Below are 144,179 nucleotides of genomic sequence, written 5' to 3' on the forward strand. Positions count from 1 at the left end.
TTTCATAATAAGCCTAATATCATGTAAAAATTTCATTAAAACAATGGTTATTTGCAAAATTAAAATAATGTTTATAATATCGCACATTGCCTAGTATATGAATTGTAATAACATTTAAAACTCAACCCTAAAGCGTTACTTTGACTGTTATACTAATACTTTATATCATGTAAGCATTTTGCAATTTACATTACATTTTTATGACTTATAAAAGGGGAATTGCGCTAAAAAAGACACAGACGTCCTCTTCTCATCTGTGTCTCTTTTAGCGCAATTCCCCTTTTTTAAGTATGTATGACTGACTAGCCCAATAACGTGCTCTCTTACATTTTTATGAAATTATTTTCATCTTCGGTGCTACTTGAATGGTTTCGCATCTAACCCTGAAAGACGGTTTTGCTGTTGCAGACGAGTTGCTGTCATGTTAGCCTTGAAGAAGCTTCGATGTGATCACTGCTCATTCAGTTTTCTTTTTGTTCCTATTCTTGTACAGGCTTGGGAAAAATTCGGATTAAAATGGACAAAAGTAGCTACCGTGCCGCGATATATGCCATGCTTGTCGAACGTTTGCTGAACGACAGTGTTTTTTATATCCGTTCACGTGTGGTACGTTGACGACATGCCGCTGCAGCATCTACCTTCTGTGCTCTTTAATTTCGGGGCTGCACTCACCACGAAACTCGCGAGCGACAACGCGAAACCAGGCAAAAACCACCCGCCGCCGCTGAAGCAAACGCGGAGCGAACAGTGAGCAGGTCGCGCCCCTTGCGGTGGCGGAGAGCGTAACTCAAGGAGAAAAGTTCCCATTGTTTCCGCGGCGATTGAGAAGGCCGTAAAAAAGAGCGCGCGCCCTCTCCCTCGAGACCGGCCGTGGGCCAACATTGGTGGTTAACATTAACTACAGTGAACTAGAACATTAACTATCGAGAGATGGCGCAAGCGTCGCGGCAGCACTAAAACTCCTTGATACTTTGAAAGTTACGCCAACGATTGAACTTTGCCGCCGCCGCGCTACCTCCTCGCCTCCTCCTCTCCCCATGCGCGCCCCTTCGCTGAAGGCCGGCTCTCCGGCCGATTTCCTGAGCGACGATTGGTCTTCCTGCCGTTGCCCTAGGAAACCGACGCGCGTCCGGCGTTTTCCGTGTGTTTTCTTTTTCCTTCGCGCCATTTATCTCCTAGTCTCGGCGAGCGAATATTGCACGCTGTGCTTTTATTGCAGCGTGCATGCTCTATGCCGTGCTGTTGCGCGTACAACTGCAGAAAGCGGCCTGAAGATGGTTATGCGGTATTCATGATATCTCAAGGCAAGCGTGACGGCTTGCGCACGAGTCAATGGATTCACAAGATTAGTCGAAAGACGTTTATTCCTAGAAAGAACAGAGTTGTTTGCGACGTAAGGTGCCTTTCTCACTTCCCGTAATAACGCGTCACCTGACGCTGCGTTTTTTATTCCTGCTTGCTCCTCAATATTTTTGCGGCAGCAACATGTTCATTGTATAAAAATAAGGTTGTCCTCTGCAGCATGCTGAATATTCTGCGAGGCTCCAAGGCTCCATCATTTAACACGCTTCGACTTCTGTAGTCAGAAATAGGGCGCTATAATCTGCTTTTTCTTGTCAGAGATAACTGGAAAATTACAGTTTCTCCATTGCACTTGTCGCGATTATGCTAGGATCCCTGGCCTCCTTCACTAAAAATCAAAATTCGGGCTTGTAGAGGAGCTAGCCTTTCCAGCTTGTACTTGTAGTGTGCGTCGGTTACTTGGGAGCAATGAATGCTGGCCCTGAAAAACTCTTTGGCAAGTAAACCCGAGGTATTGCGGGTAATCTGCACTAGTTAGGTCGTACGGTATTTTTTTCAATTCTTGAATGTGTCTTGCCATGCTTCGACGCACGCGTGGGTTAAAAAGTATGCGTTCGTTTTATCAGGGATACGGCCAATGTGCAGGGGGTGTTCACATGATCACACACGCTTCACTTTGACCACGACTACTTGGCGGTGGCAGGTTCCCTTCGCTTTGAAAGCTGGAGCTCTAAAACCGCGATTCCGCGAATTCATTTATTGCGAGAAAAGTTTTCCCATTGATGTCAAATCAGCCGGAATCATAGCATCAATTTTCTGTATTTACGAAACTTAAACAATGAATAATGATTATAGTTATGATGTAAAAATAGTGGAACATTTTGCGAGCAACAATTCTTAGCACTGTAACATATTACTCATTTCAATTGCATCCAAGAAGATTTTTTTTCACCTAGCCTGAGTGATTAATTCATCGCTCTATGTTATAGCTACATTTCACTGAAGACCGGTTTGAGCCGCCAATATTACACGAACTCGAAAAAAAACGGGCCAAACGCAGTTCCATCAATTTTCTCTCACCGACCTGTCCTGAAGTAAAGGAAGCCTCCTCGACAGACATGAACCTCGCGCTGATAGTAGTCAGTTATTTCTGTGGCTTGCTCTTTTCCAACCTCCATTTATGAGAAAACAAGAAAGTATAAGAATTAAAATCAATGTATTGTTGTCTCGTCAGAGATTATGAGATAATAGAGATATGACTGACATCTAAGTCAATGAAAGTTAAAGTATATCACTGGGTCATGGGACGGCATCAGATTAAATAGTGACGGTTATGAATAGTGATAGGTAATGATGGTGCCTGTTGCGGATAATAATAGTAAATTATAGCAATAGGCCCGGATAGTGAGGTGATAGTGTTCGTTGCGGATAGTGACAGTGGCATTAGTGATAGGATAGTGGCATTAGTAGATATAGTGATAGACAGGATAGCGATAGTTAATGAATTTGGCAGTTATATGCTTTCTCATTTCCGCACGTTGAAGACCTATGTGCACCCTGTAATTTTTTTTATTTCATTGTTGCGTTCAATGAAATCAAGCTCTTTTACATAGCGCATGAGGCCACAGCATGCTTACCCCAGAACTTCAGTGTGTCGGCAATAGCGCCCACCACTTCTCCCGGTGTACCCTGCTGTCTTTTAACCACACGCGAAGTCAGTGAGTGGCCGCGTACTCATAAAATTATTTAATTCCTCCATCAGCATCATATCAAGACTGCCGTGACAAACCTGTTCCTTGCCTCGAAGCAGCAAGGAACAGCTCAAAATTTGGTTTTATACAAAATTAACTAATTAACGCAGATTATCGCGGATCGCTAACTAGCACAGTGAGTGCCATTACACTTGGTCTAAGCTTTCCAACGGTATACGGTTCGATGTTGCTGCTAAAATTTAGATTTTATATGCAATTTACTAAATATCAATTATTTGGCCCAGTAATTGATCAAAATACATGTACAATTAACCAATAATCGAATCTCATGATTGATCACGTGACATATACTATGCTTAGAGAGATAGCTTGACAGTAGCGAAATAGACTAAGTCAGCTGCTTTGACCTTCTCTAATCTTTAAGGTCAAAGCACCAGCCTGGATCGTTTTTCGAAGTTTTACCGCGGTGACAGATTTCACGCTCTAAAAAAAAAGCACAGAAAGTCAGAGGCAGTACTAGATTAGGTACACAAAGTAAAACCTTATCATGTGACTTAAAAAGTGTCTGTAGCACAGAACTCGCCTGAAAGCTTTGTTTATCAGTATTCCCCGTTCAAACAGTTCTAAGAAGAAACCAATCAATTCATGAACTCTACTTTCGGCATTCTCAATGCTTTTCTCGCAATTTTTCAAAAATTTTGTGCACTCCTGGAGCGCAGACCTGGCCCAAAAGTTCGCGCTTCACTCACTGCTGCGGCCGGCCGGCGGGCGTCGAGGAGAAAAAGCGTGTCGTGCGCAGCGCTCGCCGCCGCCGCGCGAGGAGAATCGAGGAGGAAAGCGCGGCACGGAGGAGAGTGTCGCTACTTTCAAATTATCAAGGGACTTTAGGCAGCACTAAAACCCCTTGATACCCCTTGAGGGACTTTAGGCAGCACTAAAACCCCTTGATACCCCTTGATACTTTGAAAGTTATGCCGACGATTGAACTTAGCCGCCGCTGCGCTACCTCCTCGCCTCCTCCTCGCCCCTTGCGCGCCCCTTCGCTGAAGGCCCGCTCTCCGCCCAATTTCTTGAGCGACGATTGGTCTCCCTGCCGTTGCCCTTGGAAACCAACGCGCGTCCGGCGTTTTCCTTGTGTTTTCTTTTTCCGTCGCGCCATTTTTCTCCTATTCTCGGCGAGCGAGTATTGCGCGCTGTGCTTTTATTGCAGCGTGCAAACTCTATGCCGTGCTGTTGCGCGTACAACTGCAGCAAAGATGGTTATGCGGTATTCATGATACCTCAAGACAAGCGTGACGGCTTGCGCAAGAGTCAATGAATTCACAAGATTAGTTGAAAGAAGTTTATTCCTAGAAAGAACAGGGTTGTTTGCGACGTAATGCGCCTTTCTCACTCCCCGTAATGACGCGTCACCTGACGCTGCGTTTTCTATTCCTGCTTGCTCCTCAATATTTCTGCGGCGGCAACATGTTCATTTTATAAAAATAAGGTTGTCCTCTGCAGCATGCTGAATATTCTGCGAGGCTCCAAGGCTCCATCATTTCACACGCTGTCGACTTCTGTAATCAGAAATAATCTGATTTTTGCTGTCACTGATAACTGGAAAAGTACAGTCTCTCGATTGCATTTGTCGCGATTATGCTAGGATCCCTGGCCTCCTTCACTAAAAATCAAAATTGGGGCTTGTAGAGGAGCTAGTCTTTCCAGCTTGTACTAGTAGTGTGCGTCGGTTACTCAGGAGCAATGAATGCTGGCCCTGAAAAACTCCTTGGCAAGTAACCCCGAGGTATTGCGGGTAATCTGCACTAGTTAGGTCGTACGGCTTTTTTTTTTTTCAATTCTTGAATGTGTCTTGCCATGCTTCGGCGCACGCGTGGGTTAAAAAGTATGAGTTCGTTTTATCAGGGATAGGGCCAATGTGCAGGGGGTGTTCACATGATCACACACGCTTCACTTTGACCATGACTACTAGGCGTTGGCAGGTTATCTTCACTTTGAAAGCTGGAGCTCTAAAACCGCGATTCCGCGTATTCATTTACTGCGAGAAACGTTTTCCCATCGATGTCAAATCAGCCGGAATCATTGCATCAATTTTCTGTATTTACGAAACTTAAACAATGAATAATGATTATAGTTATGATGTAAAAATAGGAGAACATTTTGCGAGCAACAATTCTTAGCACTGTAACATATTACTCATTTCAATTGCATGCAAGAAGATTTTTTTTCACCTAGCCTGAGTGATTAATTCATCGCTCTATGTTATAGCTACATTTCACTGAAGACCGGTTTGAGCCGCCAATATTACACGAACTCGAAAAAAAAACTGAGGCCCAACGCGGTTACATCAGTTTTCTCTCACCGACCTGTCCTGAGGCAAAGGAAGCCTCCTCGAAAGAGACATGAGCCTCGCGCTCATAGTAGTCAGTTATTTCTGTGGCTTGCTCTTTCCCCCCCCCTCCATTTATGAGAAAATAAGAAAGTATAGGAATTAAAAGTCAATGTATAGTTGTCTCGTCAGATATTATGAGGTAATAGAGATATGACTGACAACGTAAGTCAATGAAAATTGAAGTATATCAATGGGTCATGGGACGGCATCAGATTAAATAGTGATGGTTATGAATAGTGATAGCTAATGATGGTGACTGTTACGGATATTAATAGTAAATCATAGTAATAGGCCCGGATAGTGAGGTGATAGTGTCCGTTTCGAATAGTGACAATTATGATAGGTCACTTGACGGCATTAGTAGATATAGTGATTGATAGGATAGCGATAGTTAATGAATTGGCAGTTATATGCTTTCTTATTTCCGCACGTTGAAGACATATGTGCCCCCTGTCTTTTTATTTGATCGTTGCGTTCAATGAAATTACGCTCTTTTACATAGCGCATGAGGCCACAGCATGCTTACCCCAGAACTTCAGTGTGTCGGCAATAGGTCCCACCACTTCTCCCAGTGTACCCTGTTGTCTATTAACCACACGCGAAGTCAGTCAGTTGCCGCGTACTCATAAAATTATTTAATTCCTCCATCAGCATCATATCAAGACCGCCGTGGCAAACCTGTTCCTTGCCTCGAAGCGGCAAGGAACAGCTCAAAGTTTGGTTTTATACAAAATTAACTAATTAACGCAGATTATCGCGGATCGCTAACTAGCACAGTGAGTGCCATTACACTTGGCCTAAGCTTTCCAACGGTATACGGTTCGATATTGCAGCTAAAATTTAGATTTTAATTGCAATTTACTAAATATCAATTAATTTGACCCCGTAATTGATTAAAATACATGTACAATTAACTAATAATCCAATCTCATGGTTGATCACGTGACATATACTATGCTGAGACAGCTTGACAGTAGCGAAATAGACTAAGTTCTGCTTTGACCTTCTCTGATCTTGAAGTTCAAAGCACCAGCCTGGATCGTTTTCCGAAGTTTTACCGCGTTGACAGATTTCACGCTCTGAAAGAACAAACACAAATTCAGAGGCAGTACTAGATTAGGTGCACAAAGTAAAACACCTTATCATGTGACTTACAAAGTGTTTGCAGCACAGAACTCGCCTGAAAGCTTTGTTTATCAGTATTCCCCATTCAAACAGTTCTAAGAAGAAACCAATCAATTCATGAACGTTACTTTCGGCATTCTCAATGCTTTTCCCGCAATTTTTCAAAAATTTTGTGCACTCCTGGAGCGCAGACCTGGCCCAAAAGCTCGCGCTTCACTCGCTGCTGCGGCCGGCTGGCGGGCGCCAAGGACAAAAAGCGTGTCGTGCGCAGCGCTCGCCGCCGCCGCGCGAGGAGAATCGAAGAGGAAAGCGCTGCGCGGAAGAGAGTGTCGCTACTTTCAAATTATCAAGGGATTTTAGGCAGCACTAAAGCCCCTGGGGCTTTAGGCTGCAGCACAAGCGCCACCCCTGATCTTGTCACCGTGCCACCGTGCACGCGGAAAAAGCCAACCCCCTTCGGCATCAGGAACTGGACGCGAGCGGACGTCTTCTCGCGGCACTCCGCAGTCACCGGCGAGGTGAAGCTTCGTGGGACTTATCCCGCTTGCCCGTCTTGTCCGGCCTCGGAGTTTATCCCCTGCCCTAGCGTGGGCAAACATTCGCCTGTAGACTTGCTGGTGAGTCAGACGACCTGTATTCGATCATTAGCGTGTTTTATTGCTAGCTGGCGTTGTTGTTGCTGCAGCAATAAATGCCTGTTTGTTGTCAGCACGTGTTGTTCCTTCGTTCCCAAGAGCACGGCCCGCAGTGGTCAGCGTGCGCTCGGTAGCGCATGTGATCACTGGGGGGGGGGGGGGGGGTGTCGGCGGTTTTGACTGTCATCCGCGACTAAGCGGGGAAAACGTATTTGTCCCCCTATTACATCCCCACAACGTCTGTGGCTGCTTTGAGGAAAATTACGTACTGACTGCACGAGTGCAGAGACTTCTCGAGTCTTTCACTAGGTGCAGTTATATACTTCAGCTGTAGTGGTGGGAACTTATTTGAATTAGGACAGCCAAAATAATCACTTACCGACTGCCCTGCCAGTCTCGCTGCTCGGCTTCTGCAAATATAACGTAGGACTTTGCTGCACAACTTCGTTGCTATGGTTTGTGTCCGGTGCTCTTCCATTAATACCCAAAAAGTAGCAGGTGGGACAGCGGCCGATGTAGCTCAGTTGGAAGAGCATCGGATGCGATATTCGGAGGTCGTGGGTTCGGTTCCCACCATCGACACGTTGTTTTTCCTTCTACTTTGTGTTTAATTATCTTCCCCCTAAACAGATTACATTACTAATTTATGTGATTATCGAAGTAAAAATTAAAAAAAAAGACAAAGTACAATTCCCAACGCTCTCCTTGGCCTCGCCGACTGTTGGCTTCTTTCCTTCATATATATATATATATATAATAGACATGGTTTGCTTGTTACTAATGGGCCAGAGTTAAATTCAAACAGGATGTCACACAACTTTCCCGATTATCTATTTTATTCCAACAGTTTCGGACAGTGGACCGTCCTTCTTCAAAGTAGAATTGAGTATATATATATATATATATATATATATATATATATATATATATATATATATATATATATATATATATATATATATATATATATATATATATACATATATTGTGAAAGAAGGCCAGGTCGAGACGCCAAAGTCGTGACGGTAAGGCAAGGTACGCCGTGTCAGCGTTTTAATCTGATGGAGAACCCAGGCGCGTGCTGGAGCCGGCGCCGCGGGACGATGACGATGGTATGTACAAAAGAAAGAAGAAGATTATGGTATGTACAAATGAAAGAAGATCCGTGGAAGGCTCACACAATCATCCCGGGGGGTCGGAAGCGGCCAGCCTGGCCGCTCCTAACCAACCGATGCACCGCGGCGCACAAACGGCTTCAAGCGGGAGACATGAACAATTTCAGTTCCAAGGTGGCGTCGATCGGCTGGGGGATCAACAGGTGTGACTTGGTAGTTCACGGGGGAAGTTTGGTTTATGATCTTGTAGGGACCAAGATAGCGACACTGGAATTTATCACTAAGGCCCGGGGCGCGCAGTGGTGTGTAAAGCAGGACTTCGTCACCGGGACGAAAAGAGACCGCACGATGCGTAGAATCGTAGCGACTCTTGCGGTCTTCCTGGCGCGCTTCTGTGTTGAGGTGGGCAAGATGACGGCATCTGGCCACACGGGATAAGAACTGGGCTGGTACTGATGAGGAGTAGTCGGGCGTAGATAAGAAGAAAGTGTCGTAGTGGGAGGACGGCCAAAAACGAGGAAAAACGGAGAGTAACCGGTAGTCCGCTGTACTGCTGTATTGTAGGCGACTGTGACGAATGGTAGAATAGTGTCCCAATTTCGGTGATCCGGTGTGATGTACATGGATATCATATCGGATAGAGTGCGATGAAATCGCTCAGTAAGACCGTTAGTCTGGGGATGGTAGCTTGAGGTTGTCTTATGAAGAGTGGATGACGCATGAAGAACTTCGGCAACGACTGTCGATAAGAAGGCCGTCCCGCGGTCACTTAGAAGGACCCGAGGAGCGCCATGACGCAGGACAATTGATCGCAAAAAATAATAGCTACCTCTTCGGCCGAACCAGTCGCTACAGGGGCTGTTTCAGCGTAGCGTGTAAGGTGGTCAACGGCTGTTATAATCCAATGGTTACCCCCATCGGAGAGAGGTAGGGGACCATATAAGTCGATGCCAACTACGTCGAATGGCGTGGCGGGACATGGAAGAGGCTGAGGTCAGCGGGCGAAGAAGTCGGCCGCTTGCGGCGTTGGCACAGATGGCAGGAAGCGACGTATTTAGCTACGGTAGAAGATAGGCCAGGCCAAAAGAATCGTCTTTTCACGCGGTCATATGTTTTGTCAAAACCAAGGTGACCTGCAGTAGCGTCATCGTGGAAAGCCGCCAGTATACGTGGGCGAAGCGCACGCGGCACGACAGGGAGCCAACGAGTTCCATCAGGGCAATACACGTAGCGGCGTAGTATGCCATCTTCGAGTTTGAAATTGCGAAGCTGTCGGCGAAGCCTAGCATTGGGCGGGTTGGAAGTGCCGTTAAGGCGGTCGATGATGGGCCGACAGTAGGCATCAGCTAATTGCTGTGAGCGGAGTGCGTGTTTGTGCTCAGAATCGTCAAAAGAAACTGTTGTGATATGCGTCGGGGGAAGAGATGGTCGGCTGTGGTCAGAGGTGGAAATTCGTTGCGAAGAAAAACAGCAGGCTGATTCCGTAAGTGGGCAGCGAGAAAGAGCGTCGGCGTCTTGGTGTTGGCGACCCGATTTATAAACGACGTCGAAATTATATTCTTGCAGGCGTAGAATCAAGCGGCCAAGTCGGCCTGTTAAATTTTTCAGTGAAGACAACCAGCAAAGAGCATGGTGATCGGTCACAACTGTGAAGTGCCGACCATAGAGGTAGGGGCGAAACTTTTGAACAGCCCAGACGACGGCAAGACATTCCTGCTCGGTAATGGTGTAGTTTTTCTCAGCTGGAGTCAAGGTCCGACTGGCGAAGGCAATGACTTTCTCACGCGAAGTTGCATCGCGCTGCAGAAGGACAGCGCCAAGACCGTGACCACTGGCATCAGTGTGCAGGATGGTAGGAGCGCTTTCGCTGAAGTGGCCAAGAACGGGATCTGATGTGAGGGCGTGCTTTAGGTCGGAAACGTAAGAAGGAAACGTTGAGGAATTTTAAAGCGTCATCCCACCAGTTGTAGGCACTGCAGCGTTCATATTTGTCAAGCCAGTCATCCACGTCCTCGTCGCGACGACCGGCGAACAGCGGCGGGTCGCGTTGTCGTGTGGGCACAGTGGGCACAGTGGGAGGCGGCGGTGTAGCCGAGGTAGGGGGCCCGGCCGGGTCGGGACTGCTCTCGGTTGACATAACGATGGTGGTTGTTGCCAAACATGCCAAACGGCGACCGGAACGTAGCTCCAGTGAAAGGCAGGGCACAAGGCAGTAAGGGGATCAAATTTCACCTCCACCACATGTGAAAGAAGGCCAGGTCGAGACGCCAAAGTCGTGACGGCAAGGCAAGGTACGCCGTGTCAGCGTTTTAATCTGATGGAGAAACCAGGCGCGTGCTGGAGCCGGCGCCGCGGGACGATCCGTGGAAGGCTCACAATATATATATATATATATATATATATATATATATATATATATATATATATATATATATATATATATATATATATATATAGCGCATTTGGCAAGCACTCGCAGATTATGACTAGCAGCTTACCAGTATCGCTCAAGAGGAAAGTATACAACAGTTGCTTCTTACCTGTACTTACCTATGGGGCTGAAACGTGGAGGCTAACCAAGAGAGTTCTACTTAAGGCGAGGACAACCCAGAGGGCTATGGAACGAAAAATGGTAGGGGTAACATTAAGAGATAGGAAGCGTGCAGAGTGGGTCAGAGAAATAACTCAAGTTACCGACATTCTAGTGGAAATTAAGAAGAAGAAATGGGCATGGGCAGGACATGTAGTGCGACGAGAGGATAACCGATGGTCGCTTAGGGTAACTAACTGGATTCCAAGAGAAGGAAAGCGTAGCAGGGGCGGCAGAAAGTTAGGTGGGCGGATGAGGTTTAGAAGTTCGCGGGGGTCAAGTGGATGCAGCTAGCACAGAACCGGGTTAAGTGGAGAAATATGGGAGCGGCCTTCGCCCTGCAGTGGGTATAGTCAGGCTGACGACGATATATATATATATATATATATATATATATATATATATATATATATATATATATATATATATATATATATATATATAGATCAATTAAGGGGAAATGAGGGTGCTCGTTATATTACATGAAGGAAAGAAGCCAACAGTCGGCGAGGCCAAGGAAAGCGTTGGGGATAGTACTTTTACGTCTTTTTTTTTTAAATGTTTGCTAAGATAATCACAGAAATTAGTAATGTAATCTGTTTAGGGGAAAGATAATTAAACACAAAGTAGAAGAAAAAACAACGTGCCGATGGTGGGAACCGAACCCACGACCTCCAAATATCGCGTCTGGTGCTCTTCCAACTGAGCTACATCGGCCGCTGTCCCCCCTGCTACTTGCTTGGGTATTATATATGTTGTCTGTATACGAACCTTGAGAGTGTTCACCAGCGCCACCCTCAGCCATAGCGGCGGACGTAGAACGTCATTTGTTACCGCCAGCGTCACGTAGAACGTGATCAAGAGCGAGGGCGAAAGCTGTGCTACAAGCCTCTTACGCTACCTATGGCTTCAAGACTGCCAGAACCGAGACCCCCGTAAGCTACAAGCAGATCAATTAAGGGGAAATGAGGGTGCTCGTTATATTACATGAAGGAAAGAAGCCAACAGTCGGCGAGGCCAAGGAAAGCGTTGGGAATGGTACTTTTACGTCTTTTTTTTAATGTTTGCTAAGATAATCACAGAAATTAGTAATCTAATCTGTTTAGGGGAAAGATAATTAAACACAAAGTAGAAGAAAAAACAACGTGCCGATGGTGGGAACCGAACCCACGACCTCCGAATATCGCGTCCGGTGCTCTTCCAACTGAGCTACATCGGCCGCTGTCCCCCCCTGCTACTTGCTTGGGTATTTATGTTGTCTGTATACGAACCTTGAGAGTGTTCACCAGCGCCACCCTCTGGCACAGCTTTCGCCCTCGCTCTTGATCACGTTCTACGTGACGCTGGCGGTAACAAAGGACGTTCTACGTCCGCCGCTATGGCTGAGGGTGGCGCTGGTGAACACTCTCAAGGTTCGTATACAGACAACATAAATACCCAAGCAAGTAGCAGGGGGGACAGCGGCCGATGTAGCTCAGTTGGAAGAGCACAGGACGCGATATTCGGAGGTAGTGGGTTCGGTTCCCACCATCGGCACGTTGTTTTTTCTTCTACTTTGTGTTTAATTATCTTTCCCCTAAACAGATTACATTACTAATTTCTGTGATTATCTTAGCAAACATTTAAAAAAAAGAGACGTAAAAGTACCATCCCCAATGCTTTCCTTGGCCTCGCCGACTGTTGGCTTATTCCTTCATGTAATATAACGAGCACCCTCATTTCCCCTTAATTGATCTGCTTGTAGCTTACTGGGGTTTCGGTTCTGGCAGTCTTGAAGCCATAGGTAGCGTAAGAGGCTTCTAGCACAGCTTTCGCCCTCGCTCTTGATCACGTTCTACGTGACGCTGGCGGTAACAAAGGACGTTCTACGTCCGCCGCTATGGCTGAGGGTGGCGCTGGTGAACACTCTCAAGGTTCGTATACAGACAACATAAATACCCAAGCAAGTAGCAGGGGGGACAGCGGCCGATGTAGCTCAGTTGGAAGAGCACCGGACGCGATATTCGGAGGTCGTGGGTTCGGTTCCCACCATCGGCACGTTGTTTTTTCTTCTACTTTGTGTTTAATTATCTTTCCCGTAAACAGATTACATACTAATTTCTGTGATTATCTTAGCAAACATTTAAAAAAAAAGACGTAAAAGTACCATCCCCAACGCTTTCCTCGGCCTCGCCGACTGTTGGCTTCTTTCCTTCATATATATATATATATATATATATATATATATATATATATATATACCGGGTGTCCCAGGTAACGTGAACCAAGGGTTACAAAATAATAATATATTTGAGATAGGTCAGTGAAACCAGTTGCATACAACTGCAGGCCTCCTTGTGCACCACAAGCATTTTTTCGTTTTGCAATTACTTCATTATCTAATTACGTTATTTTTTAAATATTCACCTTACCCCAAAAATGTGAATTGGAAAGTTGTAGAGCTCCTTCAGATACCCCTATTTCATTAATTGCGATAAAGAAAGTCTCACGTGCATCTTTTTTTCCAGGCTCAAAAGAAAGCCCGCGAAATACAAATAATACCACGTGACTAGCGCATTTGAGCGCCACGATTGTGCTGTTCTCAGTCGTGGTTTGAGCGAACGAAATCAGCTGCGGCCGTGACTCGATGGTCCCGTTGCAGCGGTAGGCTGAAATGTTGGCGATGATTGGTGTCATCTCGAGCTCGCCCGTCGCCACCGAGATCTTGACAAGGCCTGCGCACCCCAGCAGCCTACGTCACCACAGGCGGATGGCGATAAAGTACCAGCAAATTAAGGTGTGAGCGCGAATCTCAGTAGAGTCAAATGATGCCATCTCGCCCCTTTACCCAAGCCTGTACGCGCAGATTCAGTGGCTGACACCTTATCGCTCATGCGCTTGTCGTGACGTTCGCTGATGGGAGAGAAGGTAATGCAAAGGGCTTGTTAGAATCCCAGTGGTGTCGGCTCGCCGCGCTCGCTGCTACTTGCACCGTCACGTGGGCCGGCTGTCTGATGCGGGCGAAGAAGCCATCGCAGGCATATCGGCCTGCCGCTTTAATGGGGCCGAGGAGACACGGCCGCAGCTGATTTTGTTCACTCAAACAACGTCTGTGAGCACCACAGTCGTGGCGCGCGAATGGGCTAGTCACGTGGTTTTATTTGTATTTCGCGGGGTTTCTTCTGAGCCCGGAAAGAAAGATATACGTGATGCTTTCGTTATCGCAATTACTGGAATGGGGGTTTCTGAAGGCGCTCTCCAACTTTCCCATTAACATTTTTGGTCTGAAGTCGATATTTAATAATTTAGAAAAATTAACATAATTAGCCAATTAAGTAATTACAAAACAAAAAATTGCCTGTAGTGCGCAAGGAGGCTGCCAATTGTATGCAACTCGTTTCACTGACCTACCTCAAATAAATTATTATGTAACCCTTGGTTCAAATGAGCTGGGACACCCGGCATATATATATATATATATATATATATATATATATATATATATATATATATATATATATATATAAATCTGCATAGAAATAAAAGCAAAAGACGAGAACATTGCCCTGAACAGAGCTGCTGACCTCCGATTTGTTCTGCAGCAGTCCGCTGCACCACTCCGAGCAAGTCTGCTTACGAAACCACGAGGGCGCCCTTACCACCTGGCAAGCATTTTACCGTGAACTTCTGACCACCTTCCCAAACGCCGACCGCCGCGAGAAAGCTGAAGCTGCACTTCAGTCCAGAAACCAGCGGCCAAATGAAAGTGTACGCATGTTCTGTGAAGACATGACCCGTCTTTTCCAGCGCGCAGACCCCAATATGAAAGAGGAGACGAAGCTTCGCCACCTCATGCGTGGAGTTAAGCAGGAGCTGTTTGCGGGCCTCGTTCGCAGTCCACCCCGTACCGTTGCTGAATTCCTCGCGGAAGCAACGACCATGGAAACGACGCTCCAACAACGGGCCCGGCAGTACAACCGAGATGTCAGCAGCCTGGCCCCAGATGTTTTTTCGTCGTGCCATGGAGGCGGTGTGGACGCCTTACGTGACCTCATTCGGTCGGTTGTTCGAGAGGAACTCCAACGTTTCCGTCTGCCTCAGAGTGCGCCAGTGACATCACTGACCGAAGTCGTCAGAGATGAAGTACGCCAGGCTGCTCGTGAATTCCCGGTCACCAACGTACTGCAGCGCGTCGATGAAATGCCCACGCACACATCCGTTGTTCGTCAGGTAGCTGCCTACGATCCTGTCGCTACCATGCCTCCACGGGTCGACGACAAACGAACGTACGCGTTCGTTGCACGTCAAGCAGCTGCCTGTGGGCCTATTGACCCGACACCGGTGGTTAGCCACATCAGACCGTATGACGCATCGGCTCAAGCTATGGTGCCTGTCACACGCCCTCGCAAGTCGGACGTGTGGCGTACGCGGGACCACAGGCCAATCTGCTTTCACTGCGGAGGCCGGCCACCTTTACCGTGCATGCCCGTATCGCCGATTGGGACTTCGCGGCTTCGGACGCGATGCGCCCTGTCCACGGAACGGCGAACGGCCGCTCGAAATAGAAGCTCATCTGTCGGCCAGTCAGAGGCCTGGGAGATACAGGCGCTATGACTCAGGATCGTCATCTCCGCTGCGGTACCGTTCCCCAAGCCCTCGCAGAGACGCAAGCAATACTGAGCGGCGTTCTCCAAGTCCACACCGGGAAAACTAATTCCAGCGGTCTCCGGAGGCAGGGCCGCTGCTGTCAGAAACATTGAAGATCCTCCGCCGCCGATACACCGATACGCTGATTTCTCACAGGGGCAGGGTAGCGACAGCATCCGACGCGCTACTTCTGATTTGTGCGTGACACTTGACGGAACTGACACGATCGCTCTACTTGACACCGGTGCAGACTATTCAGTGATGAGCCACGCCCTCGCCCAGGAATTGAGCAAAGTTGTGACGCCATGGTTGGGCCCCAGCATTCGCACGGCTGGAGGTCACCTCATTAGCCCGGCCGGAAGGTGCACAGCCCGAATTGGCATCCGCGGTTTCGTCTACGTCGGCGAATTCGTTGTCTTGCGCGAATGTTCGAGAGATTTGATTCTGGGGCTCGACTTTCTGCAGGCAAACGGTGCTGTGATCGACCTACACGAGGCACGAGTCACATTCTCGACTAAACGGGCAGTGGCACGCCTCGACACCCGCGATCCCTGTAGCCATGCTCTGCGTATTGTGGAGGATGATGTCACGGTGCCACCACGGTGCAGTGTCGTAATGCGCGTGCAGAATGACCTATTTCAGGACATTGAGGGCATGGCGGAGGGTCATATTCCGCTGCTGCTGGAGAAGGGTCTCATTGTTGCCCGAGGTCTCGTTCACCTACGGGATGGTTGCACTACCGTTCTGCTCACCAACTTTTCGAACGAATTTCAGCACCCCATCAAAGGCACGGTGATCTCCTTCCTCCAAGACGTCGCGGAGTGTCCACATTTGTGCACCGTGGAAGAAGCCCTTCAAGATGACACTGGACCTCGCCATGTTCTGCTACCCGTCAAAATAAACACCGAGTTATCACCGGCTCAGAAGGATCTGCTTTCGGCTGTCTTGGCAGATTTTGCAGACTGCTTCGCAACGTCTTCCAAAGTGGGCCGAACTCCGGTCGCCAAGCACCGTATAATAACAGACGAGACCACGCGCCCCGTATGCCAACGCCCATACCGCGTTTCTCCAACGGAACGAGCAGCGATTCAGAGACATGTCACTGAAATGCTTTCCGACAATGTCATTCAGCCGTCTACAAGCCCGTGGGCTTCGCCGTTCTCGTCAAAAAGAAGGACAATACTCTGCGGTTCTGTGTCGATTACAGAAAACTTAATCTCGTCACTAAAAAGGACGTTTACCCACTTCCCCGCATAGACGACGCACTCGATCGACTGCGAGATGCACGATACTTCTCGTCGCTAGACCTAAAATGTGGGTACTGGCAAATAGAAGTGGATGAGAGAGACCGCGAGAAGACGGCTTTCGTGACACCCGATGGCTTGTATGATTTTAAGGTGCTACCGTTCGGCCTATGTTCGGCACCGGCCACGTTCCAACGCATGATGGACACCGTTCTGTCCGGTTTGAAGTGGCAGTCGTGTTTGGTTTACCTGGACGATGTCGTCATATTTTCGACCACCGTCGACCAACACCTAGGAAGGTTACGCCTTGTGTTAAAAGCTCTCCGAGACGCCATTCTGACAATCAAACCGGAGAAATGTCACTTCGGCTTTGAGGAACTTCGCTTCCTTGGTCACGTGGTCAGCGCAAAAGGTGTTCGCCCGGACCCTGAAAAGACAGCTGCCGTTTCTGGTTTTCCGCACCTTACTGACAAGAAAGCGGTTCGACGGTTCTTAGGTTTGTGCTCCTATTACAGACGCTTTGTACGAGATTTTTCGCACATCGCAGAACCGCTAACCACACTGACTCGAGATGACACGCCGTTCCTGTGGGGAAGTGAACAAGAGGCCGCTTTCCTTGAGCTTCGCAGCCGCCTACAGAATCCTCCGATACCAGGCCATTTTGACGAAAACGCCGCAACTGACGTTCACACTGATGCCAGCAACGTTGGGGTTGGTGTTTTTCATCGTGGGCTTCAAACGTTCACTCTGCGTGGTAACGTGCTCTACAAGCGAAATTTCGCTAACAGTGAAGAGACGTTTCTCCTTGTTGTGCCCTCCGAGTTGCGCCGAGATATATTGAGTGCCTGTCATGATAAACCCACCGCCGGCCACCTGGGGGTGAGCCGTACACTTGCACGAATTCATCCAAAGTATTATTGACCCAGGTTACTCCCATCGGTGCGGGCTTATGTACGCTCATGTCGTGACTGCCAACGTCGCAAGTCTCCGCCATTGAAACCCGCTGGATTTCTTCAGCCTATTGCTCCGCCGAAGACCCCTTTCCATCAAGTGGGCATGGATCTTCTCGGTCCTTTTCCGAAGTCCTCGTCTGGCAACCGTTGGGTAGTCGTCGCGACAGACTACCTAACAAGGTACGCAGAGACCGCGTCCCTTGTTAAAGGTACTGCAGCCGAAGTTGCTCAATTTTTCGTTCATAACATTGTCCTACGTCATGGCGCCCCCGCCGTGGTAATCACTGACCGTGGAACAGCTTTTACGGCTCGCCTAATCCGGTTGGTCATGACTCTGACTCACACTAGCCATCGACGTGCTACGGCGTATCACCCTCAGATCAACGGGCTGTTGGAGCGCCTCAATCGCACCATCACCGACATGATTTCTATGTATGTGGACGCAGAACATCGCACCTGGGATGCGATTTTGCCCTATATAACTTTCGCGTACAATACCGCCACTCAAGAGACGACGCGACTGACCCCGTTCCAACCTGTCTTCGGTCGCCAAGTGAGCACGCCGTTGGATGCCATGATGCCAGTTAGTCCTTCTTGCGGCTCTGACGCCGAACTTGACGCCGACATTTGTTCAGCGTGCTGAGGAAGCGCGGCAACTAGCACGCCTCAGAATCCACCGACAACAGGCGAATGACGCTGCTCGGTATAACCTCAGCCGAAGAATCGTCACTTACGAACCGGGCGACCTCGTCTGGTTTTGGACACCTGTTCGTCATCGCGGCCTATCTGAAAAATTACTGCGCCGATACTTCGGCCCTTACGAGATTGTTCGCCGTATCAGTGAAGTCACCTACGCCGTTGTTCCCGTAGCTTCAGCTCCATCCCGAAGGCCACAGCGTCCTGAAGTCGTGCACGTGGTTCGGCTGAAGCCCTATCATGATCGTACATGACTGAACTTTTCGTCAACGCCGCTGGGTCCTTGTGACACTTTAGTGCACCCTTTCGCTGACTTCTTCCTAGTAGCACCTCGTCGCATCGAGTCGATGCTACAGAGGAGGGGGGCAGTGATACAAACTATAGTCAACGACGAAGCGGAGACAATCAGTGGCTAGTTGACGTAGACGATGAAGTGGTTGCTAGTTGGCGTAGACGACGAAGTTGGTTGCCTGGAACCGCGCTCAGACCGCTGCTCGGACCGCTCTCGGACTTCGGCAGTCTTCTAGGCTCAGGGCGCTGCCTGAACGTTTGGCTCAATACCCGTTACAATATAAATACAGTGTCCAAGCTAACTTTAGTCAAGAGTTAAAATATAAAATATTTGAGATAGATCAAGCTAACTTTAGCCAAGGGTTAAAAATAAAAAATCTGACGGACTGACTTTATTGAGCAGAGATAAGGGAAGGGGATGTGTAGGTGGGGTCCCTAGTGCGGGATTCCAGCGGCTGCTGCTGCTACCCGCACGCGTGTCACGAGAGCCCGTTGTGCGTCAAGAGCTGGATAGGGCAGCCTCCCGCCCCTCATATGTTGGCACTGCATTTGGGTCATCTGATGGATTGTGTGGGCAGGTCCACACCACGTGGTGCACGCTTGCCTTCTCCTCGCAATATTTACATTTTGGGGTCGCCAAACCTGTGGGGTGTATTGTGTTTAAGGTAGACCAAGCTAACTTTAGCCCCCAAGGGTTAAAAAATAACAATAAATTCCGGTAGGCCAAGCTAACTTTAGACAAGGGTCGAAAATAATCCATTTGAGGTAGGCAAGCTAACTTTAGCCCCAAGGGTTAAAAAATAAAACATCTCAGGTAGGCCAAGCTAACTTTAGCCAAGGGTTAAAAAAATATTTGAGGTAGGCCAGGGAAACCACTTGCATAGATCTGCCAGCTGTCTTGCGCACCAAACGTAAGTTTTTGTATTGTAATTAATCATTAAGATAATTTTTCTAAAATACTACACACCGAATTTAGAAAATAAATGTGATTTACAAAGTTGGAGAGCACCTCAAGAAACCCCCATTGCATTTATTTACAGTAGAGAAAGCTTCATCATCATCACCATCAGCCGAACTATACCAACTGCAGAGCGGGCCTCTCCCATATTCCTCCAATTAATTAACCCGGTCCTGTGCTAGCTGCATCCACTTGACCCCTCCTAACTTATAACCTCATCCACCCACCTTCTGCCACCCCCTGCTACGCTTTCCTTTCCTTGGAATCCGATTTGTTACCCTAAGTAGGGTGACTAGAATACCCTAAGCGATCATCGGTTACCCTCCCTTGGCCCTACACGCCCTGCCCATGCCCGTTTTTTCTTTATTTCCACTAGAATGTCATTAAGTTGAGTTATATCTCTAACCCACTCTACACGCTTCCTATCTCTTAACGTTAGGCAGTATTCAATAAAGGAGCTGCGAACACGCATGGCCCTAGTAACTGCCCCAAGGCACTTGCCCGTCAGGTTCACAATCATCAGTTCATGATGCTTCGCAATATGTAAAAGCAGCCGTCCATTCGCACCATTCTTACCATCAAACTCCTCTAAATGCGCATTGAAGTCGTCCACCAACAAGATTTAAAACTCTTGGCTCAAAGCTTGAATAAACTCACTAATGCATTCGCTAGGGTTATCATTACAACCCACCGGCGCCCCAGACAAGAAATATACAGCCCCTAATAACACTGGCCTACCCACTATGCAGACCTCCTTTCCGCTCTTCCTGCCATCGGTTGCATCCTTCCCATGAGACTACCGGCTCACAAGGGGGAATATCGTCTCCACGCAATTGTGTCTCCGTCACGGACTGCACGACGGCTCACTGTAGCCAAAATTATGCTTGATGGCAATATTGACTAAAATTTACGAACACTTCAGCTGACGGCGTGGCAATGGTCGGCGTTGTTGTCGGTCGCCGTAGCCAAGACTAGAGCGGCGCAGCAGTGAGGCAAGCACTACTTCGCTTTGTACCATGAAAGACAAATGTTATCAGGACCACTGCTATACTCGTGCAAAAGTAGTATGCCTACACAAGTGCGGAACCTTCGGCAACGGCGACTCCCTATAATTATAGGCCTGTAGTCGGTTTCTCCGGACGGCACTTGGGAACGGGTCAGCTACTCAACGCATTAATAAAGGTTCGTCTTCCATCACCGCTTTACTGTAAGAAGCCTTGTATATCTCATAATAAAATAATCTCGATAAAACGTGTGTATGGCGACTGTCCTCAATCGGCCTAATTTGCTCTCCACAAGTAGCGCCGACGACTGCTCCGGGTCGCTTGCAGCATCGCTCAGCGCACACCGGCGCACCGTAATGATTTTACGCGCGTTCTGCGATGTAAGCAATCGGCGATTTCAGTTCACTGTTGCCAAAACTATAATCGATTGCCATTTTCACTCGCTAAAATTTGTGAATTTTTAATCAGCAATCTCCAGATTTGCACACATGAAAGCGGCGCTCAGAACGGCGCACGACTTAAAGCGGATGCCTCGATCAGTGCGATTCAAACTATACACCCGCGAGCATTTACACGCGCTCCTCCATAGTCAAAACCTGTCCCGCTTTTTAATTTTTCCAGACGCTCGCATAGCGTAGGAATTTGGAAGAAATTGTAGTTAAGAGAGCGGCCGACATCGACACTGCTACGAGCGATAAGTTGTCGGAGAGCGAGTTGGCGACAGCTGTTCGCAGGCGACAACGGCATGTTTTCGAATAGTTCGTGCTGGTGAAAGCGTGACAGAATCGCCAAAATGACGCAAACATCATGTTTATGGTCACGAATGCAGTTGACCAACTGTTTCCGCAGAGTGACTCTGCCATGCATGTGAAAGCATATGGGGGAGGCACACTGCAGAGCAGACGACGCGCTATCGCTATCGTCGAGCGTTTGGTCCACACTCAGCCGTGGTTCTCTGCACCGCCGGAACCAGTTCACGGTGCGCTACACCAAAGCGCTCGATTCACAGTGTTCCCTGAACCAGCGTCCACGATTGATTTTGCTGCAGCCGTGGTGTCCCTCTGGTGCAAAGAACCACGGCACCCTCCGAGGAGGAGGTGCAGAAAAGTAGTGCACGTGTTGACGGCGCTAGCAGACGACGCGCGCTGCCGATGAGACTCGTAAACATCGATGGTCCACTTGGGGTTATTTTTTCCCGTCGTCGACGGCTCCGACGACTTCCTCTAAAGTCTCTTGTGACAACCTAAATAGCCTCCTGAGTTCAAAGCTGAAATATCTAGCAAGAGCGCTTCAGTTGTGCGGGAACTTGGTTAACTGCGGTCTGTCCGAACTAGTATATCGGTCTCGGTCTAAAAGCGATGTAATAACTGCGTTGCGAAGGAAATCACGGCGTCGGGTTCCTCGTCCTTGATGTCAGAGGACTCCAGAAATTTCTTAAAAATGACTTCGACGATGTTGTCGTTAATGACCTCGCGAGGCATGAAAATAACCGCACCGCAAGAACTTACAGCTCACGGCCAATCAAGCGAGCAGACGACAAGGCATGATTGAAAATGTCGCCCCAGTGACTTGCCAGTGATGTGTAGCGCTGCTGACGCGCTGCACATGCTCCATAAAACTGAAACTGCACCTCGCTGGCACCGGCGGAACTTTTCCAGAACCAGTTCTGAATCGAACAGACCTAATCTTATTTTTGACGTTAAGTAAAAAACCTGACAACTGCGAACCGAAACTGAAACTGCTGCGTAATAATACAATAATAAATTATTTAATGCGATTTAGTGCTTCTAACACCGCGCTCTATGCTTACAGAATCACTACGCACTATTTACAACGCAAAAGTATAGCACAAAAATTTTGTGTCCCTACCCCTTCAAAGGGCAATTCTGGTGGTTTTCCATCATTTTGTGCTTTTAGTTGAATTACATTCTTCGGCACGTCCTGACTCCAACACAAAAATCCGTTTTTCGAAATTCGAATTGAAAGTATTTTTTAAAAGAAAAGCAGCAAATCGAAACCGTTTTCACGGCCAGAAACGATGTCCCAGTTGACGAAATGGTGAAGTCACACTCAGTATTAGAAAAACACTCGTACGTGCGTTGGATGGTGAAAATAAAGTATGGAAATCATGACGCACAGCATGAAATGTCTGAGGTAGTTCAATATAAGCCTCACAATCTCATAATCACGTGGGAAGTGGGCAGTAACGCCGTATACTGTTTGTGACGTCAGAAACTCAGCGTTGCCCGCAGAAATACTCACGACTTAAGCCATGAAAACGGCATATTTTAAAGCCGTGTTGCGCGTGAACGGATTGTCGTACGGCGCCCAAATGTTTTAGAATGCGTCAGGACGGAGATAAAAACCTATGGTAAAATTTTTACTAGAATATTCGAATGTCAAAACCCAGCTGATAAAGCTTCGCTAGACTTGGTTACTACTTGATGCTAATGACTGAAGTTTAGCCAAGCTGTTGCGATCCGTTGCAACCGGCTACGAGGCGGCGGAAGCTATCTAGATACCACAGCCCCATCTGGCTCCAACATAAGGGCCATTTTTTTAACCTACACCAGCTACACCAGTGCAGCAAATCTCCAATATCCCCAATGGTTTTTTGCTACCTAGTGTAGCTTAAAAAATGGCCCTGTAGCTGCGGTAGAGTGACGTAATGGTTGTCACGTGACTAGGCGGAGGCGAGCGCGCGGTTACCTCGGTTTCAGCGGCGACTGAGTGACGTCATAATTGCCACGTGGTTTCTCCTCGGTTCATGGAAGAACGCGCACATAGTGAGGGTAGTAATACAAGCTTTCGGTTTAAAAAAATTGCCGAGGATTACGTTACTTCCTAATGCGAAATTTGAGCGCCGATTATCAGCTAGTTTCAGCTTTTCGATTGATTGAGGCAAAGAATTCGCAGTGGCGAACGGCGGCGGCTGTGCGTTTCGGCTCGGGTGGTGCACATATCAAGATCCGCCATCACCGATCTGGCTCTCTGATTGCCGCCGCAAGGGGTGGCATTGGAGGAGCGAGGGAAGTCGCGGGAGGCAGCGCGTGGGCCTATAAGAATGTTGCGCAGAGAAGAGATAGCAGCGACTGACGGATGCTGCTGACGCCGCTGGCTCTGCGTTTAGGCTTGGGATGCACGCACCGTGATCCGCTGACGTAGAGCTGGCGCTTCGGCAACCGCAGAACCCGTCGCCGCCACGCACGAAGGGGGCGAACGGTGGCGACAGGAACGCGCGCTACGGAGGAAGAGGGGAGGAGGGGGCTTTAGCCCCTCAACAAAAATTTATTGCGGGGCTTTAGTGCTGCCCCGGCTGCGGAGCTGGTTACGAGGGACAACGGCGACAGCGACGCGAAACGCAGGAACGGTTGCCAAGGGGCTGCGCTCTAAAAAAAGCGTTGACGTAGACTCACGTGGGAGTAGCGAGGCTCTGCCCGAACTGGTTTACCATAAAGCCTGAAGGGCTTTAGTTTGAACATCCTTCCGTTCCGTCGTGCGGCCATGGTGCGGTTTCCCTCCATACAATTAAGCATGGAGGAAGGAAAGAACTTAGGTACAGAGCACTGTAACTTAGGAGAGGCCCTGACGTCATTTTTTTGAAGCCGGCGCGGGTGCGCCGCGACCGGACGCTGCAACGTCTCTCCTCCTCCTTATTCTTTCTCCGCGACGCTCACGTACCTAGGGCCCTTAGCAACGCTGTTGCTAGTGGCCCGAGTTTTCATAGCAACAGCGTCGCCGTCGCTAATGGCCCGACTTGGCTAGCCCTAAATTTTGACGTCACTTCCGCCACACTTTCTCCAATGCATTGGGAATGGCAAGGGCCTGGCCTAAGTTGTTTCCTTCCTCCATGCAATTAAGGTTTGGGTACAGTGGTTGTTTGGGGCATGGCGGAAGTAGAATGGTGGCGAAGGCCGGGCCCAAAAGCGGTTCAGCGGTACCGCAGCATAGCCACAGATCGGGGGGGCCCAACCCCAACCACTCAGATGAAGAAATTATACTACTACAAATTAAAAAGTATCAATCAACATAAAAAGAATAGGCATTTTGATAACTTCGCTTGTGAATGAGGTAAGGTATTTCATAAATACATTCTTAATATTTTTTTTAAATCTTGCAACACTCTGATCGCCCCACCCGCTTGATGTTGCATCGGTCAGTAGGCGCTGCCAGAGGTAACCAAGGCAACGGAGATAATGAAGCTGACGAAGCACGAAACTGTTTCTTATCGCTGTCTGCTGCTCGTCTGCTGTGGTGCGGGCTTTGGTGCGGCCGGGAAAGCGTAATTTAGTACGCAAGTCTGAAAATGTCCCTTTTGCGAAGATTTCGACGTCCTTGCTGGTCGCTGCTCTGTCGCCGTTTGGTGAGATTTAATATCCCCTGCAGCCGTGTTTTTTTTTTTTTTTGTTGTTGTTGTTGTTTCGTCCCCTTCGTGGTACGGGCAGTGCGAAGTCTTTTTGCAGCAGTGTATTGCGCTTAGCGTTTTATCGCAAGATGAGCCCGCACAAAGTGAGGAAGCGATGCTCTGTGGCACGTTGCGACAGCGTGGACTCAACTGTCGGTGTCTTACCGCTTCGCGGCTGACTTTCACCGGTGAGAAGATCTGGAGGTTGAACACAGACTCAATGTATGCTCTAATGCTCCTGTGTTAAGCACGTTTGTTGATGCTAAAGCTGTCTGGACTGGTGCAACCTTGAAATTGCCTTGAAAACTGTTGTATACTTTCTGCCGAAGCATTTAAATGTGAAGAGTGATCCCAGTGCTCTATGCTCCACGTATGTTTTGATGCACCTACTAATTCATGACATTTTTATTTCAACTGCAGCTGTCATAGCTTTGTTTTCTGTACATGCATGTTCCTTATCTGGTGATGTTTTGTGGCAGGCACTTCAAGCCTTTTCCATGCCTCGGCTGTGATCATTAAGATGATTAGCCGGCTTAAACAGCGCTACTGTTTGTGCTGTCTGCGACATGCATTTTTATTGTTGTGATTTGCTGCTGTATTTTATTGGTTGATGCAATAAACCATGGATATGAAAACCATAATTATTTTGTTCACTTGGTACACTCTGTTGCGAACTGGGCACGACTGCCCCATTGCACCAGTGACTCTGGACCGCACCTTACTGTGCTGAGGGACAAAGTAAATGGCCAAAGTACTTGCATGACTTGCAGCAGTATTTGTAATATGAATTTGCATGCGTGGTCTCTATTTGGAGGTGTTGCTGACTTTCTATGCCGCCACCTTTGCCAACCACTTTCATTGTGCTGGAGCAACTGCTTATAAACAAGGGCGTAAACAACAGAAACTCGAGTTCTTTTAGATGGCAAAGGTTGGCACGCGCTGAAAGGCAACAACCTTCAAAAGATGCAGGCTCGTTAATGAAACGCGTTTTTTTTTTTAAAACTTGTTTATAATTCGCGCCATTTGACGTCATGACCCCCCCCCCCCCCCCAATTTTCATTGGTCGCTGGAGACAAGCGTTTAGGGGTAGCTCGGCTGGAAACGCTGATTGGCCCAAAATTTGTGACGTGCATTATGCGTGGCCCGACTGGGGGTAAAAGATAGGCTTAGCGCCCATAGGAATAGATGGAAGCGAAATATTCCAAAGCAGTTTTCTAATTTCACGGGTCATCTGTGATGTCGTTATTCGGTACAGTGCAACCACGAACGCCCTGGAATAGATCGTGGAAGTGTGAAATCTCATTACCGAGGCGAAGTACTTTTAAAACACCGCGAAACGTATCGGGGTGCGAGTTGAGAGGGCGACCCATAGAGATACTTACATGTAAACACAACTTACCGCAACATTTTGCTCGGTTCAGCAGCGTTGAACCCTTCTCATTTTTTGGTGAACGTCTTGTACGACGCCCCGCGACGTAATGTTGCATGACACACTACATTATCTTGCAAGAAATGCAATTCTGACGACTTGCGGGAGCGCTCACAGCACGATAAACTGACCGCGCACAGTTGCAGACGACCATGCACCACTCGCTGTCGCTAACAGACGCTCCGGAGCTGGAGGCGGCCGCGGTGGGTATCGCCAGCTACGTTGTCGTCTGCTGTAATGAGCGAATTCGTTCGGTTCATATGGTCGTATGGCGTTGGACAACTGCTTTTTAAATGTAATTCTGTCTAGCACGTATCACTGGAGCAACAGTATTATCAAGCTTATTTACCCTATGCGGCAGCATATCAGACTGTAAGCAAAACTGCGCGATTCGCTACACCCAGCTTGCCTTTTGGCGGTGTCTGGATTCATAACACGGGTTATTCGGAGAGTTTTAAAAGTAGACTGCCTCCGTAATGACGCACCCTACTTTATCACACACTTCTTCAAAGCGCTGGTCAACTAGGGTGCCTCGATGTCAGCGCCGCCGTCCAGGGTGGAGACAACCTCGCCGACGCCGCCATATTGAAGCACACGGGATCCGCGGCGCTAGCAGGCGTAACGACCAAGACCGACTGAAATACAGACCTGCACAGAAAACGGGGTCCTATGGGACCTCGTGCGCCAACTTTCGTTTCCTTTTTCGCCGTTGAGGGCGCTCGGTTGACCTGTTCGTCTGTCATTTTCATCATCATCAAATCACAAATTAATATAAACAAACTGTACCCAAATTAAAAAAAAAAAAAAAGAGGTCTTTGCCCGAGTTATACTTCGAAAATTTTGCCCTTTTGTATTTTAGCGGAGAGTGTTTATTTTTATAATGTTTTTATCTCACCAGAAGACATACCGCGATTCCGCCTTGTGCGAAGGCACTGCAGTTACTCGCTGCACATGCGCAGAACAGGTGCTTGCGCATTACAGCGTGGACAGATAATTAAACTATATTAAACTATAACGACGAAGAAAAATGACAGAACTAATAGACCCTTCTTATTGACAAGTTTACAGTAGCGCCAGGCTACCCGTAGTGTTCGTTTCCTAGCGGCGAAGGCTATGAACTAGAAGGTGCGCGCTGGAGCAGCGCTGTCTGTGCAGGTCTGTATTTCAGTCGGTCTTGGTAACGACACCGTTCTTGATTTCGGCGCTTCAGAGGGCTTTGAGTTGAATTGTCTTTTCCATCAGTATCGCACTGCGTGTAATTTCACTCTCAGTAGCCATTTTACACATCGAATTGTCGAATACGTAATTATACGACTTAATTTTACGGCCTCAAATGGCATGTTCTGCTGCCCTGTGCGGGTTGAAGAAATCATGTTATTGTTTCCTACATGGCCTTTTTTTTATCCGTGGTTTTGTTGACAGCCGCGTGTCAGCCGCTCGCGCCCTGCGGTTGGATTTGCTTTCTTTGCGCGGGCTGTTTCTCTTTTTTGAGCTCGCAGAAACTGATGTCGGTCTCTTGCTAATCATTCGAAGTGAAAATACGAGTTGTTTGGCCGTATATTGCTTACAAGGAGCAATTACATCTGTTTACAGGCAGACGCACTAATGATGCGTGAACTTCAGTATACGAACGTTGCGACAGCGGTTTTTTTTTTCTCGGCTCCCTCGAAAACAAACTTCTCTAGTTGTTGATAGCATACATGATTAAGTAAGGTTTTCACTCGTCTCGTTTTCCTCATGGGCGCCCATTCGCTGGAAGTCCGTGAACTTTCTAGCATGTCGAGTTCGCTTGCATCATGGACATATGCCGCGGTTGCTCGACTGCGATCCCTCTGCTTTATTTTATTCAAGGCAATCTCTACTGATTATTAAACTATGCATGTGAACCTACACAAATGATTAATTTGAGGTCATCATAAACTATAGATGCTGTTTCCTGAAAATTTTAAATCCGAAATTAAGAGTAATCGACTTTAAACAATCATTCATTGCAAAAATAAAGCGACCATAAAGGGTTTGATTGAAAAAGCTGCATTATTTTGGCTATGCCTGAACTACATTTTCTGATTGGGTACTGAACAGCCAGGCTGCTGTAAAAATAAATGCTAGACACCTAAAGGTTGATGTTTATTGCTGATGCAGACAAGTATGTAACGTAACTTATCAACCTCCCCCCTCGCAGATAGTAAAGACAACAAAACCGTATACGATGCGAATTTGAAAAGGCGTAGCTTGTTGATCCAGTTGATGTCTGGTACGTGAAAAAAAAAAAAAAAACAGCCGAAACGACATGTTCATAATGAAAACAAGTACACCGGTTGACGCTGGAAACACCACTGAATTTTTTTTCCATGAAATTTTATTTTGTGTTTCCAGCGCCGCCCCTGTACTCTTATGAACGCGTCGTTTCCGCTGTTTTTTTTTGTTTTTTTTTCACGTAGAATGCAAATCATTTTTCTAATGTTGAGTGCAGTCGAATATGGAAAAAATGCAAACTGTAATATAAATTACTGAGCCGGAAGGACATATATATTGTGTACGTATAGTCGATTGTAACTCTTGTAGAAAAGATATGAAAGCAAAGCGTGAAAAAAGATGCAAATGACAAATTATGTAAAAAACTTAGAGCAAACATTTTGATGTGCGCAGTGGGAAAGCATTCGCAGCAATAAATGAAAATGAAAAAAAAAAAAAGGAAAGACATCAACCACAAACTAGCGAGCAAGAAAGACTGGTAAATTTGATGTGTAGAGTGTGGTATAACAGTTAAAACAAAGCGCTCTACACCAAGCTGACATCAGCACAGTATAGCTGCCATAATTGTCGTCACAATCCTCAAATTTGCTTAGCCGGCCTCTGCCCCAACAGTTGAGGAGGAGCTGCTGTCTTCCTTTCCAGGAGGTGTACATTAGGCAGGCCGTCTCGCAGAAACTTTACTCGGCTTCTGTTGAGCTGGATAAATAATTAAAAGCAAGTGCTATTGTTTTGAATCACTGGAATTTGAGGAAATTATACTCTCCAGTTACATCTACAGTAAAAGAGCATGGTCAAAGCTCTGAAATTTAACAGGCGGCGTCCATCCTATCAATTTCTCTCCAAACTCGTCCTCATCAAAGTGCTACTAAGGAAAGATAAAACACCAAGCGTGATTAATACGGTTAATTTAAAGTCATACAAAGAAATACTTTGAAATATATTATCCAAAGTAATGAAGAGAACGTTTTCACAAAAATTTTGCTGAACATTATCGAACCTCGCATATTTATAAACAATGCGCAGTCTACGACAGATGTCGATCCAGAAAACCCAGGAAAATTTTGAGTAATATAATGCGTGTTGACAGCATGTCTACACATGTCACATCATGCTTAGGCATTTTGCTCCGCAACATAATAGAAAGTACGGCAATGAATGAACAGCGCATTTGTCGTGTTGCAAATATATACCCGAAAACAAAATTTCGCTACATCGCTTGCGATTACAATGGTGCAATATGTACTTATCTAAAGAAATAAGCTTGGAGCCTTGACTTGAGATCCGCGAGACATCGCTACCAAAAAGCATCTTCATTCGACTCTAGCTATGACACTACGCGAATAGAAAAGCGATGTTCAAAACAAAATATAGGTCAAAAATGTCATGAAACTTACATCGCCAGTATATGACATAGTTATTTTCCATCGGCCCCACTTCTATCTTCCCTTTCAGCCCCAGGGGAAATGAAAACAACCTAGTCCTTTACGGGTTCCCCCAGTGCATATCGGCACACTCAAATTCTTGTAATGCTCATTTTGTTAACCTGAAAAGCTCGTAAGACACGCGGTCTAACAATCTCAAATAAGTAAAACCACCAGCGAGTTATCCGCAGCCTCGAACAACGCAAGCTTAGCTGCTTGCACCATGCAACTGCGACCGCACCGAGCGCCCGTCGTGATTCAACATGGCGCCGCAGGCGGCATGGGGCCAGTCATAGGATGGCACCACCCTGAACGGCGGCGCTGACATCGAGGCACCCTACTGGTCAACGTTTAACGACCGGCCACCACTTCTGATGCTCTGCGAAATGAGAAAAATGTTCCGGTAACTTGTGTTTACATGTTTTTCTACGGGCCTTCCAACTCGCACCCCAACGTGTTTCGCGGTATTTTAAAAATACTTTGCCTCGGTAATGAGATTTCATATTTTGACGATCTCTTCTAAGATGTTCATAGTTGCTTTGTACCGAATAACGACACAACAGGTGCCCCGTGAAAAGAGAAAACTGCTTTGGAATAATTCGATCCCATGTATTCCTATGGACACTAACCCTACTTTTCACCCCCAGTCGGCTGCGGCGCCGCGAGCGGCCCCTTTGTTTGTAAACACGGTGTTGGTCTATACCTTGTTTGGGGCACGACCTACAGTAGGTTGTGGTTTGGGGTATATTTTAGTTCACTATAGTTTGGGGCATAAAGTTAATACTACTAAGGTTTGGAGGGATCTGTTGGGACGATTGTCGGCTTCGCGAGTCGAGCCTCGATGCCACCTCCATTCCGAATCAACGAGCATCCAACACTAGAAAAATAGGCTATGGTTGCTGTAGCCACCATAAATAGCCGTCGGCCGGAACCGCACTACTAAATCAAATGATTGGAAAAAAAAGGGGGGTGAATTTATAAGATTTTTACTTAACAAAAGGAAGGTAGAGCGTTGGGACATTGATAGCTCGGTTTGTTTACTTAAGGGAATTATGCGCGAATGAAAACACGGACGAGAAGAGCTCAAGGTCAGGCGCGTGCTCGTCCGTCTTCCCCTTATGTACGACTGACTCGCACAACGTTAAAACGTAAGTTTGCGATTGTCTATACAAATATAGATAGGTAGGGTTTCAGTAATACTGTACAAGAGCTTCGAAATAGGCACAGCGGCACTGCAGTAAGAAACCTCAGCTCTTAAACGCTTAGTGTTCTCCTTTTAATCGAGATAACCACTGAACAAATAGCAAAAGCATGACATAATTAGTACTGATTTGTCTCTCCCAATCCTCAACCACACCTTATAAGACAGCATGGTGAAGTGGGGCATAATACAGCACTGTTAACTGCCTACAAGTATTCTACAAATTCAGAATGACTTCTTCACAGTACACTATTTGCTTTTAAAGCTGTCCAGCGTGCACTGCTACTGATGCATGCATAAAGTCTATAGAGCACAGCAGAGAAGTGGATCCAGTGCACCATTTTCACTTCTGCAACACAGCAAGCTATCTACCTTTCACAAGCTCTCTTGAGCTGCTTTCTAGATTTTTGTATTCCTAAGCTCCATTTCCACACACATCGTTCTTCACTAACATGCAGTCGCCCTTTTCTTGTGTAGGCCAATATCGATCTGTGGTGCCAGCAAATGCGATGCTGCTGCTTTTCTTAGTGGTAGTAACAGCTGAGGGTAGGGCCCATAGGAATTATGTGAACAAAACTTTTCGAAGTAATTTTCAGTTTTCAGATTGCAGCTGCAAGAGTGTTCCTTCGACAACAAAAGCAGGATAGATTCTAGCACAAAATGTGAAAGCACAGAAAGCATAATTTCAACAGCAATGCAGCTTTAAACACATTAATATTTGCATGCCTGGGTGGGGTACAAGGTGGGAGCCTGATTTGTAAAACAAAGGTAAATGGAACTTTCAAGACCAATTTTCTCATTTCACAGTGCACCTAGAAAGGCGGCTTCTCTTTAACAGGTGGTAAATACTTTAATAGCATGAGAAAGTATGCAACAACAATTTGAAGTTACATTTTTAAAATGTCACAATAAATGTGCATTACCAAACATACCTCCCTCAACATCTAGCCACAGTATTCTGACACAGTATTCAGTATGCTGTCACGTGCACTACATTTGCATGATAAGAGAATCGTGCACCACCGGCATTAGAGTGCCCATGTTTGTAAACATATTGTTACGGACGAAGGAGGAATAAGAGGGCAGTGGCATGGGCAGGAGCGCTTCGCTAGGCCCGACAACCATTCATTAAACGCCATCTCACGACCATCGAGCATCTTCTCTCTGTCCTCTGTTCTCCTGTGGTCATCGCTTGCCGCCACGTAACATTTGGTTGGAGGTGCGGCGTAAGTCATCCCCATCCTCGCTTTGGAGCATCGACGCCATCTGTAAGCCGGAACCATCAACCGAGGGCCCAGGGACATCGCCGAGCAGCTTCGCACCAGCCCTTCAATTCCCGACCTGTCCAACTACCACCGCCCAGCCCCCAGCCCGGACCTGAAGACAAGAACAGACAGACCAATCAGAACAGAGACGAAGGACCCGAAAGACCCGAATGACCCGAAGGAACCGATGGACACGAACACGCAACCCTTGCCCAAGCAGCCCGACGTGACCTCGAGCCATCGGTCCCATGGACTCTGGTGACGGATGGTTGACAGCTCCAGGAGAGGCGGATCACCCACGCATCCGACATCGTACCGGCAAGCCGTTCTATTCTTACTGCTTCCTTTTCTTCAAGCATCTAGACATGCCTATCATCATGCCATGGAATCATCATCGGTAAACTTCCTCGTCTACGATCAGGATGATCGCTTGGTGGCCCCGGGTCATGTTACGGACGAAGGAGGAAGAAGAGGGCAGTGGCGTGGGCAGGAGCGCTCGCACTAGGCCCGACAACCATTCATTAAACGTCATCTCACGACCATCGAGCATTTTCTTTCTGTCCTCTGTTCTCCTGTTGTTATCGCTTGCCGCCACGTAACAATATTGTTAGTCTATGGAGAATGGTTTGGTTCACAGGATTTAATGCCACAAAATGACACTGGCTAAGAGTGACACCATATTGGAGGTCTCTGGAAATTTTCCCAGGGAAAAAAAAAACTCATTTCCTGCTGCATTATGGAACCGTGTACCAAATTATCCAGCTGGAAACTGTGCTTTCCAGCTGGGAAAAAGCAATTCCAGCTGGAATGACATCTATTTCCTGCTGGATTATGGAACTGGAAATCATGTCCAGCTGGAATTTTGAGATTTCCAGCTGGAAAATTTACACCTCTAGTCAATCTCCAGCTGGAATCGCATTCCTTTTCAGCTGGAAAATGGCAATCCAGCGAGAAATTCAGCTGGAAATGTGCTTTTTCAGCTGAAATGGGTACGCCTGAATAATGTCCATCAGGCATCTATTTTCATGAAGGGGGGGGGGGGGGGGGGGGGCTCTTCACCATGCACTGACATCACACAGTACACAGACGTGTTTTGCCTTCATTGAAACATGGCTACTGTGGCCGAGATTGCCATATTCTCAGAATCAGCAGTCGACCGCTCTAACCATGGGGCCATCGCGGCGTGGGATCTGTAAGATGCCAGGAGTGTGCCGAAAGGAGGCGGTGTCGCTATGCAGCCTGGAGTGAAGATATATGATGTGACAGCTGCAGCAGATGCCACATACCGGTGCCATTCAGCCTGTAACAGCCACATAATTAAAACGTCTTGGAAAAATTTCTAGGAGGCACTTACAACCCCTTAAGAGCGATAAGGCAAAAGTCCTTGGGGGTAGTTTTCCCTCTTCATAGTCAGAGATTGAGGAGTCTGCTGATTGTGGCATGAGACAGTTTAGTGTTTGGAGACATAAGAGCTCACTTAGCACACGTCGCCGCGCGTCTGCTAGCTACTGTGTCCAGGAAGAGACCGACTGAAGAGCTGCCAACACACCTTCTCTCATATCCTCTGCTAAGGCACAGTGGTGCTATGTTGCCATACAGATGGCAGGTTTGTCGCTAGACAAGAATTATGATCTGTTTCTCATGAGCCCAGTGTGGAGCAGTGGTTTGCGTGCTTGCCTGGGGATCAGAGGGATAGCAGTTCGATTTCCCGGCGGAGACAGGTTTCTTAAGTGCCAGAGCAAAGGACATTTTCAGATCACAATTTCTGATTACACTTTCTGTACACGGTGTGCATGAGCCAAGAAAGGCGTTCACCTTTTTGTTGCATTGCTACCTGCAATAAAGATTGTTACAATTGTGCTCTCCAAAAAAGAAACTGCATTTAAAGACCTGACTGGCTTCCCAATTTTTTTTAAAGCTGTGTTTGAGGGAGGAATTTTTTGTTCTCTATTCCTTGTCAGTGGCTTGACCTACACTACAATGAACACTACACTAAAACATCCAGTATTTGTTTGCAGTTAGCTATTGCATAAACAGTGTTGATTGCACACAGATGACTTTGAGTTTGCAGCATTTGATAGTGATTTGTAGTTTTAACGTCCTAAACTTGCACATTGGCTACGAAAGATGGTTTGGTGGAAGGCTCCAGATTAATTTTGACCACCTCGAGCTCTTTACATGCACTGCAATCAACAACATATTAAAGCTCTTGCAGCGGGGATTTTCTTTTCCAAATCTTAACTCAGCAGCTCCAATGCAACACAGTTAAACCTCTATGTAATGAACCTTCAGATAGCAAATTCGATATTACGTTTTTTATTACCTAGCGCCGCTTCCATTGAAGTACATGTGTTTGAAAACTTTGCAACGAACATGTTGCGGTGGTTTGACATAGAAATAACGAACTTGCGGTGCCAACTATCTCTTAGCTAGTCGTGAATTACTGAAAACTTGGCAGAAACCCGCGTTTAATGATAAAATGCGAACAGACATGAGAGGATTGTCGATATGATAGTAATGAGCGGGTTCCGCAGTTGATACAATGCACAGTGTTTCAGCAGCGCTAACAGCGTATTTACGTGGCAAAGGCAGTAAGCAAATCTCCGCTACTTTTGCTTTTGGAACATGACGTTGCAACAGTTCATGCCCAAAAGCAGCAAAAAGTAACAGGACAAAGAAAAACGCGAGGTGAGTAGTCTGTGTCCATCGTTGCAACGCAGTTGCTCACAGGTTTTCGCGCGTTGGTAGTGGAACAGCAGAGAGGGCCGAAGAACGAGGCATGGTCGGTTTCCTGAGCAACGATGGGGATTCAATTTTTGCATGTGGAGGACCACGTGACCACAAGGGTGACATAGAGCCTGTGTCACTGCTACATATTGCAGTCCTGGTCCTCCTTGCTCTCTATGCACATTTTTTTTTTTAGGAACTTTTCCCTTCACCACTCTGATGACTGGGTGGTGTGGATAGGTGAGTGGAGCAGGAGCTGCACCCGGCGTACACGGAAGCATATGAGACTGCTGCGCACTCACTGCTCATTTTTATTTTTTTGTTTCTTTTTCATGGTTACCTCAAAGGCGCTGTGTGCGTACTGAAAAGCTCATTCCCCGTTGTCGTCGGTAGCACATCCTTGTTTCACTGACTTTATGCACGGAAGCAGTGAGCTGCACTCTCTTGCTCATCTTTGCGCATGCGTCTCAGCATGCACCCGTTGAAAGTTCGAACTCATACTTCACAAGTTTAAACGGTGCAAAGACGTGGACGAACAGGAGGCAAGTGCTTTACTAAGCAAAAGTTCTTCCTGCATGCTCGAGATAGGAAGCTAGGTAGCAGAGAAAAAATGAGCGCTGAATGTGCTCTAGCATTATGCTTCTTATCTTCTCCATATTTTCTTGTGATTTCATGCATTGTCTCATTAAAGGTTCCTTGCACCTGCCCATGCATAGTTAAAAATTTTGCCTCATTTGTTTTAATTAGGACATCTTGGTCACCGCCTCTACCAAGCTCTGACTGATTGCTTCCTTTGTGCACGCACGTGTGCCACATCCCATTCAAAGAGGCTCCTCAGCAAGCGAGGAATGTACACCGAGTGTCCACGCCAAATGTAACCGTTTTCAAAAAATGCAATGTGCCGCAGTCCAGTGAAGCCAATTCAGAGCTGTTCAGTCACCTATGCTAACCTGCAGTAATTCTGTTTTTACCAAATTAAATTAGTGAAGAGTATGGCTAATATTAATTACTGCCTTGAGAGAAAAAGTGTCAATACAAAAGTTGATCTCAAAAAATGGCTAGCCACGTTGTTTACATCACATTGACATACACCGCCCTATTTATAGGCCTTAAAAAAATGCCATCATGTGACAAGCTGTTATTTTAGATCATCCGCCGAGTGCGTACAACCAGCTTCATTGCAGACAGCACGCCCCAGAAAAGTGCATTTTGTTATCTCGGACGCATCTCGAGGCTTTAAGTGACGCTGCAGTCACGAGAAAGTTTTTTTTATTGCGCCAGGCGTCGTTTTCGGCTGCTAAAGATATCACTTTACGTAAATGCTAATTTGATGTAAACAACTTAGCTAGCAGTTTTTCAAGGTCTGAAAATTAGCCAATTAGCCTTTTTTAGTAATTAACTTTAGTGAATGACAAAAATACTGCAGATGAGCACAGGCAACTCTGAACATCTCTGAATTGGTTTCACTGTGCTAGGGCTAACCATATTTTTTAAAACTGGTTACATTTAGCTGGGACACCCATATGCTTTGGGTCTGTCCTGTTTTTTTTTTTTTTTTTGCTCTTTCGACAATTGTTCCTTTATGTATCCTTATATAACTGGCACCGCCAGTTAAGGGAAGGTGAGAGTTGGCAAAAATTTTAGGAGCACTAATTATTATATCCTATGAATAGGCAGTTTTGTGTAATACAAACCGCATTAGAATCGCTCGCTTGTGAAACTCTCGCAGCCGTACTTCATCTGTCTTGTTTTGTGTTTGCAAGAAGCAATGCTAGCTAGAGGTATCATGCACATATCCCTACCTGAAATTCAGACTCACCCCTTTTAACTCTGTGCTACCCTACCTCGAATATCTTTGCTTTTAACCTGCTTTCTATATGCTCGGTCTTTTTATTTTCCCCACTTTCCTACCCGTTTCTATAGCATACTTGTCTTTTTCTCGTCCAAGACCTTGCCCTTACACTGCACAAACCTGTATGAATTCACCTTCGTGGCTTGCATAGGGTTGTTCAATATGAAAGCGAACAAAATTTTAGCATTCAAATTAAATTAACTGATATATTATGTCAATAGATGTGCCAAGCATACTTTTTCTGTTTGCCAACTAGAATTCCTCTTGGCATATATAATTCCCAAGTCATTTTCAATTTTAGTAGAAAAACGAATAATCTTTTTGCATAAACTGGTCGTTGCCTTTCATACTGAGCAACCATATGCAAAGTACACTAAGTGCGGAGCGATTGAGCAGCAAGCGCAGCTCAAGGAGGTGTCGCGCCTACGTGCTTACTTGCTTTTTGCAAGATTTTCCACTTGTCCCTTACAATGGAATTGTTCAGTTTGTCAAGCAGAGGTTCTGAAATGAAACAGTGCCCAAAGTATTCTTAAGGGGAGGAAGGATAGGCTGTCACTGGCCGCCTAAACTCTTTGCCGCCTTCAAGGCTGCTCACCTGCCGCTGATAGAAAAGAAGAGAAAAATTAAAGAAAAACTAAAAGCCAAAGTGAAGAGCCACAGCACTGGCCATTAGAAATGGGGAAAAAAATTTTGAAATAAAAAAGAAAGAAAAGCATACTGCAAAGGCAAAGAGTTCTACACTGCCCTTGTTGTCGCATGACCCTTTGCATGTGACTTGTGAAGATCGAGTCACGCAACAGCAGCAGGCGAGCGGGAACATGCATGAAGATGCAGGCACTTACTTGCCTCGCGATGGTGCAAAACGCCATGCATTCTCCCCCCTCGCTCCGTCTTTTCTGCCACCCCCTTTACTTCCCTGCTTCCCCGTAGATGCGTCGTGCGAGCCGTGGTGGAGGTTGCTGCTGCAATCGTGTCGTGCCCTCAGCGCAATCGTGAAATGTTTCACTGCTTCTGTAACAACTTCGGGTAGTTTTGATTTAATGTAAACACTTTCAAGGTGGCTTTCCTTACATTCAATTCTTATTCTGGTTTTCGTTCTGCTGTGTCCTTTTAAATCTTTACGCAAAAACTGCTTATAATGAAAACCTGGATGCAATGAAAAATCACAGACGTTTTTACAATTTCGTTATAACCAGGTTTAACTGTAATCACTAGTCCGCTCCCCTTTCGCAATGCAGCGGCCTTTCGCTTTAAGAATATGCATAGGACTTTAATAGAGTCTTACAGGCACTACCATAATCGCATAAGGCATAAGCAATAACGATTTACATGCAAATGTGTTGTCAGCATCATGCTGCTGAAGCAAATTTGCTTCGTTTGCATGCAGGCACATCAGTTTTGCTTAAATCCAGATCAAAAAAGTATTAAACTAAAGCTGTGTCATTGACACTAATGCAATAAATGCACACATACACAAAGGGTTCAGAAATGAGAGTTCAAAACTGCATCCTGGGAGATGCTTGTCTGCCACAGTGAGCTGCCACCAAACAGCCAATGAAGAAACGTGGCTCCTTTGTCAAAACGTCTGCCTTCACCTTATGTCCTCTTGTGAAAATATTTGCTGGAAATGCATCAAAACTTTGTTTTCTATGTTCAGCAGTGGACAGCGAGACTAAGCACAAGCTTCTGAAAATGGCAATCGGAGATGACATGTGAATGTCAGTGCCACCATGGTCCTTCAATACCGTTTTATGGACATGAAACTTCATTATTCAATGGGAGAGCTTGGTACGTTGCCCAAAGCGGCCACATAGCAGTGTTGCTGTCAACTGAGGGGCATGTTTTTGCGGACGGCAGAGCAGGCGGCTGTATGCATGGAAAGCGATGTGTTGCTGGGTGCTTTGTAGGGTTTTCGCTTCGCAGCAGTTTTATTGGTGCGTTGTCGAAGTTTTACAAATGCGCTTGTTTTCGTAAAGCCATTGTGTTCTGCGATTGATGCTGTCAGCTTGTTGCATGATGGGCTGGCGCTACGGCTCTGGGAGCAACGACGAAAAAGTTCCCCTTCCTTGTTTTATGTATGGTATCGAACTATACGACAGACGTGGATATGTGCCATCCACCAAAAAGAAGTTTGTGACCTCTGACTTGACTCCCTAAAAGTGTGTTACTTGTATTTAGCCACTATGGACATCGCATGCTATGATAAATTCGAAGCAAATGGGAAACTTGTGCTTTTGAAAAGCTCCCAAAACTGATGCGTGTAGCTGTTCTGAAAATGTTCGAAGTGCTCTCACGGTATTTAACGATGACAAAACCACGTCCTTGTCCATCTCCAAATGGTGCCATAGTTCATTATTTTTGAAACCCCATGTATATTTTTTCACTCGGGTAAAAATCAACGCTTTGAAAGCGACTGTGCATGCTCAATGCCCATTCAGCGGAGGCAGAACATTAACAGCATATATTTATTTATTTAAATAAGCTCAGAGCCCAAAGGCATTGCAGAAGGGAGCGAGAGGAAATATACATTGCATAACACGGCACAGAAAAAAAAAATATGACGCTGGAAGCGGCATACAAAAAAAAGCCAATTTGTTGCAAAAAATAGGAATGGTGAAGCAGATATAAATTTGACAAGGGAGATCACATACAGCAGCCTGTAATGTTGGCTACTTGGCAAAAAATTTACAGGGGTGTCTCCTTAAGTGCGGAAATGCGAAAGCATTGAGTTCCGTGCCTTAGTTCTGTTATGAGCTTGTTCTACATTTCATTGCTCTTCTGATGTCTACAAATTTACTTTTACTTTACAACTGTACTTCTTAAAGTTTTTGATTTTACAACTTCTGCTCTGCCACGGTGGTGCAGTGGTTATGGCACTCGACTGCTGTGCCCAAGGACGCAGGAGCAAATGCTGGCCGTGGCGGCCACTGGAGCGACCACTGGTGGAGCGAAAAGCAAGGTGTGCTGCGTGCGATGTCAGTGTACGTTAAAGAACCCCAGGTGGTCGAAATTTCCAGAGCCCTCCACTACGGCATCTCTCATAGCCTGAGTCACTTCAATAAGTGTGCGTCGCTAATTAATAGACAAAGGGGCATTTAAATACCGTGAGAAAAGCATAGTTGTTACCGTTGTTTACCCACGCTTTCTTGAGCACCAAGAACTTTCTCGCTATTCACGTCGCTGAGTGTGCGTTTCTTTGTTGGCACTTGTCAACCCAATAAAGTGTTTCTTCAGGAAGCCATCCGCTGTTTTCATCACTTCCGAAAACAAGAGTTGAGAGTACATTGTTCATTCTGTATAAGAAGCCTGCTTTTTATTTTACGCATGTGTACCGCCGATGACAGTGGAGGCTAAGTTGGAGAAAATCATTTACGTTACTATAATGAACACCTCGCTACAAAGCTGCAATGTGTATCTAAGTGTGTCTTAATTCAAAACGGTGTTTATTCGATTGTGGTTGGAGAATATAGCGACATTGTGTTGTAGCATTTTCAATTTGCAAATCATGGAACCATGCCATCAAACTGGTAAACCTATGAGTGCCAAAATGTACAAAAATAAACAAACTCAAAAGAAGAACAAATGAAAATGTTCTCCGCTGTGCAAGTATCGCCAGCTACTGCCTGTAAGGCGTTGTGTGGATTAGCTTGTTACGACTCGTGTTAGCCGCTATGTGCTAGAGTGCCCTGTTCTGGTCAGTGCCTGAATGCCGCGCACAGCAGCAACGAGTGCGACATTTTTGCACGTCCACGCATTACAGTCTTGGACGCTTACTTATGAACCATCTGGTAGCCTAACATGCCATATACAGCAAAACCTCATTGATAGATCTTTTTTAAAAATGCAGGGAAAAAAAAACGTATTATATCCGGGAAAACGTATAATCCGAACTGCCTAACATAAAAAAATCCAACTGCTGAATGAAGTAGAAAGGCATTTAGAATTGACTTTCACTGTATAAAAGGGTAGATAAGTATTTATAGAGATAAAGTATGCACAGCTCTTTTTTTTGTTCTCGCAGAATTCAGTCCGTATTTTTGTTGTCCTAAGAGCAACAGATCTGCTTCGCAGAAGGAATGACGAGCCAGGATCGCTTCCTTAATTGTTTCAGGATGCTTTGCCCTCTTACACCAGTGGCGTGTGGAGAAGCCATTGCAACAGCTTACAGTAGCAGCGTTTTTGCTCGTGCTGCTTCCTCCAGACCTGGCCCGCTCGTATGCAAGCGAATACAGTAAAAGTTCGTTAATTTGAACTTCACAGGACCGGGAGAAAAAGTTCGAATTATAAAACAGCCTCTCAAAAACTGACAAGAAGCATTTCCATTGCGGTAAATTTACCGTATTTACTTGTGTAACAACCCTCTCGCATAACGAACATCCCCTCCAATTTTTTGCGTTTGAAAATTTGAAAAAAAAAAAAAAAAAAAAAAAAGTATTCATTAGCGCTTACGTCTCGCTCGCCCGGCACCGTCGCATTTCACCACGCATTTCTTGGCAGTGTGCCAAGATACTGCACAGCGATAACATCACAGTGTGTTTACCTTTTTACGCTATCTCTATAAGGAAGTGGTAATTTGGCAGAGTACCACAGCACTCTTCCAGTTGCACAGGCCCGTTCTCACTTTATCGTGTTGTGTTTGGGGCAGGCACCGTCCACTGCCACAATTACTGGAATGCATGATAGTGCAAACGCCTTTTGAAACGAACAATGCTTAAAGCCAGCATCATGATCGCGACTGACTGCGTGCTTTCGTTAATGACCTATGGGTAGAAAGATGAACGACTTTTGCAAAGAAGTGTTTCCCGCTTAACGATTTGGCTTCTTATTTGGAAATTCGCAGCGCCTGTCCAAACTCATAGCTTTTCATGTGTGTTGGCTGAGACCGCGCCGACAGAAATACTTATCCGTATTTCCGAATTAAGGGGCGGGTGATCGCCGCTGATAGTTTTTCACGTCGCGAGCGCTCGTTAGCATATGTCCGGTTGATCACAAAACGTATAATACAACCACAAATTGTCGAAATTTCAAACGTGGCAGCCGGGAGATAGTGTTATCCGGGAACGTATTAACCAGAAGAAAAATAGTGTAACTCTATGGGAGATGTTTCACTGCCTACAATTTTGAACGTATGAAACGAACATATCAACGAGGTTCTACTGTAATCATAAGTGTATAACAAGATGAAATGACGTACTGCGAAACCTCTGTTGGTGTCAGATGACCACACGAGCAGGGCAGGTGAGCAACAAGTGCAATATGAATCCATTTAGTGCTGTCTGCTAACAGTGCTCCACGGTCACACCTATGCTGAAGGTTAATAAACACGCCACACCCTTTGGCAGTGTTTCAGGTGCCACATAACGAATCTCCCAGCAGCAAGCTAGAAAATCAAGGGTAAGGAACAATCTGCACATGGCTCTGCCTGCTGGTTAGCATTTTCTTCATACAAGTACTACGATTACGCATATGCAGCAGATACACGACCTCAACTTCAATTTCGCACAAAGTAATAAAAAAAGGACAAACACCAGGAGTGAGAAAACAAGAATTTCGGGTGCAAAAATGCCGTACACTGCCGGGACAGCTGGCCGCTCAAGGCCTCCCATGCTGCTTTTGTCAGCGAACCAAACTTGGCGGGAGTTTCATGACTATTAGGAGTATTGAAGGATTCTGGCACCACTAACGAGCGAATGTGTGGCACTCAAAATACTGGTATTTAGATTATCACCATCAGCCAGATTATACCCACTGCAGGGCAAAGGCCTCTCCCATGTAAGGCTCCTCCCCTGCATTCACAGTTTTCAACCTCCTCTAACCTAGTCGTTAAATTCCACAGACTGGACTTCTTCAGACTTTATTTCACATAACTTTGCAAATACACATGCTTAGCACAACTCATTTAGGCCCAAAGGTGGTGTAAAGGCATAAAAAAGACTGTCTTAAAAAAAGCAATTTATTCTTCTTAACATAGTTGGCTGCCAACCTTGTGGCCATTGGTGCGCGCTTCAAGTTATGCAGCATTAAAAATCATTTTGTGCAACTCATGCAATGTGAGGGGCTTTCAAATAAATATTAACGACGAAAGAAACCTTCCATTTTACAAAGTGAGTCAGGTAATCTTACACGAGGTTTCCTTTACTTCCTTAAAACAAAAGCCCAACAGATCACGTAACAGCTCAGAGGATATCACCGGCAGCTCCTAAAGCTGGTCTTATTTCCTAGACTACAGTTTCTGTGTAAAGCTTTTCTTCAGACGCAACTGTTGCTGAAGTTGATAACAATGCTGTTTAGTCACAAGTTTAGTCACATCAAGGGAATACAGTACAGCAGCCGACCGATTTTTCACAACCCAATAATTCAGACTCGTAGAATATTTTGGTCTGTGTTCAGGGACCATCACTCAGCCCCAAGGAATGCATATGTATTTGCAATCAATTCTGCATACAAATTAGCCAAGAGCAAGTCAGAACTGATTGCTTTAATTTCCCATTTTTTCTACTGGGGCTACACTGCACCACAGGAAAAATGTGGCTGTGACTGCCCTCCCCTACGGTTCTGCTAGGTGCCTTCCTGCTTTTCCAGCAGGCGCCACAGTTTCCTCTGTTCCCTCAGTCAGCATGTAACTTACAGATTAAGTGCCATTCCATCATGAAATGCGGGCCTAAGATGGCTAAGCTGTAGAAGTGAAGCTATTAGAGCTTTTGCTGTAAAATGCTCACGGTTCGCTTAGCATTTAACGAAAAAATTATAGACTGCTACCCAACAAAAAAGGTGAACAAAAAGGGCATGTCTAGCATATTCTTCACTTTCATGCACTGCCAGGAGAGAGCAGACCCAAGCCGGCTAGAGCTCCGGAGGAAAGTGCGGAAGGTGACGTACGTCTGTATAAACGCAGAATTGACATAGCTTTTACTGTCCACAAAATGTACCAGGTGGAAGGGGGGCCAAGGACACAATTTTGCACCAAAACCTTAAGGTTAATTATTAAATTGTCTTTTCAAATACAGAGTTCTTTGTTTTAGAGTCTCCCATAGCCCGAGTCGCTTCGGGCTAAACCAAACCAGTTCTCTGTTCCGGCAAAAGCCAAAACTACAGCATAGATCTGCATGTGGTAGTTGGCATGCTGGCTGATGCACAAAAGGCAGTCCAACCTGTAACAAATTTTGATAGCCTCAGGCATGCCGAATTTTGCCCTGATGAAGGTACCAGCGACGATGTAGAGACGATACTATGTCTGCTGCAGACAGCGATGAGAACCTAAACATTGAAATACGCAGCAATGGAATGGACATCACAGTTGACACCATGTTCCATAATTGCAGAAGCAGATGACAGCCCCGAAACATGCACAAACCTCATAGACAATACACCCTGCTCATAATATTTCAGCTGGAAAGCTAGTCGAACTCTGACAACAAGCCTATCACAACCATCGGTAGTAGAAACTGCAGCTGGCATGCCCTTTAGTCTGGCATGTATGATGAAATCATGACTTTGGTGTACATGCAGGTTACTCTTGTCACTTTAAATGAAACACTGACGCACGCACGCACGCACGCACGCGCACACACACACGCACACACACACACACACACACACACACACACACACACACACACACACACACACACACACACACACACACACACACACACACACACACACACACACACACACACACACAAAACTGACTTTCACAAAGCCAGTTTCAATCTAACAAAGTAGCCCGTTTTTTTTTGTAGTTCATGAGTTTTCTAGAGTCCCTTCATGTTGAAAAATCGGTCGGTGACTGTACTCAGTTATGACTAGCATTAAGAGTAACTCAGCACTGGATGTCCTAGGCAGGCCCCTTCATTAGGGGCAGGAAATATACTATTTATATATATATATATAAACAACTTGTCAATTCTCTTTTTCCACATTCACATCAGTTGCATGCCTAAATTTCACTTTACCACAGAACTGTGAGTAACGGGTCAAACAAGCGTTTGCTTCTATACCCGAAGATCCACCACTATGACTTGTGCCTTGTCTTCCACCCTGACGTGTCTGCATTCCTGCAAACGCCACAAAACAAAATGTGACCCATCTTGCCACATGCAAGGCACACAACACTGGCATTGGAAATGGTGCTTTAATTGACGCGCTCAAATGCCACAAAGCTGGTAAACGAGCTGCACTCAAACGCCAAAGAACACACTTAGTGCCAGGATGTTTGGCCAACAGCAAGCAGGTCGATGTACTAAAGACAACAATGGGTCAAGCGGGTGTAGGGGGTGTTAAAAAGTGTACGACTTGAACTTTGGAAAGCAGAGAAAAAAATATTATGGGGCACACTTAAGCTCCATCTTTTCGAATCTGACGCGACAGTGCTAATGGCTTCCACCTGCGGGTACCTTAGTGGAGCATCGCTCGTGCACATAGTTGCCCCAATATCTTGCACATACTCGAGTAGAGTAATAAGCTATCTCTTGACGTGGAAGGCCACCTAACACAGATACAAAGCCCCACTTCAGCCAAGTTGTACAAGCATGAATGCGTGACCTAGGAGCAGCATGCCTTAGTTGGGAAGCAAGAGTTTAGGAAGGCCGATTCCTAACCTGCTCTCCCACCTCAAATGAACTACACGAGCTGGTTGCTCCTCCACACTTTGCCCCATCATGCTGTCTCGTTATGTGATGAATCACAGCCTGGCCATGTCATCTGCCAGCTATCAATCACCTGCCACCAGCCATGCCCGTAATTTTTTGCTCGCAACGCCGACACCAAATTTTTCTGCAGAATGGGGCCTTTAGCGCCATTTTGTTAAAATGCGAGCTCATATATGGGGGCTGTTGCACACAGAGAACGACAAACTTACTTCATAAAGAGGTGGCTCATTCGGGTGAGGATGAAAACCCGTAGCACGGCATCCAGAGATAAATGGTAGGCCATGGTCAACAGTCAAGCTGAAGATCTTGTTTCTTGAAAGCAAATATGGGTCGAATTAGTGAACAAAAGAATATACACATGCCAGCCATATGTAACACCTGCAAAATTGAGTTCGAATAAAAAATATATTTCAATGAAACATCCTTGAGCATAGCACAGTAAACGACCGATTTTTCGGATTCATTGACACTGTGGAAATATCTGAAAAATCCGGCAGTCCGAAAAATCAAATCTTATAGGAAAAGAAAAAAAAACTTTACATAAACTTCCATTTGCAACTAAGATGGAAGAAGGGGTCAGCAGTTTTGTGCCCATTCTGATGCTCGACTATCATGCCACACAGTGCTTACAATGGGTGGAAGCTGCCATTCAATGGCTATACTGTTGTCGGCATGTTGTGGGTGAACATACAGGCTTAGATAAAGTCTAGATATGACTTCGGGGTCCATATAAGCCACACCCACAAAAAGAGAAAGAGAGGGTTGTGTGATAGCTCTGGCCTGAATAGGATAGAGATAGTTTTGCAGGGTTGAACACACGGACAGTTTCCCAAAGCAAAAAAAACTTGAAAGGAGTGCGAAAACAACAAGAGTGCTTCGAACAGACTCATGAATACAAATAACAAGGCATTGATTTCCGATATTGCAGAAAATTGGCAGAAAAAGAGCATGTGGAAAAACTAAACAATTACAGTTCCTTTTCCGACAAACACAGGGAAAGTGTGCTTACATTTGTATGGTAGATCTCAAGTGCTTCAGTGGTCTACCTGGACAACCTGTCCTCTACATTTAATGATGCAGCGATTGAAATCGGGAGTACGGATATTGCCAGGGGTGCCATTCGTACATTAGCATTTCTTGCAATGCTTGGCGAGATGCCTCTGGAAATGGCAATGTTTTTGCACTCTTGAAGCCTAATGTCGATGCATCTGCCTGTGTGAACAATGTATCTCTTCCTACAGAACGCTGGCAGAGGTGTGACACGGAGGAGGGGGAGGGGCTCTTGTTCAAAATGAGTCTGTCCACACCCACGGGCAATCAGAGGGTTGTCTACCGTTAAGCAGAGGGCAGTAAGCTTCTCCTGCGCAGGAAAGACAACACTAACTCCTTAACATTTCGCAACTTTTTCGAGGTGGTGGCTGACGCCCAGGATGTAAGCATCACGACAACTTTTTTGCACTCACTGCTCGGGATTTAGCCTGTGCATCACATTGCCTTTGTTTCTTGCCAGTGGAGCCAGTTATGGAAACTTGGATGTTTAGAAGATAACCAGCAGTTGAAAGGCAGTTAGTCTAGTTGCTGAAATGTCCTGAAAAAAGTCCTCAAGAATTTCTGAAGCGTATTTCGAAAAAAAAGAAAAAGTTTTGACAAGTTGTGTGCGGACAGGCATGAACGGCAGGCAAGAGTGGTTTCTTACCCTCTGGGCTGATAGGATAAGGAAATGCACTTGTTGAACAAAAGGAGATGCAAGTATGAGAATCTGACTAATTGGGTGGAGTTTCATGTGTCCAAGTGAAAAGGATACAAAGAATTTCGGATACCCCAGGCCCGGCTGCCTTTAACATTACCCCGCCCGAGCCCAGTCTGCCTTCTCCGATACAATCCTGGGCCTGGCCTGAGCCCGAGAAAGCTCTGACCTACCCAGCCCGGCCCTACCCACCAAGTAGGTGGGCGCCATACTGGTGGGCCCAGTCGACGACCGGAAAAAGAATTCGAGTTAAGCGTGCTTCACTAACACAGACATTTTTGTTGCTTCGAATTTCTCTGAAAAGAGGCCCTCATTATTATATAACAGTAGTGTGAAACTCTAATTCCTGGTTCTGGCTGCATTGGTTATTTTTTTTTTATGTCTGAAAAAAGCGAAGTTGCTTGCATCCCCCAGATATGAATTTTTCAAAAGTAATGCGTGGCCCACTTCCATCTCGGCTCCTTCGACGAACCTCCTCAGCCTTGGAGAAAGCGATGTAGATGCGAGGAGGAAAGCCTCTGCTCTTTTTCTTCTTTCCTGTCCTATCCCTTTTGAATTTTTGACTGCCGTGCCGCAATCCCATGATCACTGCACTGTGCGTCATTTGAACGGTGTGTATGTGTTTCGGGAGCTATGAAAGCCGCTTTGCCGGTGTTGCCTTGGGTGTGCAGACTGAGTCTCCGGTCACTTTGTCAAGTTGTTCCTTGTCGTGCTCGTAATGTCATCATGTCAGAGCAACGACAGCTACAGCAGTGCTTGGTTTTGTGCCCGTGGCCTTCGATATCTGCCCCTATCTTGTGACGCCGCCCCAGTTTGATTTCGCTTGTGCGACCTGCGCCAACTGTCTAGAGCCGTGAATCCTTTGTGTGTTGGCTCATTACACGTAGTAGTGATTACCATTTTTGTTCTCCATCTTCGCGTACGGTGGGGCTCGCTTGCCCCCGCTACCTTAGACAATGAAAGTGAGCACCGACCCGTGCCTTTTAAGATTCTTAGAAGCCACTGAAGAGCAGCACTTAGCTTTGGACGGCACAGCTTAGCCACCGTCTCTTCTGAAAACTATTCGGATACAGCTCAGAATGACATGCAGAAGAGCCGGTACGTCTTCGGAGACAGTGGACGAGCACAGAGTGACTAGTGCACACAGTGACCTTTTGCCCATTCGTGATGTACGTATGTATTTTATGTATGTTGAATTTTCATGAATGTCGCGACATTTTTAGAACAAAGATTTAGTTCATGTGCAAATTTTCTATAAAAGACATGTAAATGTTGAGTCATGTATTTGCGCACTTTCTTATCACTTTGGTGAACACTAGCTATTCACCAGCGAGGTCGCATGCATTGCATGTGCATGCGTGAGAGCTCTCTCAAGATCCCTCTAATGCACTTTTTTGCCTTATTTGCCATTGCTGCTGCGAGCAGGTCACGCTAGACTTGACATTGCAGCTAGCTTCCAGCAGCAATGGCAAAGAAGGCGAAGAAGTGCACTAAAGGCAACTTGCTCGCGCACATACAGCGTGCAATCTCCAGAGAGCACACATCCCCCCCTCACTTCCAGAGCGCACCCAGATGTGCGAATGTCCCCTCCCTCTCGCATCAAAAATGGTTATGTCCACAGCTGGGCCTCAAGGATGTAGGGCATAACTAAAGGAGGAATTGGCGCTAGCACTGTAATTCGCGGCCGCAGAGAGGTATGGAAATGTTTAGGGGAGTTTGTATCTCCTTGTAATGCTATCAAATAAGATGGTTTAGTTCCGATATTGCTGGCTACATATTTTTTAAAGAATATGCAGAACAACTTCCGCCTTAAAATCGGTTCAAGAGGTTACACAATCATGAAGCCTGCGTAGCCGCTTCTCAGTCAGATGCTTGCTCGGTGCATTCCGGCAAAAGGGGGGGGGGGGGGGGGGGGGGGCTAGAAGTTCATTTCGTTATCGATAAGACTTACTGAAGAACAAAGAAATTACAAGCATCAAAAACACATGCCGAAATCAAGCACATCGCACATTCCACTCACAGTCTCCGTTCGGGTCTGGCAAAATTTCTAATAGTAGTGTATTCCTGGCATATAAGAGCTTGTATTATTCTCTGTGCTACTTGGTTCAAAAGGACAGCTATTTAACTGTGACAAGTGAAAAGGTTTCGCGTTCTGCACCTGCGTCTATTGTAGTGTTGTCTTCATAGGTGCTACTTCTCGCATTCAGGAAATCTGACAGGCTATCTGATGTTCTATGGTCGATTTTTTAATGCAGATTTTACTTCAACTCGCCTGTGGATGCACTCATATGCTTACTTTCATGTCCATCTTTTGCAAAGCTGAAAGCAAAAGTAAGATGTCTACAGCAGTGGATTTTAGGTTTTTCCTTTATATGAATAGGGTGTGCACTGATTATAAAATATTCCATCAAATATTCCATGCCGAAATCAAGCACATCGCACATTCCACTCACAGTCTCCGTTCGGGTCTGGCAAAATTTCTAATAGTAGTGTATTCCTGGCATATAAGAGCTTGTATTATTCTCTGTGCTACTTGGTTCAAAAGGACAGCTATTTAACTGTGACAAGTGAAAAGGTTTCGCGTTCTGCACCTGCGTCTATTGTGGTGTTGTCTTCATAGGTGCTACTTCTCGCATTCAGGAAATCTGACAGGCTATCTGATGTTCTATGGTCGATTAATTAATGCAGATTTTACTTCAACTCGCCTGTGGATGCACTCATATGCTTACTTTCATGTCCATCTTTTGCAAAGCTGAAAGCAAAAGTAAGATGTCTACAGCAGTGGATTTTAGGTTTTTCCTTTATATGAATAGGGTGTGCACTGATTATAAAATATTCCATCAACGCTTTCAGTTAAAGAAATGGAGGTCAGAATTTTTTCCGACAGAATACAGTCGAACCCGGATATATCGAACTCGAAGGGGATCGCGAAATAGTTCGATATATCGATAATTTGATATACAAAAATCGGCTTGTGACGGCCCTTACGATGCGAAAAAACGATACCGTATTTGTCGCCTAATCATCCCACTCGAATAATGAACCCACCCTCCACTTTTGCACCCGAGAATTTGAAAAATAAAAAATGCGTTAATACCAGCTAATAATGCAAGCAATTGAGCGATATCAGCGAGGAGCGGCAGCGACAGAGCGAAAATTTTCAATCTTGTTGGAACTGCGTCCCTCTTGCCGCTCGAGCCACCGCGACAGTCAATACAAGGTTTCTGTGTCGCTGCGGCAGAAATCGCGAGCGTTTTCGCGTGCATGTCGATGGCGCGCGTCATCCACAGCTCATTTCTTGGCAGTGTGCCAAGATGCTGCGCAGCGATAACGTCAGGGCGCGTTTATCTTTTTATAGCTCCTCCTGGCGGGGAGCGAACTTGGCAGAGTGCCTGTTATGGCTTGATTGCACAAGTCTGGTTCGATTTATCACGCCGCGCTTGGGGTGGGCGTCATGATCGCAGCAGCAGACTGCGTGCTTCCGTTGATTCATACATGCCAAGATAAACGGCTCCCGCAAAAAAAGAAAAAAAGGAAGCCTGCTGCTTCTTAACGTCCGCAGCCGCCATATCTTACGCTACGTCGCGCGTACAGCACAATGGTAAGAAAGAATGACTCGAAAAAAAAAGAAGAAAAACAGAGAGCTGCCGCTTCTTAACGTCCGCAGGCGCCATAGCCACGTCAGCCGAGAGGGTTCACAACACACGCTGGAGAAAGCGTCTGACGTCTGTCTGAAAACTGGCTGAGCTGGCTTGGCGCATGTGTAGCGCGTGCTGAAGGAGAGAGATAGCTCGGCAAAAGAATGGGCACACCCACGCGCATGGCTTGCAAACGTCATGTGTTGGCGCGCGGGAAACGATAACTGCAGATGCGCGCGCCTTTGGGGAATGGGCGCGGCACTGTCCAGAACTGTCCCCTCTCATTCCTTCCGCGCGTGGCTTGAAAACGTCACGCGGCAAACGGCCAAGGGTGATGCGATCGTCTTTGGAAAAGGCACACTTTCCAGTGCGTGGTGCGGAGTTCGATATATCAAACGACCGGTGAAATTGAATTCGATATATGACGCGGCTTTCCTATATTTTTACATGGGATTTTCAAGGGGATATTCCGTGAGTTCGATATAACCAAAATTCGATATATCAGGGTTCGATATAACCGGGTTCGACTGAATTCGGCATTGAGGGCCTTCTTGCTCTCCTGCCCCACCTTATATTCTCCTTTAGCTGGGTGTCTGTAAAGCTTTCAGCACTTCAGAGTGTGAGATGATGTGACTGTCACAAATTTTAAGCGCAACAGATACGACACACAGACAAGATAGGACAGGATTTGCGCTCCTTGCAAGACTTTATTGGAGTGGACGAACAGCAGTATATATAGCACTGGGAGGGGAGAGGGAATGAACAATGTGTGACTGCTCATGCGCGAGATCTCGGAAGTAGCATAAAGATGTACACAGGTGATTCGGCTGAACTAAAACATATCTAAAAACTTACATTCTTTTTGTAACATCACGATCGAAGGGATGCTAACACATGCACTCCCATTCTTAATTATATGGTAGGCTTCTATCAGTTCACAAGCGATAACGTTGTTACTTTTACAGACTATTCTGGTGTCCTGAAGCTATGCACCAGCCTGCCCCGCTAAGTGTTTTACTAAAGAAATTATGTGAGCTTCAGGGAATCGGAATTGTATGCTTCAGTTCCCTCTTCAGATGGCGACGAAAGGAAACATCTTGGTGACAATGGAATCAAGGTTTGTGATGCCTTGGTGGTTCTAACTCTGAAACATTTGTTTGTCGAAGACCGGTAAGGTTAACTATTACTTTTCAGACATTAAATAAAACAAGAAGAAAAAAGTAAGGAGTAAACTATTTACACCATGACTAAACCGTTGATCAGAGGAATTTAGCCCTGGGTCAAACTAGAGGGCATACTTTTAAACTCTTTGTCGTCACCCGTAGCGGAGTTAACAAACAATACGATAACAGTCTACACTCCTCCCCAATTAATGTTTAGGGGAAGGAAAAATTGAGTTTTCGCCAGCTAATCAAAAACTATGGAAAGGGTGTAAAGTAATAAACCGTAGGAGAAAAGATAACCAATTTCTCTGCGATTCCTTTGACCAACCGAAAATTTGAAAAAGGAGGTCAGGACTTCAACTAAACATACAAACAGAATTGCAGTCACTACATTCCTAACATCTGCCTTCCATCCCATATACATCTTAACACCCATCTTTTCTGCACATACGCATATGAGACAAACGTATGCAGTGGGAGCAATCACTTCAAAATGTTCCACTCAGCGGTTGTTTAAAGAAAAATAAAAAAAGTTGTTACAAGGAGGAAGCAATGTGAGCCTATACCGAGGCGCCTCTTCCACTACCTGCAGTACAGAAAGAAAAAAGGGGCAAAAACGGGTCCTTTAGCGGTGTTACTGCCGACGACAATACAGCAACCGTTGACCCTCCGTTGGGCAGCCCTCGATGATAAGTGCCATCATCGAGCTTGTGCTCGATGATGGCCATGACCATGTTTCAGGGACCACAGGTGTACCGCGAAATCTTAGATACTTTGTGGCACCTCAAAAAGGTCAGTGAACCTCACACATATAGTAGATGTTTTATTTGCATATTCGCTTGCTTCTCATGTTGTTTTCATTTTCCTGTTACATCCCTAGCATGCTATATGGCATTACTGCGTATTAAAGTTTGCAGTCTGGAAATGGTCATGAACTGGCACTATATTCACCTGGTATTGCCTTCACCTGTTATTTAAAACGTAAGTAGTGAGCATTCAGTAAAACTAGCCGTTCATTCACAGGTCCAAGACCAGCCCTGGCCTATCTTCTTACAGGCCCGAGCCCAGCCTGGGCTCGAGCTTAAAGTCTGCCCGGCCCAGGCCCGCCAATAAAGTGCTTTACCCGGCCCTGGCTTTCGGATAAGCCTGAGCTTGTGCAGTGCTCTAGTCTCAGTATTCACATTAGTCAACATTCTCTCATGTTTGGCAAGAAAGAGTTCCCTCAGAAAAGGCGGTTTCACAGTAGCCTATGCAAGCACAGTTATTCTGAATACCCGTAATTCACTTGAAGTAAGCAATGTATGAAGATTTCAGTCAAACGGTCACAAGTCGCATAAATTTGCGAACAGAGAGAGACTTCGTTCTGGATGCTTACAGCCCCGAAAGTATCAATACATTCTTCAATGCAGGAGAGTAATTTTCAGTGTGGCAACGAATAATGGTTTGGTTTGGTTTGTGGGGTTTAACGTCCCAAAGCAACTCAGGCTATGAGAGACGCCATAGTGGAGGACTACGAAAATTTCGACCACCTGGGGTTCTTTAACGTGCACTGAGCACAGCACACGGGCGCCTTGCTTTTCGCCTCCATTGAAAAGCTGCCGCCGAGGCCAGGAATCGATCCCGCGTCCTTGGGAACAGTAGTCGATATATTCAATGTTGACAGAGAACGCCTATAGATTACAGTCATGCTAAGAGCTTAAAAAGCCTATGACCTCTTCTGATCCATCAATCACAAAGGGGTTATCAACTGGTAGCAATTAAGCAACAGTTAGCCTACCCCAAGTGTACTCTTCCTTGTCAAACATACCAGAATGTTGAATAACTGGACCTCTGAGACAACCATAGTGAAAATCTTCCATTATGTGGATGTCTACCTTGTTCTCTTGAGTTGCAGCACTGAAGCCTTCAACCTAAGTGTATCCCAAATTCTTTTTATCACCGGCCAATGTACCCCTTTCACTTTGACGCATGAAACTCCAGACTGTTATTCAATCAGGTTTTTATACTTGCATCCGCATTTCTCCCGACAAGCACACCAGCTGATCCTATCAGTCTAGTGGGTAAGAAGCCACCTATGTCTTTCACGTCTGCACACACAAAACTCGTTAAGCGAGCCATATCGAAACTTTGTTTTCAGAACGTACTTCAGAAATTCTGACAAGACTTTTTCCAGGACAGTTTAAGCAACCAAGCTGAGTGCCTGTCAACTGCATCCCGATAGGCTTGAGGAGCACAAGAACAATGTTAGTAACATCGCCATTTCCGGGCACTTCAACCAAGCAGTGCAAGAAATGCAAATGTACGAATTGCACCCCTGACGACAATTGTACTCCCGATTTCAAATGCTGCATCGGAAATGCGGACGACGAGATAGGTTGTTCAGGGTAATCACTGAAGCACTTGAGATCCACTGCGCAAATAAACAGCGAGTAAGCAAACCATCCCTGTTTTTGTCAGAAAAGGAACTGCAATTTCAGAGGAGCACAGCAACTGTTTAGTTCTTTCATATGCTCTTTTTTGGCCGTTTGTAACAGGTTACATTTTGAGCCTTGTTTTTTTCCGTCACTTTTTCCAAACTTTTACCAATGTTTTGGCTAAGTATTGTTATTTTTATCTGGTTTCTGTTTTGTCTCAGTCATTATAAGAGGGATTTTACCACTTCTAAGTTTTGTTTCAGCCTTTTTTTTCTTTCATTTTTATCCTTTTATTTTTACCTGACTACACTGTGTTTCGGTGATCATGCAGCCCTGCCTCCGTGCTACAGTCGAACCTCTCAATAACGAAAGCTCTCAAGAACGAAATTCTCGCGGCAAAAAAAAATTCTAGCGGCCCCGGCGAACTTCCATAGAGTTCAATGCATTTTCCCCCTCTCAACAGTGAAGAGTTTTTAAAAAGCATTCCCGCATTAATGAAAGTTTGAGGTAATGATATGCGACATTTTTTCGGCCCATCAGCCAGTTGGGAACAGAGAAGTGGCAAACCTGCAGCAGCACACTCATTCGACAAATCAGGCTCGTTCATTTCTGTCAACAAGCAGCGGCGCAGTCATTGCTGTCTACTTTCTGTCGGTTCGGTAATTATGATGATAATAATAGCAACAAGACTTTTTTTGCGTGTTTTTTTGTGCAGTGAAAGTGGGTTTTTGCTAGCCTGTCTGCTGGCAACTATGCACGCACGTGCATGTGACATTTTTTGACGGCGCCGCCGCCAGATCAAAAAATTTTTCGTTTTCTTTTTGCTGCCACGCCGACCACGTTACCGTATTTACTCGCATAATGATCGCACTCGCGTAATAATCGCACCCCTGAATTTTGGAGTCAAAATTCGATTTTTTAAATTTTCTACATAATGATCACACCCCGAACTTGCCTCCGCCGCCATTTTTGTTTCCATGTCCTGCACTGTTATAGCGGTAGCCGCCTGTTGGTTGATCTGCAGTCATCCCGCAGCGAATGCATTCCAACGAGTTCCCATTATTCCTTGATTAAAACGCGCTTTGCAGCGTTCGCCATTTTGCAATTCGGCAGCGTCGCAGTGTGCTTTGTGGTTTTGTGTGAGTTTACGCCATTTCACCATGGGGCGGTATACCAGTTACACCGCCACATTCAAGCTCAAGGCTGTTGACTATGCACTGGAGTATGACAACCGCGCTGCTGGCAGGCATTTCCGCGTCGACGAAATCAGGATACGCTATTGGAAGAAGCAGCGTGAGAAGCTGATGGCTACGAACAAGACACAGCGGGCTTTCCGCGGACCCAAAACGGGCAAGTTCGCTTGTGTTAAGGAGGTGGTCCTAGAATACGTGAGGGACCTGCGCAAGGATGGTTGTGCAGTGTCATTAGAAATGATACAGACGCAGGCGCACACAATTGCCACGAAGCTGGGAATCGCCGCAAAGGATTTCCACGCTAGCTCCGGTTGGACGACTTGCTTTGTGTGACGGAATGAACTATTCCTGAGGCGGCGGACGTCGTTGTGCCAGCGGCTCCTACACGCGTATGAAAGCAAAGTGATAGACTTCCATCACTTCGTCACTAGGCTTCGCGAAAAAAGCGGTTACCTCATGTTGCAAATTGGAAACGCCGATCAGACTGCATTGACATTTGACATGCTCCGAAATACAACTGTGAACGATAAGGGTGCTCCGAGCGTTCTCGTGAAGATGTCTGGCGCAGAAAAGCAGTGATGCATAGTCATGCTCGCTGTGACGGCCGACGGGCGGAAGCTGCAACCATACGTCATCCTCAAACGGAAGACCATTCCGAAGGGAAACTTTCCCCGTGGCATCCATATACGTGCACAAATGAAAGGATGGATGACTGCAGACCTGATGGTCGACTGGATTAAGACTGCTCGGGGACGAAGACCAGGAGCACTTCTGCTTCCCTCGCTTCTGGTTTTGGATAGTTTCAGGGGTCACCTTGTGGACAGCGTGCGTGCTAAGCTTAAAGAACTGCGCATGGACACTGCAGTGATTCCTGGGGGTCTGACTTCGCTGCTGCAGCCTCTCACAAGTTGCTGAACAAACTGTTCAAAGACAACGTTCGAAGACTTTATGCAGAGTGGATGGCGATAGGTCAGCATGATTTGACATTGAGCGGAAAGATCAGAAGGCCATCCGTGGAGATGCTTTGCTCGTGGATAGCAGAAGCGTGGAGCAGTAGTATCCCCAACGAGGTAGTGGCCAAGAGCTTCAAGAAGACGGGCATATCTAACATGTTGGATGGAGCAGAAGACGATTGTGAAGATGCTCCCAGTGACAACACTGCCTTTTCCGATGATGAGTCTTGCAGCAATGAAAGCGAAGATGGCGAGGATTCAGACTCTGATTAGAGTGCTGAACGAGAAAAAATAAATTGGCATTGTGCAGTTCATGTGATGCTTTTAGAATGTGAGTGTTTATTGCGAAGGTAAGCCTCACTCAACTTTTATTTTTGGTTGTAATCGAGATATCTGTTCTAAGATGTCTGACCTGCAACTTGTTTGCGTTTTTGGTGGTCAAAAATTTTTTTTTGTGGAAAATTTACACGTGTAATGATCACACCCCGAAACTTGAGTTAGTTTAAAAAAAAAAAAGTCCGATCATTATGCGAGTAAATAGGATATATCGCCGTAGCCTCGAGCACGCCGATTTCGCCCGTGACTTGCGTGTGTCCACTGTTTTTTTTTTTTTGGGGGGGGGGGGGGCCTGTCAGAAACATGCTGCCTCCTGTCAAAGAGCGGAAGTTTTTGAGGCTGCAAGAAGAGTCTGCAATCATCGCTGAAGCTGCAAAAGGCAGAAAGAAGTCCGACATTGCGAAGGAATTCAGCATCCTGTGCAGCTCACTTTCTACGATTCTGAAAGCCAAGAACAGCATCATGGCGGCACTTCAAAACGGGGCGCGCGCGCAGAACAAGACTGTTACAAAGCCGGTTTATGAAGACGTCGACAAAGCTCTATATCAGTGGTTCTTCGAGAAGAGAGCAAACAAGATGCCTTTGCCTGGAAGCCTTCTGCAGCAAAAGGCAATTGACTTCACATGCATTCTGGGGCATGACAACTTTAAAGCGAGCACTGAATGGCTAAGCCGATTTAAAATGCGGCGCTGCATTGTCGCCAAGGTGTTGTTGGGAGAGTCTGCGAGCATTAACATTGAAGCAGCATCATCCTCGATGCAGGAAAGTTATGAAAGCATAATGGACGAATACGAGCCCTCCGAAATTTATAATGCGGATGAAAGTTTTTTTTTTTTTTTACGAAATGTTGCCATCGAAAACGCTCGACCTGAAGGGACAAAAATGCCATGGAGGCAAGCAGAGAAAAAAGCGGGTGACAATACTTTTTTGCTCAAACATGGACGGATCAGACAAGTGTCCTCTCCTCGTGATCAGCCGGAGCAAGACACCACGGTGCTTTAAAGGTAACCGAAGGCCTCTGGTCGAGTACACTGCTAACCAGAAAGCTTGGATGAGCGCGCAATATCCTCGAGCTGGCTGGAAGCACTTGATGGGGATATGCAAAAGCAGGGTAGATCCGTCTGCCCTTTTTTTAAATAACTGCAGTGCACCACATCGAAAAGTTGTCCTGACGAGCGTCCGCTTGACTTTTTTCCTCCGAATTGCACGTCCCTTATCCAACCTCTTGACCAAGGGGTTATTAAGAGTCAAATCTGCGTAACGTGCGAGACTCATTTGGCAGATGTTGTTAAACATCGAAATGAAGCGACCGACAAAAATTGATCTTTTTATGATGCTGGAAATGCTTGCCGCGGCGTGGACTATTTCAGCCACCCTTGTTCAGAACTGCTTCAGACACTCCGTTTTTGCGGCTGGTCAGCACGCCTTGGCAGAACCGGAAGAGAGTGTTCCTGCAAGCGGCGACAATCTGCAGCTACTAATTGAAGCATGGAACGCGCTTCGCAGACGCCGACTTGATCGTGCACAAAGAATTCAGCGACAGCACTATTATCGACAGGGTGTGCAAACGAAATGAGGAGAGCGATGACGAGGATGGCGAAAACAAAGCACAAGGAAAGCAAGTAAGCTTGCGTGATGTGCTTGATGCTTTTGATGTTATCCGCACTTTCCTTGGCGATGACGACGAAGCTATGCATAGCTTATCTAACTGCAAAGCCAGAGTTGTGAAGCTCCTGCATAGCAGTGTGAAGCAGAGCAAAATAAGACACTTTTTTCCATTAAATTTTAATTCTGGAAAGTAATGTGTGTGCTTACTTGTCCACTTTCGCAACAGCTAAATTCTCGCGAGAATGAAGAAGTTCTCCTTCTCCAGCGGTTTCCTTATTGCCGGGTTTGACTGTATACCCTTTGTGCTGACTTTGTGCGTTTAGCAGAGAAAAAAAATTCAGTTTTAATATATGTGTCTTTCCTTCCCTTCCTGTTTTCATCTTGTTCCCAGCGCTGTTCTTTAGGTAACCCTTTCAGGTGCCAATGGCAATTTCCGAAAGAATAACATTATTTTTCCTCTCAAACAGTATAGGGAAGTCTCGCAGTAAGGAACCTCCATACTTCTTTTCTTCAACAGATGTGTACACAATGTTGTATAAAGTGCCTTGGTGATTGTACATTTGCGACAAGGACAAACGGTATTTAACACAAAAGCTCTATTAGCTCAATGCCCTTTAAATCTTCATATCCTTTGCATACACTGGCTAACCTGGGTTAAAACGAGGGTACAGTGGAATTTAGGCAATAACTAACCCCAAAGAGAATTAGAATAACGTCACTAGCTATTGTGGCCATGCTTTTCGTGAGGCAATGCCAGCAACTTGCAAATACGCACGCGCATTGCTGAGTGTGCCTAAGTGTCCTGTGGTGGGAAGCATACAGCTGTGAAAGGTTACCACTCACTGTTATCCCTAGCATTTGTCAACTCGCACTGTAAGAAGTTTGCAAATCAATAATTTTATAGCATATTTTTAAAGCCACACTTAAGAGAGGACGAAGCGGTTTTAGAAAAAAAAAATCGTAAAACAATATATATTTTTCAAAAATCACTGTATCCGCTTTTGGCCTCGTTTTCTGTACTGTCCAAAAGTTTTATTGCCGAAATTCACCTGGAAGTACCACTCAAAAATTGTCTCGCCTTGCGGAGCAGATTTTTTCACACCCGTTTTACCTAGCTCGATGCTGTCTGTTTAGTAGCACTTCTGGAACCATACCACAGGCCAAGATATTCCTTGTTCAATTTTGTGATCTTTAAACTTATTGTACGAAATTATCTTCAGAATGTAAATCAAGTCTGTGGGAACTAAATCGAAAAAATTCAGAACTGAAAATTTGTTTCACAAAAAAGAAAAAAATTTTAACGTTTTGACCTGAAGCACATTTGTAGAAACGCAGTGAATATTTAACCAGCTTTCTGACACAAATTGTAAACTCTGCAGGCATTTTGCAAGAATCAGACTGAAAATAAATTTTACAGTGTAATCCACTTACAACGATACCAGATATAATGATACAGCGCTTATAACAATGAAATTCGTGGTTGTCAGTTTTCCCCATAAACCATATACAGTCGACGACCGATTTTTCGGACACCCAATTTTTCGGACATGCTTGATTATTCGGACTTTTTCTCGGCCCCAGGACATACCTTATAAAGTCAATGTATTACGCTGCTCAAAATTTCGGACACTCTAAGGTGGGCTATTCGATTTTTCGGACAATCCAAGAGTCAGCCGGGCCAACTGCCACACATTTTGAGCGGCGTTGCCGCCATCTTGTTTGTTTTATTTTTTCCTTCGATAGCCTCAAAACCAGTGCCGGCCTTGCGTGCCGCTCCTCAGCTAAACTGACACTGTATCAAGGCTATATTATTTGCCTAGCAGCTTCTGTTTCCAGGACAATGTCGCTAGCGTGCTACTGTGGCTCATATTTAATTGAATCGGCTTCAGTTCTTCAAGAAGCTGTTTCCGGATTTTTTATTTTTTTTTGCGTGCAACGCGGCAGTGAGAAGGCACTCAACGGAGTCGGAGTGTTGTGATCCAGTGGTTGGTGTTTGTGGTGTGCCTTTGACAGTGGGAAAACCTATTCTGTCGATTTGTTTGGAGCACTTAGTACGCTCGCCGATATGTGGAAGTCTGTAGCACCCACAACGCTGCGCAATTGCTTCCGCCACGCGGGATTTGTGCTGAATGACAAGTCGGCAGCCTTGGACAAGGAGAGCGTCGTCGAGCAGCTGTCAGGCAGTGAGCAGCTCATTCACGACCTTCGGACTGTTGATGTCGAAATTCCATCGGCTGTCTCGTTTTCAGAGTTCACAGACATGGACCACGAGTTGGAACTGTGCGCTGGGCTCACAGATGCAGAAATTATTCGCCAAGTGCTTGTGGAGTCTGAGAGTGACGACGACGATGACTCACCTGCAGCAGCGCAACCAACGCAAGCTGAGCTGATGCAAGCGAAATTCAGGCGGACCTGTTAGCACGGAAGCGGAGCGTGGTGCAGAAAAGCATTCATGACTTTTTCCGGCCACAAAGTGAATAATAGGCAATAAATTGAGCTTTTTTGGTGCATATTTGTTTTTTCGAACTGCACAATTTTTCGGACATTTACGTGGTCCATTGAGAGTACGAAAAATCGGTCGTTGACTGTAATAATGACAGATTATCAGCAGCATATCAGATGCAGCGATAGCTTCTTGGCTGCCCGGAAGATGTTTACTCTGAAATTTGACTGAATGCTTGATAAAACATCAGACACACTATGAAGAAAATGACGTGAAAACTAAGCAGAAGTGCCGAAAATAGACCGGTGTAGAGAAATTCACGAAGGTGGCGTTGCGTGCGGTTAGGAAATGAGCACTATCATCACCGCAATCGCCACACAAATGGTTCAGCCGTAACACCACTGCCCGATTGTGTGTCCATGGAAGATGGCGCCGATCAAGAAGACTGCAATAGCTTCAGAGATGAAACAGCAGATTCATCTGGATTTCCGGTAGGGTTTTAAGGCTGGAAGCCTCACAAAAAAAAATACAGGCATTCACAATCTAAGAATTTAACAATTATCAAGGCTGGGGATGCCCTACAGTTCATCCAGTCGCTGGTCAGTTTCGCACACGCAAAAGGACTGCCGCCAGCGTACGCGCAACTGGAAGGGACGCTCATGGCGATTGTCAAGCTTCAGCTGCCACTCAAATGAGTGCGAAGTTCTGACATTTTTAAGCATGCTTAAGTTATTTTATGGTTATCTACATAGTCTGTAATACTCGTTAAAATGTACCCACTTTAACAGTAGTTTCGCTTCAAAAGTAGTAAGGTCAAGTCGCCGACTCGGCACCTATTCAATGTAATGCATTTCGCATCCGCATAAACCATACCAGCTTATCGTGGACGTACCGGTTAGCATGTACCATTTTCACTTTTCGTCGTACAATTCACAGTGGTAGTACCGCCTCACAAAAGAGGACTGTTTGACTAGCGTTGTGACAAACCTCTATAAATGCGACCAATGCGATAGCAAGCTACATAGCCAATGACAAATCGGAGCCAAGTTTACCAAATGCAGCTGCTATGATGATGATAATACAACTAGCGCCATCTTGCGGCGAGCACGCCAATCCAAGCCGTAAACTGTAGTCTCTGAGCGCCGTGCCGCCGGAGCCGATCACGGAGTCATCCACATACTCCGTTGTTGTTACAGCTGTAGGAAGAAAAAGAAAATGCACGGGCCTGCCACTGGCTCTGTAGCTGAGCCACCTCCACTACCTCGTGCAGACAGAAAAGAAAATAAAAAAGAAAGAAAAAGAAGAGGGAGAGAAAGACGCGCGCTGCAACAACTGTCGTCCACCACCGAAGCAGTGGCGGGAGCAATGACGGCCCACAACAGACAAAATTCGGTGGCAGGCTAGCCCCCGCCGCAGGCGGCGGTGACCTACCTAGCCCCATCAGGGCCAGAATCAGCCGCCCTTCACCACCTCCCCCACATACTCCATCCTCCCCCTAGAGGGCCCTATTTTGGACTAGTCCGAGCGACCACCACTTCTTGCTCCGTGTCCTTGCACGCCTAGGCCTTGGTTCACTTTCTTTCACACGTGTGACGAGGTGAATGAGCGGTGTGCGTCGAGAGTTTTCCATCCGTCTGCATCATGCCGAAGCTTGGACAGAAACATCAGGTGCTTAGTATAAATGACAAGGTGGAGATTGTCCGTGCCATCGAGAGAGAGGCAAAAAAATCTGTGCTGACACTTGAGAGAGACTTGCCGCTAACTACTGTGTGTGGCATTTGGAATGCCAGAGAAAAGCTACTCGGCAGTGCTGCCACGACTGCGAAGAGATGTCGAGTACGAGGATCAACATTTCCGGATGAGGAGGAGGCACTGGAGCGATGGCTGAAAACAGCTCGGTCGAAAAACCTACCAATTAGCGGACGTCTCCTCGTTGAGAAAGCCCAAGTTTTCGCCTCGCAGCTCAACCATGACAACTTCGTGTGCAGCAATGGCTGGCTAGCCAGATTCAAAGCAAGGCACGGAATAAGCACGAAGACCGTAGCTGGAGAAGGCGCTGCGGCTGACATTAAAGGCGCAGAAGATTGGAGGAATGGCCAGCTTGGACAAATTTTGGAAAACTATGCGCCTGACGACATATCTAACCTAAATGAGTCCCCGCTTTTCTTCAAGTTACTGCCAAATAGAACGCTTGCGTTCAAGGGAGAACCGTGCACCGGCGGAAAGCATGCCAAGGACCGCATTTCAGTTGCATTCGCATGCTATATGTCTGGAAGCGAGAAGTTGCCACTTCTCGTCATTGGCAAGTCAGCCAAGCCAAGGTGCTTTAAAGGCGCCCCACTGCCATCAGGAGTCCTTTATAGGAATAACACCAAGGCATGGACGACTGGGAAGCTTTTTGAAGAGTATGTGCACTTCATTGACCGCCATTTTGAGGCGAAAAAATGCTGTTGTTATCCTTGACAACGCATCGGCGCACATTGCGATACCACAGCAATTGCCCAGCCCTTGGACCAGGGAATCATTAGAGCTGTCAAGCAGCTCTACAGGAAGAACCTACTGCGCAGGATGCTGCTCGCACTGGAATGCAGCAAGGTGTGCGCCATTGACCTGCTGGGTGCGATTCACCTACTCATGGCGGCAGGTCGAGTCTGCTATCGTGCTGATCTGTTTTAAGCACGCAGGTTTTCGTGAAGTGTGCGCGGGTAGACGACACAAGCGACATCGCCGGCGTCCCGGACCAAACATGTGAGAACCTGCTGATTGAAGAACTTGAGAGGGAAGGTTCTTCAGAAGGCATTACCTTCTCTGAATTCAGGGACGTCGACAACGAAGACTAAACTTCGCCAGACATGTCGGATGAAGCCATCGTTGCCTCAGTGGTGGCGGAAGTGGCTCCAACTGACAGTGATGACGACGACGACACAGAAAGTGTGGAAGACCCGGGCCCAACAGTGGCAGAAGTTGTGAGCGCTGTGAGCGTCATGCGACTGTCCGCCAAAAAAAAGGGGACTGGCTGAAAAGCTGGCTCGCGGCCTGAATGAGTTTGAAGCTGCTGTTGTCGCTGCTAGAGCACCGCGGCGTCAGACTAAGATTACAGACTTTTGCAGTGCAAAATAAAGGCTGCACTGCATTTTTTTTTTTCCAACCTACTGCCCGTTTCTGCTTGTTTTTTGGCAGGTAAGTGGGTAATTTTACGCTACTCCTGTTAAGCCGTAGTACCGTTTAGTGCGTACTTTTTCCGAGTTCTGGTCAACTACGGCTTAACGAGGTTTTACAGTAAAGTGTTCAGTGCTATTTACAATGATTCATGCTGTTCAACCTGATTCATCCATCGCTGTTAAGTAGGCAAGCCTGCATGCATGGAAAAATATGTGGACGTGATCTTGTAATTGTTTTTTCTTTTATTCCCGCTGGTCTAGATAAAACAATAATTGGTTATAATGATCAGATTTTCCAGTTTTCTCAATATCGTTATAAGTAGACTGCACTGCATAAAAAGAAGTCTCGAGTTACAAAGATTAAAATTTTGTGAGAATTGTTTAATATTACTTCTAATACAGTGGAACCTCGATTATACGTCCCTCGGTTACGCGACGACCCACATTTTACGCCGAATCGGTTTGGTGCCGGCAAAACTCCCACAGAGACAATGTATTAAAATCCTTGGTTATACGACGCAATTTTATGCCGACCTCGCTTTGTACGACGGCCCTGGTACAGCGCAGAAAAAGAAAAAAAAAGCTAAGCAGACGCAGGCTGTCCCGTAGGCACATTGTTGATAATGAATGGGCTGATAATGAATGGGAAGTATGTAATCTCCCAAAGGAAGCAAAGGCGCTCGGAAAGGCGGCCTGAGGCGGCTCCCGCCAACAACAGCGGCAGCCGCTGCCGCGCAGCGTGCCCTTTTTTTTTCCTTTTTTCTTTTCTTTTTTTTTTTTTTAAGGGCAAGGCCTCTGGCGGCAAGGATGTTGTACTACTGTATTTCAGCTACGAGAAAAAAAAAAAAGGGATCAAATCTGTGATGTCAAAAATGTATCCTGCAAGGACATTTATCACCGCCTTAGTAAATTATATTACAAATAGTAAAAATTAAATGCGAAACAGACTTTATTATCAGGAACGAAACTGACACATGCACTGAATGCGCCACCACTTGCTTTATCCGGCGTGGGCCGCTGCTTCTCTTTTGTGCTGCACAGTGTTCCGGTCCGGTAACGTGTTTTCTTTCTTGGTCTGCGTGGTATATTTGCCGTATTTTCGACTGCGACCGGTGCAGCTCACGATGTTGCGGAGTCGAAAGCCACTGAACTTGAAGAAAAACTTCGAATAATAGAAGAAGCCGAGAAGCGGAAGGGAGCTACGAACGCCAGCATTGCCTGTGACCTCAATATTCTCGAGTAGTCTTTGAAAACCATCCTTGCCAAGAAGGACACCATTCTGCACAACGCAAGCAAGTTCGGCCTCAAGAAAAAAGCTGCGAAGGACAGAAAGTTTGTTGCCATGAAGAACGCCCTCGTTGAGTGGTTGCGCCAGGCACGCAGTTCGGGGATTGCCGTGGATGGCGCAATCTTGAAAGAAAAGACGTAGGCAGTTGCGTTGCGCTTCAACAAGGATGATTTCAGCGCGTCGAATGGCTGGTTAGAACGTTTTAAGAAACGTAATGGGATCGTTTACAGCCGTTGCTGTTGAGAAAGCGCTTTGGTCAGCCCCTCCACCGTTGCAGAGTGGACTGCATCGTTGCTGGAATCGATACGAAAGTACAAGCTGTCCGACGTATTTAACGCAGACGAAACTGGTTTTTTCTATAACCTGCAGCCCGATCAGACATTGACATTTAAAGGAGAGACCTGCCACGGCGGCAAGAGGAGCAAAGAGCGCCTCACCGTGCTGTTCTGCCCCAATGAAGACGGTTCAGAAAAACTCGCTCCCCTTGTAATTGGAAAATTTGAGAAGCCGCGGTGCTGCAAGAATTTGAACAGGCTGCCGTGACAATACAATTTCAGCCGAAAGGCTTGGATGACTTCTGCTATATTTTCTTCATTTCTGCAGCAGCTCGATTCGAGGATGGGCGCCAGGAGCAGGAAGATTCTTCTTGTGCTGGACAATGCGTGGTGCCATCCATTGGACACTGCGCAGTTGAGGAATGTAGAAGTAATGTTCTTGCCGCCAAATTGCACCAGACAGCTGCAGCCACTTGACGCCGGAATCATAAGTGCGTGAAGCAGAAGTACCGCAAGTTTTTGGTGCAGCGTCGGCTGGCGGGCGTGGAACGGAGCCAGGCAGACCGGAAGCTATCTGTCCTGGATGCTATGCACTACATAGCTAGTGCTTGGGACGCGATCTCCTCAGACACGATTGCGAGTTCCTTTCGGCACTGTGGATTCAAGAGATGCGATGCCTCCTCTACCATTGAAGCTGCCGCGTCGGTCGATGAAGAGCCCGAGTTTGGCGCTCTACAGCTGCCAGTGACCTTTGCTGATTACGTTGGTGCCGACGACGATGTCGCTGTGTGTAGCGCAGTGTCGCTGGACGAAATCGTCGACAGTGTGTGTGCTGACGCTGCAGGTACCTCCGACGAGGAGGACGCGGACGACTCTACGGAAGCCAGCGTGTCTGTTCCAACCTACGCAGATGTGTTGCGCAGCGTCGACAACATTCGGCGGTTTGTTTGCGCTCACGACGAAGACCTGCTGTCAGATGTCGCAAATCTTGAAATAAAACTAATGCGTTGTGGCTGGGCAAATGTCCAGAAAAAAATAAAGGATTTCTTTCAGAGGGGAGAATAAAGGGTTGCTCACAGTTCCTCCAAACAAACGCTCGAGTGTTGACATTTTAAAAATAATTGTTGACATTTTTCGATTATACGACGCCCGGATTATACGACGGTTTAGCGTGGTCCCTTCAAAGTCGTATAATCGAGGTTCCACTGTATGTGCAAAATATTGTGTAAATCTTTTGAGAAATGAAAAATTTCACTGAAAGTAGATTGCCCTCCCATAATGTCATAAACCTAAAATAAAATGGCAAAATCAGCATTCGCAGGGAATGTAAATGCACACGAGTGAATGCACATGCAACTATAGTGATTTACAGAGGTGGATGCATAATGTGCAGTACATGGCATTTATGACTGACATTCAAATGCAACAAAGAAAGGCATGTAAAATAGAAGACCATGCAGACACCTCGCCCCCTACAAAAATGCCCAAATTCAATTAACTGCTGCTGTGTAGTGAAACAGCCTCTGGCAAGCAACTACAGAATGATTTATCCCAAATAAAAAGTGGACAAAGAGAAGATATAGACATGCATGGGCTTATGCTCTAAAGGGCACCGAATAACACTACCGGGAACTTGGCAGTTCTGCAAGATCAAGTTTGAGAGGAATCTGGCAGTTCTGCAAGATCAAGTTTGAGAAAACACCCCATGAAATAACAAATCATAGTCTCAAAATGTGTGACATGACGACACTGTCTATGCCATTTGAGCGGCCTATATTCCAAGCATAAAAGCACTCGAAGTTTCACACACACTGTGCTGAGTTCTCATCAGGCTCTCTGATAAAAAGGGGGGAACAGTACACACAAATAATAAAGAAACACTGGAAAAATTTGGCACTCACTCATCGTACTTTGGGGAGCACACAATCGCCACAGCTTCGGGTAGCATAAGCTGGTAACTACAATGCGTGTGGAGGTCTACACTGGACATGAACGCAGTCTGTGTAGGATGGGTCTGAAACAAAGCGAAAAGAAACGAATGGACGATGAATAACTGAAACAGACATGACTATGTCGTTCTTCCATAGTCCCGTCTTTTTCGCGCTGTTTGATATGGACAAATGGACTCAGTGACAGATGCACAGAGACTCACTCATTAAAAATGCTAAAACTACCACGATTAAAGGTTGCTTACACTGGCAGCATCATGACTAGGCAAGCAATGCAAACTTGGGTCAGTGGTCCCTACAGCATTTATATTTCTGTTCGTTACCTATGTGTGCAAAGCATACAAACCTTATTAGTTCAACTTGGTGCCTCACGAAACCTCATGAGCCTCAATCAGTGACAAGAGGAATGTGACATTCAAGTTGGCCAAGCTAGCATAGATACTTCTCTGCAATCTGAGTACTGAAGTTAACGCACCAAATTATTAACAGATATTGACCCGGGAAAGAACAAAATAAAATTCTGAGGGCCAATTACGATAGTCCCTAATGCAAAATTTGAGCGCAGCTATTTAAGCATTTCTGCGATACATTGGCAAAGAATTTCACAGATGCTTCTATGTATGTTATGTGCAGTTACAAAGCACTATTCTTATGAGCCAAAGAGAATTTCTTAGAAGAAAGGTAATTCCCTCTGGACCGAGACTCTACTTTGCTCGGTTACACCTTTGACTGGTCCCCTGTTTTTGGGCGCAATAAAAGAGTTCACCGCCACTGGCTACAGCAACAACAGCAACGTGGCTCAACTGAAAAACGAGCGCATAGTTTATGCACACAGATAATATGCTCTAGCATGCAAGCTCTCAGAAAGAGCTGGATGAGTAATTTATTCAAGAAAAAAATAAAATGAACATATTTATTTTCACACAATGAGGAATAACATTATGCTGAAAGCTTTCTAGCTGACCAAGCAATCAGCACTTTCAAAAACATTGTGCAACAAGCTAGTGTTTACTACACTAACAAAATTCCACAGTATTTGTGCAGCTTCAACACACACATTCATATGAATTTTGGCAATCCCAATTTCTCACAAACCTGAGTGAATTCAGCCATCCAATTCTACCGGGCTGGGCCCACTACAAAAAATGCACCAGTATACACAGAGATAATCGCTGAGGGTATGGTATGCACATGTTAACTTGTATAACCATGGAATAGACCACAGAATAAAAAGACACTACTACCAGTAACAAAACGGGAAGGAACCAGAAACGCATGCATTTCACATACAATGCTCGGCTTAAGATGAGTCAAAAAAAAAAAAAAGAAAGCACTATGACCAAATGCAACCTTGGAGTCTACAATTCGTTACATTTACTCTTTCCAGAAATCCTTCTTTCTCGCCAACAATGCGCTGTTGCTCGCACAATTCTTGGGTCACACAACTGCTGATACTACTCAACAGATGTCAACGAACAAGCAGAGCCCATTTTTTCATGCTTGCCATTTTAGGAACACCTCGCTTACCCCACGCGCCTCTATATACAAGAAAAAAAAAAAAAAAAAAGGTAGTTGCAAATATTTTGCGCCCTAGGACACTGCATATTTCCGTACATACTAGCTGCCACCTGTTGAAGTTTATATAAATTTATTTCCTAACACTGCTGTGGTGAATATTCTAGGTGCTTACTAAAATGTGCAGCTAACTGCAAAAATTCCGCACAAAGAAAGTCACACAGTTGTGCCCTCTTCCCAAATATGGTGCTAAATGCAACGCAATTATCCAAAGTTGCCACTGGTGTAAGAGTTGAAGATCTGCTGCTTGCAAAAGCCACTGTGATACTTTCCAGAAAAGTATCATGCAGACCATGTAGCATGCTGAAGCCGCCAATGTTCCAGTTCACAAAGCTCTTGTGAAATGTTCAACACTTTAGCCTCCTGCCACCATGCTACTGCTACAACACAGTGCCACATTTGCCAGGAACTGTGACACGTGTGGTTCACGTGCACAGCAAACAGCGGGCAGGAGCAATACAGTAGAATCCGTCAAAAGTAGTGTCACGTAGACCAGTACATTAGTACCATTATATCGGTGTCTTTACTGTATCAGTTGTTGGTGACGGCATGTCTCCGAGGATGCTGTCCGGTAATTGAGTGGCTACTATTGAATACATGGTGTAAGTTAGTTAATAATAATAAAAGAAAAACACTCAAACAGCTTCCATCCTGCTCTCATTGCCCATTTCTGTGTCAGTTACTTGTTTTAGGTAACTACGATTCAAATTTGGTTTCTGTCTTGTGCAACTGCTATATTTATGCAAGTAAACACGGGCTACAGATGCCACTCCTAACGTAGACGGCTATCTTGCAGACCACTGCAAGAAAAGCAAGAAATGTGGCTGCAATCCTACGCGTGGTCGAGAATGTGATTTTCAATGTGAACTTCTGCTCCATGAGTCATAGATAAGGGCACGTGCAATAGACAAGCGCCAGAGGCAGGTGATCGAAGAATGTCTTTATTCTAGAGGTGGTGAATGGGGCATTAGTGTGCCATCAGTTTCCTTACCCAAGGAAAGAAAGTGCATCTTTGGGTGACAGCAGCCAACTGTTAATATATATTTTTTGAAGTTTTATTTTAAATCCCTTTACAACTGGCACTGCCGCTGTGTTTCTTAACGACTAGGCCGTTGCTTGATGGTTTTCTTTTCTGTTTTTGTTCCTTGCTATGGTTTAGTTAAGTGGTTTTATTGTCTCTGCCTCTGCTTTAGCTATGCCATGGTTTTTTTTTGTTTTTTTCTGCCTGCAATTCGGTTGTTTTTCCTGCTTTTGGAGGCACGCCCTCGAGCTGGTTGCTTCTATCTCATCTCCAGTGTAATGGGTATTTTGCTCTTCTAGACGATGTCCTCTTTGCATAAAATGTGGCCTGCTTCTTAATCACTTGGTAGTTCAGCGGCTGTCCCATGTCTTCTCACATGCCCCCGCTTCTTCTCTGCTGCCATTTTCTGCTCTGAAGGCACATACTGACATGAGGTTATGCACCACCTACCTGCAGCGCTATGAAGACATCAATACAATACAATATATATTGTGTTTTGCAATGCTGTCTCGCGTTTTTGTATCATTTCCCTTTGAAAATTCAGAAAATGGCTGAACAGACTTCACAGAATACCACCCAAGCTAGAATACACGACTAGGGCTTCTCATGAAGCCAATCTGTGTTTGTAAGGTACATTACTGCCTTCAGTTGTTACTCAGTAAACAGCAATGAAAGATCTTGAAGAATGAAGCTGAAGCACGTACATGCACCCAGCCAACTGTGTCAAGGCCCAGTTGGTCCTGGTACTCGAGCACTTCCTCCTCACTCTCTGTGAAGCAAGAGTCTGCTGTGCCCGACTGCTTGGGCACCAGGAGGTGGCTGATGTTCAGCTGGTTCCTGGACTGCAAGGCAAAGGGTGCCATACCACTCAAAACCATGCACAGAGCCCGATACTGACTCGTGTAAAAATGTCCGGCCATGGGAAACTGCACATAACGAAAACCATGAACGTAACGAAAAATTGTGGCTTTTTCTACAATTTCGTTTTGACCTGGTTTAACTGTAAACTGATCCAGGATCGTTCACTACACTGTCCCTCATGGCACGTGTCACAACGAGACAAACCCAACAATCCCCAATTTTTATTTAGCAGCAGGTTTCAGCCAAATGCTGCGGATCTAAGAAAACAAATGCTATGGCTAGTATCGTGTGCTTCCAAGTGAATTCCACAGGAAGTTGTGGTTATGGTGTCATAATCAAGGAAGGAAAAAAAAATTACGGCAGATTTGCATAGTCAATCAAATGCGAAGTAGGTGCGTAGTACTGCTTAGGCGCGGAGGTAAGCTCAAGCTGCTTCAGGACCCGGCTAGCGGCTCGGAGCCGAGGTTCAGGGAGCACCGGGCGTGCACGACTGCTGTCCGTGAGGCTGAGGAGTGACTGATTCGAGGAAAGATGCCGAAATTGAGGACGCGCGAGTGACACACGACTGCTCACTCCAGAGTAACACACGCTTGTGCAACGCTGCCCAGTGATGACCGCCAAGTCCGCAACTGACACGCCCCTCTCTCACTGGGTACATCTATACAGCCGCTCCGCCCCCTCAGTGTTAAATTGCGTGATGTGGGCGTCGCCACTTTCCCTTCCTTCTCTTCAAGTTCACAGAGAGACGGAAGGACAGAGCGAAGACAGGCTTCTGCTGCAGCTGTGCGGCCGCTCCGCCTCCTCAATGGTGAGCCGCGCAACACGCGCGTCGCCACCTTCTCTTTCTCCGCTTCAAGTTCACAAAGAGAAAGAGAGAGAGGGGCTTCGGACAGACATCGGCGAAATCCGTGATTACGGCTAGTAGTGCTAAGCACTAAAACAAGCAGCAAGCAAAAGCAAGCTAGATGGTTTGGTTGGCTTGTGGGGTTTAACGTCCCAAAGCAACTCAGGCAAGAGACACCACAGTGGAGGGCTCCGGAAATTTTGATCACCTGGGGTTCTTTAACGGGAACCTCACTTTTCGCCTCCACCGAAAAGAGGCCGCAGCGGCTGGGATTCAATCCCGCATCCTTGGCCACAGTAGCCGAGTGGCCTAGCCACTGCACCACTGTGGCGGGGCAAAAGCGGGTTAGAGGAGCTGGTAAGGTTTGGTAAACAAAACTGTTGCATGAAATTATGCCCCATACTTCCCTGCAGGCACATGAGCTGTGGCAGCTTAGAATGAAAATTTGGGTTCCCGTGGTGAGAAAACTGCAACGCGTAGTCTGGGCATGCAAGGCCGCATAAGCAAGCAAAACGCAGAGGAACGCCTACGTAATGAGCGCACTGTCTACATGGCAATCTGGCACAGCTGAAAAAGCCATCAAAGCAATTTGCGCACCAGCCATCGTCAGCCGCTGTAAACATAATATAAAGCATTATCTCGCACCCTATGGCTATCCCTTCATGGCGCTGGCAGCAGTTCAAGCCACGCTTTCCATCATTTGTGTTAAGTCTGTGGACACCTTGTTCTCCCCAAGAACTTCTCAGGGCTGATGCCCCGGACCCCTTAAATATATAAGAATCGATTAATGCGTTATACTTTCTGTGTGCTCTTCCTGTACAAGTGCAGTGTATTACCAGATGAAATTTAAGGCAAGGTGAAGTTTTTAAACCTGTTTTCGAAGACTGGCTACAGGGTAGTTGTAAAAAGCAATAGCTAAGAAATTTTCTAGCAATTTCCTAAATAAGTGGTACATGCAATAGAGCTCAAAACTACATACAGTCGCCGACCAATTTTTCGAACCATCAAGGGGACAAAAAAGCGTCCGGAAAAAGCAGGCAGTCCGAAAAAACTAATTCACAATAAAAACATCACTTTTTTAACAAGAGTCTTTAAAATCTGGTCAATCTGTTCCTACGTGAATCTCCTCATTCTCACGGCTGGCTGGTCTATTCTTCGCCACAGCAGCGACATTGAGGAAAACTGTGGCAACCGTCGGAGTGATGTGATGTTCAGAAAGAGACGCAGGGACACCGGCAAATCAGTTTAGGCGCAGCCTTGCTGCTCCCACATGTCTCGAAAGCAGCGGCTTTTTTTTTCTTCTCGCACGTGAAAAAAAGAAAAGTGGGGATAGCAGCTGCCTTTGCAGGAGTGGGGGAAGCCTGTGCTCCACATGTCGGTTGAAAAAAATAATACAAAAATAAAGAATAGAGCAAGCTCTCTCTGAGGTCACGTTCAATTGGGACACACAGTGTGCATTGCAAAGTGAAACAAAACCAGTGTTTGTTGCCAACTAGCAGAGAGCACTTTTTGGGGTTAACTGTACAGCGGTTAAATTTCTTTTTTTCTCAGTAGGCCCACACCGCCATCTGCAAGCCGGTTCTGCCACCGCAGAGAACCGTGCCGTACGATAAGTAGATGAGTTTGCTCCACTGGCTCTCTCGTTCACAGCTACATGTAAGCCGTAATGTATGGTCACGTGGTAAAAGCACGCTCGCGCTTACTGGCCTGTCTTTTGTGGGGCGGAGCTCCACCGCTCGATGGACACAACTAGCAGTGCCTGCTATTGACAGTATATAGGGGTATGCGGTATGCATGCTACGCAGGTTCGAGGTTGCAGAAAAACAAAAGGCAGTGACGTTGTGGCGAGTTTTTGAAGCTTTTGGCTTGCAATTGAGAAAAAAAAGTTCGAAAAATTGAACAAGAAAAGCTTCAAACATCCGAAATTTATCTGTGTTATACATTGACTCTATGGAGTGCATGATGACGCCTTAGAACAGTGCAAATAATCAGGCAGGTCCGGAAAATCGGACGTCCGAAAAATTGGCGGCCGATTGTATCAAATTTTGCCTGGTGTTCTTTTCTTTTCTCTTATTACTATTTTTCCATTTGTGAGCCTCTTTCTTAAAATCTAATCAATGCAGAGCCCCAATATTTTGTACGACAGTTAAAACGTGGCAATAGTTATTCTCAGTGGTAGAACACTGCCCTCAGAAAATGTATCCCGATACAAAAATACAAATTGATGCGGCATACTTTATGGGGTTTAATGTCCCAAAGTAACACTGACTATAAGAGATGCATACCGTAAAATTCCGAGCGACACGCCGAATTACTGGAAAACGGGCCGAAATTTCCCGCCAGAAAAATTGACGACCGTTGAGTGCTGTGCATATGGACTAAAATTTTTATCTCAGATCGAGGCAATCGGGCTGAGAAGTGTGTCGAGACATCGGCGAGATGCTATGCTGTGTGTTCGCACTGCGCCGCCGCCGATGCAAACTAATCGGCGCCTGCCGCCGCTGTTTTCTCTCGGTATGCTATTTATTCATGTTAGAGATTGTCTTTTTTTACTTCGTCATCAGCTCCAGTCTGGACAGCCGCCATCAGCTCTTGGGGTCGCACGCATAGAATATCTCACTCACAGCGGTTATCTGACGCCAGTCGTTAGCAGTGGTTTCCCTACACAGCCCCTAAGGTTGTCGTATTTGTTTGTGATGTTCCCGAGAGTTGAGATTAGGTTGGATTCTGTGGATGGATGGGGCTGGCAGTGCTGTCTAGGTGAGGCGCATACCAAGGTCAGGAGAAGATAAGTGTGGCGTAGGAGAGATTTGGGGGTGCTTTCCCACAACGGCGCGGAAATTGAAATTAGCATTGAAGTTAAAGGGGGGGGGGGGGGGGGGGGGGGCGCTTGCTTGGAATTTTATTGTAAAAATACAAACAGACTTAGGCTATTGATTCTAGCTGCAGTCATATAAAAAGGTCTGATTGAAATATGTGCGAACTTTGCTTGCTTTTGCCTCATAGTTTCTAAGACAAAAGTACTTAACTCTTCAAAAATGGTGCTTTACAAAAACTGCCGGTAAATCCTATGAAAGCCCTCATTTTAAGGGCCCGCTCCTGGAGAGCGCAAAAACCTGCGTCTACCATGGCGAGGAAAAAAAAACGCTTAATGCTCAACATGACCATGAAAAAAGGTTTAAAAGAAGAAAAAGCAGTTTGAAGTTGTGAATACCTGAGTGAAGTATACATTAACTGAAACTGAAATGAAAAAAGGTTTAAAAGAAGAAAAAGCAGTTTGAAGTTGTGAATACCTGAGTTAAGTATACATTAACTGAAACTGCTGTGCCGATGGCCCATTGAACAACCACAAGTCTGCCCTGTGCAGCAGAAGCCCATATGTGGCCCTTTTTTTTGGTCCATGACCCCTTTACCACGCATTTTACCCCAGAAGAGCCTAGTACGGGGCCGGGGGAAATCTTGCACCAATTGAAAAACCGGTGGGTATCCAGCAGCACCGGGGATCGAACCTGATACCTCCCGAATGAGAGGCGGATGCTTTAGCCCAAGGCCACTGCTTCGGTACTTCGGATATTAGAAAGTCCCAAATTTAAAGATTTTTTTTTTCTTTTTTTTTTTTACAAAATGAAGTGAAGCTAAAGCGTACTATATTTTCTGAAAGCTAAAGAAATGTTGTATCACAACACCATCAAATGTAGCTTTCTTTTTTTTTATATATATATATATAAAATGAAGCCTCACTCCACCATAAAAAATTAGAACTGAAGCATCAATTACTTTGAAGACAACTTAACGTGCACATATTTCATTGCAATCAATAATCAAGCCAACTTCTCAATCACAGAGAAAACTTGCTGTACACAGAGCCTAATGCAACAGCCCTTAATTTCACAGCAAAACAATTCTAGAGTTGGCGTCTCTCGTAGCGCGAGTGGCTTTGGGACATTAAACCCCATAAACCAAACCAAACCGATTCTAGAATTGAAAAAAAGTGAACAGGTGGGCTATTTCAGCTCTTGTCCACAAAATCTGCAGCACTTGTTGTGCATGCCGAAGTTCTACTCAGGAATACTAGTACTGTTTGTCAGACTGACACAAATTTAGCTACAGATATACAGTGCATGACAGAGCATAACTTCACCGACTTCACAGGATTTGTACAAGGTGACAATGGACTTAGACCGTGCAAACAAAGTAAAGTTTCAAGACCTAGGACAAACTTAAGTCATGGCCTCCTTGGGTTTACAGGTAATTTTTTTTTTTGAGTCCAGCCATAACAAATATTTTAGATTTTTAAAAATTAGGACATTCTACCGATACAATCCTTAATGCACATCATTAACTCATTTGAAGAATGCATGATAAGCACATTTAGTAAACATTAAAGGAATACTTACGAACTTTCCTGCCAGAATGGCACATGTCTCAATATTCTTCGCAGTGTTTTGTCGAGACAAGTGAAGAAACTTTGAGAAAAGTCCACCTGGCACAATTACAGTCCGCAGACGCTGGGTGCCAAGAAAGTATGGTTCTGGGCTGAGCAGCGGCAAAGGCTTCGTGCTCCGGTCCACAGCGGGGATGGCTCTTCTAACCACACTAGACAAGAAGACAAAATCAAAGCCCACATTCTCACTTTGATCCCAAGAAGGGTTCAGTTTCATAAAAACCACCAAATAGCTAAGGCACCTGCAGTGGTTCCTTCACAGTGAAATGATTGATGAAGTACCGCATTTTCCGGTTTATAAGACGCACCCCTCATATTTAGAGGCTTTAAACAATACAATTGGCATATAAGACGCACCCTTGTATAAGACGCACCTCACTTTATGCAGGTTAGAGCAACAGGACTTGACTGTATATGCTTTCTCTGCCATTGCGTGCTATGTGCTGAAAGAAAATTTGTTACATGCACATGTGAGTGATAAAAAAAAAAAAAAAGAAAAGAGGCAACACTTATGCGTAAAAAAAAAAAACTTGCTCAGTGAGAGCAGGAACATTTTATTATTACTCAAAGCCTTGAAAGGCTTCACCTTGGTACGCGGTCTGCCATTTCTCGCAACAACGCCCAGGCGTCCTCTTCGCGCTCATAATTACTGCGATGATCGTTGCTGCGTGCGGGCGCTCCGACGCACGCAAAGCACATTTAGGAAAGAGAAAACACACATGCGATAGCCACCATACAATGTAGTAAATTGTAACTGGAAAAGAGAGTCGGCTTTATCTGGTTTGTCTTGGCAGTGTGGAAAGGATGAGGAGCATGAATGTCACCACCTTTTGGCATTTTGCCAGTGGGACAGCTGTACAATTCTAGACCACTATAACGACTACAAATATTGTAATAGCAGGCATCGCTACCATTACCGTTTTATAATAAAGTTCGCTTATGAACATTGTGCAAAACGGGGGAAAAAAAAAAAAAAAAAAAAACCTGCACATAAGTGTATAGGATGCACTACCGAAACTCTTGTCAAAAAACCGCATCTTACACACCGGGAAATACGGTAACTACCTACATGAATAATCCATGCGTATCAAGCCGAAAATAATGATCCCAGATATTGCGAATTACTGGCTACTACACAAAACACACATACACCATTCCCTTAAAGAATTCCATGTAAAACACATGGGAAAATTGTACACTATACCACACTTCAATTTCACTGTTCACACAAAGTATCGAAGTGCGTGTCGCAACCATTCAAGTAGTGATTCTTCCAACAATATTCTTTGATCCCTTTCATGTGTTGAAATGCATTCACTTTGCATATGCCGCCTTGGGTGCCTGCTGACAGTGCTAGTACGACAGTGAGCGTGTGGTGCACCTGAGGGTGGCCTCTGATTTCTTGTACAAGTTTTTCACACCCCACCATTGCCGTGCGATAAAGTGAACCTACCTAAATAAGATACCTTATGATAGGCAGCAGCTAGTTCCAAAGCACCGTCTACTGCAGCTTCATACATCAGTCCTAGAAAGGGGTGCACTACCAGAATGGCGGTAACCAAGAAGCACACCACTGCCATGGGTTCACTGCATTCTTGCTAGTAGGTCAGAGGTTAAGCTTATCTACAACGCTATTTATTATATACCCAACTATTTCAAAATACATTTCAAGTCTGAAAAATCCAAGTCAAACTCTACTGCTCCACGGCTAGCCTGCGAGGCCACCAGAGCAGCAACTGCTGTTACAACAGCAGGCAACAGCAGGCAATAAGCAGCTTTTCTTTTTGTTCTTGCTTACAAACAGTCACTAACAAAACTCAAAGCTGCCCAGTGTTCTCTCTGCCAAACAGCAGTTCAGAAAAAAAAAACTTGTGGACTGCTCTTCCTTACTTTAAGGTGTGTGCCATTCAGGCACCCAATTATTTGTCGTAATGACAGTACCCTCTCTGCTTTTGCTAGTTAAACCGACTTGTGCGCAAACCCTACGGATATCCTAGCAAGCAAATGGAATAGTGGCACCAAGACAATGAAAGGAAACTGATTTGATTTATGGCTGACCTCTTTCTTTTTTACCATTTCTGATTTCTGCTCCGCCAAAATTTTGTCAGATGCTCTGCATACTTCTCTGGCTGAATGCTACCTTGTCTTCATTTTTCCTACGCATAAGGAAACCAACTCAAATTTTCTGGGCACGTGCCTAACTAACATCTCTTTTGTGATTAAAATGTTATGCCAAGGTTGCGCCAACTGGTGCAGAATGCCCCAGGTCAATATGGCCCGAAATGCAGCACAATGACATATCTCTTAGCAAGCAGCTTATTCGATTCATTCTTCTGAGCTCGAAGGCCACTGCAGAGCTCCTGCTTTCAGCAGCCTTTTACCTCAAAACCATAAAGCAGCACTGATAACTTCATCACGGTGTGACTTTATCCCAACTATAGTAACGGCATGATAGATTGCATCCAGTATTAGGCTAAACCATGGACAAATGGGATCTGGAGCACTTGCGCCTCTGTGTTTTGTCAGACCCCACCTATTTGCATTTCAGTCTAATAACGTTCAACTCTGGTCTCGGGCACTGTGGTTTTATGGCATATGACTTTGTCCGACAGAACACAAATGCAAAATTCCAGTAGCAAGTTAATTGCAATTAATTCAGTGTACATCTAAGTACCACTGTCAGGCACGCCAGCTGTCATATAAAAGGCATCACTGACGTCTAACCAAGGGCACCTGTCACATACGACCAAAGGCACGCACGGACATGCAGCGAGTACATATACACTGACTGAATGGAGTAATTCCAAGTGCAATTAAGTGCTCGACTTTTGTCACGAACCAGAAAGACACAGAAACTGGAGGGCATGCAACAGTGCATTCCAACTCACTCCACTGGTGCCGAGGGAGTGACAGAAGGCTTTGAGGCCCTAGAAGGAACATCCGGCACTTGAAAGTCACTCAGCGTTGGGAAAGGTGGAGTTTTGGGCCGAGGAGAACCTGCGATGCCATTTTCAATCTCCAGCAGCATGGGGAATACATCAGATGGGGAGATGCCACTGGGAGGTGTTGGGGTGTCGGGCCGTTCGGGCACCGCCATTTTCGCCTGCTGCTGTCGCTGCTGCAAAGCAAACAGCTTCTGCTGCTCGTACATGAGCCGCTCCAGCTCATCTTTCTTTCTGCGCTCTTCTTGAAGTGCTTCTTCGGCATCTTGCCTCTCCTGGGTACAAGAAAGCTCACAATGCCACAGGTGTAGACCTTGTCAGCACGCATGCACCTTGAACAGAAAATGCACTGAACGTGTTAACGGGGGCATGCACCTCAAAAATGTTTTATTATCACTAAAGCAAGGTGAATGAAAACTGTGCCATTTTGAAATTTCAAGCCCCTCTTTACAAATTTGCTTCAAGTTCAGAGACAGCTTTATGGTTTATCATTCTCTATGCTATGTATGTGCGAAATACAGCGAATGCTTGTGCAGCTTCTGAATATGGCAGTGCAAGCGTGAAACATCAGAACAAAATGGCTTTTCTGGCCCTTAACACTCAACTGTGTACAAATGCACAAATTAATGTTACTCCCTCAGCACGTATCATTTTGAGAGAGTTTTATATCCGGTATATTGTTTGCAGTGGCCGGTTCACGAATACAGAATGAGTTTTCAGTGATTAAAGTAACACTAATTGTATTGAAACATAGGTAGCTGCATTCTGCACACTTTAAAAATTATGAATGTCAATTTTAGTTTTTGAACTATTAAAATAAGTACTCGAAATGCATAAAATGTGCACAAAATATACTTTTGGCCAAAAATAAGAAGTTGAGAAAAACACGTTGAAAGCCATAAAAGACTTTGTGAACAAGTTCAATTCAGGCAATGAAATTTTTTTTTTTCTTTAGAGAGAAAAAGCATAGGCCTACTGGCTTGCATTAGCATGCTTGAAAATGAATTGGATCTGCATCTCTCATAGCCACTGCAAGGGCTTTAACCAAATTATTTAGCTAATTTTTAGATCATTTTTGGTTTCGATTTTTTATATATGTGAAAGAGGAACAATTGAAGTTGCTCACACAATTAGAATAACAAAACTAAATTTTTGAAAACCATGTCGGATGCCAATCTTTATGAAAAATAAACAAATAAATAAATAAAGCTCACATTATGGAGAACTTGCAATTATAGCTGATGACACTACATTGAAGTCACATGAGCACTAATTAGCGCTAGGAAAAGAATTTACTGCTCCACAGGGGTTGCAACTGTTCTCACACGAGATTTCCAGCTTGAGAAGCACAATAAAATGTGTTTCAATGTAACTAAGCCTCTTACGTGCTGTTTATAAAAAGTGTCCCAAGGTATACTTTCAACAGTGATTATGCATTGCACTCCAAAAGGCTACACTCAAGCACAACAGCAATCAGTGCAAAAATTAATCATACAAAAAACCCAAGCGTATAAAGAGCGACTCTTCAGCTCTGTCACTTTGCTCGCCCTGTTACAACAATTGGCACTAAGCAATATGTGCGGTTCTTCTGGCCTGCATGAAAGGGTGGCCATGCCAAGGTAGCCCATAGCCCATACTGCACTGAGCTCAGATGTACAGGCACAGTGGACCACATCAATCAGGTGGCAACACACAAGGGCTCCAAAACACCCGCTCATTACCCTTTGCAACTTTTCACAGCCGCATCTGCCAGCGGCCCACTTGTCAGCGCAACTTGGCACAGTTTGTCAAACACAAACACGGTTGCCAATTCATTACTGACTTCTCCCCACTGCTGCCTCCCCTCAAAAAACTGTCTGGTCTATGACAAGAAGTGTTACTAGTGCCCTTTACTTCACACCTATGCCGCCACCACTCGCCACTAAACGGCTGCAAAGAAAAAAGGAAAAAAAAAAAAAAAAAAAAACACAATACTCCTGAGAGAGACTGTCCTTTCTCCCTGTCGCTCACCTCTTTGATTTCTCTTACCTGTCTCCTTGCTATCCCTTTATTTCTGCCGCCCCAGTTCAGGCGCTTCAGCTCATTTCGAAAGCAGATACTGGGGCAGGCAAAAAAATCTTTTTCCTTCTTTATTATTTTTATTTTAGTCTATAAAACCACTTACTACTACTCCTGAGAGCACTTGCACCCTCTTTCCCTCCGGATGTGGCCAGACCAATGCAGGAGTCGCATTTTTTTAAAAAAATGCCTCAGTGGTACACAAACGCCAAAGGGAGACACTCACTAGAGTGTCTCCTGTTTGTCTGGCCTTGTTCACCCGTTGTTTTTGTTGTCTTTTTTTGCCAAATGACCCGTCAACTGTTTATCTGCCGCAGTTCATAAAGCAGCGCTCATGTTCAAGGAAGTTAGAATCAAAATAAAAAAAACTGCAAACCCATCATCACTAGTATACTGTCTATTTAATTTTGCTTTTATTGTTTCTGTTCGTGCTTGTGACAAAAATGCGCATTTCTAGAGCAGATCCAGATAATACAATTTTGGAACTCAAAACAAATTTCTCACGAAAGCCTATCTATGACTTGTTTTAACATCTTTGTCCCCGGGCGGTGTGGCATCGCCACGTTTAGTCTTTTGCAAAGAAGGGATAAAAATTACTTTCCTACCTACAGCACAGAAAGCCTTCAATCAGAAAATACCAAAACAAAAAAAAAGCAATTCCTGTTGTGGAGTATATCGAGAATCTGCTACATGAATCTACATCCCCACAATTTATTTCCATTAACTCTTGCTCCAAACAATATCAGCAAGCCAATATGAAGACTTGCTAACCAACCCCTCCATTCTGACATGAATAAAAGTGGTAATTCAATGAATAGTATACATGTATGCCAGCACATGTAAGAAAAAAAGAAAGAAGAACCAGCATAAAGATGGCTAGGTGGTTTATGCAATTAACAAAAGGAACTTGCCTTGTTTTTGAGTATGATGTTGTACTCTTGGGTGTACTTTTCTATAAGCTCAGACTTCAATTTTTCCGCGATAGGAAAAACTTCCTTTAATTTCTGCAGAACAAGATCAGAAAAGTATCAAGCAGTGGTCTCTGGTCTGGAGTTGGCACTAATCGCATTAATACAAATGAACATCAACATTATTAAATGCAGAACCAGGGAGTATATTCCAGAAAACAAGAAAAAAAACATCACACTGAAAAAGACTTTCGTAAAACATGACCACATTTATGGGATTTGTTTCTTTTATGAACACCGGAAGGTCAAATAAGCAAAAGAATGCTTACTACCTTTCACCACTACTGTTTTTTTTAATTTTTACGGCTCCAAAGTGAAAATAATGCAGTAAGTATGAAGCCGCTAACTCTGTAGCTAGACCTTAGTAGCAGTGGGCTTGACTAAAATATTTCTCTATATTTTTCATGGTACAGCTACTTGAGCTTATTAAGTTAGTTATGTTAGTTATTTATGGCTTTTGCCATTTTTTGAGCAACACGGGACTGGATTTGTGCTTGGGAGACAAGTTACTGTGCCTGTTTATTTATTTCATACCTCTTCTGATCACACTATCACCAATCATGACCCTTTTTGCTCTACTTTTTCCCTTCCCTGCTGCCGAGCAGCATGCCAGATACTCAACTTTTTGGCCAACCTCTCCGAACTTTCATTCAACAGACACATCTAACTATCTAGAAGTCTGTGATGGTGCACGACTCACAAATAGCTGACGTCACGATCAGCAGTCATGCAATACACCGCCGAGTTGGTGGCAGTGCCCGCGGCAAGCATGCACGACCCGAACATTGTTTACTCCGCGATAGCTACTCCACATTGTTCCCCGTGAGTACAGTGCGATAGCTAATTGCGCTGTATGCACAGGGAGCAGTTTGCGGCACCGTGTGGCCAAAGTCGCGATCTCCTGCCGTGTCGTATGCGTTGTGAGAAGTTTACGTCGAGAAGGATCGCCGACGTCCCGATCGTGTCTCGTGCTGTAGGCGCCGCAAGTGGCAAACCGCAGCCGTCAATAAGTCTCATCGGCCGTAAACAGATCTGTGTGAACGCCTTTCCCATAATGGTGGATTAACAGCGCAAAATACACACAGACCAAGAAAGAGACTAGACACACGAACCAGTGCTGAACTTACAACTGATTTTTTATTGGGAAGAATCACATTATGTATACGCACACGAAGAGACAGCGCACATGTGCAATATCAATGTCAAGCACGCTCATTCGATAAAAAAAGAAAAAAAAACTAACCTAGCGAAGCATTGTTCCTCGTGCGAATGCACGCCGTTGTTTGATGACCCTCATGTGTTATTCGTCCATTCTGATCAGCGCAATAGATTAGTAGCCGGAGCTTTTTCACATTATCAGAAAAAGTGAAGGGTGCGTGAGTACGCCTGTGTTACTCTATCTGTTCGGGAAATGAATATGCTGCATAATGGGCAGCAGTTCGGCAGATGTACTCGAGCTTTTAAAGACTTTTTTCCTTTTTATCAACATGTGAGGTTGCTGACACTGCACATGTGCGCTGTTTCTTCGTGTGCGCATATATAACGTGACTCTTCCCAATAAAAAATCAGTTGTAAGTTCAGCGCTGGTTCGTGTATCTCATCTCTTTCTTGGTCTGTGTGTATTTTGTGCTGTTAATCCACCATTATGAAGCAACACCAACTAGCCCAATCTGCAGTTCTTCTACAGCCTTTCCCATGCTTCGGCACACTGATCTTTGTTTGTTTTGATTATACGAATTTTCAGATGATATGCATTCCTTAGTGACCCCGTGAGATTCGTATCACTGAGGTTCTACAGCATGGACCCCTGAATCAACTGGTCTTTATGACGTAAACTACCAAATGTAATTTTTCTACAACTTCTCTGTTCAGCTAGTACCTTTCCTGGTATTTAATGACCCAAACAAACATTTCCTTAACCCAATAGCAGTATAAAAAAAAGCCCATATGCAAAGACTAAGGGAGGAAGTATGGAACTCAAAAAGGGTGAATTATGCCTATTCCATTCATGCAACAGAGCTTTTACCTTCTTTGTCTGATCCCACTCAGGTAAAGAGGGCCCCTTCATGTCCGGATGTTTCAATATTTTTTCTACAAACAGCCTAGATGCAGAAGAAAAAGAAAGCATACCAGCCAATTACCTACCACAAGTAAAGAGCACGTAAACGCACTGCAGTGCTGTGTGAAAATTGACATCAGCCATTAAAGTGCAGATTAATCCTCAGACCTGTCACCTACGCTGTGTTCCACACAAAGATTCTCATAATGAGGTCGTCAGGCTGCACATTTAAAAAGCCCATTACAAGGGTTTAAACGTAAATCTGAAAGACTCGAGCTCCAACACTTCACCGCAAAACTTTTCACTGATAGGTGGGCACGCATGACAGGGTGAAGATTACATTAGTGAAGATAAGACAAGTCAAAAGAAAGCTGCCAAGCAGAAAGTGAAGCACAATCAGCTCCAAAGGGATCCAAGAACTAGATGCAATCACTGTGGACACCTGACAGAAGCACATAATGCACTGCGGAACTAAGGGGGCAAGATGCATTAGTTGGTTGCAAGCAGCGACTGCTCTGGGCATGCGTGGGTGGTACTAAAGGCGCTGAAAGTGCCTTTAGAGCATGTGGCACTGTGCCACGTAACTGATGCATGCTGCCGTGCAACACAAATGCAAGGAAAGTTGTGACAATCCGATATCAATATCAAGTGCTTACACGCGAGCCAACAATTAACATCAGGCAACATGATTAAAAGCATCTGTCAAGAGGGACTAAGCAAAAAAAAAAAAACAACCACCCGGGAGCAAAGTGAAAAACAACGTTTTGCTTGCTGCATTAGACTGAAGAAGCAGGCGAAGCTGAAGAATTATTCGTTGTTTGCCAACTATACCCAATGCATTCAACAGAAAAATGCAAAATAAGCAGAAAAATGGCCCTCGAATCGTGGCCCTGTGGACAGCAAGATTCCTGAAACATCCACTGATTGTGAAAGCTGAGAACCAAATAACTAAAAACCATTCCAACCACAACTAATAACTTTCTCTTGGGGTATGCCCAGGAATGAACGGTGAAAATCCTGCGCTGGTTGATGAAGCACGGTAAACTAGACAGACCTCCCGCCCATGATGAATAGGGCAAACACAAACACAGGCTCAAACTGAAAGCTGTTTGTCAGAGAAGCACACTGAAAAGGCTACAAGCTGACTAAGGTAAGATAAAGTGCCTTCAAGGCTAAGAAAATAGGAGAATTAAGGATTTTATGCAATTACTAAAAGCAATCGAAGCTGGAGACAAAACTGCTGTCATTACAGGAAAGCAAGTCCTGAACTGTTTCAAGAAAACAGCATGCAGTGAACCTATTCTCGTCGAGGGCATTATGTAGAAAAGAAAGGTTAGAAGCATGTTGGGACAAAGGGCCTTTTCAAGCTGCCATGACATACTACACTACAATACAGTATTAAACTACGATACAGTAAAAACTCAGATATAGTAAAGTTTTTTCCTCTTTATAGTGAAGACATTTTTGATAAATATCAGTAATAGTAAGGTGCGCCTGGCCATGACGACACACTTCCCACAGACTGACATCGTAACATGCATGCTACCTAGGATTGCGAGGCAAATATTTTTTTTTTTTGAAGAAAAAAAATACTTTTTTTTTAATGGCTTTACCACCAGGCTTAGCAGCTGCGAGGAGAAGCCAACTCTACGTAGGCCTTGGAGCCGTGAGGGAAAGCATGTGGAGCATAGGAAATAAAACAACGTAAAGCTGGCTGTGAATGTGGAAAGAAGGTGGCGTGGTCCGTTCAGAAAGTAAAAGAGAGTAAAAGTGCAGCAAGAAATAAAGAAAGGAAGAAATGGCTGAACATTCACAGCACTGTGCAGCAGGAATCACAAGGCAGCAGAGGAAAGAAGTGGAGGTGTGGCATTGTGCTTTTGCCGCGCTTCACTGTCATGCGCATTTCTCATCAACCGCCTCCTAAATGACAGAAACAGTGGAAGATAATGCCGCGTTCATGCAAGGCTTTGGTTTTCACATGGAATCAATATAGTCGTAGGCACGTTGCATTCATGTTAAAGAGGTACTTCCACAAAATGTAAATAAAAAAAAATCGTATAACTGAAAAGTAGAAAATTGTATACAGAGATTATAAGGTATTTTAGTGTTTCTTTTTTTTCACAAAGCAACAAGACTTTTAGTAAGTAACCAGACAGCATCTTCAAGGCGATATCACTAACAGCCGATATAGTAATGACCATGATGTAGTAAAGGTTTTTGCCAGTCCAAGTGACTTTATTGCAAAAGAGGTTCAACTATAGTATGTTTCTGAATATTCAGCTTAAGATGGAGTGACTTCCCTAATGTAAAAGGGTTTTTGTTCAGTGTATGAAGGCCCAAATGCACAGTAGGAACCTTCCTGGACTCAGTGTTTCATGAAATCACAACAGCACAGAAAGTTTACCACGACTGACAAGTTGACACTGACACTCTCGAACCCTAGGAAACCATCGTTTAAACATTTAATGCATGTGTTATGAAGGACTCAAAGAAAAAAAATCACTCACATTATGCTTACCAATACACCCACATTCTAAAGCCAATATGGAGATTTTGTTAGTGTTAGATTTTGTCGTCAGAGTAACAGACATGCTCCAGCTAGCAACTATTAGCATTTGGTCCATTTTGTACAGCTATAATCAGAGTTTGAAAAACCAAATCAAAGGTGCAGAACTACTCAAAGTTCCAGAAACAACAGTAAAGAAGGTTTAGTGCAAAACCACTCTTATAGGATTGTCAGAGCCGAGCAAAAAATCTTGCTTGTCTACATGGGCACCAAGGAGTGAGACAGACAATGTGCCTTTCCTTCCCCAAAAACCAAGTCAACTAAAGACGTTGAACACTTTGCCAAACTTTGTGCCAGTATCTAAACGCTAAAGCGTGAAGCAAAACCATGCCAAACATTTAAACCCCAGCTAATTTTTTGTAAAAAAAATGAATGATAACAAATTGTTAAACACTAGCTAGAAGTCACACATTCGTGCCTCATTTTGCTCAGTGAGGTCTCATATTTTTACTGGACAGCGAGCACTGCCTATTGAGAACATGTTGACACCAAACTTTGTACCTAAGTTCTACCAAGGAATGGTACACAACATGCAAGTGGTATGTAGCGAATTTGCAACACTGGGCTGTAAAGGGTTAAGCTATGCATTAAACCAGCCCAGCCGCAGGGCAGCCTCCCATGCTCCACAAACTGGTAGCCCCCCTCCCCCCCTTTATACACAATTTCAACAGAATACAGAATACAAGAGTTAAGGTGGTAACTATCATAAGATGAGGTTTTCCAGTGTACATACCAGTACACTTCCAAAACAACAGATTACTGAAATACAAATAACTTCACATCTTACAAAGATGATGAAAGATAAGGAGACTCACGTAATGTATTTGGTGTAGAGTATGAAGGCGCTTTCGAGGTCCCCCTCCTTGCGGTAAACTTCAGCCATCCGTAGCATCTCTTTGCCAGATCTGAAGTACCGCTTCAGTGGTATGCTCTCATCTATAACAACCCCACTTCCGACTTCACTCAGGTTTCTCACTTTGGCATGAGGGTCATACTTTTCGAGGCCCCTGCTGGCTGAAGGCATCCTGTGGGAATAATGAAGCCAAAAACACTTATCAAACTATACCAATCTTTCGTCATGGGAGCAGTATTCCATAAGCTTCCATCTCCAATTTCATTTGGTTGCATGTCAGCATCAGATGAAAGCAGCGAGCAGCCAGTCAGAAATTACAAGATAGTGGGCCCTGCCATCGTCGATAGCCAATGCCAATTGTCGTACATGCCAGCTAACCACCGGCTGCAGCATGCAGCCAATGCTGAGGTATGGCTGCTAATGAGCCAATGGTCCAGTCACTTCCTATGGATGCTTGCAAAATACGGTTTCATCATCCAACCAATGCCAGAAGATCAAATGGATCCGAAATGCAAAATGGAAGCTAATGAAATATGGCCTCTGAACAGCATACACTTAAAGATGCCGCAGCATATAGCAAGCTCTTGAATGCATCTCGATGCTAATGAATAATGATATACAAGCATGCTTCATTCGCCTGCAATCCATCTTTGATACACATATGCAGATTCTGACATGCTGACAATGAAAAACTACACTCTGATGGTAGATATGCCAGTATGTACACAAAGAAATAAAGCAACCTGGCAAAAACCACAGAAAGCACAGAAAGGTGCGCAATAATGGCCCAGTGCAAGCACAGTAAGCGATGAACTGGTATTGTATACACGGCCATGCTTTCAACAGGAAACGGGAACACTGAAGCAGCAATTGCACTTTCCTGCAGTGGCTAGGACATGATGCCGAACATGAGTATGAGGGTCCGATCTCAGCGGCTTGTTTTGATGATGCCAAAACACAAAGCACCTATGTGCTATGTGATGTTGGTGCATGTTAAAAGAACCCCAAGTGGTCTAACTTTTTCCAGAGCTCTTCACTACAGTGTCCCTCATAGCCTATGTTGCAGAAATCAGCAACTGCGCAAAGGAATACACTGAATAAGTACTTAAGAGCTTATGCTCTACTGCTACCATACGCTAGGGTCATTCACCTTCGTAACCCAGGTAGTGCGCATGCGCCAGTTTCATCTGTGCCTCACCAGAGCTGCGCTGCGCACTCACTCTTCGGCTCACCGCCGGCCGAACCGTGAGTGACGTCGGCCTCGCAATTGTGTTGACCCCCAGCTTCATGGTGCGCTCCTCCTCTGCCTCACCACTGGTTTTAAATGGTGCTCTCGCTTCCACATGACAACTGCTGGAGAAGGAATATAAGCTGCTTAGCTGCGGCTCGCTTTCTCAGTCTAGACATGAATGATGTGGTGCCCTAGATGTCGATGGCTAAACTTTGCATAACAGAGCTCACGCTCGTTAACTGGGTTCAGCCAAGCTGAACCGCACCTAACTATTTTTTCACTTCATTCCCATTTCAAAAGGTGACCATGAAAAAGACGTAAATGAATGCAAAAAGTGATAAAAAAACAAAAACAAACAAGGAAGGATTTGTACTAAGCTTGAAATGACAACTTTCATGGAATTTTCGATGACGCTGTGCTCTGCAATAACCAAGCTTCAATTTTTTGAGAATTTCTATCAGTAAATGCCAGGCGTGACAATCTCAGCGAATTAAATATTGAACAGGAGATAGAACAGAAAGCTCAAACAACACAAGAGCTAGCTTGCAAGTGAGTGCATTTATCACACAAGCACCATGTGAACAAAGCATGCACATATTAGTGTGACATAGTGGCATGAAAAACTCCATTCTGGTGCTACATGTTTATGTGCTCATGCAACAAATGCATTCAGTAGCCAGCCAGCACTTGTGTGTGCCTGTTCTACCTCTTGTCATATTTTACTTTGCTTTCTAACATTATTTTAAGTCAACAGCTCATTATCACGCATTAACAGCAAGCTATTATCACGAATCCCATTTTTATGAATTCAGTTTAAAACAAGCCATAACTAGATGCAACTTTTGGGCCCACACGAGACAAAGTAGTGTTGTGCTGGAATTTATGACACAGAGGGAACTAAAGTCATCATGTGCCAAACACAAGGTATATTATGTCTGTATGGCGAGAGGAAATGAATAAAACAGCACAAAAAACTTAAACGAGTGGATTTTATTGCCTAAAAGAGAGCTAGGATGGAATGGAATGTGTTGATCATAAAATTGTGAGAAGTGTTTTTTTTTCCTTGGCACCTCCAGCTTTTTGCACAAACATAAAATGCGACTTATGGAGATCGCTTCTCCACACAATTGGCATGTTGGTGTCTTTTTGTGAAAATAAAATTGTAAGGTGAGTGTGTTCGACACAGAAGTAACAAAAAATTACTTCGATAAAACGTTTTTGGTGTGAGCATAATTTCCATTCACCTACAACAGACTTTACTAGGTGTAGCGTATTTACTTAGGTATTCATTTTTTTTATGCCATTTATCACTCACTTTACAGTGTACGAACTTCATGCAGTCTTTATATAGAATGTTTACTTTCTTGATTGCCTGACACATGAGCTCATGTGTCTGTCTCGCCTTTCTACATGTCCCGTCCGTTTGAGCTGTTTCTTCCTTCCGTTTACTGTTTCTTCCCATTTTAATTGCATTATTCCACTTTTGACGTAAACTGTTGCTTTTGAGCTATGGAAAAAAAGAAGATAAGTTGCATATTTTTCTTGAAAAGCTTGGTATTCTTGCAGTATTTGTTCACGTGACTTTTTTTTTATGCAAAAAGGAGTTAATGTGCAGTCCCATAACATATAGCAGAAAGACTGTACCATGGTGGTAGCAGATTGGGGCTTAAAACCATTTCGTCAAGGGCATTCATTATAAACTAATTCTTGGCATTTATCCTCAGAGCACAGTAGCAAAGGTTTGATCAATGATGGAAACAAACTTTGCACAAAAAAAAAAAAAAAAAGAAACAGAACGAAGGTGAGTACCCCAAAGCCTTTTGCGATTGGCTGCCTCGCGAGCTGGTTCCGGGCAACATGTGAAATTTTCTAAAAACCCAGAACCTGGGCGACAGCGAAGAGTGGCAATGCTTTGGTGTTTCAGAGCATCTCACAAGTGCTTGTCTGACTGCGTCAAATGTTCGGCCGCTGCAAAATGGCATCTAAGCCCGGAGGACCACCTGGGGTTCCTAAAGGTGAGGTGGCATCGCACAGCACACGGGTGCAAAACTCTAAATGTTCAATAACCTTCCATTCTCCCCATGTATGTTAAATAAAAAGAGAAAATTGTATGAATTATTGATGAACAGTGTTTTGGAGGAGCATGTTGAAACTATAGGGTAACGCAGATGTTTTGGCAGGGACTACATTGTCGCTGCCAAAACATCTGCGTTACCCCATAACCATAACTACATGCTCTTATGTTCTAAAGGTATGCCTTTAGAACATAAGAGCATGTAGTTATGGTTTTCCTATCTTCGAGGGAGGGTTCGTCTTTTTATGTGCAGGCTATATATCGGAGAAGTTGCGTATGTACCAGGTGAGAGACACAAACCTAATTCAAGGTTTCTCAAACTGGGCTCCGCGGAACCTAAGGGTTTCCAGGCTACTTCAGTGGACTCCACAAGCTCCCAGAGGATTATCTTTTCTGTTCCTTAGCTATTCCTTCCCCTACCCTACATTGTGCTATATGTGCAGACCAGGCACAGTACCTGGTTCATTAAAAGCAAATTTAAAGCAGTACCTTTTTTCATCCTAGTTTGTTTCTCAGCTTTGCCCCGTCAGAGTAGGCACTGTCAACAGATCAGACATTGGTAACACACCAAAATGGAGTGCACTGCCAGCACACTCGTGCACGTGGTGACTGAAGGTGTGATCTGCACAGTTCAGTTAGCCAAGCTAAGATAGAAAAGCGCGCATGTCTCACTGGGAGCTTTTATTATGGGCATTTCGATGGCGCTGCCGGTGAGCTCATTCCCACTGAAAAACCAGTACCTGTCGAAGTATAAAAATATGCCCGCAACGCACTGTCGACAGAGTAGGGAGTAGCAGGCAACCAATGAAAAGACTGGCAAGCCAACATGTTTTGGTGGCACTGGCACAGTGAGCCAATGAGATGGAATGTTGGTCTTGTGACTTTTGTTTCTATTGCTTGAGTTAATGGTGGGCATTCAATAAAATGCTGATTGCCAAAAGCAAGAAAACAAATAAATGCTTAAAAAAAGAACTAAACGAAGAAAAAAATGGGACAGGTCCATGCAAGAGCAACATAGCCTAATTGTGATGGCAAGGTGGGGGGAGGAATGCACTAGCACTTGTTTCCCAACTTTGATTTTCAACGGTGCTTTTGTGTTTCTCAAAAACGTCTGTATAGAACTTGAAATTTGAGAAGAATGTTGTCCTAATATGTCTGCCTCTTCTTCAATACTTTTTTTGTTAACCAGGGGCTGCCAGCAAAGGAATTGTGAATCGAGAGAACTTGAAGCTTAGCTTTCAAGCTTGCTGCCATGTTTGTTTTTAAGTGACTGAGCTGCTTATGGAGCATCACAGCTTTGCCAGAAAGCCTTTTCAGCATCGCAAACGGATACATTATGCTTGAGCTCTACCAATTTTAAAGTTTGTGAGTTTATCCTGTTTAGAGTATCTATAAAAAACTCCCCACACTTTATTTATTTTTTCAATTTTTTGCTCGTCAACATTCATGTGTATAGCAAATTTTTTTTATTCTGTTGTCCCACTTCTGATGACTGAGCAATGGTTTGGTGCGCAGCAGTAATAATGCAGGTTGTAATTATTTCATTCCGTGCATCGGCATTAAGATCCTCTGAGAAAACTTTCTCCAGACTAGCGTTTTATGAAAACGTGGCCAGTCCACTAAGAGCAGCTTCCAATGGCGTGGTTTTGTGGGAAGAACTCCTGATGAAGCTGATTAGTACAGGAAAGTAATAATTTCCATAGGGGTTATCTGAAACGTCCCATTTAAAGTCTGTAAATGGAGGGTAAATAAAAGATTAGAATAACCAGCTACCATATTTTCCGATGTATAAGACAAGATTTTTTTTACTAAGTTTTCGGTAGTGCGTCCTATACAATGATGCGTCATATGTGCGTTTTTTTTCGTTTTGCGCAATATTCATAGCCGAACATTATCATGAAACGGTAATGGTAGCGGTGCCTTCAATTACAATATTTACACTCGTTATAGTGCCTAAAATTGTAAGTCTCACTGACAAAATGCCAAAAGGTGGCGACGTCCATTTGCACACGCACGTAACAAATTTTCTCTCAAGCACATAGAATGCAATGGTCGAGTATGCATGCATACAGGTAGTCAAGTCTTATTGCCCTAAACTGAATAAATTGAGGTGCATCTAATAAACCGGAAAATACAGTAATTTTGCCTGAGCTCTGGGAGCAGTAGGTAGGCTTACCCGTGTTCAACAAAGATTATTACTTAACATAAATTCCTCATTGACTTGCCCTCTAGAGTCAGATTTTCCACTTATCTAAAAATAGGAGTGGGCGCTAAAACCTCCTACTACCAATAACAACTCTGGTACCTGGTAAGCTCTTCTAAATAATGGATGGTCACTATAATGCCTGGCTCTAGATATACGTAACACACTGTGATTTGGATGCAAGTATAGTGGGTGCGACACCTCCTAATTTAGTTTAAGTTTGTGTTCCCAAGTTGGAATGCCGTTTTTAACTACGATGGCAATGCCACACAAGAGCCTGCTTGCCTGCTCGTGGTCACAGTGGAAGATTTGAAATTTTTTTTAGAACGTTTGTGTGGTGGTGACCCAGGTTCGTTTCTTGTAAACACAGAGTGACAGGTGAGTCTATGTAGCTAATATGTCCTTTATGTCACCTAGGTTAGTGAGGAGTCTGAGAATTCCAATCCATTATGCATGCTATCTTTTGCTATGTGTGTAGAGTGTGGAGCTAAGTGTTTGCACTTCACCAGGTGATTCAGGCCTTGCCATTTTTTTATCGCTCCAAAGAGCCTCGCCGTCTGTACGTCAATAGCATACCTTGGTTTGTTGCGTCCATCGCATCCTGAGATGAGCTGGACGTCTGTGCAGTATGCACGGGAACATTTGAGCTAGGCCTCCACAAGTGAGGAGATGTCTTGTAGGAGTCCGCACAGCCTTCTTGGTAGGTGGTGGAGTAGCGCTAGCTACTTCCATATGGGGCATGAACACCCTTACGCCAGGCACACTGCATGTGGCCAGGGCTGAAGTCCAGTGTGATGCCATGCCCTGTTGTATCACAACAGAGTAGGCTGGATTTTGTACCGACAAAAGGCACTTTCTGGTTTCTCTGAACGTTACGTTTTCTGCGACTTTTAAGGCTATGATTTATTTTCCTTTTCTTCTGGGATGGACAAGGTCGTCAATAAGCCGGATGGTTTCCTTCACAGCTTGTATCAGCAGGATGCTTCTAAGAGCACCTGGCACATGTGAATAGACTTTGGCAACTTTGAGAGTCATGGCCATATTTCTCACACTTATAGCAACGGCGTGGATTTGTAATGTATAAACGGGGTGTCGTCCTTGTGTAGCCTACCTCTATGGCATCACAGCATGCTCGATGTGAAACTGAGGATTATGTGTTTGGTAGGAATTTTTTTGTTCTCGTGCCCCATTGATTTTAAAAATATTTTTCGCGTTCCGTTCTTTCATCCAGAAACTCTTCTGTTACATATTTGAGGTCACTGTCTGAAATCACTCCCCGTACAGTATTCAAAGATATGTGTTGGGGGATAGTCACTGGGATGTCTTCAAAGTTGGTTACTCTGGTAAGTTTTTCATGTTGGTGGCTGTGCAACACTTCCAAATGAATGTCGCCATATGCTAGTTTTTTTTTAGTTTGTAACCTTGGCTAATTGCTTCTGTGAGAGCTTTCACAACAAGAAAACAGCAAGGAAAGTGGACGTCATTTTGGAGGTTTTTTTTTTTAATTCTTTTTAAAGTTTGCTGTTTCATTGGTGCACCCTCTATTCAGAGGCAAATGGTTGGAAATAAAAAAAAATGGAGTAGCCATAAAATGATACTGTTGTTCGGCCACAGTGCCAGCCACCCACCATGGAGCCCAATGATGGGACAGGACAGCAACGTTCAAGTCCTGCCCACACCACCTGCACACCGTAAATATAACCTAACATGAGGCAACTCAGAATAGTTACAAATCCTTGCTGCCAGGAAAAAGGGGGAAAAAAAGAAAATAGAAAATAGGAAAGTGAAAGATGGATAGGAGGACAGGAAAGGAGCACAGCCAATTTTCCCAGGATTGGTCAGCCCAAAGGTGTTGCCTACGGAAAGCCAAGGCCAAAGTGATGTGTTGCCTCTGCTGAGGGGGCCTTAAAGGTCCAAACACTCAACATCAGCCCGACCACAAGGATCCCTTTTGCATTTTAGGTACGTAGCACAAAGAAGACAAGGACAAAACAGAAGGGAAACACACACGCTTGTCCTTGTCTTCTTTGCACTACGTACCTAAAATGCAATCGCGTCAACTCGCCCAATTCAGCATTCTTGTGCGATCCCCTTTCCCCCGGAAAAGGCAATGCCATACATGGCTAAGCGTAGATGCTTGGGGCCCACGGTGGCAAATTAAGAGGTTTCTAATTATTGACCAGTGTGTTAAGCACCTTAACAGGTATTTAATAAGGTTAGTAGAGGGCAATAAAGACAAGTGCAGCATGTTCTCAATACAGGACAGAAGGCACAAAACCTGCTTAATGTTCAAAATATGCACGATATCCAGCAGTACCAAATGCATTATTTTATATTAACCATCATCATCAGCTGGACTATATCCACTGCAGGGCAAAGGCCCCGCCCATATTCCTCCAATTAACCCGGTCCTCTGCTAGCTGCATCCACTTGACCCCTGTGAACTTCTTAACCTCATCCATCCACGTGACTTTCTGCCACCCCAGCTGCACTTTCTTTCCTTCCTTCCTCAATTAATTATACAAATTTGCTACCAAATCTGCATCGTGGTATGCACAGTTAAACACCTAATGTGAAGCAGCAGTAAAAATCTAGCGCGAAAGTGACCTGCCATGCATGCCCTCTGAAGACATAAAAAGAATACTGCAATTCATTGATGCCATGGTTAGATGCAGGAGCAAAATGCTGCGTAGTCACGCATTGTACACAGTGACTGATAAGAAAAAAAATTAGCTGTGGTTTAGCTTGTGGTTAAACCTGGAGTTACGCGAAAGCAACCTGCTGGCTACGCTTAGCTTCGGCTTCACAGTGAAGACATGACTTTTGCACATAGTAGTTCAATCTATGGTTTCAGCTTTATTTATGCCATAGGGGTATCACTTCACGTATGAGCACCCCTTGCCTCTCGTCGCTGACTATTCATTCGGGTGTAGAAGACTTCTAGTGGTATGACATCGTCTCTACGTTGAACTCCGGGCACACCGCAGTCACAAGGTTCGAACCAACTTTCTGTCCTAGCAATTCACCGTGGTCGTTTGCCTCAACAAACGAGTTATCAGTCTTCTCTTTCTTTCTTCGCTCTTCAGACAGGCAAGGTGAAATGGAGAGACTGTGGCCAATGTAGCTCTTGCTACAAAATAAATGCAGCTGCCCCCATTCAGTGCATTAGATAATGAGTAGAAACGGATATTCACAAGCTGCCACTTGGATTCAAGAGTTGTAAAGTAGTAGAGGTGTGTTCGTCTCACTATAAATAGCTCGCACTCGACGTCATAAGGGCCATGATGGTGAACACCACTGAGCTTTGAAGTGCAAACCACAACATATTTTGACAAGCAGATTAAAAAATAAAGAATGCTTTATCGCAGTGCCCCCGGTTTGCCAGCATGGCAGCAGCTTTGACATCGGTGCAAGCTACGTATTAGTGAAGACACACAGTGATTAAGTTTGTCTCAAATCCCTTTCCCATGCATATTATGATGGTACATGGTGGCTAAAAAAAAATACAGAAAGAAAAGACTAACATAACTCAACAAAGCTATGCATACACTGTCACAAGCATCCTTCTACTACAATTTTAACAGAAAAGGAGCTATACGAGACCATTTTGCACAACCTACATGAAGAAAGCACTGCCAAACCACTTTGCTGTGCTTTCCTGCACACATTTCGTTGGTTGGCTACATCTTCAGCGATTTTTCACATTAAAAATGACATTATAGAATTAAAAGTTGTCAAGAGAACCGACGTAAAGGTGCTAAATTGCGCAATAATACATATTTCTCTTTACTATGTTCACCTCAATTATTACTTACATATTGCCTGTAAGCTTTGCTTTCTGCTGCGCATATATTGTACTTTTGTACTCCAACTACTTCCCTCTGTGATGTTTCTACCCCGAGGGCAACTATAAATAAATAAAAGTACTACGCAGGCAGGCTAGTGAGAAATGCACAGATCCATTCACATGTCCCTGCCAAAGCAAAACCAAGGTTTCCATTGTAGAAACGAGAATGTATGTAAAGTCACATTGCATAAAGGTTTCAGCGTTTACTCATAAGAACCATCCAGGTCGTGGACTGCAAATGCGATGCGCGTTTTATATAGAGGTGAGTACGTTTTTAGCTAACATTGGCAGCGAGAGAAAGTACAACTGTTGACAGTTTCACCACACGCGACCAGGCGCGATAAAGCCTGAAAATTTTCGACGAAGCCCAGCAAAGCGTTAGAGAGGCCATGTGTGCCATGACAACCCTTAATTGCAATACGAAGTAAAACCCCGAAGCGGACCGAAACCACAGTCGAAAAAAAAAAAAAAAGAAAAACAAGTGAACTCGACATGTCACGCTGTATTGCAACACACACACACACACACACACACACACACACACACACACACACACACACACACACACACACACACACACACACACACACACAAAAAAGGAGGTCAACGAATAGCCAATCTCGCTATGAGCCTGACATTTCTGCAGCTAGCAAATGCTAGTGAAACATAAAATTGCCTTGCGAGAGTTGTTGAAAAGCTATAATGAGAAACGAAACGAATGTCATACGAGAAGGCGGTGCTGGGAAAAACACCGAGATGACACCCAGCGCCTACATGATCAAGCTGGAGCCGCTTACCTGCAGAATGTTGTGGCTTGTCTTTCAAACCTTTAAGCGATCCTGAACCTCCTAAGTGAACAATCGCCGTTTATCCATGCTTATCACGCTATTCACACGAGCAAGAAGTACGAAAACACGCCTAACCATTGAAATGCAATGAAAATGACCCGATTCACTGACATGACCGCAGCACCACGGCTGGTAACGCGTTTACATTCCCCGATCCAAGCGGTGAGTCATCTGGCGTCCAATGTTTCCGCAGCCCTTGTAGTACTGGTAGTACTTTCGAAAAGTTTAGCTTAAACAATTTTAATTTTTGCCACTTATACATAAATAATATATTAGGTTCTTAAGAAATAATTATTTTTAGTGTTTCGTTAAAAAGTAGCGATGATAAAATTTTGAAGTGAAATGGAAGAACGATTTATTTCAATATTTGATAATTTAAGCAGATCTTCTGGATAAATAGCAGTGCAAAAGCATTGGATAAGTTAAAGCACCATTTGAATTTGAGTACGCTTTAAAATCTGTTTGATAAGTTGGGCTGGTTGGGCCGTTGTGCGTAGTTCGGCCATGGTTCGGCCGTTCGGCTAGTTCGGCGCACGCACAGCACGCAGCACGCACGCACGGCCATTTGGGCAAGAGTCAAGAAGACCACAAGACTGCCGCCGACGCGAGCGTATGAACAAGCAGCGACGCGACGAGGCCGCGATTTGCAAATGGCGCGCTGCACCATAGTAGTGGTGCTATTGTCGGGTTAATTCGCTTTTTTTTTAGTTGGATCTGATATTCGGTCACTGTCACGGCGAAAACGCTCAGAAATTGTTTCACTTCTAGAGTCCTGTGGTGACGAATTCTTGCTGTACGCAGCTTTCTGACGCTTTCAGCTGTTCGCACGCGATCCCCTGTGCACGTGTGCGAAGATGAGCATTGCAGCGGGAAGAATCTCTCGGTGGTCTGCTGAGCTACTCCTGCGCAGTCGTCCGGGTGTTTCCCTGTTGCGGCGGTTTTACTGCGAGGAAAGACCAGTTACCCTAGAAAAGAGCATAAACCAGGTGGGCTCCCTTTTGGCCAAGTTTGAGGCCTTGCACATTGAAGGTTCTTTGATTTCCAGTAGCAACAAAAACTGTATCCGCTTGTGAGAGAGGTGTGCGCATCAGTGCAGGTGGTTAAGGAGGTGATAAACTTTGAAACTCTTGATATGAATCAATTATTTTTGCGTAAAAAAAAAAAAATGGCATTGCAAACGTGCCGTAAAAGAAAAGAAAACTTACATCGTTACTTTATTTAGTACACATGAGCGCCATCGAAAATGCCTCTCTTCTATGCTATCTTTCGATACATTTTGTGTATAGATATTAGGTATTGCTTTGGGAAGACATTTTTTGTATTGTGTGTATTTAGATATTCGATACGAAAAGAAAAATCTGCCTCATTTCAGCTCGGCAGCAAACAGAAGAAAGAGATGGAGTCTAATTAGAAGCGCATGATGACAGTTCTTTAATCGGTCAGACTTTCTTGTGCTCGTGTGGCAGACAAACTTCGTACTCGTTTTACTTCCTCGGTAAGTGACAGAAGGGACGAGAGGGCGAGCTCACCGTTGAGCTAGAAACATTGGTTAATCGTATGTTTGAAGTTGTCCTGGTTAGCAAGAGAAATTAAATATTTTCACCGTCATGCTCAGGAGGTTACAGAATGTCTGTTATGAGATTTGTCAGTGTCGTTGTTCGACAGTCGGCAGTATCAAATGCATCAGCTGACGCATTCTTTTCGTTTGTAGAAGAAAGTGTTACTACAGCCTGTAGTTGTCAACAGGTGCAATGAACTTGAGTGGCTTAGCTATACCTCCAGGAGACGAGAGTCAAGCTTATTCATTGATAAATGGTATTTTCATAATAAAGGCTACTGCAGCATACTCGTCTGCTCCTGTAGAGAGGCTGTCTTCATTTGCTTTCTTTACAGCATGCCCGTACCATGGCTGTCTTCTAGTTCGGCGGTTTGAACAACTGCAGTTCCATACATGGCGGCAAAAATTATTTTTAAAATGTACCTCTACAAATTTTTATCAGAATTGCAAAGACGCAATTATATTACGTTATACTACTAGTAAAAAAAGGTCAGGTCATTAAATAGTATTACTTTTAGGAAGTGCCCAACTACGCCGCCAGCCGCCATTTTTGCGGTGCACTTGCGGTCCTTCCTTCCAGTCCTGCACTGAAACCGTGCTTTCGTAATGTTACGGTGGCCTTGCGTGCCACATTCATGTTATCGCTTAGACTCGAATTGCATCGGAAATCGGGCCTGTAATTTTCGCACTCGATAGCTGCATGCAAATGCGTCGTAAGCAAATGCCACTTGGTACATGCATTGGGGTGTAATAATATAGCGATTCCAAAATCTATTCCATTCCGTCGGCGATGTCAAAACTGCGTATGAAGTGACGAGTGCGTTAACTTACTTGTGACTTCCTGCAACGCAACCTTACTATGCACAGACTCAAATTTTAACCGGCCAATGGCAGAGAAGGCGATGGAATGGAATAGTTTTCGGATGGAATAGAATCGTTATATTATTTCACTCTTGGTTAGCACTGCTCTAGCTGAGGTATGCTTACAGGGGTGGAAGTGCTGCTCCATTTGCTCTATTCTGCTCCAAACTGCTTCCTCTGCTCCATCCTGCTCCAAAATACAATATTGCTCCAAACTTGCTTCCTCGATGTTCTGCCATCAAATTTAGCAGAACACGGGAACAATGTCAGGGGCAAAGATATAATGCATCTTGCCCTGGGCCTAATACAAATAAAATTTTTGTAAGGGAGGGAAGCATGGAGCATAATAAATATTTGTTCGCAAGTAAACTGAGCATGAGCCACAGGCGATTGGAGGGAATTAATTGCAAAAAGAAGTGCACTGTGCATGTGACATAGCACACTCTCGCAGCCTTTTGAATCTCTGGTGGAGAGAGAAGCAAGAGCAGCAAGCGAAGCAGATAGCGCAAACTACTGTGAGCCGCTAGGAAACTTGTCTGACTGCAAAAGCTCCATGAGTTATTCTAATCCTTCTGCTCTGAAAACAAGACTTCACCATCGAGCCTCTTTTTTTCAGGCCTACGGCAGGCGAAACCATATTCGAGGCATTATGGGGTGGCATGCCAAAGGTGTCAATTGCTAGGAAGCTTCTCAAGATTGTTGGGAAGCCATACAGGCCCTATGCCAAGAGGTTAACAATGAGTCCCAGCATTGCTAAAGCGAAGAATGATTAACTCTTGGCAGGCGTCGGTGAAGTAAGAAAGCTATAGGATGAAAAGGCTAGTCCTCAGTGCCATCTATCGGCACAGACATAAGGTGCCTTTAAAGTGCAATAGTGCCACGAAAGACATATTTCAGTGCACCGTGACGCAATGCGGGGATGTACTACTCTTTTCCTTTAACTATCCATTTCCCCTGTGGCGTTGACAAACGCCTTCCCTGAGTCAAAAGAGATCAGGACTTCTCACTTACTTACTAGATCAAAAGGATATGCACAAGATAGAGAGTGCAAATGTTGTGCCCATTAATCTGAACTCTAATTTAGTGGCACTGCTTGAGCGCATTGAAGTGGTAGACTCGACATTTTAATCTATCAAGTCAAGATAGGCAAACGCATTAGGTCCGTCTAGGTGCCAGCAAGTGTTCTGTTTGCTGCTAGTCTGTTCCAAGTTGTTGCTAAGGTCAGTCTGTGTTATATCTTTACATGCTTTGGTGGTTTGTCTTGTCAGAGATAGGTGCGAAGTTGCAAGGGCATTGAACTTTCATAAAAGGGTATCAGGTTGGAGGTCTTTTATTTCAGAAAAAGAAAACTGCAATTATCAAAGGCGTTTGACCCTAGAAACTTGCTCCAAAACATAATTCAAATGCTCCAAAATTCTAATTTCATTGCTCCCAAAGCTGCTCCAAAATGCTCGAGCCTGCTTCCACTCCTGAAGGAGTATAGACGCCAATGTTTGAAGCGTCAGAAGGAATACGGTTGCCTTCCTGGTTATACAGAGATGCTCCCCAAGTAATCCCAACCTCTCATTTTGCCACGAACATATTTTAATCTGATTTTAAATACAAGCTAGGCAAAGACTCCATTTTTTAAAACACATCTGCAGTGGGCTCTGTGACGAAAATGTGTACATAGGTAAATAACATGACGTCATCAAACAACTGTGATGTGGAGTCAGCAGAGCAAAGAGCAGTGACGACAGGATAGCTCACCGTGTCTGCCCAGTCTGTATCGACTGGGCAACCCAGGAAATGCTGTGCTTCTGCTCGCTTGACTCGATTCACACTGTCTTCGTTGCTGCATGTTACAATTACTTCACCTGGCGTCGATTTTGCGGTTGGCATGCTTTATTGCATGGGCATATTTTGTGCACGCGCACGGACATACAGATCAGACTCCGAAAAGGGAAGCACAAATTGTTTACTCGTTTCATTGATGCCACACTCATGCAACTTGAACCTGGTGTACATTAAGGCTGCCTGCTTTTGTACTCTGGTCCCAAGTGCATTCCTGCACAAGTGCACAGCTTTCGGCAACGGCGCCGCTTGCCCGCCTGCCCTAGACGTCGCTGGGCCTAGCTGGTTTCACATCGAAGCGGCAGCGGACGCCACTTCGGAATGGGTTAACGCTGTAATAAACGTTGAACTTTCACGCCGCTTTACTGGGAAACCTATCGCATAAAAGATACATTCTTGATTCGCAAGATGCCTTCAGTAGCGAAGCTAGTAGACGCCAGGCAAGTCGCACCGGACAGCAGCAGCAAAGTGAATGTGGAAGAAAAGAAGCTCGCTTGTATCGCTGTAATCACTCTACCAGCATCTCAGTATTGGTCAAACAGTCCTCCCAATTTATTCGTTATTCATGGTCCTTTGTACGAAGTTGTTATGCACGTGGATAAACAGTGATCCGCGAGAGGTTACCGATAGCGGAGGCTATTGGAGCCAATCGCGGTGGCCACAGCTTTTCATGCCCAGATTGCTTTGATTGCTTTGCTTTGAGGTGAGTTGCGATCGTTTAATGCAGGAATAAGTCTGAAAGCATGCCGGTAAGACATTACGTGACTCTGCAAGTCCGACAAAATACTGCGTATTCGGACAGGTTAACTCTCTCGGTTTTTAATCTAGATGATCGCAATATGCATATCAGGATGCTAGTTACGTTCGCGTTGACTTGGCATCTTGCAATGGCCCCACTCACGACCAGTTCTAAAAGGTGCCCTTCACAAAACGTTCTCATCAGGTTGCGCAACTGATGAACGCGAATAAACAGCTTTATATGTACAGGTGTGGACATAGGAGCACGCTTTTCCGTTCAAATTAAAATCATGCTTTCTACACTGGAGATAAGAAAACAATATTTGTCCTAGTGAAAAGGCACTGCCGTCTAATACCGGATCGCACATACCACGACTGCCAATTTCAATTATGCAATGCATGAAAAATAATAGAAGAAAAAAGCGCGCTCCGTTTACTTTTCTCCGCTGGGGTACGGTACGGCAGAAGAAGCTACGTTATGAAGTGCAGTGAGCAGCGCTCAAACGAGAAGTCAACAATCCCCCGTACTCATCCAGTCTCCTGAATCCAGCCGAGTTCAACCACCGTTGTGTTTTCTACAGCTGCGGTGGAATAGAGTACAGAGCAATCTTTTTATCGTAACAGAGCGCTTCTAAACGCAGCAGCATGCCTTTGGTTTCGCGATAAATTAGACGCTCTTCAGCACCTCCAGCCGCGGCAGTCTCAGCTGTCCTACCAAGGTAGTGGCAGGACGGCCACTAGGCGGCGCTGGTGGTACGCTGAAAACTCCATCGCTGGTTCCTCATAAATTCCCTAACTTAAATAATCATATTACTGGAATTTTATTATTGGTAATTTTGGGGATGTATCAAGATATCGGTACAGTATCAGTATCGGAAATTAACTTTAATTCTGTGCTATCTTTTATCAGTTTCAGGTACAAAATATTTTTGAGGGTATCGGTATTGAAGATACTTTTTTGAAGTATTGTGTTCAGCCTTGTAACCTAGGAGCACCTTCCTTAATGTTGCTTACATGCTGGCAGCTGTGTTTGCTTACACCTCTGCTGTCATGTTTGCTTTAAAGTTTCTTTCAACATTAGCCATTGAACCAGCATAACCTGATGTGGGCTTTTATTTTCTGTGCTCTATCACAGGTGACCCTCTTGGGCCGCGTTGGAATAGAGCCTCAGCTGCGTGGTACTGATGCAAACCCGGTAGTTGTGTTCACCTTGGCCACAAACAGCAATTATCGCTATGAGACTGGTGAAGTGCAGCAGAAGACCCAGTGGCATCGCATCAGCGTGTTCAAGCCATTTCTTCGCAGTTCAGTGCACCAATACACGCGCAAGGGCTCCCGTGTACTGGTTCAGGGACGTCTGGTATATGGTGAGGTAACTGATGCCAAAGGAGCCACCCATGTAACCAGCACAGTTGTTGCAGATGACGTAATCTTTCTGAGCCAAAGTGCGAGAACACCTGCTGCAGAGGACGAGAGTATCGCAGATGCTAGCTATCAGTGAATACAGCTAAAGACATAGCTGTTGCTATTTCAGTGTTGCAAATGGAAAATTGTTTTCTATACATTTGAGTAGCTTGAGAAGTGGGCATGCTATTGCAGTTTCATCAAGCTGGCTGACAGTAGCTTTTAAAGTATAGAAAATGAGTATTTGTTATTTTATATTTTCCTTTTTATCATATTCAACATTTTTGTGTTGAGATAAGGCTACTTTAGAAGGCCTGATTACCTGAGCTCTATTTAGGAAAGGACTGTACTTGCTTCCTGTATTATGCATTTCACGTTAGTCCATGTTGAGGTCAAGCTGATACAAATGGGCTTGCCAAAGCTGTGTGAGCATTTTTATTGAGACGCAGTTTAACCCACTAGAAATGTGATTTTTATTTTCATTAGCCTTCCTAGAGAGGAGATGCTAAGAAAAAACGCTTGGGAGGCTTGTCCTAATTACAGGCTCGGTCTTGTTTGAATATTGTTTTAGTTTTTGTGATGGTGGCCTGCTTTGGTTGATGGCAGTGCTCCGTTGCTATATTGTATTATTCTTTTTGGGGTGGTGCCCCAGTATTTAATAATGCAGCTTGAAAGGACAGTTGCAGAATAAAGCCTCCAGTTATTGTTTCACTTTGGAGGAGGGTAATGTTATTTGATGTTGTGTATACACTGTATTCTTTTGTTTAACTGGTGATATTAGAAGTCTGGAAATTTAATAAACAGTATAGAATTGTGCTTCAAAATATGTGCTGCACTGTTGTTTTTCAGGCATAAATTGCTGATAAGGATTTGCGACGTGAAACTATCAAAGATTAAAAGAATGCCAGGCTGTATCTGATACTTATTGTTTACCTCGTTCAGGTGCCACTTGTTATTTCAATTCATAGTGCGCATTTTTTTGCCCTAATAATCATCAATGTATTAGTTTTCCAATGCAGCATTTCACCAAGGTTTTCAGGGTCATGTAGGACATTTCTTACGTAGTATCACAATTGTTAAAAATTCATAAGTCAAAATGCTAAGATTTGTCAAATAGAACACCCGAGAGATTATAAAATTGCTTTGTCTTGAAGATGTACACGACGTTCAAAATTCGGGGGAACAGTGTATTGCCGGGGCTGGCAGAATTGACTTGTATGAATGTGGCAGACTGAGCTCCTATTACTGTGAAATATTATTTACTGTATTTGCTGGGTGGTATAAAAACCACCCCATTTGCTATATAAAGGATGCTGAATTCATCTGAAACAGATATCGCTGCTAAGTGTAGCACTTTTTCATAAGCTGCAAGTGTGCTGTTGTCTACTACCATAAGTAATATTAAAAGACCCTTGCAAGCACATGCCGGAATCATGCCAAACTGCATGCAAGTGCCATCCGACAAAACACTGCGTTGAAGTTATGGTCAGGTGGCAGACTGCGCCGATAGTGATCAACAGCTACTCACAAACATTTGCAATAGGCACACTGCTGTGGTGGAAAAAAAGAAACAGTGGGGTGCACACGTGTTCTCCAGCTGCGTCACAAAGTTTATATATAGGCAGCATGGCTGCATACAGTCTGGTTAACCAGTACTAAACATTGATGTTCTTCTAATTTGAGGTGCAGGAGATAGACCAATTTTTCCAGTCTCTTGCTCTGTGCTACTGAGGTGCATGGGCTATCCCGATAAAAAGAAATGCAAACAGCTCCACGCCAAGGCACTATGTTCACACTTGAGCCTGGGTGGCAGCAAAAGCATGCTAGGGTCATTCATGATTTTTTTGTGGATGACTCTTGCTCGTTTTTGTCGACGACAAGAAATTCCAACAGCGGAGGGTGTAGGAGCGGTTTTGCTTGCATTGCACCTGCACATCTTTTGCACTCAGTGGCTAAGTCACTTGCCACAGTCATGTAGAACGAAAGGAAGAAGATGGTTTGCACGGTATAAAAAAGAACTGAACAAGGGTAAATAGGGTACGCCTCAGGTCGCAGATGAGCCAACGTTTTGACAAGTGGACTTGTCCACTTGTCGAAACGTTGGCTCATCTGCGACCTAAGGCGTACCCTATTGCCACAGTCATGACATTCTAGGCTGAAATTCTCCAAAATTTTGTCAGCGGCTTTAAAGTTAGCAGCATATACAACTACTACTGTTGACCTGCAAGCTGACCAACACTGATAAGCAGTGTGCTTTGGATTGAAGTGGTATAAGGGAATGTAGCTATGAAGTAGCCATTCACTATGTTCGAATGGAATCATTTCACTCATGCATGCATGCATGCTTTATAGGTAGAAAGGTGACTACAGTCGGGGCACCTTTTGAAAAATAGACCCCTTTTTTAATTGTGAAGTGCATGTTGCCACATTGCACCTTGTCCAACTAAGGGTGGGGCTGGCTGGCTGTCTGAGAAAATCTGAGGTGTCTTGCCGGTGGGGTTATGGTATTGCAGCTACATTTTTTGCATTTTAAAACTAATTACACCTATATGGCTTACTGTAATGCAAAAATGGCTGTTTTGCTAAATCCTGGCATGCAGTGTTGTGTCATTGGCTTAAAGGGCTACTCCGGTGTTTTTCTTCAGATTTTATTGAAACAGTCATGTATGTTCTTCTATGGCCGGTCACGATGCGCGCGCTCTTCCCCCCCCTACAGCCTGTGCAGGATAGGCAGTCGGTACCTATTGCCGCTATTCTCTGGGGCGCTGTGGGCCAATCTCGCTTAATCCCGCTCCACCTGAAGAGGGCCACTTTTGCTCGAGGTAGCTTCGGTGCACGCTGTTTGGGATATCTTGTATAACACTGCTGAATGGGTGCCTCTAGCGCGTTGAGCAAGAACATGACAACCATGTCCTATGCACCCACAACGTGCTAAGCAGGGAACAAGTATATGGATCTGAAAACACTGAAGTTGGTATTCTGTGATGACACACAGTATTAGATAGTACAGCTGAATTATTTGCGACTGACATGAGTAAAAGTGAAGCAAGATATTTCAGTAAGAAACCAGCGTTAGCAAACATTTATTTTCCTCTTAAAGATGCAACCTTTTTCGGTACTTGAAAATTATTACTACAATAATAGCATTTGCCACTCCAAAAAGTTCAATTTACTCTGACTGCACAAAACACGCTAGATCTGACAGATCATTTGCTCTTTCAAACTCCAATAATAGCATTTGCCACTACAAAAAGTTCACTTTACTCTGACTGCACGAAACACGCCAGATCTGACAGATCATTTGCTTTTTCAAACTCAGACATTGTTTCACCGTCCCAAAGGACTGAACGCAATTACAGGCATTTCTTGTATTGACGTATACAACATTACCGTACGACTCACAGCTCCGAGGGATATCAGTTACAACCTGAAATGCTTTCACGTTGGTTTGTGGATGAATCTGGATGGCTTGTCATTCTGACTTGATTTCTTGTATAGCTTACCAGATGAATTCGGAGAAACTTTTTAGAGATCACATGTGCGTGACTCCAGTCAGCATCTTGCGGACAGCTTAGGGAAGGTGAATCTTCTACATGTGGCTCAACTGTTAGCTGCAAGGCTTCTAGAATCCTTGACTACCTTTTCAAAAAACGACAATCGTTTTTAGGAGAGCTAGAAACTCCGGCTTCGAATAGTGAAGTTCACCATTTTCTTGTGCGCGAAGAACTTTGTGTAGAGACTGATGGTCTTGCTCGTCGTCACAAGCATGATACAAGCATCGCACCCAAAATCACTGATAAGCTTAGCAATATATCCACTGACGTACACCTAGCCTGGATTAGTAAAAGATGCAGGCGGAGCTGGAAGATGTGCTCGCAGAGCTTTCAGTTCTTGAACCACATCTTGAGGAACACAGGCGGCTGCTGCTTCTGCATCTTCAACTTGTTAAGTGACTCCTGTGGACGGCAGTGCTTTTTTTTTTTTTTTTTTTCTCATTGTGTGGTCCAAAGCTGCTGTAACGGCTCTTGTGTTCAGCATGTCATTACCTCCACACATGAGGCACAGTTTTCCGAACAATGTCTCGATAGGGACACTGTTAACCCTTTCGCTTCCACGAACGTACCGGTACGTCTTCGCGCTTCCCCCCACAGTGTCACCGACGTACCGGTACATTCTCTATCATGCATTCAAAACTTCGCGCCTGAGCGCGAAGCTGGCTCGCTTGGAAAGGCTGCGCCATCTGTCAAATCTTTCTAAAAGTTCATATTTTCGCCCCGCGCTGTGTTGGTACATATATACTGAAGAGTATGGAGCGACCGCGCCCACCCCTGCCACCTTCTTTTCTGGAGGGCGCTATCGCTCCGTGCGCGCTACTCTATCATGCTAAGCGATTATGCGGTTCGCGCATTTCGCACAGCGTGCGTGCAGTTACGGGTTCAAGGGTTCTATCATCTGCCGCAGGTTTGCAGGTTTTTATTTTTACAGTCGAACCCGGATATATCGAGCTCGAAGGGGATCGCGAAATAGTTCGATATATCGATAATTCGATATGCATAAATTGGCTTGTGACGGCACTTACGATGAGAAAAAATGATACCGTATTTGTCTCGTAATCAACCCACTCGCATAATAAACCCACCGTCCACTTTTGCACCCGAGAATTTGAAAAAAAAAACAAAAACAAAAAACAAATGCGTTAAGGCCAGCTTGCTCACATGCAAGCGACTGAGCGATATCAGCGACAGAGCGAAAATCTTCAAACTTGTTGGAACTGCGTCCCTCTCGCCGCTCCAGGTGCCGCGGCAGCTCAAAACAAGGTTTCTGTGTCGCCGCGGCGGCAGAAATCGCGAGCATTTTCGCTTGCATGTCGATGGAGCGCATCAGTCCGTTTCGGTCGTCTCATCCACAGCTCATTGGCAGCGTGCCAAGATGCTTCGCAGCGATAACATCAGGGCGCGTTTATCTTTTGTAGCTCCTGCGGTGGCGGGGAGCGAACTTGGCGGAGTGCCCGTGATGGCTTGATTGCACAAGTCTAATTCGATTTATCACGCCGCGCTTGGGGCGGGCGTCATGATCGCAGCAGCTGACGGCATGCTTACGCTGATTCATACATGCAAGGATAAACGATAAAAAAAAATAATAACAAACATCCCCGCAAAAAAAAAAAAACCTGCCGCTTCTTAACGTCCGCAGCCGCCATATCTTACGCTACGCCGCGCGTACAGGACAACAATAAGAAAGAATGACTCTCGGGGAAGGGGGGGGGGGGGGGACGTCAGCCGCCGCGCCGCCGCACGCAGAGGGTTCGCAACACACGCTGGAGAAAGCGTCCGACGTCTGTCTGAAAACGGGTTGAGGTAGCTTGGCGAATGCGTTGCGCGTGCTGAAGGAGAGAGATGGCTCGGCAAAAGAATGGGCACACCCACGCACATGGCTTGTAAACGTCATTTGTTGGCGCGCGGGAAACAACTGCATATGCGCGCGCCTTTGGGGAATGGGCGCGGTGCTGCCCAGACTAGCCGTCGCCGAACTGTCCCCTCTCATTCCTTCCGCGCGTGGGAAAGCGTCACGCGGCAAACGGCCACGGGTGATGGATCGTCTTTGGGGAAGGCCCACTTTCCAGTGCGTGGTGCGGAGTTCGATATATGGAACGACCGGTGAAATTGAGTTCGATATATGACGCAGCTTTCCTATACTTTTACATGGGATTTTCAAGGGGATATTTCGTTAGTTCGATATAATCAAAATTTGATATAACCGGGTTCGACTGTATTCTGTTGGCGTGTCTGCTACGACCAGTCACATTCAGGGGCTTAGCCGTTGCCTCTCCAATAGGTCGACACATGACTCAATCGCTGCTTTCGCTCTCTCTCTTGCCGCGCCCTTGCTAGTGGCTAGCAGCAGCAAAGGATGTTGTTTTAGCCTCTTTCCAGCACCCTCTGTTATCTTGATTTCACAACGTCCCATTTATCTCCGTTGTGCGGGCCACCAAAAGTGCGCCCTCCGTGCGCGCGGTTACTTTTGAATGGCTGACTGCGCGGGACCTTCGACTGCGGACTGGAGCGATGACTCTTCTGATTTTGAATACGAGCCGAGCTCGGATTCGGGCTCTCAAGAAATATTGAGCAGTCTTTTTTTTCTTACATTATCCTCATTTATGTAATTTATATTCAGGCTGATAATGATGATGATGTTACTTAACAACACCTGCAGAACACTGAAATGTGCATATTTCGTTGACTGTGTTATTTGTATAGCAATTATAATTAAAAATAAATTGCCATGCTCGTTCCCTGAAACCAAGCCAACAGTGGGGGTGCGTCACAGCCAGAAACACCCGACAGCGAAAGGGTTAAATATCCTATTTGGGACGTAGTTGATGCCTCTTAGCAGAAATTGGGTCACTTCTATTGTAGATTTTGTGCTGAATGAGGGCACTGTACATTTCTTCTGCAAAGTTCCCAACGCCAGTGGTAATGGAACATTCCTGATTATTTTTCATGTAGCTGCAGAACTCACTTTGCAGCCACAGTAGCCATTTATCGTCATCTTTCGAGATTGGCATTTTACAGCCACTTCCCTTATATGTTGTGTCATCAATATCGAACCATTTCGTCATCAATTTCATAAAGTTGATAGTCGATTTGGCATCCCTGAAAGTGAAGAGAACTGATTCGCAAGTTCTGCTGGAGATGTTCGAGAGCGGCAGTCACTTAAGGCGGAAATAACTGCACAGCGCGCAATTCTTTCAAAGTTTGATGGGTACACGTTTTCTCCCCAACTTTATCGAAATGTCCTTCTGCTGCCCGTAATATTTCTTGACAAATTAGCTGCAGGCATTCTTGAAAACATGGCAAGGATCGAAGCTTCAAAAAATTTCTCTTTCATCATTGTGAGGATGCTTCACTACGGTTAGCAAAAAACCATTCCCCATGAAGCTTGAACATGGTTCTATTTGCTGAGTAGTTGTCGGTAACAATGCACACCACTACACAGCTGCATTCCTCAGCTGCAGAGATGATGTCCTTCGTCCATGCATGCAAGTCGCCCACTCAGCTTGTTGAAGTATGAACACGAGATCTTGTAGGAACTGGCCTTTCATGGAGCACAAAACATAGGACACGGTTAGCAAGTGTTCTGTTCTTGGTACGCAGTGCACTGTTTTCCGGCTTCTCTGATCCCAAATACGTCAGATTTCCGGTCGCGTATGCATTTTGGCTTTATTGCAGCTTCATCGATTAATAATGAGGTCATGTGCTGTTTATGGCTGAGAAAGGAAGCCTCATGAATAAACCTTTTTTTCATGGCACCACTCATTCCTGAAGAAGTTGAGCTGGGACTGACAGCACTACAGTGTGTTCGTCTGTGACCGTGTAACCAGGTTGGTACAGGCATGATCATGGCCTTTTGGCGAAAGAAAGCGTCATATGATACACTCTCTGATTACTTCTTCGGTTATGACTGGAATTTCTTCTGGTATCCGTCAACTTGGTGAAGCAGGAAAATGGCCATTTTCTCTCTCTTTTCGGCGTCTCGAGCAATATTTTTCAGAGCTGAGTAGCGTTTGTCGTCATGAAATGAAGAGGTTACTGTCCTCTCTGCTTCTAATGCCTGCTGCGCCTTTTGAGCAATCGGAGCGATAGTATGCTACCTGTAAACGCAGCCTCGCTATCATAGGTATCGACCTGCTCGCTGCACATCATTGTTTGTTGTTTGCGTGCCTATGCTAGCTATTTGCTTGGTCTCATTTTCTGGCGACTCTAGAACTGCATTCTGACTTTGCCTTTCATTTTGGGGGTTTCTGAGAAGCAGCGGTGTTTTAAATGGGTCCTACACACTTTCTTCGCAATGGGTGCTAGGTAAGAAGATTGCCCTTCAATTGCAATTGGCACTGCACCAGGAACCAGTTTTCTTGTTTTGCGATCACTGACGTATTCGCTCCACAAAGTGTTTGCTGCATGCTGTTGTCGACGGTGATTTGTCATTAATGACAAGATTTTCCAGGGAAATGTTTTTTTGCCATTTGGAGCACAGTTCCTGGTCAACTGGAAACTGGTGAAATGACACACCGGGAGTCTTTCACACCGGGTGTCTTTCCAGACCGCGACTGACTAAACTGCATGCAGCAGTACGCCATAGCCACTAATTCACAAGTTTTTGAGACGAGTACTCATGAAAAGTCCAACGCAGAAACTTGCTGAGAAATGTGTTCTCAGCAGGGTGCTCGAACCTTGAAGCACACAGCAAACATTTTGTCCACACGCAGAGCGGCAAAACCAGCACGCAAAAAAATGGGCCCATGTGTGCGCCGACTTGCTCCTCTAAACATGCCCCAGCACCGCTGCAGCACCCCTAGCACGGGTTAAAGTCACTGGCACTCGAGTGACTTTAGCATGGGTTGGCTTGCAGCGCCCTCTTGCAGAGATCAGTGGTGGCGAAGTGCAGAAAAAATTCATTGTCCCCTTGCCACCTGCTCAGGCCGTAAAGAGCAAGCGCGCGCATTGAGACCAGCTGTGGTTCTGCACAGTTTGGTCCTTTGTTCCAAATTTCATGTGAGGTGATGTTTTGTTGCAGCGCAAATGAATTTTGAAATGCCCCATTTCGTGGCCTCAGTCAGATTTCTATAGACATCACTGGACGCACGCCGTCCATATTTGTGCTGCTTTTGGTAAAAAAAAAATTCAAGGTTGCTTTTGGTCATTTCAGTTAAATAAGGACCCAAGCTGTCATTTACCGTCGCCAGTTTAGCTGATCGATATGAACAAGATAGGTTTTCTGGCAGTATCCATTACCTCATAGGTTATGTTGTTGTAGTGAACTACACGAGGATATACGAAGACAAGGATGAAGTAGGCGAGAATACCACGAAGACGAGGATAAGGACGACAAAGTGCCGCTGCGCTGCTCGAGCTCGCTTGTGGAAGGCCTAGACTGGCTGTGCTCTTGTGTGGTTCTTTGTGCAACTTGGAGAGGGCTATTATCCCTGTTAAAGGACAGAAACACCCCCTTTCACTTGGTGGAGGTCAGGATTTCCTGCCGTCCTGGAGCTTCGAAGCCGCACACTCCCGACACAAGCAATGACCGACGCTACCACCCCCAGTTCAACCGGCCCCTCATCCGCCGTCTTTTGCGCTGGAGCTTTGCGCCAGCGTGATCCTCCTATCTTCAGCGGAACCGGCGACCATGACGTGGAAGATTGGCTGTCATCATATGAGCGGGTCAGTACGCACAACAAATGGGACGACGGTCTCAAATTAAATAACGTGATATTCTACCTGACGGACGTTGCCAACCTGTGGTTCCGCAACCACGAGGCCGATATCTCCTCGTGGTCTGCTTTCAAGACTACTTTTTCCGATATCTTCGGTAGGCCTGCAGTGCGCAAGCTGCGCGCTGAGCAACGCTTGCGCCGCCGTGCACAGCTACCCGGCGAAAATTTTACGAGTTATATTGAAGATGTTGTAGATCTGTGCAAGCGCGTGGACGCTTCAATGACAGAACAGGCCAAGATTAGTCATATTTTACAAGGAATCGACGATGACGCGTGCCAGATGCTTCTGGCCAGAAACCCAGCAACCGTGGTCGACGTCATCAATGCATGCCAAAATTTTGAGGAATTACGCAAGCGCCGTCAAATCACTCGTTCTTCGCTCTCACACCAGGAGCCTCTTGCAGCTTTTAACAGCTGACGCAGAACAGTCCCCCTTGCTGCAACAAATCAAGCAGTTCATTCGAGAAGTTGCCCGTCAACTGTCCCTCGTTCCCCATCGTCCTGACGCTTCCTCTTCTTTGGCGCCAAAGTTGCAGCAAGTCATCCGCGAACAAGTCGCAGAAGCACTTCCTACGCTTCCTGAAGCTCCTGCCGTCGCTCCTTTGACATACGTCGGAGCACCACTACAATATAGCCAACCGTCTGTCCCAGCCCCTTTGACCTACGCGGCAGTGGCTGCGCGGCCTCCGCCTGAGCCGTTACCACCCGTGCAGCCTGTCCTACGCCATGCACCGCTTCCTCAAACGGCTCCGCTTCATCCTGCGACTCCGCGCTATTACAACCCGTGGCGTACTTCTGACAATCGCCCAATTTGTTACTACTGTGGTTGCCCTGGACACGTGGCCCGTCGGTGCCGTCGCCGCATGGCTGCGCGTCCCGAGCCTGCGTCTTCGGAGTACTCCCCACCGCTGCTTCGTTCTACTCCGTCTTCTCCTGCATATGCCGCCGAACAGCGTTCGTACACGACCAATCGTTCTCCTTCTCCACGTCGCAGGTCACTGTCACCAATGCGCCGGCGACCAACCCCTGCTGATGAGGGAAACTAAGCTCCGCGGTTCCTGAGGCAAGAACTGCGTACTCTGCGAAAAGCTCAAGGCCTCATATTTCTCCCACGAACGTTATAATGATTTCTATCGATGGTCTGTCCGTATATGCGCTGGTCGATACGGGTGCTGCAGTGTCAGTGATTCATGAGCAACTCTGCCGACGATTACGAAAAGTTACGACGTCATTTAACGGTTTGTCACTCCGCACTGCCAGTGAAGAGAGAATTGCACCTTTAGCAGCATGTACAGCGCGTGTCGTCATTGAAGGTATTTTGTACAGTGTCGAGTTCGTCGTTTTGTCATCTTGTTCCCACGACGTGATCCTCGGATGGGACTTCTTGTCTAAACATAACGCCGTGATCGATTGCGCCCGAGCTGAAGTAGAATTTTCTGCACTGTGCGACGCACTGCCCGACGACAACCGTTCAGTGTGTCCTCAAAAGCTCACCATCGCTGAAGATGTCGACGTAGCACCAGAGGCTTGTGCCCTTGTGCCTCTTTTGTGTCCTGCTGTGTCAGACGTTAGTGTTTTATTTACGCCGTCTGCATCCTTCATCCACCGCAAGCACCTGCCGCTGCCATCTGCTGTTCTCGATGTTCACGGTGGCTTCACGAAGCTACTCATCTACAATCCGTCTCCCCACCCGATTACTCTGCTACGTGGGGAATCTCCGGGTTCTATTCAACCAGCCCACCTTCTCTCTGACCTGGACGCCTCCGAGACCTACCGCAGCAACTACAGTCCGATCCGACGCCTGATACGTTGCCAGACGACTTCTTCCGAACCGCCATCGATGACGCTCTTCCTTCCACCTACCGGACTCAGCTTGTGGCCCTTTTACAGACATTTCGCTTCGCCTTCGACTCCGCCCACACACCTCTCGGCCGTACTTCCACAGTCGCGCATCACATTCAGACCGGCTCTAACTCGCCTTTTCGACAGCGCCCCTATCGTGTGTCAGCGGCAGAGCGTCGCGTGATCAATGAGCAAGTTGAGGACATGCTACAACGTGGTGTAATCCGTCCATCACAAAGCCCCTGGTCTTCACCAGTGGTGCTAGTGAAAAAGAAAGATGGCTCGTTTCGCTTTTGTATCGACTACCGGCGCCTCAACAAGATTACCCACAAGGACAATTACCCCCTTCCGCGTATAGACGACGCTCTTGATTGCCTCCAAGGTGCCGAGTACTTTTCATCTCTTGATTTACGTTCAGGTTACTGGCAAGTACCAATGGCCGCCTGTGACAGAGAGAAGACCGCATTTGTGACGCCGGATGGCCTCTATGAATTTAATGTGATGCCCTTCGGTCTGTGCAATGCGCCCGCCACATTCGAAAGGATGATGGATAACATCTTGCGGAAGTTCAAGTGGCACATCTGCCTCAGCTACTTGGACGACATTGTTGTCTTTTCCACCGACTTCGCTACGCACCTAGAGCGCTTGCGGCAAGTTTTGGTTTGCCTTACTGACGCCGGCCTGCAACTGAATCTCAAGAAGTGCCACTTCGGTGCCAGGGAGTTGACTATTTTGGGGCACATCGTCTCTAAGGAAGGTGTTCGCCCTGATCCGGCCAAGCTGCGCGCAGTGGCGGAGTTTCCTAAGCCGGTTTCGCTCAAGCAACTTCGAAGCTTCATAGGTCTATGCTCCTATTTTCGGCGCTTCGTGCAGAATTTTGCTTCAATAATTGCACCCCTGACGAAACTACTCGGAGGAAACAATGACTTAACTGCGTGGTCGGTCGAGTGCAACGAAGCGTTCAACGCATTGCGCTGTCTTTTGACTTCGCCACCAATCCTTCGCCACAACGACCCGACAGCACCCACCGAGGTCCATACTGATGCGAGTGGCGTTGGCCACGGAGCTGTCTTGGCACAACGGAAAAACGGTTTTCACGAATACGTCGTCGCGTACGCGAGTCGTGTCCTCTCTAAAGCCGAATGCAACTACTCAGTTACGGAAAAGGAGTGTTTGGCAATTGTGTGGGCATTGACGAAATTCCGACCCTACCTTTACGGTCGCCAGTTTGACGTCGTCACGGACCACCACGCGTTATGTTGGCTGTCCTCTCTTAAAGACCCGTCCGGCCGCCTCGCACGATGGGCTCTCCGCCTACAGGAATTTGACATCCGCGTTATATATCGCTCTGGCCGTAAACACATGGACGCCGACGCACTGTCTCGTTCTCCCCTCTCCAACGAACCTGCTTGCTCTACGGCGGCTGATCCCGTCCTCTCCTCTCTAACCATCGCTGACATGCCTGCGGAGCAGCGCAAAGACCCGTGGCTCGCCTCTCTTATCGACGTCGTGTCCACTTCTAACGCTGCTGCACCTTCTCGGGCTTTACGCCGTCAAGCACCACACTTTGCCCTACGAGATGGTCTTCTCTACCGCCGCAGTTATATGACTGATGGTCGACGATGGCTTCTCGTCATTCCTCGCCATTTACGACATGAAATTTGCGCCTCTTTCCATGCCGACCCTCAGTGTGCCCATCCTGATGTCGTCAAGACGTTTCAAAGAATCTCTCAACGCTACTATTGGCGCGGCATGTACGGTTATATTCGCAAATACGTCCGCTCCTGCATCGCCTGTCAGCGCCGGAAGTCATCCACACCTCGTGCTTCTGGCCCCTTACAACCACTTCCATGCCCGGCCCGGCCTTTTGACCGCATTGGCGTTGACCTTTACGGGCCACTTCCCTGCACGGTTTCTGGGAACCGGTGGATTATCGTCGGCATCGACCACTTCACCCGGTATGCCGAGACCGCCGCTTTACCCGCCGCTACTGCCCGTGAAGTTGCCCTGTTCTTACTCCATCATTTTGTTCTTCGCCACGGCGCACCGCGAGAGCTGCTAAGTGACCGAGGACGCGTCTTCCTATCCAACGTCGTTGAAGCTCTACTGGCCGAATGTCGCGTCATACATCGGACCACAACGGCCTACCACCCTCAAACTAACGGGCTGACTGAGCGCTTCAATCGTACTCTCGGAAATATGCTGACGATGTACGTTGCCGCCGATCAGACAAACTGGGACGCTGTTCTTCCTTTCGTGACATACGCTTACAACACTGCCACGCAGTCAACTACTGGATTTAGCCCTTTTTTCCTCCTTTATGGGCGTGAGGCGTCGTCCACGATGGACACTATTTTACCATATCGTCCTGACTCCTCCGAGTGTACTCTCCTTTCAGACGTTGCCAAACATGCGGAGGAATGTCGCCAGTTGGCCCGGTGTTTTACATCGGAATCTCAAGGCCGCCAAAAGCATCACCACGACAAAGATGAGACGCCACACATTTTTCCTGCAGGATCCCTTGTTTGGCTTTGGGTTCCCGGCACCCCACCGGGACTGTCATCAAAATTTCGAACCGAGTATCACGGCCCCTACCGCATTATCCGTCAAACCTCCCCTGTGAATTACATCGTGGAGCCACTCACTACCTCTTCGGACATGCGTCATCGCGGCCGCGAAACTGTGCACGTGAGCCGCCTTAAAACGTACTACGATCCGCTCCTCTTGCCCTCACCATAGGTCGCCAGGATGGCTCCACCTCGCCCCGGGGGAAATTGTAGTGAACTACACGAGGATATACGAAGACAAGGATGAAGTAGGCGAGAATACCACGAAGACGAGGATAAGGACGACAAAGTGCCGCTGCGCTGCTCAAGCTCGCTTGTGGAAGGCCTAGACTGGCTGTGCTCTTGTGTGGTTCTTTGTGCAACTTGGAGAGGGCTATTATCCCTGTTAAAGGACAGAAACACCCCCTTTCATTGTGATGTTCTGTGGTCAAAACTCAGTTTCAGTTTTAGTTTTTGGTTTATACTATTTCAAATTTCTAAATTTTTTAAAACTTTTTGTGCTGGAGAGAGGGGTTGTAAGGAATACCATCCGATTCTTTATATAACTATTGTATACTTTCTGTTGAAAACCTGTATTTCCGAGTGTCCCGCTACATTTATTATTGTACTCACTGCATGGGCCCAAGTCTAGCTGAGAAGGCTAAGGGCCCAGATGATTTGTCATGCATGTATCACTAACATCACGCAATGAAATAAATTGAAATGTAGTTTATCGACTCAAAATGTTAAAAAAGAAAACGGAGTTGCCTGTTACCAATTGGGATACAGGATCATTGGAAAGGAAAGTGAGGTGTAGAACTGCTGGAATTTGCATCGTTTCAACTTCATTTGTGTGGCTGCAAAAGTGTGTGACATGATGGTCAGCAATTGCAAACATTTGAAGCAGCTGGTGCTTATTCCTGTGTTTATAAATCTCTTTCTGTTTCTGTGCTTTTGTGGCATGTTGTACAAAATACTGCTCAGACAAATTCTTGGATAAGAAGGCTTGTGGCATTGTTAGCATGCAGTTTTAAAGTTCACTACGCCAGCCAGCTCGAGCCTTCAGCGTCAGTGTCGGTAGGACCAGTGAAAGGTGGTAGCTGACAGCTGACATGGCCGTGCACTTACTTAAGGTTGTGCGACGTTACGTTTTGCCGCTGCTACCAACTTGGCCGTTCATTTAATGTGGGAAGGGTGATATCAGAATCGGTCTGCCAAAACTCTTCCATTCACGTTACGCCTAGGCCACGCTGGCACGTTGATACGACTTTGTTAAAGCAAAGCCTTGTATGTGGGCTGATAGACAAGCCTACGCTATCAAGTCATACGCTTAAAGGCGGAGATTAAGTGTTCCCCATGATTTGGCCTCAGGATTAGCCAGGCAAAAAAAAAAGCTTCCGCTTCCATCTAGGTTTAACCAGAGCTGAACCACGGCTAATTTTTTCTTCGCCTAAGTGTAGCTTGAGTGAGTTCACAGTATGGCAATGAATGATTATATCTTGTGAGTTAGTTGCATAACAAGCACAATGTTTGGGCTGCATTTCTGGTGTGAGTTGATGGATTGCTGAAATCAGTTATAAACCAAACGAGCTATATGTACCTTTTTTTTTGTATTTAACAAACTTGTTATAAGGTGTACTATATGAAATCATGTAAAGAATTTACTTACAGGAATTGGAGAAGGCTCCTGTTGTCATTGTTGTCGGGCAGCTACTAGAGGAAATCCTCTTCCCTTGTCACCGTTAGTCCCACTTCCTGTAGATTCTGTGTCCTTGACACCCTCATCTCTGCCACATAAGTCCACAGCAGGTGATGAGAATCCACCTCTGCAGCTGGTGTGGTACACTTCGGCCAGCTGGCGGGTCATATGCTTTCAGAGCCCATTGGCAAACGACCGACGGGGTAAGGGCTGCTCCGGTCCTTATCCTTCTAAGGGATACTTCATCAAGTCTATAAGTTATGGAGGGGGAAGTGCAGGAGGGAACGACAGCACGTGTACTTCACTGCTAAGATGGGGGAGGGCAGAGCAGTCTTCAAAAGGAAGCCTGGTGGATGTTGCATTAGTGTTTGGAACTTGGTGTGTAAGATTGTCAACTTTTCTCTGCTCAGTGTTCTCAGCACCGTCTTGTGTCTAGTGTGTCTGAATGCATATCTTTGTTTTCTTTATTCTATTTAGTTAGAATACTGCAGTCCTGCAAGGGGTTTTCACAGGGTGTGTACATAAATACAGAAAAAGAAAATTGTACAGGCGTCAAATATTGAGGCAAAAAAGTCAGGCGTAAAGGAGCAATAATTAGCAAATGCTCATCAACAATAAACAAAATGATGCGTAGTGCGGCTATTACAACCAGCCAGTAACAAAAATATTTAAACCAGATGAGGAAATCGATTGTAATATTACAGCTAAGCAGATATTAGGGCAAACTTCGACTTCTATTAAATGATGCCAGAGATTGCTGTAAAATTTCATTTTTGGTAAGCGGATTCCAGTCCGTGACTGTCCTTGGAAAAAAAGGAATATTTTAAAGGGACACTGCAACGATTTTCAAATGTGGTAATACTCTAGACTTTTGAAATACAGTCCAGCCCACTTATAACGAACTTGATCGTCACCCGGCGTTTGCTCGTTGTATCTAAAGTTCGTAGTAAGTGGACCACCTATAATACGGGCAAAAAGAGCGAGCGAGACGAAAGTTAACTTTACTTTTGAAAAAAGTCTGTGATACATGTCTGCTTCTTCAAAGCTGATCGCATCACTGCCGTTTCTAATTTTTCCAGCGCGGTAATATGTTCATCGCTAAGCCTCTGCTGCACACGAGTTCTTAAGCGACGCGGTGTAACCGATCGCGGTTGAAGCGTTCACAGCAACCGGCGGTAGAGCAGCATCCTCATCATCGTCCTCGTTGGTCTCTGGACAGTCAGGAAGGGCTCGCACTTCACGCACAATAGCTTCGTCAGTGCATGGCTCCGCAATGTCGGCATCGTCAGCAGAAACGAAATCGTCCCAGGCAACGTCACGTCCGGCCAGCTGCGTGTCAACGACGCGTTACCACAAGTCCTCGTGTGACCGACCTTCCGGTGGGTGATCTATGGCGTCCTCGGTGCCTGGGCCCATAAAACCCACCTTGCGGAAGCAATTTGCTATGCACTCCGCGGTGAGTTCCATCCTCGCCGCTTTCAACATCTCCACGGCGGCAAGCAAGCTGATGCAAACTGGCATGGCAACATCAATCGCGATCAACAAGCATTGGATGAAGCGTCACCGGTAGCACACCTTCACATCACGTGGGCATCACAGCGACGCGGGCGGCACCACTTTCTCTTTCGTCACTGCACGCGCGCGCTTTTTCGTTTTCATTTTTCAATGCGTGCTCTTTCTTTTTTTACTTTATTTTACCCGCAAAGGAGCGCTGGGGGACGCTTTGTGCGCTCTGTGTTCGCGTCGTGTCAGGGGAACACAAAGTGCTCGAAATTCGCCTGCCGCGGGTTCGCAGTTGAGCGAAACCGCGCCAAACACCGCCGGCTCGGTCAACTACGGGGGCCTGGCAGCTTCACGTTTGCTCTAACCGAGTGTTGAGGCCACAACAGTTCGTTCTATGTGAGACACTGTGCCATTGCCCCAATATATATTTTGACGGTAGCACCGCCCTCATTCGTACTAAGTGAGCGTTCGTTATATCTGCGGCTGTTATAAAGTGGGCTGGACTGTAGGTTATTTGTTGATCATGTCTTAGGAGTTTTTTTCAATTATGCATAAAAAATGTGTGCAAACGCCGATACAAAGCATGCAATTCAAATCTTGCGCCCTGCGTGACTGCTACATTGGAGAAAAGCAGAGAGAAACCTCGTTTCTCCGTCAGTTGTGATGTCACTTTGAGGAGCCGGTGGCATTCAGAGCCACCCGAGGGAGCTTTCAGTGTGCGCTGTTCCTTGTCTTGCGTGGGTTGCATAAGTACGAAACATGTCAACTTAGCGTCGTGCGCCCGATACAACACAGCTCTGCATTGTTCGTATGCGTGAACATCTGTGGGCACGGCGATGTCGTCTTCCATCGTTTTAATGTCAAAAGCTTGCGGCGCAATGTAATGCTGCTGAGAAAAATAAATTCAACCCGACCAGAGTAAATATCGATGTAGGGTTTTTAAGCGCAAAGACAATAACGAGAGGCGACGCACACACATACAGTCCCTGTGTGTGTGTTGCCTCTCTTGTCCTTTTCTTTGCGCTTAAAAAACCTACATCGGGATTAGCTGCCAATTTGTCCAGCATGAAATTTTAATGTTTTAACAAAGTAAGCATTTTACTCAAAGCATTTTCGTGACTGTGACTATGCGCAGTTTGTTCCTAATTTGATCTCTATTGGGCTTTGTCATAAACCATGGGCTATGGGTTATCATGAACTATTGGGCTAAACCATGACGCAGTTCCTTCTATTTCCTCACGTAAAAGAGTCGTGCCAATCACCATTCTCTAGAACCGTGCTTATTAACACTTTCCTGTCTGCACCTGTTCCCATCGATAGCCCACTATCAATGGTTGCACGATTTGAATTTTCCCGCTTTCAAAGCACTTCTTGACAAGTGCGGTCATCCAGTGGGAAATGGAAGAACCCTTCTCTCAGTTTTGCTTTTAATTTTTCCACTGTGCCGTACCTGTCCAGATGGTCTCTGGAGTCATGTGATCGACGCCCCTTGTTTACATCATGGTGTCGATGTCGCGCTCCCGCTACACAGAAATGGCCGTTTCCGTAAAGGTTGACGCATCAGAGAGCTCGTTTTTGGATGCGAACAGCAGCAGTGATGACTCAGAAGACAGATTCAGCTCTTCAGACTTTAGCGCTGACAGCGAAACTGTGTCAAACCAACCCGCAACGTGGACAGCTCTGCCTCGATAAGTTTCGCGTTTGCTCCCCCCAAAAATTTCGCTTTTGCTGCGCGCTGATCGGAAGAGATCATTGTTCTGAAGGTCACAACTTTTATCTGCAGGGTGACGTCTCTTGGGTAGTATTACTTGTTGCCGGCAGCGCAGGGATATATATCACAGTGCAGTATTTTCCGCTAGAGGACGGCCAGAGGTCGACCTCAGTGTAGTCGACCTTGACTACTGTTTTCTTTCCTAACTCAGCGAATACTGTACACAGAAAGCTAGAATTTGCTTTAATGTTGCATTGGTCCTTGTAAAAAACGTATATTTCGAAATTTTTTGTTTATTTGTATCAAAAACTGATACTTTTGTGTTTTTTTTTTAACCACAATTTTTTGCTGATAGTTTTTTTTTCATCGCTTATAAAATAAATATATGGATTGTCACTAATACCATTGTGAAGAGGAATTCCTCCTCTACAATTTGATACTAGACACTTCTGTGCCAAGCAAGTTTTCTTTAAAAAAAAAAAAATTAATGACACCGCCCAAAAACCACCCCTTTTCCTTCGGACAGGAAGGTGTTAAAGGAAGAAAAAGGAGGTAAGGCTTGTACTTCCGATTGTAGTTCCATTACTTTCTGACTATTCAGGTCTCATTTAGATGTGAACAGTCGTGTTTAGCCTTGATTGTGATCTGTTCACGGAGTGCTATCTTGCGATAGGACGAGCAGACAGCATCGGCATGTGGTTTTACTTGCGTCTATTTTTTTATTTATTTATTTATTTATTTTTTTTTTTTTGCACAAGGCTTTTGTGATAAAGATCGGACAACTCATCAGCAACATGCGCTAATGTTTGCGAACGGGCAGATGATTAAGAAGAGCCCACTGTTGTGGCGCACCTAGGTTGTGACGGCTTTGGGAGATCCTTAGATCCTTTCCAGCACGAAACATGCTTGATCATGGAAGACTTACGAGTGTGCTAGAAGATAAAGCGTCTAAGGCTCAGCTGAGTATGGGCACATTCAGGTATGGAGCGCACTGAGCGAGGTTTCCTTCGATTCGTCCAAGCAAGTAATCATCGAAGTTGTTCATAATATATGGCCTCATGATTTTTCACCCACTTGCTGCCTCCTAATTTGACATAGTCCTGTCTTGTATGGGGGTGCAAATTAAGTTAGAAATGCAACCGATGAGGCTCTTAAGACATTTCAGAACATGGTTTTCTCATGAAGGTATGGGTGCGATAGAGCTGCAGCTTGATTTTCAACATACGCCGGCCGTCAGTTCACTAAACTTAGATTGTGAGCTTATGATAAATAGAAAAAGTTTTCTACATCTACTAAATGTCCCACGACACAAGCAGCATTCTGCGCATGCTTAACTTGGTCTCCAGCACAATAGCTCCGTCAGTGCCTCGTATGCATTGCAGAGCTCAACAACCGCACTTTGCTTACTATTCATTTGTCTGGTGGCAGCTGTCTACTGCTTCACCTTTCCATAAAATTCTTCGTTTCCCCAAGGTACAACGCCTGGCGCACAAAGCAGTATTTGGTACACCATGCCTTGGGCCCTTTTTTCACGACTTTCCGGGCAGGACGGGAGGCTTGAGACGGAAGTAGTCGGCTAGTGCATTGTTTGCTGCTGTTCCTTCCCAGGAATATTCACACCGAAGTTTTGCTGAGGGCCATGTAGTTTCTGCTAATAATGAGACACACACAGACACTTTTCAAAACGCCTTACTTTATATCACAGGAAGTTTTCATGCAAAACCTATGCTCCCGACAACAGAAGTGCTGATCATTTTTGGGCGCATCTGTATGGATACATGTGGTGAAAAAACCGACGGTCATTCAAGTTGAAATGGCGTGCCATAATGACTTTCACAAAGCTGCAGAAAGCTGCGATCAGCACGCAGTGCAACGACGAAGCTGCATCGGCAGTTTCTCTTGTCCTCAAGATGTCACGCGACGTCTTGGCCGATCACAGGCGGCGGCGCGACCCGTGGTGGGCCCCGTCGCACAGGCTACGTATTTCTGCTAAAAAAAGGCTTTCTCTGCTTTCTTCTAGCCATTTTGAACCTGATATTCAAGTTCGCAACATGGAAAACTGGGTTTCTGCTGAAAGCTTGAATTTTTGGAAAAAGTGCTGCAGTGTCCCTTTAAGCAATGATTGTGAAGGCTAAAGGGAGCAATTTTGAAATTGTGTCAGATTTGTGTTGTATAAACAGAAAAGAAAAATATTTCAAGGTTAAATGCGCTCTAAAGAGGTAGCTAGTTTCGCTATGCTTAGTATGTGAAAGAATGTCACTGTACAGTAATCAACCAGCAAGAATTTTTTTTAATGCGGCATTTGAAAACATTGTTCGCAGTCAAAATTTGAATATCTGCAACTTCGCGGCTTTCGTCTTAACTTTTTAGGAGGCGCAAAGACCTCCTTCACGGGCTTCGCCCACTGACACGTCACCACTGGCGGGTTCGCACTTTTATTTTTTCACTTATCACCGTACGCTACAACTTCCATTTTGGTGTGCTTGCTTGCTGTTGCACCGCCAGGGGAGCACTCGTCGTCTGCTTCGTCTAGGGTGCCTCGATGTACTTGCCCTCTCGCAGGGTGGTGTCATTCTTTGAAGGGGTCAGTGCCACCTTCTGGCCGGCGGCCGCCATTGTACTCCCCACTCTTCATCGCGTGTGGTTGAGAGAGATGCAGGCATGGTGTTTTCTGGGGCGAAATTCACAGGTATTGCGTGCCCCAGTGCTCGAACCAGTCACGATATGACTAGAAGATGTTCCAATTTCTGAAAAAAACCGTGAAGACTACTTCTCAGGCTGGTAAAAAAGTGTGGCAAGTAGTAACCTACAAACCGTACATGTGTGTGTACAGCGTATGCGATTTTTGCATTCGTAAAGTTAGTCGTTCATTTTCGTGCTTTTTCCTGTAGTACTTGTCTTTCTTGTATCCTTGATATCTGGCATGTGTGCTTGCGTGCTTAACTCGTTTATTTCTGGACAGCACAAAATGCTTAGTTCTTTAAAAAGATGTGTGCGTATGTTGCGTGCGCTCTGCTACCAGTGCCTTGTGCAGTTTGTTTTTGTGCGCTGTGAAATGAGTATGTGCATGGCGCAGTAGAACCTAAGATAAGCTCAAAGCTTGCCTTATCGGAGCACTTTGAGGCAGTTTCCCAGCATTTTATTCTTGTGCCGATGTCGAGCTCTGACGGTGTGCGCGTGCATGTTTGTGCACATATGAGATGAGATGTATGACCAAGCATGACGCATGTTGGTTTATGACAAGGATGTAATGTCAGGACACATCATGACTGATTTAGTGACGATAAATTGGTAGTTACTGCTATGTATACAAGCCATATACCTGGATTTGGGGTATGAGCCTTGTGATCACGCATTGTCTATGCGTTCGCTTTTCTTTCCTCACTCGATGATCAGTGATTTATCTGAACATCTAACAAAAGATGAGTGACGAGGATTTCATGGCTACATGGCCATTCAACAACAGAAAATTCTTAATGGCGATGACAGGATTAGTTAAAAACTAAAGTTGTCAAGAATAAAATAATCTGATATGTATTAAAAAATTTGTTTACCCCCATCTGTATATTTACAGTAAGGTAAGAACAAAAACGAAATTCAAATTAGCAATAGAAAGAGCTTGCTGAGCAGAAAATGTCCATAATACAGTAATGTGTAATGTAAAATGAAAATGCTATATAATTAAGCTAAATAAAAATATGCCAGAAGTAGTTTATATTGTAGTATTAGTATATAAAACACTACAAAAAAAAAGATTAAAATTACGTTTGCAACCACACTGAAACACAAAATGTCGCCCGGATGCATGTACTCTGTAATAATGGCTCTCCACCGCTGAGCTGAAGAACAATGTGCCGTGTACCAGTTCGATGTCGGTGCAGGTTGATAAAACCTTAGGTTGTTATTCCTGATGCCCTGAACTACGGCTTCATCACAGCCAATTTGAAATTGCAAAGGGCCGTGACTGTGACATTGGTTGAAATATGGGATGGTAAAGATTTCTCAAATGTGAGCAGTGCAGAGTAAGTATCACATAGAGCTAAAAGTAATAAAGTAAGAAGGTGTGTTTGTGACCTGCCTCATACCTGAAGTACAGCAATAAGCTATCTGAAATCAGCTTTCGCTTAAAAATCTGCATAATGTGCAAGTAACGCAGCCTCGAACGAAAAAGCTGCTATATTAATTGCAGTTTTCGTGACCCCGGGAACAACCATTCAGTACTAGACTGGCAGTTGCACACGGCCCACTAAACCCCATCAAAGAGTTATTTTACTATCACGGCCATTGCCTTATAGTCGGAGTTGCAGCAATCGGTAAATGGGCTAGCTGATGACTGATTTGAAAACAGTATTTGAAAGTAAAGTGTGGGATGACAGTTCTTTTTTTTTTTTCCTTTTTTTTTTTTTTCGTGGCGGCATGTGGTTGAATGAATGAACAGTGCTAACACAGGACGGAGAGAGATCACACAGTGCCTGTTTTGTGTTCTCGCTCCGTCCTGTGTTACCGCTATTTCCACAATGATCGTAAACCAACAAGCTCAACTCTCCACTCCTATGAATGAAATTCGTCTTTCAGCTGGAAGCCAAACGGTCTTTACACACTTTTGCTTAAATGCAGGGAAACACACAGACATAACAAATGAGGACGAGACTCGTGTCTCTGTATTTCGTGCATTTAACCAAGATGAATAGTTGCCAACTAGCCCAACAAAACCTTCTTTTAATGTATTTACGCGGCTAGCTTGCACGGTAGTTTTCTGCTGTAGGAAGTCCAGTTAACAATACAGGATATTAATCTGAGGCCTGCGCACTGCCTATCCCAAAATTTTGTATTCTCGCCATATTTTTAAAGCAGCACGCATTTTATCACAATGATCTCGACATATCTCTGCCCAAAGTTCATTGGTAGGGTGCCTCGATGCGTGTACTCCCCTCCGCTGATCGTGGCTGCCTATGGAGCAAGCATCGTAATGGCGGACGTCGTAGCAGACGACGTGGTTGTCTCCATTCTGCAACGGCGGCGGGGGGAAGCAAGCGCATCGAGGCACACTAGCTTCATCGTCTGCTATGATGCATGTTGCCCTTTGCTGTAGCTCAGAAGTTTCGTTATCGCGCTAAACATCCATGGCGTTGACCTCACCCACAATCTTGTGTTAAGTCGTGCATGACGAGTTGGGGGCTCTGGGTTCGACTGGCCACTGTCCGATGTCGTGAAGGCAGTTGTCAAAGCTTGGCATTGTCATTTTGACGGAACATGAGTGGGGGGTTGCGACAATGTGCAATCCCTGGCTGCAAAGGTATTGCTAGTGACGGTATTAAAAGCATTCTGCATAAAGTACCTCAAGATGCCAATGTCCGGAAAGAGTGGCTACATCTCATCGGGCAACCAGCATTGGTGAAGGAAGCATTTATCTACGTTTGTGGAGGGCATTTCTCTGCCGATGCCTATAATTTTAACCCAGATGTGGTCCGTGATTTGGGGGTCCCAGCAAGACCACGTGAAGGAGCGGTACCAATGCTGTTTCTTCCAACACTGCTGGTAAGTGCAGAATTTAAAAATTGTGATAATATTAGCTTTAGACGCGATAATTGCTGTACAGTGTGGAAATTTTTTAACTCATGCGGTCTTGCTTAGCGTTGTAACGGGCATAGCCTGATTTGTCATGGCCGCTGTGAATTACAGTGCTCAAAATAAACCAGTGACGAGCTTCCAGTGGGATTTTGATATCTTTTACATTCACACCATAACTAGACGACTCCGCACACCGATGCACCCTTGTAAGCAGTGGCGCTTTCGATAAGACAGTTCCATCATCAAAACACCTCAAAGTTTGTCTGCGACGCTTACCACTTACTCCAGCTGTCAAGGCTAAATTTTTCTTCTTTATAGCTAAACTTCCTGGCATCTGCTAGAGAAGATAACCATGAACCCCGAAGAATGCAAGCCTTCCCCTCACGTGCAGGGAAGGTCGCGCACCCTGTTTTCAGTGTGCTTCCTTCTACGTGCCATCACTCTCCTCCCTCACCGCCCCACTTTTATGCTACTTTTGCACCGATTGCAGTCGCCACCACAGGCTAATTGTCCACAAAATCATTGTACTTCCCTACTGCTCACCCTCTTTTCTCCTTTCTCCTCCTCCCATTTGTCTCGCTTCTTTTCCGCCCTTCATATTTAAACCTTTTAGTTGTTATGAACATCAGCCTCAGGTTGAGATGTCAGCTTTTTACTTACATATTTTTATACATATTTTTACTTACATATAACACAGACGGCCTCCATGGTAATGAGCAGGCCGATGTTGAAGCGAAAAGCGCACTCATCAATGGCTTCCAAACAGCTGTGCCTTTTTCAAGAGCGGATACGACGTGTCTTCTAAAGAGTTATATGAATATTGCTACAGCAGCTTACTGGGCTCAACCAGACGCCCGACACATCCGTCTAAGAAGGCTTGATCGAACATTTAAATTTTATGTTCCGCGTGATATTCCGCGTCATCAGACATGCTTGATACATCGACTTCGTTTAAACGTGGCTTTCACGCGCAAATACTTACATTTAATTGGACAGCTGGACTCACCGGAATGTTTAACTTGTGGCATCCCAGAGACTGTGGACCATGTATTATTGGTGTGCCCAGAGTATGCGAACGAAAGAAATGTGCTAGCTGCTTCCTTGAAGCGTTTAGACAAGAGGCCTCTGTCGGAGGAACTGCTGCTGGGCGCTTGGCAGGACAAGGGGAAGGGCGTCCAGGCAGTGCGCGCTCTTTGCCGTTATTTGAGCGCCAGCGGACTTGATTCACGTTTGTAAAGCAAGCTGCTGTGTCTGTATATATATTTCATATGCCTTCTCCCACATCGTCACCCATCATGACCTTCTTTCTTCTCTCCTTCCCCTTCCCCAGTGCAGAGTAGCAGGCCAGATTTGAATTATTCGGGCCAACCTCTCTGCCTTTTCCTTTCAATAAATCCATCTATCTATTTACTTACATATAAGACACAGTATCTGTCACACTTTCTCTGTGGACAGCTGAACTGCTCTGTAAGGGAAGGGAGCAAGGCAGGAGTGAAACCAGAGAGGCGCCATAGTTGAGAGTTGCAGAGTAATTTTGACCGTCTGGCTGACATTGCACAGCACACGGATGCCTTTCCGTTTTGCCCCTATCGAAACAGCCATTAGCGGTCAAGTTCGAATGCGGGTACTCTATTCAGTAGGTAAGTATCTTGACCACTGCGCCACAATGGTGGGGCAGGTGGCATAATTCGTCATACTTTTTGAGCAGAGCTCCACCCTTTGCATGTAGAGTTGAATGTCAAAGCAGGCCTGGAAATGACCTCTAATGGGAGGCGTGCTGCTACCACAGCCGTATGTTTTGCAGTCACTGCCGCAGCACCGCTCCAACTGCTCACTTTCACCAATTGTGTCGCGTCAACTATAGGTTGAGATGCCGGCTTTTAGTCATCTTGTTCGTTGTGATAGTCGTGAATTCCCATAGAGGGGGGTCAACCAACCTTTGTGTTTGCTGTCACCGCATTGTATTAGGATCCTGTGGGCGTAACATACTTCTGCTTCAGGTTTGTTGTCGACTTGTTGCTCAATTAGTTCCGTCAATGTGTTCAGCTGTGCGAATTCCTGGAGGAGTATGTGTTGGCAAGGCTATGATTGTTTGCATCGGGTTCCTGTTTATTATTTTCAAATTCACCCACTGTTTTATCATCATTCTTTCGAATTGGGCCTGGTATAGTATTATGGGCTGTAGCGCTGACTGTGCATGACTTCTTGCCATCTCTATTCGAGCTGCTCCTCCTCTAGACGAAATTTGTTTCATCAAGCTTAAGAAGTTGCAGCTACGTTTTTCATTTTGTGGGGCCATTGTGTTTCTTCGCCAGATTTATACATATCTATGCCACGGACTCTAAACTTGTCCACATCTTGCAGCACCTGATTTATATCTTCTGTGTGAATCTTTTTGTTGCCATTCTTGTTTGAAATACAAATGTGGCTTAACAGTTAGGGTGACATCTATACCTACATCATAGATACTCATATAGTGTTAAGGCCTCTTTTAGATGAAGATTCTGTGTCCCAAAGTGTTTATGAGCAGACCATATTGTGACATTGTATGTGTAAAAATGAACTGGATTTCTGGTATTTCAGCTAATTTCCACGTCAACAGATTGAGTGTAATATTAATAGCAAAGATGGTGGAACTGTTCTTGTGGCATGCCTCTGCTTGAGGTGTAATTGCCGATTTGTCCATTTACCTGGACAAAAAAGTCCTGTCTTTAAGCAGATTATGTGCTGCTTGTATGACCTATAGGGGTATGTCCATTTTCTGTGTTAAGCATATTTGCACGTAACACGTATGCCTTCACATGTATGACCTCTTCAGCTATTATAGCCAACCCAGTTTCTATGCCATGGCTTGTACCAAACTCTGTTGAGCCTCATGTTTTTGTTGACTTCCTAACCACCATGACAGGCAGGTGGCTATCATCTTTTCATAAATTTTGCAAACTGTGGGTGTTAATGATAGGCCATAGAATGTTGGCTTGTAGGAAGTTTCCCTGCCTTTAGTATAGAGATCATCACTAAGTGTTTTCAGCCAAGCGGAATTTCTTCTTGCCATACGTACCTCATTTATTACATGTAAAAGGCTGGCAGTTGCATGTCCTAAATTCTTGAAGGCCTCATTGGGAAGATCATGGTCAGGTGCAGTTCTGCCACTTTCACTTCTTTGATAGTGGTGAATAACTCCATTTTGTTAAATGGTAATTTTATCCCCATTTTGTCAACCACATTATTTGTTGGCAGATGAGTTGTGGACTGCATGATTCGGGAAGAAGACTGCAGCCAGATCTGCAAACTCCTCTGGTGCGAACTGTAATGCATGTAATATGTTTTCCATGATCTTAGATCAGCCGCCCCACTTCCGTGCCATGGAAAGACCTCCAGAGGGTCCTGTTGGCCATCACTGAGTCTAAATAACTGCACCAGTCATCCCACCTTTTATGAGCCAGCTGTTGTTGATAACAATTTGCCATCACACAATTCACCTTCTTTGCACGTTTGCAGGATGCTGAGCAGCCTGTATCTCAGCCTATTTTTGGCATGTCCAATTGTAGTAGGTGAAGGTCTTCAGGATGCTGAGCAGCCTGTATCTTAGCCAGTTTTTAGCATGCCCATAGTTGTAGCAAGGTGAAGGTCAAGGAGTTGGTTGATCTTTATTCACTGTCATTTTTAATTGTCCTTGAGTACTGTTAGAAGGGTGGGCACAAGAATATTCAGGCTATAACTGAATGAATGAAAGTATCCTACCATGCATCATCCCAACGTGTTACTGTAACTTTTCTTCCCAAATTAAAACATTCTAATGGTCACTACCCTATGAATCTGATTCTGCCTGCCATTGGGGTGCACTAGGACCAGTGTTGTAAGCATTATCAGAAAAAAGTAACTGAATATGTAAATCGTTAAACTAAAAAATTATAGGGAGCACTGTGGACTACTAAAGTGCTGAGTCAAAAGCCTTTATAGTGTGGTGGTCTATGCCCTCCAATATAAAGTGACCATACATCCCGATTTAGGTGGGACATGTCCCTCTTTTGTGGGTGTAGTCCTGCTGTACCGTCAGCATGCTTGTTGGGCGGCGTTTTGTCCTGCCTTGGCTACACTCGCTACACCCGCTTCGCCTGGCTCTACGGAACCAGCCGAAATTACCAAAATCATGGAAAGAACAAGCCATGGTCAAAGTATTCTAGTACATTTGTAGCCAGGCGACTTACGGAAAGTATATGGTGAGTATAGTTGTGCTCCCTAGAAAGACTTTTCCAGGAACCATACGGAACAGCTGCACCTGCGATTCGCCTCTTCTCTCGATCTAGCTAGATCTAGCCAGAGAAGCTTTTTGTTGGCTAGCTAGCAAACCGGAGTCAAAGCTAGGTCCAGAGCATTCACCCATTAGCCCTGTTCATGCCAATGTTGGTTCATGCAGCGTGCTTACATTTCTTTTCGATGGGGTTTTGAATGCTTCTTTATTGCACCAACTACAATGCTTAAAAGAAACTGGAAGTTCAATGGAAAACTATCTAAAATTTGCCGTTCTTGAAGAAAACAAAGTCGGAGCACGATGTCCACTGCGAAAAATGTGGGGCAGACTTTTCCATTGCCCACAGTGGACGTTCTGACATTTTAAAACACATAGGTACCAAGAAACACAAGCAGAATATGTCAGCTGCTGCGTCTTCCAGCACCTTAACAAAGTTTATTAGACAAGAACATGCTGGTGACAAGGAGTTGAAGGTGGCTGCTTCCGAAGGCATGTTTGTATCATATGATCGCCGCAACCGAAATTTTCCTTCGATGGACTGTACTTCAAAACTTCTTCAGAAGCTTTTCGATGAGAAGTTTGCCTGCGCACACACGAAAGCCAAAGAGATTGCCATGAACATACTTACTCCTGCTGCAGAAGAGTCAAAGCTAAACTCCACGATGTAAAATTCATCTCTGTCCTTTGTGATGTGCCGAACTATAAAGATTTGAAAGTATTTCCGATAATGGTCCGCTACTTCACCTCTGCTGCAGGAGTGCAAATGAAGCTGCTGGAGATCGACACCTTGCCAGGTGAGACACCTCGACCATGGTGAGCCAGTACATCATAAAAGCACTGGAAGTCAACAACATTGCATCAAAGCTGGTTGCTTGCAGCGCTGACAATACAACCTGCAGCTTCGGTGGTGCCGCATAGAATGGGGAGAACACTGTCTTCTCAAGAATGCAAAGTGCTTTAACTCAAAAGATAATTGGGATTGACTATGCAGTACACATTCTGCACAACACCATACGGACTGCTGCTGATTATCTGCCGCTTGACATTGAAGCCGTGATCGTTGAACTCTATTCATACTTTTACATTTATACAGTGTGGGTGGAGTCATTTAAGGAGTTTTCTGACTTCGCGCCTGTGGAATACCAGCAGCTTCTGGGCTACAGCAAAATGAGGTGGTTGGCATTAATGCCAGCTGTTACGAGGGTGCTGAAGCTGTTTCCGGCTTTAAAGTCATTCTTTTTGTCGGCAGAAAATGCCCCTCTTTCATTAATGCACTTTTTAAAAATCCTTGTGGAGAGTTCTGGCTCTTCTTTCTACATAGCCAAGCGGTCATTTTTCAAGCAACTGTGTTGCAAATTGAAGGCGACTCGAGGACTGCCATCGAAGTCCACAAAGCTCTGAACCAGCTGCAGACCAAGGTTCAAGATAAACTTCAGCAGATATTTTTGCCATCAAATGTGTGTTCCAGGATTACAACACTTGAAGAGTTAGAAGTTTCAAGAGGATTGGTAGCAGAAGTGGCAAAAAGGATCTACCTGACCTGTGTGTCTTACCTTGAACGATGGTGCAACCAATTGATGAAATTAGCTGTCTTTCATGGGCCTCTCTGGAGTCAGCACCGCTTTGGAAAGACGTGCAAAGGAATGAGCAGCTCACAACTTCAGAGCTCAGTCACATCCATCTCGACGAGATTATTTATTCGACGAAGTGTGCATCGTTTCACGTTACATCATGCCTGAAAAACTAGATGAATGGAAGAGCCAAAAGAGACCAGTTTGGGAACGCTAGATGGAGGTGCTTCAGCGCTTCGAGACAAACGATGTACCTTGCAACAGCATGAGGGCAATTGTTGAGTATTGCATGTTCTTGCCAGGTACAAATGCACCAGTGGAGAGAGTGTTTTCTGTGATGAATAAGCTGTGATCTGCAGAGAAGATGCAGCTTCAAGCGACAACACTTAAAGCAATGTTGATGCTTAAAGTAAATGTGCACATGATGTGTGAACAGTACTAGCGCACATCTGCAAAAATGAAGGGCTGCTGAAGATTTATTCAAGCCAGAAGTATTACATGTACCGGCTAGGCAAAGCTGAATGAAGAGAAGCAATTTGTGGTGTATATAGGATAAAGAAAGAGCACATCTATACCAGATGCCCTGCAATTCAGACTCCCCCCATGTCCCACTTTGGGGTGTGAGAATATTATCCATTGCAGGAGTTTGACGGCCCTGTGTAGGTACTTTATGTAGTATCTATATTTTTGAGCAAGAGTAACATCAAACCAAACCTAAATTTTCTACATGTAGGAACTGAATTCAAGCCAGAACAAATGGGAGGAAAAGTTCCAAACTGGTTCAGGATCATTTGTGTTGTAGAATACCTTGACTTGCTTATCAGGAAAAATACAAGTTTTGTTATCCTTAGTGTTTTAAAGACGAAAACATCTATTCAAATATGCTTTCAAAATTAACCATGATTTTAAAAATGTAGCATTTATAACTAAGCATGTTTTTTGACATGTTTTGTGTTCCCTATATATAGAGGGCATATACATCAGAAATTGCGTTTATAAACTGCAAACGTTTTGGTATCTGAAGATGAGCAATAGCTGCCTGAAATTTCTTCATAATTTGTTGTTTGCTTTGAAATTTGACTTTCAAGGCCAGCGAGGTGCATAAAATAGTGCTGAATATCGGTTATTAAGGTCGTGTCGTTTTAATGTCCGTGCAAAAAGTGGCTTTCTAAACTGATAGTTTCGTGCCACAAGTTTGAAACACATGCAGGTTCTGTTTTGGATTACCATTTGCATGCATGCACATTGGTACTTGTTTAATCATGCTTTAATTTGTACCTCTATTATCATGCACATATTCATTAGCATGCAGTCGCAAGCTACGAAACTGTGAAGACTGCTAACATAGAAAGCCCCACTTTAGCCAAGCCATACGAACATTCATGTGTGGCCCTGGATTAGCTCGCCCTACTCAATCAACATTCCTGGAAAGTTTGATTCCGATCTCACCCTGATGCCTCAGAGGAGGACCCAGCTATGTCATCTGCAAATTGCCACCTGACAGACATGCCAGGGATTTTTCACTCACAATGCAGATGCCAGATTTTCTTCAGAATGGACCCTTTAACACTGTTAAAAAACAAAATTACACCTGCATTCAGTGCACGGCAGCAGCTCCACCTATGTTTTCTCTGCTTTGCAGGTCTTGGTTTAGCGCTAAGAACACCTTCTTTCAACCACAGCAAACTCTTTATTTCAAGGTATATCTCAAGCTTTCAGCCAAAAAAAAAAAAGTAACAACAGACAAAAAATCAAGAGTTCAACTTTGGTGTTATGTCCACACTGTCTCCACACACTGTGGTGGCCTACTCGTTGGTAGAAGAGTGTGGACGTTACACTCCCCGTCGTCTGGAGTGCTCTTGATGGATGTGGGCCTGACGCTCACTGTTGAAGACGAACTTCTTGCCGCAGAATCCACAGGCAAAGTATCCGCCTGTTCGATGAAAATGTCCATGGGACATGGATGTTGCAGCGCAACCAAACTCGGCCCCACACTTTGTGCAGATTCTTTCACCAAGATGATTGCTCAGGTGAAGTGCCAAAGTTGCTTTGCTCTTGCATTTCATATTGCACAAGGGACACTGTCGTCCTCTTCGGTTAGCCAAGCTGGAAGGGAGGTGCCGGTACACTAGATGTGCAGTGAACTTGCCTACAAGATGAAAGTTGATTTTGCAAATCCTGCAGCGATATACGGTCATGTTTCCATGGGGCCGCATCCTTTCAAGCATTTCCTGCTGAAGTACTATATCAAATCTCTGTATGGGGGGAAAAAAGAAGATTTGTCAGTGCAGTCTGGTGTCTTATTCACTCTACTAAAACTAGTCTACTGCTGTTCACACGTATCATACCTGTACGCATACCATTTTTTTTCCCATATCTGTTTGAATGATGACAAACTGTGGCATATCATGTGCATAAATGCTAGGTCAATGAGTCATGTCCTTCATTAAGTGTTACCCTTCATGCTGTTAGTTTTTGCAAGAGAGGCGGCAGTGTCTCAAACAAAAGCAGATTCACCTCAGATCCAACCTTCGCAACTTCTCTGCCCAGTTTTGACCACCGGGGGTTATTTTACATGCACTGACATTGCACAGGTGCCCATGGCAACAATGTAATTGTGCAGTGTCTGTGCACGTTAGTCCCAGATGATAAAAAATAATGTGGAGCCCTCCACTACAGCGTCCCTCGTGTTGCTACGGGACATTAAGCACCTAGCACCTTATATCTCACTTCCAGCAGTAAAACGCCTACCAAACATCGAATTCCGACACTATCTTCACATACAATCACTGGGGGACTGCTAGCATAAAAATTCTCCAAGCTGCCTTCAATTCATACCTGTACCTCTTCATATGTGCAGAGTCCTTGCATACCTTTTGCTGGTACTGTTCGGTATAATTTTAATGGCAGTGTGTAATGTTTATACATGCTTTACACCTTGCAGTACCTGGTGCATTATAGCCAGGGTTGCTTTTTCACCATAAAACCCATATAGGGAACACCTTGCTGTACTGTGAGCAGCCAACTTCAGCAGCATTCGAAATGCCAATCGAGCCCACCAGCATCCTTGGATCCTCTGTTGGGCACACTATATTCTTATTCCTTGGCCTGCAGGAACATTTGAATAGCATAGTTAGAAAAGTTAAGTTGGGGCTTTATGTTGTCCTTGCCAACTTGGATAGCATATATCATGGCCCTCTTTGTGAATATGCCTCTGATCGGAGCCGTGGCAGAGCCAGCGTGATCAGTTGGCTGAATTTCATGCCATGGGTGATGCAGCAGTCACCAGCTTTTGTCAGTGCCACTTTGTTGGCAGCTCACTGTACTGTGAGGTACGGAGCAAGTATTGTCAGGAGCAAAAGTGATGACCACGCCCAGCCACCAAAAACTGCTTTAGAATGTTATCTAGGTATAATTTGCGAGCATAGAGGAAAACCATTACAAAGACAAATTTCGGGAACAAGAACGCTCAGCTATACTGATCAGAATACCCAGTTTCGAACGTGACTGCAGCGGCTGCCCTTTGACAGACGAAATACAGGCGTCCATGTGCTGTAAGGTGCGATATCAATGCACGTTAAAGATCCCGAGGTGGTAACAACTATTTCGTTGCCTTTCCCTAGACACCTCTCTCCTTTCACTTCCACCAATTCTTGGTGTGATTCAGGTGTTCACCGAGAAGTGAAACGTGCCTTTCCTTTTCACAAAAAAAAAATCTGAATTTTTGTTGCTAAAGCCATACCTGCAACTATTTTTGCTTCCGCGTTTCTCAATATAAATCTACCTCTACAGTTTTCACTAACACCTTTGCAGTGCTCACCACGCATTTCTTTGAACGCAAACTTTACATTTCTGGCCATGCAGTGCATACAGTGTGCACATCACCGCATCAAGGGGGCTGGGTCATACATATGTTATCAGGTTTCATATGACAGCTAGCAGTGGAACCGCTTGGTCCCTTAAGGTGTGTGGACGAGCCTTAGCTCACGCGCAGGCTTAGCACAGGGTGCGTGAAATGGAATGGATAAAACGAAAAGCAGTTGCAGTACAGAAAAAAAAATGAATGCGACACCCATTCCTACTGCAAATATACCATGCCATTTCCAAAAGCCTAGATGCGCTTTATCTTGGGCCTCTAATTACGCCTATAGACCAACACCGTGTTTACTAACAAAGGGGACGCTCGCGGCGTCATAGCCGACTGGGGGGTGAGAAATAGGGTTAGCGCTCATAGGAATACATGGAACCGAAATATTTCTAAGCGGTTTTCTCATTTCCTAGGGCACCTCTGATGTCGTTATTCAGTACAAAGCAACTATGAACATCCTAGAACAGATCGTCAAAGTATAAAATCTCATTACCGAGGCGAAGTATTTTTAAAACACCGCGAAACATCTTGGGGTGCTAGCTGGGAGGGCGACCGGTAGAAATACATGTAAACACAACTTACCGGAACATTTTTCTTATTTCGCAGAACATCAGAAGTGGTGGCTGGTCGTTAAACGTTGACCAGCGCTTTGAAGAAGTGTGTGATAAAGTATATGGTGCGTCATTACGGAGGCAGTCTACTTTTAAAGCTCCCCGAATAACCTGTATTACGGATCCAGACACAGCCAAAAGGCAAGCTGGGTGTAGCGAATCGCGTAGTTTTGCTTAAGTCTGATATGCTGCCGCATGGGGTAAGTAAGCTTGATAATACTGTCGCTCCAGTGATACGTGCTAGACAGAATTACCTTTAAAAAGCAGTTGTCAAACGCCATACGACCATATGAACCGAACGAGATTCGCGCATTGCAGCAGACGACAGCGTAGCTGGCGATACCCACCGCGGCCGCCTCCAGCTCCGGAGCGTCTGCTAGCGACAGTGGGTGGTGCATGGTCGTCTGCAACTGTGCGCGGTCAGTTTATCGCGCTGTGAGCGGTCCCGCAAGTCGTGAGACTTGCATTACTTGCAAGAGAATGTAGTGTGTCATGCAACATGACGTCGCGGCGTCGTACACGACGTTCACCAAAAAATGAGAAGGGTTCAACGCTGCTGAACAGAGCAAAATGTTGCGGTAAGTTATGTTTACATGTATTTCTATGGATCGCCCTCTCAATTCGCACCCCGATACGTTTCACGGCGTTTTAAAAATACTTCGCCTCGGTAATGAGATTTCACACTTCCACGATCTATTCCAGGGCGTTCATGGTTGCTCTGTACCGAATAACGAAATCACAGATGCCCCGTGAAATTAGAAAGCTGCTTTGGAATATTTCGCGTCCATGTATTCCTATAGGCGCTAAGCCTATTTTTTACCCCCAATCGGACCAAGCTGGCGATAGAAGCGCCACCGCGTCGTGCTTACGTCACAGATGAACGGAGATGTGCACCATGAACACTGCGTTCAGCAGCCCTTGAACGCGATCTTCGTTTCGTCCGACTCCTCGGAAGAACATCGGAAGCTAGGTGGGGCATATGGCTACGGCTTAGCACAGGGTGCGTGAAATGGAATAGATAAAACGAAAAGCAGTCGCAGTGCATGCAAAAAAAAATGAATGCTACTCCCAATCCTACTGCAAATATACTATGCCATTTCCAAAAGCCTAGATGCGCTTTATCTTGGGCCTCCAATTACGTCTATAGGCAGGAGAACGGAGATGTGCACCATGGACACTGCGTTCAGCAGCCCTTGAACGCGATCTTTGTTTCGTCCGACTCCGTGCTGTCGGAAGAACATTGGAAGCTAGGTGGGGCATATGGCTTTCGATCCTTGTCCCCGAAGCCAAACGCAGGCCGGCCAACCGCCGCGGGACCATCGCGTCCGTTAATATATTGCCGATGGTGTTTAAAGAGAGTCGAGGCTTACCTCTTCGGTCTCCAAGTCAGAGGCAAAATCAGAGCTTTCGTCCTCAAACTCCGTCGCTGTTTCTGTGTCGGAGGGGGCCCTAGGAATCGGGTTGTGGTCCATGGCTCCGCGGTTGGTATATTCCTTAGGATGCAAGGCTGCAGTCGTGATGACGAACGAACAACTGCCAGCAAGGCACTGGGGATCGAATATGCGTGGCAGTGCGAGGAGCGCGGTCACGAGCAGTGCTCGTGCCGTCGATGGCGAGTGACACGTATACATTCAAAGAAAGAAACTCTGCGCAGACAAGCAAGAAGTGGCACAATTAAAAAAAAAATAGCATGCACTCACAGCGATAGTTAACTAGTAAAAGCGATTACTTATTTACAGTTCTTTTCGTTCTGCCACTTCGTCTTCGTCTGCGCGGTGCTTCGTGTCGCTCTTTGTCGTCTGCTCGTGCCGTCTGCGTGCTTCCGTGCTTATATTGCCATAGCAACAATCAAGCCTAGCTTTGATAGGCTGGTTTGGTTGGTTGGTTGGTTGGTTGCACAACTTTTATTTCCATCGGAAACGGGCGTCCTCCTCCCCGACCCCGGCACGCGTGCTGGGGAAGACGGGGAGTCGTGCGCCCGCGGATTAGAGGCTGGCAGGTAGCCCTTGGCTTGTTGCGGCCTCTTCCGACAGATGGACGGTGGTGCGGTACTGGATCGCAGGGTCCGCGCTTCGCAGCAGGGTATCCCAGGGTATCCATTGTAATATTTTGTCCTATCCCTGGAGATTGTGGGCACTCTCGAATTATGTGGTCGAGAGTCCCTCTCGCCCCACATTGTACAGATCATTGTCCCTAAGGTCTGGTAGCGCGTGAAACTTCCAGACCGGGTTCATGAACGTATTAGTTTGTAGCCGCCTCCACGCGACAGCTTCTCTATTATTTCGGCTAACATCTGGCGGGGGTACCAGTCTACGTCCCAATTTATAATGGTCGATGATTTCCCCGTAATTTTACAGACGCTGGTCGTATGCCCAATGTTCGGGGGGCTCGACGGCTACCCGGAAGTAGAGAGCTCAGGCTAGCTCGTGAGCCGCCTCGTTACTGGGGACGGCAGCGTGAGCGGGTGTCCAAATTAACTGAATTTTCCAATTCAACGTTCTTTGGGTGATGATGTTGGCTGCCTCCGGCGATATCCTCCCCTTTCCAAAATTTTGGATGGCAGTTTTGCTGTCGCTAATTATGGACTTGGCTTCCGTTCCTACGTAGGGTGCCTCAATGTCAGCGCCGGCGCTGACATCGAGGCACCCTATTCCTACGCAATTGCTAGCGCTATCGCAACTTTCTCCGCAGTCTCTTTGTCGCGGCCTCTGATGGCTGCCGCGGATTCCAGAGCCGCTCGGCCATCGAATACCAAAGCTACCGCTGCACCTGTTCTGCCACTTGCCACATCAACATAGACTTCTTTCGCTCCCATGTTCTTGAACCGTCGCTGCAGAGCTTTGGCGCATTTGGCCCTTCTTTCGGCATTAAATTCTGGGTGCATGTTTCTAGAAAGGGAGGGGGGGGGGGGGGGACTACCAAGGCGTTCCTGCTTTCCCTACTAATTGTGACTTTTTTTTTAACCTCCTCTGTCTGGGTTGAGGCCTACTTTTGCAAGGATCACCCTGCCCGTCTCGGTCGTGCTTAGTCTCTCTAATTGGGAGACTAGACTCGCACTGCCTCTGCTAATTCTGCCCACGTGTTATGCACCCCGACTTCGAGCAGTCGTTCGCTCGAGGTACCCATGGACAATCCTAGCACCTTCTTAACGCATCTTCAGATCAGGCAGTCTAATTTCTCTTTTTCTCGGACCTTGATGTCCAGGTATAGGGCGTGGCGTAACTGATTCTGCTTATTACGTACGCCTGGATTAGTTTTAGTAAATTTCTCTCCTTGAGGCTTCTTTCAAATGGTTTAACGTCACAAAGCGTCCCAGGCCACAAATTTGGCTATTTATAGCCAAATTGGAATACGTAAGATTTTTTTTCCTGCCTGTTTTTTATTGCTTTACCGTTGTGGCTATTTTTGGGCTCTGCGCTCCCTGAAAAAAGTATTGATGTTAAAAGAAACGTGTTTTAAGAAGTGCACTACAGTTTGGTAATATAGTTGCATCTGCTTTTTCGTGTTTCGTTCGCATTTTTGTCGCGGCTTTCATTGGAAGGCTTTTTGAAGATTTAGATATGCATGCCAGATCGATATGCTGTTTAGAGTGGCCCTGAAAAAGCATGCTTGTCAAACTGCAGAGTGGGAGAAGCACTTGCTTCACATATACGTGCGTATAACCACGGAACTGTATTCTTAGGTGCCTTTTAGCTCGATTTCAGACTGCGAGAAAGACCAGATGCTGGACCGTGGTGTGTACCTTGTGGCGTGTATCAAATCGTTGCTCAAAAGGCTGCCTGACAACACAGAGCTGCTGCAGAACTTCAAGTTATTGATGCCCAGGGGCACTCGTGATACGCCGTTTCGAACCTTTCACAGTGTCTTCCACTGTTACAGCACAGTGTAACACATCAACCCTCGAGTGCAGAACTTTGCAGGCGATGCTCCCGCCCCTTCCAATGAGTGACAGTGTGAGTGAATTCTGGCGAGTGGTCACGAAACTCACTACCAGTGCAGACGATCCTCTCTTTCCTAACTTGTCGTTGGTTGTATTCGCACTCATGTGCTTGCCAATGTTAAACGCCGCAGTAGAGCAAGAGGGTTTTCATCCTGTTCACAGTAACGAACACAGACCACCGAAACAAACTCAGAATGCGTAATTTGGAAATGATACTCGATTCTCGATGTGGCTTAAATGGGTGCTGCAACAATTCTGACCGAAGCCCGAGTTTCTTGAAGTTTAACAGTGCGGCCACGTATGCGTAGTGATGTGAATGAAAGTATAAACTGGCGCGCGGAAGTACTGAAGCATGTTCCTTGGGTTGCCCTATGTCTAGGAAAGTGTGGTCTGGATTGTCAACCGTATCTATTTTTAGTCACACGTTTACTGTTCTCTGTTCGGATTTTTAATTGGAAATCAGAAAACTTCCTATAAGTTTCCGGTGACTCATGTTGGCTACATTTTGGTTACTGTATGTACTGGTTGCTTTGCTGTGTCAGTGCACGTTAAAGATCCCCAAGTGGTCTAAATTACTCCATAGCCCTCTACTACAGCTCCTCTTTCTTTCCACTTTCACTCTCAGCTCCCTCTCTTCCCTTGCGGCGCGGTTCAGGTGCCTACAGAAACAAGTGTGACAGATACTGTGTCTTTCCCTTCTCATAAATCAATTATTATCATTATTGTTATTGTTAATATTGTATTTTTGGCTACGACACTGCGCTATCTTGCAACTCTGCATGGAATTTCATAGTACCTGGCTCAAAAAATTTATTTCACCTGGGCTTCTTTAATATGCCCTGATATCGCGCAGTTGAGTTGAAAGTCCTTTATTGAATAGGAACGCTCATGGCCATAGATGGGCGTAACAGGGTTGATTGATTGAATGTCCTTTATTGAATGGGAAGGCTCATGGCCATGGATGGGAGTAAAGGGGAGTAGAGAG

At 45.4% G+C, this 144,179-nt stretch overlaps 2 protein-coding genes and 1 pseudogene across 4 annotated transcripts; 2 read left to right on the forward strand and 1 right to left on the reverse strand.

Annotated features, from left to right (window-relative positions):
- Positions 1-43,037: 43,037 nt before the first annotated feature.
- Positions 43,038-98,602, reverse strand: LOC146201593 (STAM-binding protein). 3 transcript variants are annotated; one of them, XM_084587707.1, is made up of 11 exons: positions 98,362-98,602; positions 89,408-89,559; positions 88,172-88,381; positions 84,758-84,833; positions 82,675-82,767; positions 79,652-79,980; positions 76,717-76,915; positions 71,319-71,456; positions 67,971-68,083; positions 46,060-46,162; positions 43,038-45,256 (listed from the first exon to the last, which is right to left on the reverse strand). In XM_084587707.1, the coding sequence occupies exons 3-11, from the start codon at positions 88,378-88,380 to the stop codon at positions 45,194-45,196; spliced, it is 1,323 nt and encodes a 440-aa protein (XP_084443833.1). In that variant the 5' UTR covers position 88,381; positions 89,408-89,559; positions 98,362-98,602; the 3' UTR covers positions 43,038-45,193. The 3 variants fall into 3 exon arrangements, with proteins under 3 accessions (XP_084443833.1, XP_084443832.1, XP_084443831.1); XM_084587706.1 differs by having other exon boundaries at positions 89,408-89,562; XM_084587705.1 differs by lacking the exon at positions 89,408-89,559 and having other exon boundaries at positions 98,362-98,601.
- Positions 98,603-98,880: 278 nt separating this feature from the next.
- On the forward strand, positions 98,881-105,517 carry mtSSB (mitochondrial single stranded DNA-binding protein). The gene is made up of 2 exons (XM_084587708.1): positions 98,881-99,398; positions 104,538-105,517. Exons 1-2 carry the CDS (start codon positions 99,267-99,269, stop codon positions 104,901-104,903), a joined length of 498 nt encoding a protein of 165 aa, XP_084443834.1. The 5' UTR covers positions 98,881-99,266; the 3' UTR covers positions 104,904-105,517.
- A 27,909-nt stretch (positions 105,518-133,426) lies between these two features.
- Positions 133,427-134,002, forward strand: LOC146201595 (uncharacterized; annotated as a pseudogene).
- The last annotated feature ends 10,177 nt before the right edge of the window (positions 134,003-144,179 follow it).

This window comes from Amblyomma maculatum, chromosome 1 (assembly GCF_055883805.1).
Source record: "Amblyomma maculatum isolate TAMU_Amacu chromosome 1, ASM5588380v1, whole genome shotgun sequence".
Lineage (NCBI taxonomy): Eukaryota > Metazoa > Arthropoda > Arachnida > Ixodida > Ixodidae > Amblyomma > Amblyomma maculatum.

What these genes read in the sequence shown, in the direction of transcription:
- mtSSB (XM_084587708.1), top strand. Translation starts at nt 99,267, where the DNA reads ATGAGCATTGCAGCGGGAAGAATCTCTCGGTGGTCTGCTGAGCTACTC. An exon ending in TAGAAAAGAGCATAAACCAG is followed by an intron (nt 99,399 to 104,537) that starts GTGGGCTCCCTT and finishes GCTCTATCACAG; the next exon opens with GTGACCCTCTTGGGCCGCGT.
- LOC146201593 (XM_084587707.1), bottom strand. Translation starts at nt 88,380, where the DNA reads ATGCCTTCAGCCAGCAGGGGCCTCGAAAAGTATGACCCTCATGCCAAA. An exon ending in ACATCATACTCAAAAACAAG is followed by an intron (nt 79,981 to 82,674) that starts GCAAGTTCCTTT and finishes TCTTGTACCCAG; the next exon opens with GAGAGGCAAGATGCCGAAGA. An exon ending in CCATTCTGGCAGGAAAGTTC is followed by an intron (nt 71,457 to 76,716) that starts GTAAGTATTCCT and finishes TTTGCCTTGCAG; the next exon opens with TCCAGGAACCAGCTGAACAT.